General features: G+C 37.5%; 1 protein-coding gene and 1 pseudogene across 6 annotated transcripts; one reads left to right on the top strand and one right to left on the bottom strand.

Moving 5' to 3' along the window:
- Nucleotides 1-30,032: 30,032 nt before the first annotated feature.
- On the bottom strand, nt 30,033-135,048 carry HTR1E (5-hydroxytryptamine receptor 1E). Of its 6 annotated transcripts, XM_007484295.2 has the most exons (6): nt 134,003-135,048; nt 128,790-128,956; nt 114,903-115,035; nt 55,901-55,976; nt 50,757-51,713; nt 30,033-36,937 (listed from the first exon to the last, which is right to left on the bottom strand). In XM_007484295.2, the coding sequence occupies exon 6, from the start codon at nt 36,756-36,758 to the stop codon at nt 35,661-35,663; it is 1,098 nt and encodes a 365-aa protein (XP_007484357.1). In that variant the 5' UTR covers nt 36,759-36,937; nt 50,757-51,713; nt 55,901-55,976; nt 114,903-115,035; nt 128,790-128,956; nt 134,003-135,048; the 3' UTR covers nt 30,033-35,660. The 6 variants fall into 6 exon arrangements, with proteins under 6 accessions (XP_007484357.1, XP_056674547.1, XP_056674546.1 ...); XM_056818569.1 differs by lacking the exon at nt 50,757-51,713; XM_056818568.1 differs by lacking the exon at nt 128,790-128,956.
- Nucleotides 37,584-38,942, top strand: LOC103094247 (adenosine kinase-like; annotated as a pseudogene).
- Nucleotides 135,049-144,179: the final 9,131 nt, after the last annotated feature.

Below are 144,179 nucleotides of genomic sequence, written 5' to 3'. Positions count from 1 at the left end.
GGCAAAATCCTCGATCATAGAAGCTAGAATGATTTGTGAATATTTAGAAAAAATCACTAAGAGCTAGTATCGCTTATTCAAGAAGAAGTAATGCCAGACTAATCTCTTTTCTTTTTGTGACTTTCTTATAGATGTGTGGGTCAGGAGAATGCTTTATATACAGTTTATCTAGATTTAAGCAAGGGATTTGATGAAGACTTTCATGATCCTTTGGAAATATCAAGAGTAGATAATGGGAGATTTAGGTAGATTGTGAACTGGTGGAATGATGAACCTTAACGAACAGTCATTGTTGGATCAATGAGAACTTAGACTTTTTTAAAAATAGATAGCAACAAGTTCATTTAGTGCCCATGGAATATTTGCATTGGTGGAGGGGCAAGGGGGATGTCAGACATCTGGAGATCTCTCACTCTTTGGGTTCTCTCTGTCTCAGGTTCTTTCAGGGTCTGAGGGTCCCCAGCCTCAGTGTGACTCATCTTTATCAGATAAATTATTATTGTGTATGCTTTTGCTCTGCCACCATTTTCTTCATTAGATTCTTCATTCTTCATTTTCATTTTGCCTTGGAATAAATGGTCAGCTGAAGGTGCAAGTATTCTACTTTCACAAAATTCTATTCATCAGACTTTTGACTTAAATGACCATTATTCTGTTGCCTAGTCATTCAGCAGCATGGGTGATTCAGTGTTAGGACTTTCAGCTACTGAGATTTTAGGAGTTTTTAAAGTAGATTTTACTTGGGTGCTTTTGGACATGGAGGCTTCTACCTCAGCCATATGGTAAAAAAAAAGCTTCAGCTCTTCTTGGGGACTCATGTGGTCCTTGGGAACATGGAGGCATGGGGTCACAGTTGCTGTTCATTGTCTAACACATTAAGGGAGCAAGGCATCATGGGAGAGTCATTGTGATTACTTTAATGACTACTTTAGCCATTAGTATATTACTGCTCTGATGGTGTATTTTCATTTCCCATGGGTTTCTCAAATTCATTTTGTAGAACCTAGTCTTGCTCAAATTTTTTTCATTGTTATATTGAAGGTACATCTGGAGGTTCACAGATCCTTCTTCGAACTCCTTCATCTCTTCATCTTTAGTTTCATCTTCTCCATTTCCATAATTCATTAAAGTCCAGGTTTCTGCTTTGGACAAATTGATGAACACAGGGCATCCTTTAATCTCTTCATCTTGCTTCTGATCAAACATCTTGGACATTGTGTTCTTGAACTCCTCCTTCCCACTGAACACCTTGGGTGGTGGTGGCAGTGGCACCTGCTTCACTCTCTCAGTCTTGTCCTTGTGCCCTTTGGCAGAAGACTACTGTGTCACTTCAGCTTTCTCCATTTTCCTTTTGCATCTTTGTTTCACAGAGACACTATTACTGTCTAGGTTCTGTACCAGCTTAAAGAAAGCCAGTTTATGAAACAGAACTTCAGATATGTCCACTAGAAAGTGATGTACCCATTCCTCTGTCCTATCCTATTCCTCTGTCTCTGTTTGCTTCTGTACTCCTTGTCTCCATACTATCTTTGAATTAAAGTATGCTTGCTGCCCCAATTCTCAAAGTCAATCATAATATTTCCAGGTGAATACTCCCCATACTGGGTGTGCAAGCCCCATTTTTGTAATTTCATATGATTTTTCCTATGCTTCTTAATATTTTTAGTCAATGATTTGGATAGACATGGATGGTATAATTATCATATTTTTAAATGACAAAAATAGGAATAACATAATATAATAAAAATAGCTAACTTATAGAAAATAGACTTGGGATTCAAGAAGATATTAAAAGCTAGAGTCATAGTTGCTTGGGTACCCCATGGGGGTTGCTGAGATTGTTTTTGGGATTTCCATGATTTCAAAACTATTTAAATAATAAGATATTTTCATTTCTGATATATTAAACATATGTAGATATAACCCACATAAACAAAAGTTCTTTTGGAGGGGTCTTCAATAATTTTTAAATGTATCCAGATGTCCTGAGGTCAAAAACTCTGAGAAATACTAGGTTGGAACAAAGGGTTTAATAGATGATAAAATTTAACAGGAATGAAAGTGATGTTCTATACTTTATTCATTTATTTTTAAATCCTTGCCTTCTGTTTTAGAGTAGATACTTAGTATACGTTCCAAGGCAGAAGAGCAGTAATGGCTAGGCAATTGGGGTTAAGTGACTTGCCCAGGGTCACACAGCTAGGAAGTATCTGAGGACAGATGTGAAGCCATGGCCACTAGCTTTCAGGCCTGCCTTGCTATCCACTGAGTCACCTAGTTGCCCATTTTTACTTTAATTAAAAATCAACTTTAAAAAGAGGAGGAATGACTAAACCATAATTCATGAGAAAAGATATAGGAGTTTTCATGGTGAAATTATGAAATGGGGTAGGCATGCCCAGTTTGGGGGATAATCTGGAAAAATTATGATCAGCAGTGGGAAATGGGGCAGCAAGCACACTTAATTCATAGAGGGTGTGCTACATATGTGATAAAAGGGGTACCAAACAGACAACAAGGCAGAGGAATGGGATAGTGATGAAGATGAGGATGGGAAGGGAAAAAGCAGAAAGTATCATTAATGTAACCATGGATTAGAATTGGAGGCACTAGGTAACCTGGACCCAATGAAGATTGAAATGCACTCAAGAAGCAGGAGTTTGAGGGCTCATTTTTGTGCTTTTTTTAGGGCAGGAGTGGACAGACTGACTTCTATGTGTATCACTTAGGGGTAAGTTCACTAACATATCCAAACCATCTCAAAATTATCAGTAAATCTTCAGGTACTTCTCAAAGTTGTCTGTGATGTTTTGCTGGAATGGAACTCTCGAGGTCTGGAATTTAGAAACTTTGACAGCAGCAACTAGATGGTTTCCCCTGATTTAGCACATATTACCAAGATGTGACTTTTGGTTAATATATGATAGAGTTTGTAAATTATGTTTCTTAGATCTTTGAGAAAGTTTGTAAATGACTTTCAGGTTCCTCTTTGCAATCTTATTTCTTCCTATTATCCTTTTATTAGGGCTGGTTATACATTTACTATACTGACTTGAAACGGTAGGGGGTGTCATCAGGGGGAATAGAAAAAGATGTAATGTTTTTAATTAAAAGAAAACTTATATTTTATCTTAGAATCAATACTGTGCATTGGTTCCAAAGCAGAAGAAAAGCAAAAATTAGGCAATGGGGATTGTGACTTGCCCAGGGTCATACAGATAGGAAGTGTCTGAGTCCAGATTTGAACCCAGAACATCCCATATCTAGACCTGACTTTTACTCCACTGAGTCATCTAGCTGTCCCCTGTACACTAACATGGAAGATAAGAATTAAAAAAAAGTAGTATACAAAGCCCAGAGGTGTTAACTAGTAACCAGAGGGGACCATGTTGTTTTTTAATTATTTCAGTCATGTCTGAACATGACCCCATTTGGGGTTTTCTTGGCAAAGATACTGGGGTGTTTGTCATTTCCTTCTCCAGCTCATTTAACAGATGAGGAAACCAAGGCAAGCAGGATTAAGTGACTTGCCCGGTCACATGCTAGCATGTGTCTGAGGTTGCATTTTAATTCATGAAAATGAGTCATCCTAAGTTCAAGCCCAGCACTGTATCCATTGTGTCACCTAGGTGGCCAAATCTCTGAGTAATATGGAGGAAGGATATTGGACATGGGAATGAGATGGTCTGAGTTTTGTTATTTCCTAGATGCCTGACTTTGACCTTTATGAGCCTCAGATTCCTCAACTTAAAATGAAAGAAGCAACTACTTCCCAAGGTTTTTGTGAGGATTGGATGAGATAACTTTGTGGCTACAGTTACTACATAAAGTCCAGCAATTACATAAGAAAATACTAGTTTCCCAATACTGTATAGTGATGTATATCAGGGACAATAAAATTTTGATACCTCCCTTTAGTACCTTATTTGTTTGACATTTGAAAACTCTTTGAAGGCCAAGACATATTTCCCTTTGTATCCTAGCACCTAGCTCAATGCCTTGGGCAGAGTAGGTATTTATACATGCTTGCTGATATTTATTGCATTCCAGAATTGCTTTGCCCTTGTGAAAATTTCATTCCACTTTGTCCTCACAGTGGAAATAGTGTCAAAAATGAAAGGGATGCATGGTAGGTCTTAAACCAGTGGGACTTCCTTTCAAAGTTCTCAAGATGAAATCTCAATATTTTATTCCTCTTTCATTCTTTTGTCATGCCACAGTTCTCAAATATACTTTTACGGTGGTGGGTTGGAGTTTCTGACAGAGTAGCACATCTAACATGTTGCATTAAGTCCATACTTGCAAACCAAACTCTCTCTACCTTCTAATATGGTGATAGTACCAATAGCTACATCAGGTCATCATATCTTCAGGGGAGGCAGACACATGCAGACTCATAGATTTGACTTTCTACCGGCCACTTAACAAAATGGTAAAAGGCAAAGACACTAAGCCATGCTGGGGTGATTTCTCTTCAGGAAATTCAAAGCTTTGGGCCTTACTCTCAATTATGCAAAGGATTAAAATCAAGTATAGACATGGTAGTCAAGACTAATTTTTTGTTCACTTGCTTTTCAATCGTGTCAGACTCTTTGTGACTCCATTTGGACCTTTCTCAGAAAAAATACTGGATAGTTTGCCATTCCCTTCTCTAACTTATTTTACAGATGAGTAAATTGAGACATAGTTAAGTGACTTGCAGGTTACACATCTAGTAAGAGTCTGAGGCCATATTTGAACTTAGGAAGATGAGTCTTATTTATTCCAAGCTAAGTGTTCTATCCACTGTGCCACCTCACTATCCCAATCTAGTCTTACCAACCAGTAAGCACCTTTTCCCAAGTAGCCTTCTCATTTTGGAGATGATTTCTTTGTGGCTTCCTCTTTTGATTGATGAGCCTTTGGGTCATGCCACTATTTTATGAGGTGCTTTGGTCAACTAACTTCACTTCTGGCTTTCCTTCTTATTCTCTAGACCTCTTCAATTCTTCCCTAGCCTTGGTTCCCTCTCCACTGTCTAGTTACCTTCTGAGAATTGGGATGGATAGTATTTGTATTAATATTTTTTGCTTGCATATATATTTCTTGAATCTAGCACAGTTCCTGGTACATAGTGAGCACTTAAATAAATGCCCTGTCTGTCTATGTATGTATGTATGTATACATTTATCTATCTGTCTGTCTGTCTGTATCTATCTATCTAATCTATCTAAATGGAAACCACCTTTTTCCATTATTAAATACCTATCTCCACATTCTTCCTCAAAGGTGGTCCATTGTATTTCACCCATGCCAATTTTATTGCTTTTCTTTTGCTGAGTGATGACCAAACTAGCTATATCTCTGGCCACAGTGATGACAGCCTCTCTACTACTACTACTACTACTACTACTACTACTACTACTACTACTACTACTACTACTACTACTACTACTACTACTGACAATTGTTATTATAATAACAATAAATGAAATTTCTATAATATTTTAAAGCTTACAAAACACTTTATATCAATTAATTCATTTGATTCTCCTGGTAGATTGTCCGCACTGTGACCAGAAATATAGCTAGTTTATTATAGCTCTATTCTGCCATATCATTCCTGCCATACCCATCCCAGATAGAATAGAGCTGGAGCTGCTGACAGCAAAGTAGGTTCACTGTAGTCAAAGAAAAGGGGAACAAGACTTGTGCTTCAACAATAATTAGCTGGCACTCTGTTCTATGAGGTCAATTCCAATCTCTTTCTAGTGACCAAAGTCAACACTGAAGCATGTTGTAGTTACTCCAAAGTAGAAAAGGAGTTTAATATGAGATTTTCATACAACTGAAGCATATTTCTTGAGAAGCTTTGTCAAGCAAGTGCTATGCTTAGAAGGATGCTATTTCTGCCTGATGAAGCTGGCAGGTGATGGACCCAAATGAAGGATGTAATTAATATTGTAATTCTTGTTGTTACCTGTCTGGAGATTTCTGCCTGGTTGACTGTGATTGATCCAAAGTTGGCTATTTGTAAAATGTAAAAGATCTTTGTCTCTTCAAAAAAAATAAAAGATTGAATTATAAGGTGAAAATATGTGCTGCTTAATTCATAAATTGTGTTTGTATATGTTCCCTTTGATCTGTGTGGTTCTTATTTTCTAGGAATAATCTTCTTTCCCTCTTCCTTTATCCCTTTTTGTCCTATTCCCTGGCAGAAAGAAAGCATTCATGTATTAGAGAGAACAGTGAAAAAAGATGTGAGATCTGGGTTCTAGTTCTGACCTATTCATTAGCTAGTTGTGAGATCTTGCATGTCACCTAATCTCTCTGGGCTTCATTTATATAAAGTGAGGAAAGAAAAAAATAACAGTTGGCCTAAGTGATCTTTAAGCTTCCTTCTAGTTCAGATGTTTTATTATTCTATGATAATGACTTCTAAGAGGTAATGTGGCTTAATGAAAAAAAATATGGAATTTTGAAATCAAATAATATTAAAGTCAAGCTCTGTTACTTTATATATATATATACATATATATATGTATATATGTATATATATATATATATATATATATATTTTCCATTACCTTCTGTCTTGGAACTGATACCAAGCATCAATTCTAAGGCAGAAGAATGATCAGGTTTAGGCAAAGGAAGTTGAGTGATGCCCACAGTCACGTAGCTAGAAAGTGTCTGAGGCCAGATTTGAACTAACTCTTCCATACTCCAAACCTGGCATTCTATCCACCGTGCTACTAATATAACCCTTGCTCTGTCAGTTTTTACCCATGATTTAAGCCAAATAATTTCACTTCTCAGGATCACCATTTCATCATATTTAAAACAAGAGTCTAGACTAAACATCTTTAAATTTCCTTCTGATTCTAAAATCTTAGCTCCTTGGTTTCTTAAACTACTCAGGTAAAATTCACAAAAGATCACCCTAATGATCTATTGTATCCTCCTTAAGATATTTCATATTCTATACATGGAGAAACTTTTGTTTTCATTAGCTGAAATTTATGACTTCTATTCTATTATTTGTTTGGTTTCTCATTATTTATTTATTTAATTTTATTTATTCTGTTTAGTGTCTCCCTCCCTCCCTCCCTCCCTCCCTCCCTTCTTTCCTTCCTTCCTTCCTTCCTTCCTTCCTTCCTTCCTTCCTTCCTTCCTTCCTTCCTTCCTTCCTTCCTTCCTTCCTTCCTTCCTTCCTTCCTTCCTTCCTTCCTTCCTTCCTTCCTTCCTTCCCTTCTTTCCTTCATTTTAATTAACAATTGGATGAATTTAAGTTTTTAGCCTTTTTTTGTTGAGGTGAGAAATGATCTCTATAGGACATATTTTCCCAACAAGTTGGTTGTATGAATGAATGAATGAATGTATAAAAACAAATTCATTAAGTATAAAAACAAATTCATTTTGTACTTACTTCCTAAGTGCTCTAGTGTATACAAGCATAAAAGTTTAGATAGTTCCCTTGCTCAAGGAGCTTATAGTCTAATGGGGGATACAAAACACATAAAGGAGTAGAAATGTTCACCAGGGAAGGAAGGACCTGTTAGTTTAGTTACTGAAAGTGAAGTCATAGAGGAGGAGAGTAACACATCCTATCCAGTAAAAAAAGACAGAAATGATTTGATCACAGTACATGGTTCAATAAAGGGGGTGGGGGAGGAGAGTTGAGAAAGTGGGGCAAGGAAAAGACAGACAGTAACAAGGCTATTGGCAAGAAAGTTGGGACAGGTGGACAGAGGGGAAGGAGTAAAGTGATATATAGGGGGGTTTTCTTGAAATAATGTTCTTAGAGAACTTTATTGACTATGAAGCCTTGCCAATCCGGAAGTGGGTGATATAACCCAATTCTGAAGCTTTGAGGTATTCTGAATTTGAAGAGTTTAGCTTCCTCCTCCAACTATTTCATTCTAACTTTGAGAGAAGGAAACATTATAGAAATCACTTTGAGAACTATGATAATCAGCCAAGCTGGGGGCTTTGGTCATAAGCAAGCATCCATAGTAATAATAGCACCCTTGCCTGTAATTGCCACCTTAAAACTCCAATTAATAGGCTTCAGATAAAAGGTTTCTCCTCTTGTACTTATTTCCCATATCTGTATCTCTCATAGAGTCCTAGGGGACAGTGATGGAGGATCTCTAAGGTGGTAGCTACCTCATTTCTTCAGTTTCTATGCAACTCTATTTACTTACATTCTTGACAATCAAATGGGAGAAAAAACACACACATAAGGAACAGGGAATATTGACCAGGAAGAGACAAAAGGAGAGACTGGTCAACAGTCATTTTTTTCCTTCAGACTACCTCTTTCATAGACTTCATTATAATGAAAATAGCTAGCATTTAGAAAGCATTTTTAGTATTCCTTCTTTCCTTCCTTCCTTCCTTCCTTCCTTCCTTCCTTCCTTCCTTCCTTCCTTCCTTCCTTCCTTCCTTCCTTCCTCCCTCCCTTCCTTCCTTCCTTCCTTTCTTCCTCCCTTCCTTCCTCCCTCCCTTCCTTCCTTCCTTCCTTCCTTCCTCCCTCCCTCTCTCTCTCTCTCTCTCTCTCTCTTTCTTTCTCTCTTTCTTTCTCTCTCTCTCTTTCTTTCTCTCTCTTTCTTTCTTTCTTTCTTTCTTTCTTTCTTTCTTTCTTTCTTTCTTTCTTTCTTTCTTTCTTTCTTTCTTTCTTTCTTTCTTTCTTTCTTTCTTTCTTTCTTTCTTTCTTTCTTTCTTTCTTTCTTTCTTTCTTTCTTTCTTTCTTTCTTTCTTTCTTTCTTTCTTTCTTTCTTTCTTTCCTTCCTTCCTTCCTTCCTTCTTTCTCCCTTACCTTCAGTCATAGAATCAATACTTGGTATTGGTTCTAAGACAGAAGAGTGGTAAAGTCTAGGCAATGGGGGTTAAGTGACTTGTCCAGGGTCACATAGCTGTGAAGTGTCTGAGGACAGATTTGAATCCAGGACCTCTTGTCTCCAGGCCTGGCTCTCAATCCACTGAGCTACCCAGCCCCCCCCCCCATTTTTAGGTTTTCAAAGTAGATGCTATTATTATCCCCTCTGTACAGATAAGAAACTGAGGCAGGGAGAGGTTAAGTGCCACAGAGCTTGTAAGTGAATGAGGTTTGATTTTAACTCAAGTTTAATAGAATAAATTTAATCTGTCCTCTACATGAGAGCCCTTCAAATTCTCAAATTCATGAGTTATCATATCTCTCTCTTCCCCATTCTTCTCTTTTCTCAGTTAGACACTTCCACTTCCTTCAACCAGTCCTCATATGGCATAGCAATAGAGCCTTCATCATCTTGATTGTCCTCTTTTGGATCTTTTCCAGTTTATCGATAATCATAAAAATTGGAAACAATACTATAGATGAGGTTTGAGATGCAGGCAGGAGGTGTGTAGGATTAGGAGGGCAACAATTGCTTGGCTAAGAAACTAGTCTATTCCATTTGGCTGTGATAGGGAAGTAGAGAGCCAGAGACTTCTGAGTTTTATTTTGGTATTATTAGGTAGGTACAATATAGGTCCAACTATATTGTAGTTGAAGAAATAAGATGCACATTCAAATCTTGACTCTGTCACAATACAGTGTTGGCTTAAGGCCATTTGAAATGGGTGTTGGAAGAGGAAGAGACAATTAAGTCTTCTTCATTGCAAATTAGTGCCAATCTGAGAGTCTAGTGTTTCTGGATAGCTTTCCCTGTGCCAGTTTCCTCCATGTAATGTGTATTCCTGTCAAAGTTTTATGTATGAGAATATGTCTCAAGTTGCCTGCTATCTTCAGCAGAAAAAAATTACAAAAATCCAAGAATCTTGTGACAATAGCTCTATGTCACTAGGGCAGTGATTGTTATATTCTTGATAGTGATTTCTGATGCTTTATTTTCTTAGTGTAATGATTCTTTTATACTAACTGGTCTTGCATAGACTACCAAGATTAGAGGATTTTTGCTCATCTCTTGGGATAATGAAACATCACATGGTTTTGGGACCAGGACAAAAGACTTTAAAGGCTAGAGGAAAAAGGGTAAAGGGACCATTCCCTAGCAAATGGCACCATCACTAGCAGCAGCAGCAAGGGTAGAACATATGAAAACAACTGAGAAAAGTTTTGTAAAAGCAGGTTAGCAGTTTCCCCTCCCCAAGAACAAAGGGTTTATGAGCTAAAGTCAAATCTAAGGAGCAAGTGGCAAAGTATAAAATTGTTTTTTGTGGCCACTAATACTGAGAGTAGAAGTTCTGGTAAAAATAATGGAATATGGAGGAGATGATGGTCTTCATAAAATCAAAAGTATGCTGTTAGTAAATGGGGAGCGAGGTATCACAAAAGAGCACTGGGCCCGGAGTCAGGAAGATCTGAATTCAAATATGGCCTCAGATACTAGCTATATAACTCCGGGAAAATAATTTTATCCTGTTTGCCTCAGTTTCCACATTTGGCAAGTGAGCTAGAGAAAATACTGGCAAATCACTCCAGTATCTAAGCTAAGAATATCTTAATTACAGTCACAAAGTGTTAGACATTACTGAAATGACTGATCAGCAACATGTTTAATGTTTAATTAAATTAATTTAATTTAAGTAGATGTTTAGCAATTCATTCTTCTCCTTACCTCCCTCTTCCCCATCAAAAACTACATATACAAATGACACTCTTTAAAGTTAAATGTGCATTATTAATGTATTGAAGTCTAAGTGTTGTAAGGGCTGTCTCCCAAATATAACAACCTCTCTCCAAGGTAGACTTTCTTTCCTGCCAGGACAGAGAGAAGGAGGATGTAGCTAAAGGCAGTTGCTCTTCTCTCTTCAGAGAGAGGGGGTACTGGGATAGAATTATATATATATATAGTTATATATATATATATATATATATATATATATATATATATATATATATATATATGATTTCTTAAATGTTTGTCTATGGGGTGAGATATTCAGGTTCAATCTAACCTTTGATCAGTTTTATTATTGGAACCCCAAGTTCTATATCCAAGGTTTGACCCCTTTCTCACCAAATACCAGTTCTATAATAAACATAGATAATAATTAGCCAAGAAACCTATTTATTGAAATTAAAGCAAAACAGAAATGAGAGAAGGTATACATAAGAAAATATATACCAAAGTCTACAGAGTGAAGGAACTCTCCCATTGGGAGCAATGGAGAGAAAGTTCTAGATCTCATCCAAGGGGAAGTTCCCAGAAGTCTCTTATATACCAAGCTAGGGACAGGGACATAATGAAGACTATAGCTCCTCTCATGTTGACTTTTTCCCAAAGTATTTTCCTTTAGTAACCTGAAATGGGGTTGCCATCTTCCATCTTCTTTCCAGAATCTGGAAGTTAGAAGTGTCCAAAGCAACTGCAGAGCCCTAAGCAGTTCAAAAAACATGGATTTTCTTTTTTCCTGCTCTTACTAACTTTGCTTAACTTTTCATACAGGCACAGAGCATTGATCTCCATCAGTGAAGAGAGAATACCATACTAATGGGCTTTGGGACTAGGGTTACATCTTAAGTCTAGATCATCAGCAAAACAATAAAGCCTTGATATTTTGGTTTCCAAGGAGTACATTCTCCCACTGAAAATTTAACTCATATGTAAGAGCCTCAAAGAGCTGATACTAGCACCTTCCTATGACCCTATTTTCCCTTTTGCTGGCTGATTTTATCTAGGTATTACTGGGTATCCATTTCTAAAATTTCCCCTCTATTCTGATATAATTGCATCAGACTGACCTAGATTTACTTCTTTTTTGGTAATGACTTTAAGGTAGTCCAATAATTTTTAAGTTGTCTCTCCCAGATCTATTTTCCAGGTCAATTGTTTTTTCAATGATATATTTCATATTTTCTTCTATTTTTTCATTCTTTTGATTTTGTTTTATTGTTTTGTGATATCTCACAAAGTCATTAGCTTGTATTTGCCCAATTCTAATTTTTAAATAATGAATGTCTTCCATGACATTTTGATCTTCCTTTTCCATTTGGTCCATTCTACTTTTTATGGTACTCCTTTCTTCATTGGATTTTTGACCTCTTTTCCCAACTGATCCCTTGGCTTTTCTTATTGTATTACTTTCATTTCCTTTTCCCATTTTTCTTTGACCTGTATTTTTTAATTTTTGAATTCCTTTTTGGGTTCTTACAGTGCTTGAGAATAATTTCTATTTTTCTTTGAAGTTTTGCATGTGGTTGCTTTGATCTCACTGTCCCCTATTGACCCTATGGTTGGCCGCATGTCTCCCTAGAAATTTTCTAGGATTAGGTATTTCTTTTGTTGTTTTCTCATTTTCCCCAGCCTTTTTTAAAGCCTGTTGACTCGGAATTCTGGATTCTGATGATTCTGTCTCCTTTGCTGCCAGCTTGAAGGGCTCAGCACTATGAGCTATTTTGACCTGGGGCTAAGTTTTCACCACAGTGCAGTCTTGAAAGAGCCAAGTGCTATGGATTTTCGGACCTTACTGTGGGCTGGTGCTAGGGCCTGGGACTTCAAGAAATGGGTTTGGGATACTCTCTTGTTGGTGTAGCCTGAGTCCCATGATCTTGAAGGTGGTCTATGTCCAGGCTTGGAACCTGGCACTGTAGGTGGAGGGATCATCACCCAGCACTCCTCTGTGTGCATCCTTGCATCTGGTTCCTCCTTATCCCATGAAAATAGATGCTCTCTACCTGCCTTTCAAATTGTATTCAGCAGAAAAGCCCCCTCACTCCTTCTTGCTGTTGGTTTTTGACTCCTGTCATTTGGAAGCATTTTTTAAAGATTGCTTTGGAAGGATTGTCAGAGTGGTTTCAGCTTTTTATGTTACTAAGCTGCCATTGTTACTCCACCTCTCCCTATATTTACTTCTAATAAATACTTCTGGTCAACCCAGAGGTGCATTTCTTTTTAACTCTTTATTTGTGGTCTGAGTGAATGTCAGGCATAGATCTTGTCAGCCATAAGGAAAGACATTCAGAATGTGAAGCTATTTTTCTTTCTGCCTCTGCACTAGAAACCTTAATCCTTAGACATTGTTGAAGATAACTTTTCTCTAATTAGATGTATGTGTTGTATGTATTTACAAGTCATTTATCCAGGCTTCCTTCCCTCCACCCTCAACCCCAAATAATGAATTTTGATTAAATATATAGAATTAAAAATATAACCCTTACCTTCTAGTTTAGAATTAATTCTAAGACAGAAGAGGAGCAAGGGCTAGGCTAGGGTCATATAGCTAGGAAATATCTGAAGTCAGATTTGAATTTTGGTCCTCCCAATTCCAGGCCTTGATGTTGATCTACTGAGACACGCATATGCCCCAAGAACAGGGATTTATATAGGGAGTTTTCTGAAAAAAAAAAAGCTCCAAATCACTTTTTACTAGAGAAATACAAACTCAAACAACTCTGGGATACCACCTCACAGATATCAGATTGGTTAACATGTCCAAAAAGGAAAATGATAAATGTTGGAAAATATATGGGAAAGTTGGAACACTAATATACTGTTGGTGCAATTGTGAACTGATACAACTATTCTGAAGAGCAATATGGAATTATGTTCAAAAGACCATACAATGATGCATACCCTTTGACCTGGCAAGACCACTACTGGGTCTATATCCCAAAGAGAGCAGACATAAAGGAGAAAGACCTACTTGTACCAAAGTATTTTTAGCAGTCTTTTTATAGGGCAAAGAATTGGAAACCGAGAGATTGCCTATCACTTGGAGAATGGCTGAACAAGTTGTGGTATCTGGTTATAATAAAATACTCTTCCTTCATGAGAAATGATGAGCAGGATGAGTTAAAAAAACCTGGGAAGATTTATATGAACTGATGTATAGTAAAGTGAGTGGAATCAGGGTAACAGAATATAATAATAGAAATATTATATGATGATCAACTGTGAAGGACTGTCAGGTTGGAAAATTTTGTAGTGGTGGTACAAATCTTTGCGGGATAATTGAAAGACCTAGAAGTACTAAATATTGTAGCTCAGAAGGAGTATTTGAGACCCACACATGCCTTTCTTAGATGTGCCTCTTGTGTTGCGTGAGTCTATGAATATGTTGCTAAATATTTTCTGGGTAACAACAGTTAGAAGCACTTGCTTTCCTTCAGGAGCTTTTATTTGGTCTTTAAGTCTCAGTCTCTTACTTTTCCTTCATACTGAGCATAAGCAATATTCATGGTACATATTTAGAGGGGGAATAGATCTTAGAAACCATATGATATAATCCTTTCATTTTTTAAATGAGAAAACAGAACCACAGTGATTATGGGACGTGCCAACAGTCATAGAATCTGAGGCAGGATTTGGACTCAAGTCTTCCTGATTCCAAGACCAATGCTCCATCAATTTCAAACTGGGAGGAACTTCCTTTGATTGGCCAGGAAATCCACTTACTCTAATGATTTAATACCAGATTTCTGGGTTACTTGGCTGCCTAAGATACAACAAAATATAGATTCAGTGCTTCATATAAGTCAGGAAATATTTTTTTTTGAGAAAAGAAGACAGTGTTGTTGGAGATTTTTTAGCACTTCAAAGCTCTAGTGACTTGGGATCTCATCAGCATGAGTGTACACCAATGATGCAGATTGTCAGCCATCTGGGCTTACTTATTCTGCTCAGCACACAGCCATAAGTTTATCCCAGGCAACCCACTTAAAATTTTGGGGGCCTTCTATTGTGTTCTCTTGCCATCATAAGGATACCTACAGAGAACATGAGCTGGGTGGTACAGTGAAACAAAGATTGAACCTGCAGTCACAAAGTCCTAAACTCATATCTGGCCTCAGATGTTGTTTTCTTCAGTTTCCTCATCCAAAAAATGGAGATAATAATAGCACCTGTCTCACAGGGTTGTTGTGAAAATAAATATTTGTAAAGCATTTTGAAAACCTTAAAATACTATACAAATGCTAATCGATTCATTATCTTTCTCTCTGCTATGGGATTAACCCATCTTCTTTTTAAAATAATATATTTCTTGGAGGCAGCTGGGTGGCTCAGTGGATTGAGAGGTAGGAGGTCCTGGGTTCAGATCTGGTCTCAGACACTTCAAAGTTGTGTGACTCTGGGCAAATCACTTAACCCCAATTTCTTAGCTTTTACTGCTCTTCTGCCTTGGAATCAATACATAGTATTGATTCTAAGAGAGAAGTTAAGGATTTAAAAAATCAAGAAATCAATCATGTATTTCCTGAAGTACATCAGCTACACTGCTATTAACTGTTTTCAATGTGTCTTAAATTACTCATACTTACCATATCCTTTTTGTTGAGTGATACTTTTTTTAAAGGGTTAAAAAGGTACTTCAAGACTAATTGACTGGGTAGCCTAATCCTAATAAATGAGCTTATGGAGCTAAATGATCCCTAATAACACTAGAAAAGTGGATGAACTTGGGTTTGAGATGAGTAGAAAGCTCTAATGGACAAAGAAGATTTCACATATAGTCCAGGTAGACTTCTTACTTGGGGATTCCAAAATTCACGTTGATGTTACTCTAAAATCCCAATCTGCCCCTTCAGGCAACTCCGTTTCAGCCATTCCACAGGGAGTTTCACCTCAGACTCTACCTCATTCAATTCAACTTCATTTTGTTCAGTTTTTCTCAGTTGTATCTGACTCTCTATGACCCTATATAGGGTTTTCTTGGCAAAGATACTGGAATGGTTGCCATTTCCTTTTCTAGCTCATTGTTCAAATGAGGAACTAAGACAAATATGGTTAAGTGACTTGCCATAGTCATACACTTTATAAGTGTCTGAGGCCAAATTAGAACTCAAGTGAATGAGTCTTCCTGGCTCCAAACCTTGCATCTACCATTGTGGTACCTAGCTCCACCTGGCAACCTTTATTAAGAACCTGCTCAGTTCAAGCTATCATGCAAGGTGCTGGATGAACCAGGGAAAAACCAAACAATGCTTTCCTTAACATAGCATCCACATAGTTATGTAGTAGGGCAATCTTTTAAAAGAAACTTTATTTTGTCAATTTATTATGCATGGATTTAGCTTTTTCACAAATGCAGTTATCTTTTTAGATCAGAGTAGGAATTCAAAGACCATGCATTGACTTGTTCAGAATACTCTGTTTTTTCAGAATTATTTATAAAAAATTCAAGTTTTTGGAGGAAATTTTTTGTTAATAAAAGAATTTCATCTTTTCTGCCACTAATAAAAACAGAAATTCCTGCTTTTAGCTCAAACACCCTTTCAAGTACTTTGGCACAAGAAAGTCAGCATATTTCATCATAACATAGAAGCACCATGTACTTTGCTCCCACACAATTTTGAAAAGAACCATCCTTTTAATGGCCTGTTTTTAAATTTTTATTATATTTTCAATAATTTGAATATATATATATATAGGTCTTTGCTTATAATTTTTCATATAACTACATTTTTGTGAAGCATTTCCCAAAGGGGAATTTAGGGAGGAAGACATATTTTATGTTTCTTCTTTTGAGGGGGCAAAAACTGTGATTTCAAGTTCACCAGGGTGTTCTTTGCTTAACCTAAAATGTCTTTCCTACTCCTTGGAAGATATCTGGAATCCTACTTTTAGATCTTTATTTCTTTGACTTAATCCTTTTTGAAATGCAAACAACCCAGAAGGGGACAAATACTTACAGCTTGTATTATAGACATCTCAGTGAAATGAATTTTAGATTCTTCCAAAGTAGGTCTTGATGAAGGACGAAGACAGGACAAGGACACCAGATCCCTCAGTGGGGATGAGAGAATTCAGAGTAAAGAGGGAAAGGGTTTTAGTTTGAAGGCAATGGGTACAAACTTCTCTAACTTGATAATTTCCCCTAGGGCCAGCTTAAATGCTGGCCACAGTTCCTTTTTTCTTTTTTAAAAATATATCAGTTTGATAATTTTTGTTTTCAAATGAACTAGATTTCTTCTTTTTCTCTTTTAAAAAATATTTTTTTTTCAGTCAGAAAAGATCTCCTTACCCTATTGCACCAAACCCCATTTCCACTTGAGAAATAAAGAAAAACAAAATTAGTTTCAAACCAATAATAGTCATTCAAAACAAAATTTCTCACTAGGCAAGTCTGAAAAAAAATTGCCTCCTACAAAATCACATACATTCCCCATTGTATATCCCATTCCCTTCTCCCAGAAAGTTTTCCTTCACATCAAAGAATTTAAAAAGAGGAAGAAAAAAATCATCAAGTCAATCACTACATTAAAACAATCTCATATTAATTTCAATATTCTGCTCCTGTGAACCACAAGATCTACAAAGAAAGTATGGAGAAGGGTCATGTCTTCTTATATATTGTCTAAGGGGCAAAATTTGGTCATAATGATTTCACAACATTCAGATTCAGTTGTTCAATTGTTTTTGTTCTATTCACATCTCCTCCTCTTCCTCCTCAGCTTCTTTTCTTTTCTTTACCTAACTTCTGACTCTAGCCCAATCTGAGAAGAACCAGGAAACACTTATCCACTCCTCTATGAATGGAGCCTTGCTCTAATCACCAGTTATGAGCATCACTGAAGCAGCTAGTGATAGACTAGGATTTATGAAATCCTGCATTTGATTACTGTCTTAGAAATTTGCTAGCTACATTAACTGGAGAAAGTCAATTAACGTCTCTCTGTGCCTTAGTTTCTTCATTTGCAAAGTGAGGGGACTGTAAGTTCTAAATCAGTGAGCCCTATTTCTATTATTGACTTTTCCAGTAAAGCAGGTATAGTTAAAGGAGTCAGGTAAAACTCCTCCTCCCCATTTCCCCACTATACACATCTGACTCAGATTCTTATTCCATCATAGTGATGTAGCCTTCCTTTAATCAGCTCTCCACAGACTGGCCCCTGCCCATTTTTTCTAGTCTTCTTATATTTGCCAGGTTCCATTCTGGTCCTCACATACAATGTTGTTATTTGGTCATTTTCAGTCCTGTCCAATTCTTCATGACTCTATTTGGGGTTTTCTTGGTAAGGATACTAGAGTGGTTTGCCATTTCCTTCTCCAGCTCACTTTACAGATGAGGAAATGGTGGCAAACAGAGTTAAGTGACTTGCCTAGGAGTCACATAGCTAGTTAAGTATCTGAAGATAGGTTTGAGTTTAGGAGAATGAATCTTCCTGATTTCAGGTTCAGCCTCTGTTCACCGTGCCACCTAACTGCTCCATCCATGCGATGATTCTGTCTTTTCCCTGATTGTCTTTCATACCTGGGATGTACTCCCCTTCATTCCTGCTGGCTTCCTCCCAGACTTTTCTCCCAGAACCCACTTTCAATGAGAGATCTTTCCTACTCTTAGCTCCTATTTGCACTATAAATATTATGTATATAATAGTCGCCTGAAGCTTGTTTCCCCCAGTAGAATGTGAGCTCCTTGAAGGCAAGGATTGTATATTTAGCTTTCTTTGTATCAGTGCTTGGCACATTTTAAGTGCTTAATAAATGCTTGTTGAAAAAGAGATTTGGATAATGATTATTATTAAGGGGATAGAGGACCATCCTATGGTTGTTATGTCACTAACAGAGCTTACCTAAGATAATGATCTTACTAATTTCAGGAACACATTAATGGGGGGAAATGAAGTATCACTCTTGTAGTTCCATTATAATTTGTTAATATTTGTATTAGGAATTCAATCTTATTCCTACCCAGGTAGATTGGGCTGATTTCCTGAATACCTGTTATCTCCACATACTACATGTTTAAGAGAGATACATAGCTCCTAATTGGCTGAGAAAAATTTGGAGTCCATACTATATGTGTGTGGAGAAGAGGGAAGGAAAAAGAGACAGAGAGAAGAGAGTTCAAAAATGACACAGTAGGGTATGCATTTCAGAATGGGAAATGGCAGCCTTTGGAATTGTGTCTATGTGGGAGAAACCAGTAACCCAATTTGTCCCATGATTCTTAGAGGGTAGAACCCAAGATACTGCTAAGAGTGGATTCTTCCAATGAGATCATTCTCTTCTTTCTCTCCTTATATAGTGGCATAACAGCTTAAAGGTCTCTCAGCCAAACAGGAGTTACATCTTCCACATACAAGTGGCTTACAGTCATAGTGGTGATCTTTCAGGGAATCACACCAGCTGGGATTATAGAAAAACTGATTTGAATACCACTGAACTTTTTATGGGAATGGGGAAAAGAGTCACCGCTCACTTATTGAGTAAAGGTAACTGGTTTGCAGGGGTTGATATATATAAGGTGTCCTCAGGAAAGGACAGTGGAGACTGTCAGGATAAAAAAAATATAGTTTTGAGCAAGGTTGGTGATTTAATTAGGATAATTCAAGTAAACTGGCAGTGCCTATCATCTTTTTTTTTTCTCCTAAAAGAGGAAGTGAAAATTAGGTTCCTTCTGCCATTTAGTTTTAATTATCTCAGATTATCTTAAGCTTCATACTAATTGACAAGAATTTTAAAATGTGGTGACATGTGGGGGAATGATAGGAAAATAACTGGTTTGCTCATGAATTTTCTAAATATTATGGTTTGCATGACAGTTAGCTTAAGAACCTTTAGCACAAATGTAAAATGTGATTTAGCATGTTCTGGCCTGTGTCAATGTCTCTGCACTCTCTCTTCCTCTCTCACTAGATTAAAAAAATATTTTCCAGTTACTTAATATTTCCCCAGGTTTTCCCCAGTTTTTCTAACAAAGCTTTCTATGGCATCTGATTATGCTTTGTATGTGATCGTTTCAACCTTATATACTTCGAGACTGGCTCTTTTTTGTTCAACAAGCAGGGTTCACGACTTCATTTGCTGGGATTCTCTCATTATTTCCCTGATGACATTGTTTCTCTTTGCTTGCTTGCTATTCCTTGCTATTCAGGTCTTGCTTTTTCCTGTTCATGCCTCCTGAAGAAAGCAAGCAGGTCTTTTAGATTACAGATTGTATCACAGGCAATGCACACATATGTGTGCATCCACACAGGATGGGCAGCACCACCATCAATTTATAGCCCTCCACAGTCAAGAATCACAGGTTTCTTTCTAGATAGACTACCCCTCCTTCAGGGGAAAAGGGAAAAGATGGTTGGGAGTTTGATAATAGAATCAGACTGACAGTTGGAAGTTATCTTCTAGGGCATTTACCCTAACTTTCTGATTTTGTAGGGTTCAAGAAAGCCACACTAGCAGAGCTCTGTGTTTAGCTCATATAAAAGTTTCAAGTGAAATTCACTGGCAAACATGCACTGGAGTGGCATCCTTTCAGTCATAACGTGAGGCACAAGTCCTTCCCTTGTGTCTCAGAGCAAGTCTCCTAGCTGGGAAGCTTCCCCATGAGTCTTTCTTTCCCAGGATGGAGTGCCAGTCAGACAGGAAGTGCTAAAACTGAAATTCTAACAATGTAGGCAATCACAAATGATTCTATAAAACAGAAATAAAGGACAAGGCTACTAAAAAATACCCAAAACAGATTTTCAAAGGACATAAAGCATATAAAACCTGTCTAAGGGCAAATCTCAGTTTCACAGAAGATTTGACCTTGAAGGTGCCTTAGATACCATCTGGTACAGCTATCACATTTGGAATGAAGACCAATAAGGCAAAGAAAAATGGACAAAAGGATGTATTTTTGCATATATATATATATATATATATATATATATATATATATATATATATATATTATGTGCATGTGAGAGGCAGTAAGGGTAAGAGAGTCAGCCCAGGAGCTGAGGACAAGTTGAGTTCAAGTGTTTCCTCCGCCATACTGTCAATGGGACTCTGAGAACAATATAAATCTCTCAGTGCCCTAGGCAATGCTTTGTGGCAATTCACAGAGAATATGCTGGTTTGCATTGGGAGAAGAAGTTCATTACCTTTTATTTATATAAATAAAAATATTTATATATATATAATGGATGCATATATGGGTATATTTATATACACACATATTATAGATAAATAACATACTATATATTATATATAATGTTCTTGATTTAGATGTACATATGTATACATATATGTATATATGTCGAGCAGCCAAGTGGTACAGTGGATAGAGTACTGGGTCTGGAATCACAAAGACTCATCTTTCTGAATTCAGTCTCAGAAACTATGAGTGACCTTGGTCAAGTCACTTAACGCTGTTAGCCTTAGTTTGTTCATCTGTAAAATGAAATGGAGAAAGAAATAGCAAACCATTCCAGTGACTTTGCCAAGAAAACCCCAAATAGGGTCATGAAGGGTCAGACATAACTGAAAAATGGCTGAACAACAACATATGTGCACATATTCATATGTATGTACACATATATAATATACTTTAACATAATTATACCCCTGATAGATAATTATGATTTTTAATTCTTAAACCAATGGATTTATGATTAAAGAGAATATGGCATATAATAGTTCATTGGCATAATTACTTTGTAATGAATTTGCATGTTCCTTTCAGTAGTCCCTAGAAAGCATTCTTTTAAAAAGAAACCAAGGATTTTTTTTTCTTGCACTTTAGATCAGTCTAGTCCAACAGAAGAAACATAGAAAAGTTTCTCTCAGGGATGAGAGAACTGCAAACCAAGACAAACAGAGAGATTCTCACAAATATATGTGCTTTTCTAATAAGGAATGTTTCCCTGGGAAGGGCGATGTGTAGAGGGTGTTGTAATGATGAAGGGGAACTACAATTCCACCTAAGACAATGTACACAACTCATGCACACACAGATGAGCAATAGCACCATCAATTTAAAGCATGTCACAATAAAGGCGCCACAGGTTTTCTTTCTAGACAATCCCCCCTTCCCTTAAATGATTGTTTCAGAGGAAAAGAGAAAAGATGGCTGGGAATTTGATATGAGATGGTTCTGGGGAAAGAGTCTGGAATATGTTGATTAAATTATTTCAGTAGTTAGTTTTACTGGGGAACACAAGACATGGAGTCATATCCACCATTAACTTCTAGAATATATATTTAATAAGCATGAGAACATGAACTACTTGAGAAAAGGGACCATAATTTTTTGCCTTTCTTTGTATCCTGAGAGTTTATCTCAGTATATGGCACATAATAAGCAATAAATACTTGTTGACTGACTGATCTTCATTGAATATTTTAGTTTCCTTCCAGAAATCAGCAGGCTATATGGATCTAAATGCAAAGAACAGATTGTTTTTTTTGAAAGGCATTTGAAAGTTGCAACCTGTAGCTCAAAGAGTGGTGAAGAGTGAAGGAAGATTTTCTTTAAGGCATTTCTCTCTCTTTTAAAAAACCTCTTACCTTCTGTCTTGGAATCAACACTGTGTATTGGTTTCAATGGAGAAGAAGAGTAAGGAATTGGCAATGGGGACTAAGTGACTTGCCCAGAATCACACATCTAGGAAGTATCTGAGGTGAAATTTGAAGTCAGGACCTCCCATCCCCAAGCCTGCTCTCTATCTATGGAGTCACCTTGTTGTCCCTCACTAAGGAATTTCTGAGTTTGATCTTGGGGACCATGGGTGTCTTTTTTTTTTAAGGCAATAGGCATCTAACTCTCAAGTCATATAGGGAAAATGAATGAACAGTTTACATAGTTTGCTTAGTTAGGGACCAGGAAGATTTCTTTCATTGGGTAATCGTATATTCCTAAGGTACATTAGCAGGCAACTAATGGGATTAGAAAAGACTCATAACCCTTACCTGTGGACTTTGCTAGTGTGAAAGAGAGAAATATTTAAGGTAATTCAAGGACTGCATAGGCAGTGTTATCTCATGGAAAAAGGAGATGGAATTCTGGCTGACAATGGGAGATGGGAATGGAACCTCCAGTTAAGACAAATAGGAGTTGAGCAGTTGGAGAGCACTTCTTCCCTTTTGAACTGAGAAGAGGAAGGAACAATTTCCACTGAACATATTTAGCTATCAATCCCTCATTTCAACAGAAAAGATTCAACCTAATCATCTGTCTCATAGTGACTGGATAGAGACTCTTTTCCCTTCAGGGAAGGAAATAGCCTATCCTTCAGAAGATTCCTTGAAAACTATATCACTGTGCCAAGAAATAATATCTTGAACCTACAAAGATATTAAGATCATCTGGGACTTAGTCCCTAGACTTGAACCTCAGAACCCTGAAGACTATAAGGGGAAGATAGTTGAGGGACTTCCTGTTTCCTCTTCCCTAATTTATTACACCCAACCCCTTATCTAATAAATAGCTATTTTCAACATACTGAGAACTCAGACATCTTAAATGTACTTAAAGGGGATCATAGATACAATTAACTAAAGAAGAAAGAGATTGAAGGGGATTTTCTCTTACCCTTCAGCTCTAGTCAGATCTGACTCCATTTTCCAGACAGCTCTGCCAGAGGGAGGGAGAATTGGTGTTACTCTTTATCTGTTCTCTCTCTCTCAATTACCTGTCAAAACTTTGGTTCCTGATTCCCTGATAGTACAGTAGCTAATTCTATTTTCAAAGGAAGTGACCAGCTCTTGAATTGAGTGAATAATTGGAATGGATTCCAAGGTTGGGAAGAGGAAAATTTCCTCTGCATGTAGTTAGTTATAAAGGTTGTAATGTAGAGTCCTAAGATTGATCCAGCTAGAAGAATTACATTATTTTGTGAGCTATTATGAGAAAGTCTTTACAGATATTGAATAACTGTGCATAACTTAGTTCTACAAACTTAGAATTAAGACTCTTGATGTGTTAGGAAAATTAAGAATAGCGTTCTTGGTCTCCATTAATTAGCAGATCAGGTTAGAATTCTGGAATGTCTTCTGACAAATCATAATTGAAAACTACAATTTTTTCCTTTGCATTTTGTAGAATTTCTTCACTTTTTTGGCCTCATGACTACTGTAATATGTGAGCTGGAATATAGGTCAGAGTTCTTTGTTTAGCAGGGGAAACTTTTGGTCAGAATCTCTCTTCAAGCAATTGCTTATAAAAAAAATAAAGTGTCTTTGACAGATGTTAGCTAAATGAAGAGTGCAGACTTTTTTTCTACATTAGAATGGCAGAGTTTTGAGCTCTCAGTAACCTCCATGTGGGAAACAGAGTTTCTGGAGAGAAGTTAATGGATCATAGCTCAGATATGAGTGGCAGGTGGTGATATATTTGGGAGGTCCTATAAATGGGTCCCTGTCATCTGGCCTCCAAATATTACTTCACTTGGGCTTCAGTCTACATTGTACCAATCTCTGACAGTTGTCTTTTGTTAGGACCCTGTCTGCTTATGCTTATCCATCCTTGGAAATACCTTAATTATTGATTGAAACCTCATTACCAAATACTTGAAATAGGTAGAGCATAATAACCCTCTTTCCCTCCTTCTGCCCTTCTCTCTGCCTTCCTTCTTCTCTCCCTCCCTGTCTCTCTCTTTATGTCCTTTTCTTCTTCCTTCCTTCCTTCCTTCCTTCCTTCCTTCCTTCCTTCCTTCCTTCCTTCCTTCCTTCCTTCCTTCCTTCCTTCCTTCCTTCCTTCCTTCCTTCCCTCCCTCCCCCTCTCTCTCTTTCTTTCTTTCTCTCTTTCTTTCTTTCTCTCTTTCTTTCTTTCTTTCTCTCTTTCTTTCTTTCTCTCTTTCTTTCTTTCTTTCTTTCTTTCTTTCTTTCTTTCTTTCTTTCTTTCTTTCTTTCTTTCTTTCTTTCTTTCTTTCTTTCTTTCTTTCTTTCTTTCTTTCTTTCTTTCTTTCTTTCTTTCTTTCTTTCTTTCTTTCTTTCTTTCTTTCCCTGTCTCTTTTGTTGTCTCTCAGCTCTAGGCAGAATAATATGTCTTGGGAAAATGGGCAATAGGAATCATATGACTATAGCTAGAAGTCACCTTTCTGTTGTGAATAGGTTTGGAGCTCCTTGATTTAAGCCTCCCTTGTCTCTTGAAAATGGAAACAGGTCTGCTTACTGCCCTCATCTGAAAGATTACTTGGAACAAAGGTGTGATCTTGTATCCAGTCCCCAGGGAGTGCTCAGAGAGAGGCTCTAGTGTGAAGAGAAACAAATACACATGATCTGACTAGATTAGAAGATGTGGGTAGAGTTTTTAAAAGATGCTTGGAGTTTATGCATGTTTTCTCTCTCTTTGCTCTCTTAGGAGAGAGTAGCAGATAGCAGCATGGCTCTTTACCTTGTCTTAAGGATCATCTGGATCGGGGAAGTAGCTGCTGACAGTTGTGCTCAATTGATGTTTCCAAGAAATTCCAAAAAGTAGTTTCCTCCTCCTCCTCCTCCTCCTCCTCCTCCTCCTCCACCTCCTCCTCCTCCTCCTCCTCTTCCACCTCCTCCTCCTCCTCCTCTTCCTCCTCTTCCTCTTCCTCTTCCTCTTCCTCTTCTTCTTCTTCTTCCTCTTCCTCTTCCTCTTCCTCTTCCTCTTCCTCTTCTTCTTCTTCTTCTTCTTCTTCTTCTTCTTCTTCTTCTTCTTCTTCTTCTTCTTCTTCTTCTTCTTCTTCTTCTTCTTCTTCTTCTTCTTCTTCTTCTTCTTCTTCTTCTTCTTCTTCTTCTTCTTCTTCTTCTTCTTTTCTCCCCTCCCCCCCTTCTCCTCCTTCCCTCCTCAGGTCCCACTGTAACTGCTACTGCCTTTTCTCATCCTCAGCTGTCTCAGGTGTTAGTGCTCTCTTTCTAAAATTATACCTTGTTTATATTTTAGGTACATTTTCTATATAATTATTTAAATGGATGCCATTTCCCTCCAAAGGATTTAAGTTCCTTGAGGACAGACACTGTCCTATTTTTGTCTTTGGATCCCCAATGCCTACAAAGTATTGGCACATAGATGCCACTTAAATGATTGATTGATGTTAAGGTAAGACAAAGTGGTCCCAGGAAATATAATCTAATTTTATTCTACATATAGGAATGTTTGTGCATATTGTTCCTTTAGAGTGACAGTTATGTAGGGGTGTACTGGAGCTACCTTATAGGAAAATAATATTGATTCATGAAATAAGTTTCCCTTTAGTTGCAACCCCCCTCCCCTTGCCAAGAACAGTTAAATTCTAGGGTCAGGAAGAAACAGTTCTCCCCTAGACTTTAAAACTGGGTTGAGACCTCTATTGTTTTCTTTAAACTTTAAAAGGATAAAAAGATTAAGGGCAGGGTGAACCCTGATCCACTGGAGAGAATAAAGGAAGTCCACAAGCTCTGCTGCCATGTTGGACTGACCCAGGCACATGACAGGGAGGAAAGGGCAGATTGGCCTCCTTCTTTTATGGACAAAGACCTGCTTTTTCCTTTGATGAATTAATGAAGGAGGAGTTTAAGTCTTTAAATACACCTCCTCAGGGACTATTTACTAATCACAGAAATCTTGGGATGTCCAGGGGAAGGTCTGAGTGATGAGCTAACAAGAGGTATCTAAAGAATTTTATGAAAGGAGGTTGCTCTCTTTTTGCCTCCCATTTGGATTGTGGAGGGAATCAATGGACCAGTTTAGGATATCTTGAGTAGTCAATTAACAAATTATTTTAAAATTAAGAAATATTGCTTCCCAAGAATATCAATTGTTACAGTCTCTAGCTGTTGACTTACAAGATCTTATTTATTAATAGCTTATATTTGTAATTATAAATAATATGCTACAAATAGGGAAGCTAGGTGATATTAGTCAGAAGTCTCCTCTTCTTGCCTTCTCACCTCAGACACTTTACTAGCTGTGTGACCATGGGCAACTCACTTAATCCTTTTTGCCTCAGTTTCCTCATCTGCAAAATGATCTGGAGAAGTAAATGACAAACCACTCCAAGATTTTTGCCAAGAAAACCCCCAAATGGGACCACAGAGTGTCAGATATGACTGAAAGGAGTCAACAATAAAAATACTATAAACAATAATTCATTATTAGTCTCAGATACTTCCTAGCTGTGTGAACCTGGGCAAATCACTTAACCCCAATTACCTAGCCCTTACTAGTCTTCTGTCTTATAACCAATATTCAGTATTGATTCTAAGACAGAAGGTAAAGAAAGGTAAAGATTAATAATAATTTAACAATCCCTATAAGTCTTTGATTTATTGTCTTATTGATTCTCTAGACTTAAGAGAGTATTAATAATGCAGAATTTACTTAAAAATGTGTTTGCATACATCAACCTTCTCTTGCCAACCAGAACACCTCTATTTTCTTCTAGAAACATTTCTTAAGTGCAGCAGGAATACAGTAGAAGGCCCTGGGAATGAAGTCATTACTATACTGAGCACTTGACGACTATATAATAAAATTAATAACTGGTATTAATATGTTCTTTAAGATTTGTAGAGTATTTTACATTCATTATCTCATTTGAGCCCCTCAATACCCCTGCTGTTAAGAATTATGTTTATTTTGAAGGTATAGTTTCATAGGGCCATTGCTTTTAGAGTTCCAAGTGAGCTTGGAGTTCATCCAGCCTAGTCCTCTCAGCTTAGAGATAAAGGCATTAGGGTTCAGAGAAGTTGTCATATGCCAAGGTCAGACAGCTGTAAATGGAAAGATGAGATTTAAAATTTTAATGGATTTCCTTATTAGGTTGAACTAGAACTTTTCCTCTAAAGCCCATGTGCTTCTTCTTCCTCATTAAATACCTCTTTTCCTCTCTTTTAAGTAATTTGGACTCATCAATTTGACAGGGTTCATTAAGCAAAGCAGCTTATTATCCACTCCCTAAAATATTTCAAACATCTGTGTAGAAAGGGTGATGTCTGCTTGTACTCCCAAATCCCTTCCAGGAGAAATGTCTTTTAATAGTTCTCAATGATTCTTTGGTAGTGGGCTCTCTCTCTCTGTTTGTCTATCTGTGTCTTTGTTCTGTCTGTCCCACCCCTCCCCCAACTCTCTCCCCCCCCAAAAAACACCCCTTAAATTATCTCTCTGCCCTCTTGGGTTATGCCTTTTAACACACACCTCTCTCTCTCTCTCTGTCTCTCTCTCTGTCTCTCTCTCTGTCTCTGTCTCTTTCTCTCTCTCTGTCTCTCTCCTCTCTCTCTCTTCCCTTCTCCCTCTCCCTCTCCCTCTCCCTCTAGATGTATCACTTAACATCTCTATAGTTCAGAATCTGGAAAAAGAGGGCCATGGCTTCTAAATACCCTTCTAGCTTAAAATCTGTGACTTGAATTGGCAAAAGAGGAGAGAAGATTCGGTTTTTCTTAAACGTTGTCCTGGTGGGGACAGAGAAGACAACTTTCAAAGGAAGAATCATTTCCATCAAGGGGGGAACAAATGAAGTGTGCAAAAGAGTAGAGAAGGAAGAATTCTTTGTCTGAATTAATTCACCTGGACTTCTAATGTGTAGTGTTGTTGTTCCGTCATGACTGACCTCTTGTGACTCCAGTTGGGGTTTTCTTGGCAGAGATACTGGAGTGGTTTGTCATTTCCTTCTCCAGCTCATTTCACCTATGAGGAAACTGAGGCAAACAAGGTGAAGTGTCTGGGGCTGGTTTTGAGCTCAGGTCTTACTGATTCCATGCCTGGTGCTCTATTCACCTTATCACTTAGCTTCCCTATTTTCTTGTGTGTACAATATAAATGCTTTACTTTAGCATTTAAGGATCTCTATAACGTAACTCCTGCCTACTTTCATTCTATTCCTTTTCATATATATTTTCCATTTTGGCTAAACGGGACTACTAGCTGTAGTGTCATCATATCCTCCCTACTCTTACCTTCATGCATTTTTTTGAAGGCCAACCTCTATGTATGCTAGCTGAAATCCTTCTCTTCTTCCCAGGCCCAGTTCAGCTGCCAGTTTCTAGATGGTGTGATGGATAGAGTTCTAGGCTTGGAGTCATGATAATCTGTGTTTGAATTTTGAACCAGATATTTTCTAGTTGTGTGACCTTGGGCAAGTCAATTATTCTTTCTGAAGCTTAGATTTCTCATATGTAAAATGAAGGAGCTGGACTTGAAGACCTTTAAGATGCCTTCCAACTCTAAATCTATGAAACCTTGACCTTTTCTAAGCCCTCTAAAAGGAAATAATTCATATTCACATTTTTTTCCTTTTTTGTTTCTTGTTTAATTGTTCTAGACAGGTCTGACTTCTTATGTATGAAATCATTTGAACTCAGGAAAATTGAGTCTCCCTGACTCCAGGGCTGGCACTTTATCCACTGTACCATCTAGTGGCCCCCAAATTCATGTTCCTTATAACCCATTTGAACTTTTGCACTTACTATATTCTACTCCATACTAATTAGTGGTCTCTGTCTCTTATCTACACACCTGGTAGCTCTAGAACCTTTGAAGGCAATAATTGTATCTTTTATTTTTCTTTCTCCTTATATGATCTGGATTTAGAGTTAGAAGTGATCTTAGAGATCATTTAGTTCAATCCCTTTACAGATATAGAAATTGGAGTGATTCTTCTTGTTTAGTGCAGAGTTCTACACATAGAATACATCAAAAAAATTGCTGCTTCTGAGCTAAGGAAAGCAATATGGTACAGTGGAAAATTGACTGCCTTTGGAATCAGATGAACTGAGTTTGAATACTTCCTCTGATGTTTACTTCTGCATGATTTTGGCGTGTCATTTTACTTTTTTGGGTTCCAAATTCCTTCTTTTTAAAATGTCTCTGAGTCCCTTTCATATCTAAGATATGATGCAACCCACCAAATCCTCTCACTGAGGGGGCAGCTGGGTAGCTTAGTAGATTAAGAGGCCAGGTCTAGAAGATAGGGGACTTAGGTTCAAATCTGACCTCAGACACTTCCCAACTGTGTGACCTGGGCAAGTCACTTAATCCCCCATTGCTAGCCCTTTCCACTCTTTTGCCTTGGAACCAACACACAGTATTGATTCCAAGATGGAAGGTAATGGTTTAAGAAAAAAAAAAACCTTTCAAAAAGGGTTTAAAAAAATCCTCTCAGCGAAACCAGTTTATCACATTGGTACTAGATTCAACATCCTTATTTGCTGACTGTGACATATTTAGCTTTGCTGGATATAGTTCTGTTTTAGGCAGGAGGACTGAGGAAAAGTCATGATTAGACTCCTTAATAAGGCATAGTACAACAAATTTCTATTCTTTATCTAGGGAAAAGGTCTGGATCCTTTTGATAATGTTTTTATCTATCTCACATTTATCAGATCTTTTTCTTTCTTGAGGCATGACGACCAGGAGGCCATAGAAATAGGTAATTACCATTGGCAATGACAAATCTCCAAAGCAGTAGATGATGCTTATTCCTTTATTTTTTTTAATGGGATAAAAATTCTTGGTAGGGGAAGGATAGATAGTTCAATAGAGCAGCTCTGAGACATGCACAATGTTGATAACGGTTAGCAGCACCATTGGTCTAAATAAACATCAACCTAGCAAGCCCCTTAGTACAGATATGGAAAATATACATTGGTTTCAGTCATTTCCCTAAAATGCTTAATGTCGAGTTGTGATGTAATCCTAGAGTTTCTGTGCCAGCTACAAGCAGGGGCAGGGATATGGACTTACATAAAGGGTCTGGCCCCCAGACTATGAGCCCCTTAAGCTTCCCTTACTCTCCAAATTTTGATAGCATTATGTGCTAGGGCATCAGAATCGAGAGTTGCAGACCACCCCAGGGCTTGAAGTACAAGTGGAACAAACCAGTCTTCACTAGCCTGCTCTTTTTGCCCTGCTACAATCTAGGCATCAGCTCAGGACCACCACAACTCCAGAGTTCTATTCTGGAAATGAATCCCTCGTATCTAGTCATTCTTCCTCACATGTTCACAATAAACAGCATCTTTATAGACAATGATATTAACTAATCACTCAAACTCCACTTAGTTTAATCACAAACTCATTCAGGTTCTTTCTTCACTTATTCGACCACCATCCCATGACCCATCACCCATATATCAGAGGATGAAACTTAAAACCACAACCCCAAACTTCTCTATAGGGAAAGGAGAGGTAATTTGTAGGTGTGGACAGATGCACAAATACGAAATCCTCCATACTGCTGTCTGCTTTGCTCTCTATTTTCATCAGTGGGACCCACTTGTAAATCTTTGATGGATCTCTTTCTGATAAAATGGCAGAGTACCAGCTTCTCTTTTGGGCTCAGAGTCCAGGTCTGCTCTATAATGTAGCTTAAGTTGATTCTCTAATTCCTGGACTTTGAACATCTGCCTTGACATAACTACTTTCTCTTCCATTTTAGCTGAAACCATCTGGACTTGAGCTCTCATCTATTTAGACCAAAGTTTTTTTAACTTCTGATTCAAAGCTCTCTGGATAGATTTCAAGGAGTCCATGAACTTGGATAGAAAAAATAAAGTTTATTTTGACCAGCCTTGAACTCAAATTTGGCTTGTCCTTTAATTATGAAGGCAGGCAACAAATAATATTTTGAGAAGGGGTTCCATAGGTTTCCTTAGTCTGCCAAATGGGTCCATGACATAAAAAATATTTAAGATCCATTGGGTCAGAACATTAGCATTTGCCAGATCTCTCTTGCTTAGCTAACCTCCTGGTCCTGGCTCTGACTTTTCTGTTGCCACCCATGTGAAAACTGCCCTTCATAGAGGAAGATGACCTATGAGAAGATGATCCATGGTGCATTGGGCTTATTCTAAGTTTGTGTTGTTCCTTCTTTGAACAAGTACAAAGATTTGGGAGGAAAAACTTTCCTAATAATTTGAGCAGTGGAAAGAGCACTGGATTCTGAGTCAGAGGACTTGGGTTCAAATCTGAATTCTACTTTTTACTAGCTATTTGATATTGGGAAAATCAAAAAACCCATCTGTGACTTTGTTTCCTCATCTGTAAAATAACAGGGTTGGACTAGGTGGCCTCTAAGATACTTTTCTTCTCTTAAATCCACAATCCTTCATAGGATTTTATACAGATTAATATATGAATAGGAGTATAGTAGGTGGCCATCAGAGAAAAGTGCATTGGTTTATGTGTGGATCAAAGCTCTAACTTTGACCTCATTAATCAGGTAACCTAATAAGCTATTCAGGGGGACAACTAGGTGACTCGGTGGATTGAGAGCCAGGCCTAGGGATGTGAGGTTCTGGGCTTAAATCTGGTCTCAGACACTTCCTAGTGTCTTTGGACAAGTCATTTAACCCCACACAGCCTAGCATTTACCCCTCTTCTGCCTTAGAACTAACACATATTATTGATTCTAATCCAGAAGGTAAAGGCTTAAAAAAAAAGTCACGCCATTCAACATTCAATCAAGGAACAGATTAAAAGGTTCAGTGCCAGTATTCATTTTTTACAACTTGTTGGTATTCTCGTGAGAATGCATTCTTCTAGGTGCTTCAGCTAGTTGGCAGAGAAAAGAGCTGGACCTGGAGTCAGGAAGATCTGAGTTCAAATTCAGCCTAAGACAATGATTAGATGAGTGATCCTGGGTAAATCACTTAAACATTGTTTGCCTCAATTTCTCCATCTGTAAAATGGGGATGATATTAGCATTTACTCCCCAGGGTGGCTGTGAGGATCAAATGACATAAAGCTCTTGGCAGTGTCAGGCACATAGGAAGCACTATATAAATGTTTGCTATTATCAGCTATTCTCTGGGTGTTAATTCAGAGACACAGTATCAGATGCAAACTCAGCTGACAGAGTAAAGTCCCAGGATTCATCATTTGTTATTCCTCTCCATAAACTGGCCAGGAAAGTTCCTTACCTGTTCCTGCAAACACATATGGGCCAATAGATAGTTTGTTGTTTGCTGTTCAGTCATTTTTCAGTTATGTCCAACTCTTCTTGACCCCATTTTGGGGTTTCCTTGGTAGAAATACTGGAATGGTTTGCTATTTTCTTTTCTAGCTCATTTTACAGATGAGGAAACTGAGGTAAACAGGGTTGAGTGACTTTCCCAGGTTCATAAAGCTAGCAAGTGTCTGAGGTCAGATTTGAATTCAGGTCTTCCTGACTCCAAGCCTGGATACCTTATCCACTGGACCACCTAGCTGCCCCAGAGATGGAGTCAGTGTGGTGCAATAGAGAGCTGGGAAGTTGGTGTCACAGGACATCTGTTACTGATACTCCCCATGTGATCTTGTCAAATCATTGAAAATTCTCTGGATTTCAGTTCTCTCATCTGTAAAATGGGTCTTGCACTTGAAGGGTCCACCCACCTCTAGTTCTGTGATCATATGATTTAGAAAAGGGTTTCCACCTTCCTGGGAACATCGAGTGGGAATAATCACCCACAGAGATACTCTTGTCCTAGTCCTTTCTGCCATTGTATTGGAGATTGGCAGGTTTGAGGTCCTTCACAGACACTGCAGAAGTGACTTCAGGGCTTCCATAAGTCTGTTTACAAGGGAATGGGATTCTGTGGCTGTCCTGATACCTCTTCATTCAGAACAACATTATGGTGATAACAATTTTCATAGATTCAGGATATCCCCAAAACTTCTCTGAGACACTCTGTAGAGAGTTATGAGTTTTTGCAAAGTTCTTTACTCAAAACCACTGTGTGGGACAGGCAGTAAAATCATTAATATCCTCATTTTATAAATGAGGAAACCGAGGCTCTGAAAAGTTACATCCTTCACCCATAAGTGTACAAGCTGGATTTCTGAGGTAATCTGTATCTTTAGCAGTCACTCAATTATGCCACAATCTCACTATTAGTGCAAAAAGAATCCCAGAAGACAGCTTTTCCCACCACACTTAATTTTTTATAAATTGCAGAATTCCAGGGTAGGAAAGGATGTTAGGGATCATCTTGTCCAACCAGTTTCTTGATCCATGCACCTAAGTAGGAATTCAGATGTTCCCTTTTTTAATGATTTCTCTCTTCTAAACTGATCCACTAGTAAATTCTACAGAGTGGCATTTTGCAACAGGGTTTTGGATGATAGTTTCCCCCTAGATGTACATGTAACCACCCTGTATATTTCTCTCTGTCTCTCTGTCTCTGTCTCTGTCTCTGTCTCTCTGTCTCTGTCTCTCTCTCTCTGTGTCTCTCTCTGTCTCTGTTTCTGTCTCTCTCTTCTTGCATCCAAGAAGAATCATAAGACATCTTTTAGACCTAGAGACTAAAGAAATTTTTGTGAGCTGGTGTTATATCAGATATCATCTAACAGTGGGGACATCTGATACTGTCTCTCTTAGATTATCCATCACTGCTACAGTCCAAAAAAGGTTTTCGGAACCTAGTGTTTATCCAGGATGTAGCTTCTGCCACAGCTAAACTTCTTTCTCTTCCTTGATGTCTCTTCTTTTCTGCCCTGACTCTTTTGGAAAGTTCATCCCTATATTTTAAACTATGCCTGCACACTTCCCAGCTAGAGATTCATAGCTAATTGGTGCCACTTTGCCTATCTCATCAAAAGTAAAAAAACAAAAACAAAAACAAAAAACCAAAAAAAAAATAGATATCCATGAGTTTCAGGACCTCCCTATAAAACATCTGGCCCTAAATGGCTTCCTGGAGCTACCTTGATACATGTAATGAGGATGGATCCAGGAGTTCCACTCATCAAACAAGGGTGGCTTAAGTAACACTGTGCCAAGTCCTGGAAGAAACTTTTCACAAAAATATTTGAGACTTCCTTTTCTTGCTTTGGCCTGGTGGTCTCACTGACTTGATACATGCCTTGCTCTTCCCTATCCCACTTTATAGTTTTTATATTTCTATATTTTTCATTTTTGTAAGTGACTTAATCTTATAAAACCCAAACCTTATAACATATATCCAAATAAACAAATGAAAAATCATATGCTTTCATCTGCATTCCTACTTTATGGGTTTTAACTACTGTTCTCAGTTTATGAGTGGGTATAGCTTTAGCTTTGGAGATATTGGCTGCTATCCTGATTTGTACTTTTTGGTGTCTCCAGTTAAGCCATTTCTTAAATGTGCCAAATAAATGGATCTATTTCATTCTGTGTTGGCTGGTGTATCTGTTTCTTCTGTGAAACCTCCTAATTATACCAATGGACTCCCAACAGATAAGTGCTGTGATGCTTAGCAAATTATTGAACTTTTCTGAACCTCTGTTTCCTCATTCACAAATTGAGGGGGCTGGACTGGATCTCTAAGATCTTTCTCTCCCAGTTACAAAATGCTAAATCTTTACCTTCCCCCTCTTAAGCCCCAGAAACAGAAACATCCATAGAAGTAAATGTACCAAACAGAAGACATTTTTCTCGTTTCTCACTTATTTATAGGTTATACTCACAATAAGCAACTTACACAAAATTCCCAGAGCATTCTGGGTTCTTTTTGAAACTTGAGCTGGTTTATTGTATTGTGGAGCATGGGAAATAGGGGTTCTTGCTTCTGCAGTTGATAGGCTAGGTAGTTGTGCCATGGTGAATGCTTTCAGCTCAGGATTGCAAGCAGGGGTTAACAGGACAGAGAGTGCTCTCTATTCTTTATGTACAATCATACAGTCACTGCTTGGATCTGTATGCCTATAGACACATAAGGTCAAGTTTTATGCCACTGAAGAGCAAATAGTCAGACATTGGTTTGGCCATATAAAGACAAAAGAATTCACCAGAAGAGTTCCTATAGATAAAAGGGATTTTCTTTTTTTCATTCACTGATAACAGGAGTAATTGGGGCTGTTAAAATAAATAATGCATTATTTTCCTTTTGGTTATGTTGGTGAAGATTTCCATTTTGGTTTCATAAAATTGACTTGATTTTACATACCTTACATAACACCAGAGGTAGAAAACAGCATACTGAATGTCAGAAACCCCCAAAGAAGAGTAACACAAAACACCCTGCTGTACCCCTTTCCTGGCTCCCACAACCTACAAACTGTCTTCAAAAGTTCATTATTTTGATTCCCTTTGTGCATTCACAAGGCAAGCCAAAGACACTTGGTTTTCTACCACTCTAGGAATGTTCCCGGCACCTGACAAGCCTTTTAAAGGCTAGCTTAAAATCCTCATTAAAACTTGTGTAAAGTAGAGGGTTGATGAGAGAGTTCACATAACCAAGCCACGTCAAAAAGTCAGCCACTTCAGATGACACAGTATAAAGACTCAGCCCTACAATTAGCTCCTTGATGAAAAATGGCAGCCAGGACAAAATGAAAGCCCCTAGTATCAGTCCCAGAATTCGAGCAGCCTTTCGTTCCCTGGTGCTGGAGATCTGTTGGCGGTCTCCAGCCTGGTCCAGGTCATTGTCAAAGGGAGGTATCCTGACTGAGGTGTTGATTTTATCAAATTCTGTGGTTGGGTCTGAAGTGGAGAAGTCGGACACACAGAAGGTCTGGGTCAGCTTGCAGCTCGCAAAGGAGTTCTGGCTGTCAGTGCTTCTGTTGCTCAAGTGGCGGCTGGAGCCACGTTTCTGGTAAAGGGTTTTGGCGGCATGGTAGATCCTATAATAGAGAATCAGGATCAAAGTCAAGGGAATGTAAAATGCCCCAAGGGTGGAGTAAATGGTGTAGATTACATGGTCATGCTGGATGGTGCACTGGCTAGGTGGAGGACTGAGAAGACGGTGGCTTCTCCAGAACAGAGGAGGCATGGAAATAAAAATTGAGATGGTCCACACCGTGAGAATCATCAGTCCAGCCCTCTTTGCTGTTCTTTTCCTGGCATATTCAATAGCATTGGTGATAGCCCAGTACCTATCCAAGGCAATCACACAGAGGTGGAGGATTGAACAAGTACAGCAGGTCATGTCTACACTCAGCCAAACCTCACAGACAAAGTAACCCAGGGTCCAGCTGTCCATGACAATGTATGTGATGCTCAAGGGCATGACGAGAACAGCAACCAGGAGGTCCGTCACAGCCAGAGAACAGATTAGGTAGTTGGCGGGCTGGTGGAGCTTCTTGGTGGTACAGATTGCAATAATTACTGCTGAATTCAAGAGTGTAGTCATGGTAGTGATTACCACTAAAGTCATTGAAACAAGCATCTTCTCTGTTACTGATTTGGATTTAATGGCCACACTGGCTTCTGTTGTACAGTTTGTGAAATTCATTTTTTACCCCTTCTCCTAAGATTTGCTATAGAAAAAGTTTTCTCCTCTAGCTGGTCATACAGACTTCAGGACATGTAAGCCATAATGAGTTTCTAGTTATTCTTCACATGTTTTCCTCTATATGCCGTTTTCATCGGTTATGAGAAAGGGACCCAGAGTTTTTCCTGAATGTAGATTTCCTGGGAAAAAGACAAAATATAATTTTTTTGGTTTAATTAATGGATAGTAAACATCATGATGTCATTTGTGAATAAAAACAATTGTTTTATAACATTTTTTCTTTTATTTTCTAGGTAATCACAACCAGCTCTTTTCAACTGTTTTTAGGTAATATTCCCTTTTTTCCTTTCTATAGTTTAGATTCATCTTTATTTTTAACATGCCTCTTTAGTGGAATAAAGGACTAGTTGGTTTTGAAGCCAGCTAGGAAACAATGGATAGAGCACTGGACTTGGACTCATCTTCTTGAGTTCAAATCTGGCTTCAGTCTAGCTGTGTGATTCTGGGAAAGTCACTTAACTCAGTTTCCCTCAGTTTGTTCATATGTACTCAGTTTCCTCATCTGTAAAATGAACTGGAAAAGGAAATGACACATTACTTCAATATCTTTGCCAAGAAAACCTCACCATAGAGTAGGGAGGGGCTCACATTTGAGCTGGGCCATAGAAAGGGTTCCCCAAGCTGGCCTTTGGTGGGGGTAGGGAGAAAAGGAGGAGTAGGAGGAGGAGGAGGAGGAGGAGAAGGGAGGAAAGGGAGCATGGTCTCCTAGGGGGAAGAGGTGCTTCTGAATCAAGGGGCTCAGGGAAAGGGGCAACCTTTTGGTTGATGGCAGCTGCCAACAAGGAGCCACAACCTAAAAAGCCAAAGGTAGAAGTGACATTGCTGCTGTGGGCAGAATACTCTTTTTGGAATGGGAAATTCTCTTCTTGCCATTTCTGCAGTTATGGACAAGAATTTCCTTGATAAATATGATCTGAAACCGAATGATCATATTATGACTGAGGAGAAACACAAAAAACGCTTTGGAGAACTCGTACAAAAGTTCAAAGTAGAATATCATGCTGGTGGTTCAACATAGGATTCTATTAAAGTGGTCCAGTGGATGATTCAAAGGCCATTCAAAACAACATTATTTGGCTGCATTGGCATGGATAAATTTGGTGATATCCTGAAGAAGAAATTTCTAGCTACTCTGAACAGGGCTAGCAGCCTGTAGATCACCAATGACAATAGGTTCTTTGTGGTCAACCTTGCTTGCCACTATTACATAAAAAGGAGAAACATTTTGACTTGGCAAAAAACTGAAGTAGTAGAGAAAGCCAAAGTTTATTATACAGGAGGCTTTTTTCCCCTTACATTTTCACCAGAATCTATATTAAAAATAACTCACCAAGCTTCTGATAGTAATAAGATCTTCACCTTGAATGTTTCTGCACTATTTATTAGCCAGATTTTCAAGAAATCAATGATGAAAGGTATGTTTTACCTTGACATCCTTTTTTTTTTGGAAATGATACTGAAGCTGTCATTTTTGTTAGAGAACAAGGCTTCAAGACTGAAAAAACTAGATACAGCCTGGAAAGCACAAACCCTGACAAAGGTGAACTTGAAAAAGCAGTGAACTGTAGTCTTCATTCAAGGGAAAAATAATACAGTAATGGCGACAGAGAATAAAATCTGTGTTTTCCCTGTTTTGGTTCAAAATCAGAGTGAGATAGTTGACACCAATGGATGCCTTTTTTGGGGGGTTTTCAGTCCCAGCCACTTGCTGACTGATGGAATACATCTGAGCTGGTCACTAAGCTGCCAGTGTCACAATTAAGCCCTCTGGACTTAGTTTCCCAGAGAAGCCAAACTTCCATTGATGAGCAACAGGAAGAGAAGCCCAGGTGGAAAACCAATGCCCAAATTGGTTCCTGCTCACCTCCTATATCATAGCTTTCATACTCAGGTTACTATAGAAGAACCTTTTCCTACTGCAATCATAAAATTTTTCAGTTTAGGGAGTATGACATGAAGTAGAAGCTTTATTCTCTCAACTTGAAAAAGTAGTATTATTTACAGAACTTGGCAGTCTCATTTAAGTGTCAATTACATCTTATTCATTTTCAGTTCCCTTTGTAATTCACGTGTGTCTTGGAAAGTGGCTAAATTTTAAAATTTCTGCTTTGAATAAGGAAAGTTTCATCATTCCATAAATAGAAATTGTATCAATTCTAACATCACATTAAGCTTTTTTAAATGGATATATTTAATTTAGGAGCATATATTTAAAATTAATGTACAGAAATATTTATGCCAAACATCTTATCCAGATATGCCAAATAGTTTCTTCAATGTATACTTCAAATATATAATAAATTGAGTAATTTGCAATCTGCCAAATTCTAGATTATATTAAATATTCAAATCATAACCTGTTACTTCCTGATGATACTATGTAACTAGACATCAATAAATAAACCTTTTCAAATAGGGGGAAAAAAGAAAAAGAAAACCCTATGGTGGGATCACAGAGAGTCAGACACAATTGAAACAATGGAATAACAAATAAGATCTGGTGTATTAGGAGAAATATTCTTGCCATGTAGGGCAGGTTACTGTCCCCCATCCACTCCCCTATTTGGTTACTCCTTCACGAATCCCCTTTGTTGTCTATTTGTTTTGCTTGACTCTCTGGTTTAGTTTTTCTTTTTCTTCTTCAGGCCTGTATATGCCAGGCTGTTTCTAAGATTTGGACTGTCCAGTAATAGACTTAAAGCCATTTAAGAAGGAGAAGATGTAGAAGATCTTGGTATGCAACAGAGTGGTATGATGTGGTCAGAGATATAGGTACCAGTATTCTTTGCCAATTGGGCTGGACTAGTTTCTCTCTTTAAAAATTATTGAAACTCTTTTTAAGACTTGATGTTTTAGGAGACTAACGCTTAGACTGTGGCATGACTTTCTGGTCATATAAGGACCTAAAAAGTCTATCCCTGTGGAATCAGACCCTTCAGAGGTGGTGGATATGCTATCACTTTACAAGTCACCAGGTCTTACTCTGTTAACTTTATATGCATCTGTGTGGATACAAACATCCTTTTGTTACTTTTTAGATAATCTATGAGTACCGTATTTCATTCTAATTCTAAAGCTAAAGCATCAGACTGGCTTGTATCAAGTCTGGCTCCAAATATCTGGTTTAAGTCTCATTTCTGATTCATACTTACAGTGCAACCTTGGGTAACTTTTAAAGTAATCTAGACAACTCTCTATAATAGAAATTACAGAGAAAGTACCTATCAGCATTGGTGGAAGAAACTTTTCTCTTAAACGGATATTTATTCTAATAAATAAATTTTTACATCATTACCAAAAAAGACATTAAGGATTGATGTGTCTATTTTTCTACTTGAATTAATATCATTGTACATTTAATTTGAATATTGGAATAATTTAATTCTGTAAACATTTGCCAAGTTCCTATTATGTTCCAGGAACTGAGGATAAGATGAAAAAATATTAATCCCTGCTCTCAAGGAGGTTATAACCTAACACAGGGGGCATGGTACATACAACTTTAATCCAAATTGCACAAGAGATATGAAAATGGAAGGATCACTTTCAGGTGGAGAGATAAGGGGGTCTTCATAAAAGAGGTTAACACTGGACTAGACTTTTAAGGAAGAGAAAGATTTTTTTTAAACTTATTTTTTCTTTAAAAATGTATTTGTTGGGGGTATCTGGGTGACTCAGTGGATTGAGAGATGGGAGGTCCTAGGTTCAAATCTGACCTCAGACACTTCCCAGCTGTGTGACCCTGGGCAAGTCACTTAACCCTCATTGCCTAGCCCTTTCCACTCTTCTGCCTTGGAACCAACACACAGTATTGATTCCAAGACAGAAGGTAAGATTTTTTTTTTTTAGAAAAAATGTATTTGTTACATTAAAATTCCCAGGAATAAACCCCCTCTCAGCACTAGAGAGATATCACTTGAGAGAAAGGTATATATAAAGATATTTTGGGGAGATTTTTAAAGATATATAAAACTATCTTGCTTACTTCTATTTTTTTCTCTGTAGGTGAACATACACGTTATTCTTCAAAGAATATTTCTATTGATGTATATAATTTCTGCTCATTTCATTCTTTATGTGAAATACTTTCATGTAGGTATTTCCATGTTTTTTAAAAAATGAACATGCTTATCATTTTTATGGTGTGGTAGTATTCCAGCACACTCATATGTCATAACTTATTTAGCCTTTCCTCAACTGATGGGCATCCACTCAATTTCCAGTTATTTGTCACCACAAATAGAGTGGATGTAAATATTTTAGATCATATAAGGTTCTTTCTTTTTCCCCCAATCATTGGAAATAAAATTAATAATATTGGCATTTCTAGGTCGATAGGTATACACAGTTTTATAACTTTTGGAGTATAATTCCAGATTCCTCCCCAAGATGGTTAAATCAGTTCAAAGTTCCACCAGCAGTTTATTAGTGTCCCTTTTTTTTTCACATCTCCTTCAACATTTGTCATTTTGAATTTTTATCATTTTGGCTGTCATAGGTGTGAGATGGTATCTCAGGGTTATTTTGATTTGCATTTCTCTAATCAATAATGATTTAAAGCATTTTTCATGTAGTTATATATATAGCATTGATTTCTTTATCCCAAAACTCTCTGTTCATCTTTTGACCATTTATCAATTGGAGAGTGGCTCATATAATTTGTTAGAGTTCTTTATATATTTTAGATATGAGACTTCTGTCCAAAAAACTGTCTATAAAACTTTCCCTTGATTTACTACTTTCCTTCTAATCTTGGCTATATTACTTCTATTTATATAACCCCTTTTTAATTTAATGTATTCAGATCTCACATGTTTATCTCACAATGTTTAAATTTGTTTTTCAAAAGTTAATGAAAATCCACATTCCTTTCTTATCACTTTTCCATTCCCACTAAAGAGGAAAGGATAACAAAACTTTTAACAAATAGTCAAACAAAACAAATTCTTACATTGGCCAAGTCCAAAAAATATTCATTTCAATCTACATGCTGACTCCCATTACCTCTCTGTCAGGAGGTGAGTAGCATCTTTCATTATGAATTTGCTAGAATCATGACTGTCATTACTTTGATCAGAATTTTAGTTAGTTTTTCAAAGTTGGTTGTCTTTATAATTTGTCATTGCTTGAATTATTCTTCTCCTTGTGTACACTTCACTGTGCATCAGCAGGCAGAAGTTTTCCCAAGTTTCTCTAAAACTGCCCCTTTTATTATTTCTTACAAGATAGTAATATTAAATCACATTCAGATACCAAAATTTGTCCAGCCATTTCCCAAGTAATCATTATCCCCTTAATTTCCAATTCTTTGCCACAACAAAAGGAGCTGTTATAAATATTTACCCACATGTGGGTCTTTTCCTCTTTATTTTTTTTTTATTTCTAGTAGTGGTCAGGGTCAAAGAATATAGTATAGTAATATTTGAAGCATAGTTTCAAATTGTTTCCCAAAATAACTGGATAAGTTTACAGTTCCACTGATAGTGCATTAATGTACCTATTTCCTCTAGTATCTCCATCATTCAGTATTTTCATTTTTTGGTTGATTTTTCCAATATAATGGATATGAAGTGGAACCTCAAAATTTATTTACTTTTCATTTCCCTAATTATTAATAACTTGAAGTATTTTTTTCAAATGGCTAATGATCACTTGGATTTCTTCTTCTGAAGATTGGTTGTTCATACCCTTTGATCATTGGGGAATGAATGGTCAGAGTCTACTTTGGGGAATAACACTTATTGTTTTACATTTGAATTAATTCATTATATATCTTTGGAATGAAGTTTTTATCAGAGAAACCTGCTGAGGGAAAGATTTCAATAAGTAGACATGGAGGGGATTCTATTCCAAACATGGAGAACATCCTATGCAAATATACAATGGTGAGAGAAGACAGGGCAGTTTTAGGGAACACTTCCAGTGCTAGGTCTAGTTTAGTGTGCTTGAATGAGAATAGTATGAAATAAGAATGGAAAGATAGTTTGGGACTAGATTGTTGAGTTTCTCAAATGTCAAGTTAAAGAGTATACATTTTACCTAATTGGCAATAGAAGAAACTGAAGGTTTTTGAGCAAAGGAGCAATTGTTATCACCCTTTGTTCACTGGAAAGATTATTTTGCTAGCTTTATGAGATTTGGATTGGGGAGTGGGAAGATAATTTATGAGATTAATATAATAATCAAAGAGAGAGTTACTGAGGTTTTGAACTAGGATGGAGACAAACTGGAGTAGAAAGGAGAAGGGGATATGAGAGATATTTCCAAGGGAAAATAGAGAGAACTTGGCAACTAAAAACATAGGGGTATAGAGGAGATAGAAGGGACAATAATTCCAAGATTTTAAGTTTAAAAGAGTGTTGGTCTTGAACATATTAAGTTTGGTATTATCTCTGCATAGTGATATCCTATGGATATTGATATTGTAGGACTTGAGATCAAGAGAGACTCACATGGGAACAGAAAGAGATTTGGGGGTTATCTGCATGGATAGATGGTATTCTTGGGGGTAAATGAAATTATCAAGCAGGAAACTGTAGAGAGATGGGGGAAATGGGTTTGAGAACAGAAATCTTTAGACCAAACAGAAAGATAATAGATCCAATAAGGAGATTAAAAAGTAGAGGTGAGTCAAAAGTGAGCTATGTTAGAGAAGCAAAGGGAAGAGAGAATATTAAGAAGGAAGGGATGGTCATTATTTGTCAAATGATTAGAAAGGATCAGGCAAGAAGAGGATTGAAAATAAAGCTCACTGACTAGGGTGGTTAGGAATCCCTAATGACATTAGTAGAGTGTTGGATATGGCAGCCAAGTACTAAAGGGAAGGTCATTTCATCTATGTCTTTTTTACATTTGAAAGCATATTTGTATTACATGATGACTTTGTCTTTTTCATGTGACCATAGACAAGTCATTCCAATCCTCTGACCTTAGTTACTATATCTAGAAAATGAAGAGGATATACCAAATTATCTCTAAGGTCCCTTCTAGCTCCAACATTCATGATTTAAAAAATATGTTGGAAGAACGCTTTGGGGGAAAATACATATAATTTTTAATATGCAGCCTTCAAACCAAATTTAAACCTTCATAGCAAATATTCAATTCCAACAGTACATAAGTGCCACAGGAGAATTATACAATTGAATATAATTATTCTTGACATTTTACATAGCTTATTGTGCCTTTCTTTGGGTGGAGAGAAAAAAGAAAAGTGTATTCCTTACTTTGAGATTTATGGCAAGTTATTCTCAGGCAATTCATTAAATGTGGAAAAAGTAACACTGCTAAATCTAAAAACAGCTTCCGTTTCAAAATACATTTACTGGAAAGCTGATATTTATGTTAACAGCATTTCCATGAGGCAGGGCATAGCTTCATTGATCACCTACATTTATTGAATGCTTCTGTAGAAAGTTACATGAAGTTATCATGGGATATGATCACAAAGAATTCCTCCTTCAGTTTTTGTCCTCAAGGACCTTATAATTAAAGGACAGTGATACTTTACACAAAGTATTATTTATATTTTTATATTTCACTCAGTTAATATTTATTAAATACCAACTTTGTCCTTTTCATGTGACAGACCCCTTTCTCAGAATTTTAAATGCATAATAACATAAAGTACAAAGGATTACAAAGGCAACTAAAGGCTAATGAAAATAAAGATGAAATTTTTTTTCTCATTCAAGTTCACAGACTCTGAAATCTATCCACAGATACTCTTATGAATCCATGAACATTAGGTTAAGAACCTTTGTTCTAAGCCAGGGCACTTTCCACTATCCCATGTGAGTATTCTTTTTTTTTTTTTAATATACTTTGGTACTTTAAAAGAACATAGGATAATAGACTTCTGGGAAGCAGTCAGTCATTAGGGAAGCTTTTTTTCTTCTTCACACAGATATCTCAAAGTTATTGGCATCCCCAAAGTCCTCCTGTGCCTCAGGATCTCTTTCTTGCCCATTTACCTCTCTAAGCCTCAATTTCTTTACCTGTAAAATGGAGATAATAAAAGGACAACTTGTTAAGTTTTTATGAGGATGAAATGAAATAGCATGTACAGTGTTTTGGCAAACTTTAAAATACTATTATGGGGGGGGGGGCTGTTGGGTGGCTCAGTGGATTGAGAGTCAGACCTAGAGATGGGAGGTTCTGGATTCAAATTTGATCTTAGACATTTCCTAGCTTTGTGACCCTGGGCAAGGCTCTTAACTCCCATTGCCTAGCCCTTACCACCTTTCTGCCTTGGAGCCAATACAAAGAATTGATTCTAAGACAGAAGGTAAGAGTTTTCTAAAAATTCAATTATTACAATGTATTATTATTCTCCCTTACTCTCTGTTTCCATATAATTTATTTGCATGCATTTAAATAGTTAAAGATGAAAATACAGAGATAAAATACTGTATTAAAACTGGGAATAGGAGATGTCCTCAGAGCACAGGCAGATGTGGAAGACAATATATAACTTTACTTTTAACACTGCCTGAAATCTGGAAGAATCATGGTGGAATGGTGGAGAAAGCACCAGGCATAATCATTCACAATAGAAATTATTTACATTAGTGAAACCAACTTGGGAAATCAAAATAAGATCAGAAGAATGTTTAGTGTAGATACAGAATAAGCTACAATAACTGATCATCACTACAATGAGCTTTGAGATTAATGTAATCCAAGTCCCAAAGCTCATTGGTAAGAGCCTCTTTGAGGAGGTGTTGGAGATGAACACCCTGAACCTGACAATCAATCAATTAACATTTATGAAATGTATGCTATGTGCCAGGCACTATGCTAAGTGCTAGGCATATAAACAGAGTAAACTTTTTATCACAACAGCCCCATGAAATGAGTGGTAAACAGCAGTGTAGTATGATGGGAAGTGCAATGACTCAGGAATCAGAGCATCTTGGTTCAAATTCTATCTCAGATGTTTATTTTATTAGCTAGGTGGTGTACTGGATAGTGCATTGAACTTGGAACCTAAATGAAAATAACACTGAAATTATTAGAATTTTGATCAATAAAAAAGCATTTTTCTTTGCCAATATCAATGAATGATTCTCTTCAAATTATAAAGATGAGTGCTAACACTCTATTTTTTCATGAAGTTTCTTTTTTTTTTTAATACAGGATGTCCCAAAAGTCAAAGTATAGTTTTATGTTTTAGCACTAGAAGGACTAGGTGGTATGGCCTGATATAGTTTAGAAAAATATTTTACTGTACTTTTTTCTATGCAAATGTACTTAATTTTAAAAATCCTTACCTTCTATCTTAGAATCAGTACTGTATATATTGATTCCAAGGCAGAAGAGTGGTAAAGGCAAGGCAATGGGAATTAAGTGACCTGCCCAGGGTCACAAAGCTAGGAAATGGCTGAGGTCACATTTGAATCTAGAACCTCTTGTCTCTAGGCTTGACCACTAAGGCACCTAGCTGCCCCCTGAAAATGTAATTTAAATAAAAGAATTACAAGCAGATATTATAATTTTACTTTGAAATAAATATTTTTATTCTATGAGCTCTATTTTCTTTGTGTTATGGATAAAATAAAAATTATGCACTGGTATCAGTTGATGCAGCTTGGTTCTTTGAGGTATTCTTAAATTTTTACAATATGAATTCTTATTTCTACATGTGAGTTTTCTCAAATATGCCTTTTTTACACATTTTCAAATAACTACACGCCTCAAATATATTTTTAGAAGCTTGAAATTGCATGGACGTTTGGAACTCTCCATACATGTTTTATTGATGCTTTAAGAAAATATTGCTATCACTTCACAGTGACCTGCATCCTCCAGTATAACTTTGCTTGGCACAAAGAAGCATAGTTTAGCAAAAGAAATGACATGCCTCATTCTACATCTTAGTCTAGCACTGCATCCTAAAAAGATGGGGAATTTCACCATCAGTTCTCTGAAGACAAGATTGTCTATCATGTTGATAACAATTCTGATGCTTTTAGTGTTATTTTCCTTTATATTATCAGTGTCTTGTTTCATGCAAATCTTCCCCAAGTTTCTGAATTCTTCATACTAATAATTTATTATGGCTCAAAAATCGTCCATTACAACCACTCAGGTTCACTCAACTGATTCCCATTTCAACAGTCACCAATTTTGCTAACACAAAAATAAGTACTTTTTTATTAGTGAAGATCTTTGTAGAAGCAAAGTAGATACCCATTAAATGAGGAATGGCTAAACAACTGGGGTACATGAATGCAAGAGTACATTACCAGGATGTAAGAAACAATGAATATGATAAAGAGAAACGTGGAAAAATTTATTGGATATGAACTATATAGAGTGACGTAAGCAGAACCAAGAAAAAATACATAATACCTTCAAAAATGTAAGTGGAAAAAAAAACACATATGTACAAATCAAAAGTGAATGTTGAGGGGGCAGCTGGGTGGCTCAGTGGATTGAGAGTCAGGGCTAGAGATGGGAGGTCCTATGTTCAAATCTGACCTCAGACATTTCCCAGCTGTGTGACCCTGGGAAAGTCACTTATTGCCTAGCCCTTACCACTCTTCTGCCTTGGAACCAATACACAGTATTGATTCTAAGGTGGAAGGTAAGGGTTTAAAAAAAAAGTGAATGTTGAAAAATTACAAAGAACAAGCATGGCCCCAAAGAAGACATATGAGACAATACTCCTACTCCTCTGTATAGGTGGGAGGTCTTTAGATGAGAAGAATTGAGCATATTTTCAAACATTTTTGATTTTAGATCAGTTTGGTGATTTCTCTCTCCTTTTTCAGATATACTGATTATATGGAGTGGCTCTCTGGAGGAGAGCGGGTAAATGATGACAACAAATCAATAAAATATGTTTTCAAAAAGTTTTGCTTTATCTCTATATATTATACTTTTATCTTTGACCTCTTTTGGGGTATATGCCCAGTATGTTTCCCCCCCAACTCTGAAATTTTATTTTATAAGTTAAAAAAAGTTATTTTCTTTTTAAAATTTGAGTTCCAAATTCTCTCCCTCCCTTCTACACTTCCCCCATCTATTAAGAAGGCAAGCAAAATGATATATATTACACACATGAAATCAGGCAAAACACTTCCATATTTGCCATATGGCAAAAAAGGTAACAAAGAAATAAAGCTAGAAAGTTGTTTTTCAATTTGCATTCAGAGTTCATCTCTCTGGAGATGGACAGCATTTTTTTTTTATCATGAGTTTTTGGCATTGTCTTAGATCATTATATTGATCAGAGTAGCCAAGTCTTTCATAGATGATCATTACTACAGCATTGCTGTTACTGTTCACAATAATCTCCCAGTTCTTCTCACTTCACTTTGTATCAATTCATATAAGTATTGCCATGTTTTTCTGAAGCACGTCCCTTTGTCTTTTCTTACAGTAAATTGATACTCCATTGCAATCACATGCTATAACTTGTTTAGTCATTCCCCAATTTTGAGCATCCTTTCAATTTCCAATTCTTTACCACTACAAAAAGAACTGCTATAAATATTTTTGACCATATGAGTCCTTTCCATTTTCATTTCACCTCTTTGGGGTACAGATGTAGTGGCTAAGATTGTTGGGCCAAGGAGGATGCAGTTTTATAGCCCTTTGGGCATAATTCCAGATTGTTCTCCAGAATGTTTAGACCAGTTCATAACTCCTAATCAGTTCATAACAACTAACAGCTTATTTATATACCTATTTTCATTCATCATCTCAAGCATTTATCATTTTTGATAGGATTAAGGTGGTACCCCAAAGCTGTTTTAATTTTCCTTTCTCTACTCAAAGTGATTTAGAACATTTTTCCATATGGCTATAAATAGCTTTGATTTCTTTTTCTAAAAGCTGCCATATCCTTTGACCATTTATCAATTGGGGAATGGCTTATTTTTTTAAAGTAAATTTGACAGTTCTATACTCAGTATGTTTTTTTGAAAAATGAGGGCTTTATCAGAGAAAATTGTCAACGTTTTTTGGTATTTATATCATTGTTTATGGTTACTTTTAACAAGCTGTAGTTTCCCTGTTTATTACTTTTAATTAGGTCTATTTTTGCTTTTGCTTTGTCTGAAATCAAGATTGTTACTCCTGCTTTCAGTTTTTTAAACTTTAGCTAAAGCATAATATATTCTGTCCCAGTCCTTTACTTTAATTCTGTGTATATCTTTCTTTTCAACTATATATCTTGTAAACATATTTTTGGATTCTGGTTTCTTAGCCATTCTTCTACCCGCTATCATTTTATGGGTTATCTCTTCCCATTCAAATTCATTTATGATTATGGGGTATTTCCCTTTACCCCATTTTTCTCTGTTTATATTTTTCTCTCTTTTATACTGCCCCTACTCAAATGTCTATTTTCCTTCTGACAACTGCCTCACTTAATTTGCTCTTCTTTTAATCATCCTCCACTACCACCCAATATCTCTTATTGCCTTCCCCTTTTTATTTCTCTATGGGGTAAGCGAGATTCTATATCAACTGAGTATATAGTCTTCATTTTTTAAACCAATACTTATGAAAGTGAGGTTCAAGTATTTCCTGCCTCCTACCATTTCCCCTTCTTCTATAAAGGCACTTCTTTGCATGTGTCTTTTATGGAAGAAAAATTTCTCCATTCTACTTCTGCCTTTCCCCTTCTCTCAGGGCATCCCTCCTTCTCACTCTTGCATTTTTTTTGGAGATCTCAACATGATCAACTTACATTGATGGCCTCTATTTATGTAGTCTTCTTCAAACTACTCTAATAATGATAATACTTATGAGTTACTTGTATCATCTTTCCATATAAAAATGTAAGCAGTTCAACTCCATAGAATCCCTTATGATTACTCTCATGTTTGTTTTTTATGCTTCTTTCTAGTCTTTTTCTAGAATATCAAATGTTCTATTCAGTGCTGGTCTTTCCATTAGGAATGCTTAAAAATTCTCTATTTCATTAAGTATCTTTTTTTTTTTGCTTGAAGGGTTATACCTAGTTTTTCTTCAGAGATGAATCTAAATTGTAATTCTTGTTTTTTTTTCCTTTGAGAATATCTCATTTTCCTTTAACATAGAAGCTAATGCATCTTTTGTGATCTTGAATGTGGCCCCATAATATCTGAATTATTACTTTTTTGGCTGAATATACTATTTTTCTCTTTTTTACTTGGGAGCTAAGGAGTTTGGCTTTAATATTCCTGGTCGTTTTCATTTGGGGATCTTTTTTTCAGGAGATGATTAGATTCTTTCAATTTCTATTTTACTTTCTGATTCTAAGAAATCAGGGCAATTTTCCTTGATAATTTCTTAAAATATGACGTCTAGAACCCTCCATCCTCTTTTTATTATGGCTTTCAGGTTCTTTAGTATGGCTTAAATTATCTTTCCTTGATCTATTTTCCAGATCAGTAGTTTTTCCAATGTGATCTCTCACATTTTCTTCTATTTTTTCCATTTTTTGGCTTTTTTATTGTCTTGATGTTTCATACAGTCATTAGCTTCCAAATCTCCAATTCTAATTTTTAAGGAATCATTTTCTTAAGTGAGCTTTATAACTTCCTCCATCCCCCATTTGACTAATTTTGCTTTCCAAGAAGTTCTTTTCTTCAGTGAATATTTTTGTCTCTTTTACCATTAGGCCAATTTTGTTTTTTAGAGGTTATTTTCTTTGGCATTTTTTTTGTGCCTGTTATCATATTTTTTATAATTTTCTTTCCCCAATTTTTTTCTCTACCATTCATCTCTCTTTTATGTTTGGAGAAAATCTTGAAGGGCTTGGGTACAATTAACATTTTTTTTGATGTTTTGTTTGTAACTGTTTTCTCATTATCTTCTCCTGAGTTTGTGGTTTGGTCTTACCTACCGCTATAGTAGCTTTTTTTTTATTGTCATGTTCTTTTCTGTTGTTGTTTGCACATTTCCCCAGCCTTGAACTTTATGTTAAAGTTGGACTCTGCTCACCTTGGGGTGAAGAGGCACTGTGCTCAGCTTCATGCTTTTTCATACTCCTGTTTTCAAAGCACTTATTCTGAGAGAAGTTTGGTCACTGCTCTCTTGGTCTGTGCTCTGGTTTTTAGCCAGGAAGGGTTCCTGCTTCCCTGCAGCTACTAGTGCTGGTCTTGGTCGGAGCATTGTAAATAGATCTCTTATTCTTCGGTAACCACAAATGCTAGTGCTCTTCTTTGCCTTTAAATTATAACCAAGGTCCCTCATCCTCTGTGACTGCCTGAAAGCTCTCCTTTCTACCCTGAAATTATGACCCAGAAGGGTTTATGGCTAATAAAATTGCCAATCAGTGCCAGGTCCACATGGTGCCAGCACACGATTACCTATAATCTCTTTCAGATCAGGGGACCCACCCCCTTACCATCTCTGAGCTGAGAGCTCTGAAAGCTTCTGGTGCTGGTGCTGCCTCCAGGACTTGTTAGTGGCTGGTGCTGCCCTGGCCTGCATGCACTCCCAATAGGCCACCTCCCCAGTGTCATAGACTTCTCCTGCTGACTGCCCAAGTTGTTTCAGACTCCACTGCTTCAAAATTTGATTTGAGGCTTTATTTTAATATTTTTTTGAAGAGGAATATGGGGGAAATTCAACTGACTTGCTGCCTGTACTCTACCATCTTGGCTCTGCCCCCTGAAATGTCCTTTTTCTAAAATTAATTCCTTTTCATGACATCTACATCACAAAAGACAGAATGTTAAATGAAAGACTGCTATTCCAGACCTAAGGAAACACATTGCTAAAGTAGAAGTGATGAGAGTCTTAGAGGAATTGACTAGAATAAAGTATTTATTTTTGTATTTAAGATAACTACTTATGTTTAATACTTCAAGGATATGTATTTTTCTGGGTGTGGGAAATCTGCTGGTCCTGACGACAATATTTTCGGACAATCTCCTTACTGACTTTCCCAGAATGCTAAAACAAAGAACACAGAATACAGATAAATGATTAGATTAACTATGACAGTCTTGCCTCTTTCCTAAATTCCTTTGACTGAAGACTGAAGTTAAGAAGGACATTGACAATTAAAGAATCTAAGGTCCACCCCCAATCACCCCAGCCTCTGGCTATTACATCTTTCCCAAGCTTTTGTTAACTCACGAAACCTGGCTGTTACTTTTCCCCTTTCCTAAAATCTATTTAATCACCCCCCCCTTTTCTGTAGTTCAGTGGAAACTCAGTCCTATGACAGTGTGTGACTTTAGATTATAAATTGTCTGCCTTAATTAAGGACCAATTATTATTACTTTGTTAGTTCTGTGTTTTTCAGATTTACAATGCAAACAAAGGACAAAAGAATGAACAAAAGGCTTAGAGGAGATAGAAAGCAGACACAAAGTATTCACAGTAGTTTTACTCTGAAGGAATAGTCAGTCAGTTAGCAAGCATTTATTAAACCCTAGGGGAAACTATGAACAGAAAGACAGTTCCTACACTTAAGGAGCTTATATTCTAATGGGTTGAAGAGGGGGTGGGAAATAACACATGAAAGGAGGAATGAAAGAGGTGGGAGAATTTAACCAACCAGGGTCATGGTAGAGCTGGTTGTTAAACATTTACTAGTACAACATTGCCTATGCTCCACAGATCCATGAATCCAGACACCTACATCCAGAATATAGTCCAGAGAAGAAAGATGTGACTGATCTGAGTACTCTCCTTCATTACAACTTCAGAAAACTCCCAGTGAAGTGGCTACTATTTTCCATTCCTAAAGAAGAGGAAACTGAAGCTCAGAGATATGAAGTCATCTGTGGTCAATGACTATATAGCTAGTAATTGTTGGAATAGGAATTCGAAATCAGATCTTCCTGACTCAGAGTTCTGCACCCTTTCTACCATGCCATGCTTCCTCAAATTTAACACTGAGCTGCCAGGTAGGTGTCAGGCATAGAATCCAGCCAGCAATACATGCAGTATATACCCATAAAGATCTTGTGTTTCAATATTATAAACTGGTCTTTTGAAAATGCCAGTATTATATATTGCCCATGCTCTGGGGGATGCTGGAGCCATTTTGAACTCTTTGAACCAATTGTTAAATTTTCAACATAATTATTAATATCACATAAATCCAAATCAGGGCTTAATTGAATGCTCTGTTAACTGTCCAGAACTTAAGAAAGTGATGGAAAAAATCTTAATAAAGATAAAACATGGATTGCCAGCCCATGCCTTACTCCCTCCCTTCCTTCTCTCTCCTTTCCTTCCTTTTTTATTTTTGCAGAACATTTACAAACACACTGTTGCCCATGCTCCACAGATCCAAAAATCCAGACACCTACAAAAACTCTTTCTTTGCTCCTACTCTCAGGAGGCCAACAATGCTAGGAGAATCAAGGGGCTTTGCCAAATGGCTCTATTGCAAATTCATGCTATCATATTTCATCTGGACCCTCTCTACCACATGACAATCCTTTTATTCATCTCTTGTTGACTAGGTAGCATAATTTCCTAAATAAATTTGTAAAATGGTTTGTAAATAAGCCATTTTAAACTTTCCCCAGTCTCTTGAAGCCTCCAACCTGCCACTGACACTTATTTTTTCCCCCATAAGACCTAAACTTCTACTTTATTAAGGCTCTCTGTCCATCTTGGCACTGAACAATTTTTCTTCAACTTTACCCTTCCTCTTCTGCTCCATCCTCCCATCTCACAACTCCAATCTTAGAGTACGAATTATTTTTTCTCAAGGTTAATGGGTTTCTCCAGGGCCCTGGTCCCTCTACTATTCCTTTACTATCATGCCTTTCCCCCCTCTCCACTTGTTTCTAATATCCAGTATATAATTTCATTATATTACAAACAAAACAAAACAAACCCAAACCTCTTGAATTTTTCTTCTGTATCTTTTACTGGCAAACAGTCTACAATTGATTACTTTCCTTCTTCATTATCTATTCCTTAACCAGACATCCCTATCTTCTTGCCTCTGGATATGTTCTTCTCTGTATATTTACATATCACTATCTCATGGTTATTCTGACTGACTCTATGATAATTTTTTTTTCTTTTTCCTTGCTCCCTTTTTTACTCTTACTCCATATATGTAGGTATTCCTCAAGGCTTTATCCTTGACTTATCCCCTTCTCCCCACTCTTTGTCCCTTAGAGATTTCCTCCATATTTATGATTCTTAGAACTGTAACAAGGGACCCATTAAGCCAACTCCTCCAGGGTATTTACATTAGGGGCATGATTTTTCTCCACAGTGGTACTCTTATAACTTGAATTATATGATATGATTTTCCTGCTCTCTTTCTTGATTCCAGATCTCTATCCCTAAGACCCCATCACTGTGTCTTTCTCTCAGAGCCTCTCTGAAATCCTTGCTATGCCTTGAAAACTAGGGTTCAGAGAACATCATTCATGTAAAAGTGATATTGGAGAGATTATCTGGGAGGAAGAGCCAATCCCTGTCCTGGCTCAAGTGTATCTGGGTTATCTATCTTCATTACTCCTACTGGAATTAAATATGTCCTAGGTCAATGATGACAACGATGATGATGAACCTATGGCATGTCTGCTAAAGATGGCACCAAGGTCTCTGGGGGCAGGGCATGGTTCATGGTCTTTAAAAGGTAACCACCACTGTCCTAGGCACAAGGACTCCTATTTATGACTCTCACGACTCAAATATTATAAATATAGATATTGACTAAATCTTTATCTACATGTATATTTAATCTACATAACTCCAACCTTCAACCCAAAGAGTAGACCTAAATTTTCAATTGTCAAGTGTACATCTCCACCTCAATGCTAATTTAAACATACTTCAAATCTAACTTCTCCTCCTCCTTGGTCCTTCTCTGTCATCATTCCTACAACTCCATATCCAAAAAAATCACCAAATCCTTTCTGTTGATTCTATCTCTGAAATAAATCCTGGATCTTTCATTTTCTTTCTATTCCCCCTGCCATTACTATGCTTCATCTTCTTGTTTAAACCTTTTTGTCTAGACTCTTGCTATAAACAATAAAGTCTTTCTGTTGGTAATCTCTAATAATACCTTCACTGCCCACACATTTCTATCTAATTACTTTTGCTAAAGTATGCTTGGATCTTATTTCTCTCTTCAATGTACTTTAGTGTTTTCCCTTCGGAGCCAATGGATATTTAGTAATGTGAGACTAGAGTTTGAGAGAGAGGTTAAATAGGAGTGACAATCTTCTGCATAAACATAATAATTGAATTTATAGGAGCTGTTCAGATTGCAAATTGATATGATATAGAGGATTAGTAGAGAAGAAGCTAAGAAAGAAAAAGATTGAGAAAAGGAGATTAGATTTGGAAATTATATCATTGGTAACTTTAGAGAAAGCATTTTCAGTTCAGAAGATCAGATGTTGGATTTGCAGAGGATTTAGAATCAAGCGAGGAGGGAGGAAGTAAAGAAAATGATTGTAGATGGCTTTCTCATGAAAATTATCTATGAATAGAATAAGATATACATTATGAGATCTAGAGAATAGTTAACCAAATGAGGGATTTTAAAGAATGGGGGACATAGGCACATTTGTAGGCAACAACGAACAGTGATAGGGAGATATTGAACATTAGTGAGGGTGGGAATGATAAAGGGAACAATTTGTTAGAAGAAATGGGATAGAATGGAAAGAAGGGTGCATGTAAAGGAATTTGGACAGGCAAAATAGGGAGTTGATAGAGTTATTTTTATTATGTACCCAAGGCAACAAGAAGCATCACTTCTTGGGACATTTAGTTATCTTTCATTGAAGGGTTCATAATGATTGCAAACAAAGGGATAACCATGTAGATACTTTCAGTTTATGCCATAACATCTACTGCAGAGAATAAGGAGGTAGAGAAATTCTATGAAGAATTTTGTAAGATTCTTTAAAAATCAATATACTGATTTCAGGGCAAAGATTGATACATGGGAAGACGAGGGAAAATATATTGTAAAATAAAGTTCATGTTTGAAAAACGAAAGAAAACAAATTTTTGTGGACTACACAAAAGTCTCACATGTTTATATCAAGAACACTGTAAGAAGGGAACATTAAGGCATTGGGCAGAGTGAATACCAAATGACATTACAAAAAAAAGAGTAATAATTAAATATAAGATGTAGATACCTTGGCTGAATCACCACTCTGTGCACATTCAAGTACATCAATTTGTTGTAATCCAAAGATTAAAGTCAACATGAAACTAGAAAGGAAAAGAAGTCATGTTACAAAATTTACATGTCTTTATACTGATCTGTGTAAATAAGTCATTAATTTAAAAAATGGGGAATGGATAAAGGAATAGACATTGACATGAATTATGACTATATCCTCTGGAATTTTTCCTGAATAAAGCATTCACGATGATGATGAGACCAAAAGAGACCTCATTCAGGAAAAAAAAAATTAAATACCTCATTCAGGAAATTTTTCATCTTGCCAACTGAAGGGTATGGTAGTTGAGAGAAATACTAGTTTAGAATATAAACTCCTTTGTAAAATCTTTCAGAGTAATAACATGACATAAGAAATAGGTAAGAAAAAAACCAAGTTCATAGAATATTCAGCACGAGACCCAATTAAATTAGATTATCCACAGAGAATTTAGGGATGAGCCTAGAAGTTGGGCAAAAACAAGAGAAAAATGGAAATAATCATGGAATACCTCCAAGATATCAGTCTCCAAGGGATGAATATTATAGGTCACTCAAAGGATAATGGAGAGTTGCACAGTGGACCTAAGTAAACTATAACATATTATCAGTAATGAATTACATGACAAAGCATGAGAAAAGTAAAAAGAGATCACCAAAAGTCTCTATAATTAGGAAAGGTGGTGAGTGTATTAACCTTTTCACCCATTCATCCAGGAAGAATTAGAGATAACAGATGGAAGCACACATGCTACACTAGTACTTACAAAATGTCAAAAAACCTAGATGAAGGTCCAATATGATGTTGGTTGGTCTCCTTTGGAGGATTTCCAATGAGATATAGATAAGAATTACACATATTAGCAAATGGTAGATGCATTTTAGTATGTAGTATTTTAGGGAGTAGCTACACTAATGAGATTATAGATTCATTGATGTGTACTATTCTTTTAATCATTAGCACTCTTTTCGTTTTTACTGTTTTCATTGTTAATCTCTTCCTGACAATGTGATTGTAGGCTGCATTTAGGTTTGCATAAAACATAAAAAATGGATGGTCTATAAGTGGATCAATACAATAGTTAGGGTTATTGCAGGATTTCTAGAAGAGTTTTGTTGGAGAGAAAGAAATTATAAAAATTTCCAGAAGTCTGGAATTTTGGATTTCCTTTGTGTAGATTGCTATATCCAAGAATTAAAGGGGATTAAAATTCAGTGTGATTAGTTCTCACCAGAATTTTTATGAGACTTTGAATTGCTTCTAGGACTTTTCCGATTAAAGACCTTATCTTTCCTAACCACCTTTGTGAAAGGAATGCAATCATCATGTTTGTGTATTCAGAATGTATTTTGCATCTTGGATGTTGTTCCAAATTACTGTCTGTAATGGATGAGCCTTCCTAGTCATTTGGATTCAGGTGATTCCTCCAAGTCAGCCTGAGGTCTTCATTCTGCCCTGGATTGCTCTTTGGCTGATATTGTGAAGCTTTAGCCATGGCTCACTTAGCTGAGTCTTAGATTTTGGAACTCAAGAACTAGAAAGGACTGTTGTTTTCCAACTTTTACAACCAGGCAACCTTGGGTGATCATTTTTGTCTGATTGCTTGCTTCTAAATAAAAATGGCCTGGAGGCACTTCTATGAAGGGCATCCTATTTAGACATCCAGATAATGTTTTATTCAAAAGGGAGCCACTAATAATACCAATAATAATGGGAAAAATACTTTACTATAAAGGAGACCATTAAAAGAGTTACTTTTAAGCTGAGTGACAATAAAAATGGACTTTGTAAAGTATCTTGAAATATAGCAGATGCTTGAGATTTTATTAGCATACTTTAAGAATTGTGAAATGAAATTACTTTCTTTGCTACACTCTGGCACTATTGAAGAACAAATCATTACAGCCAATATCCGTTTTGTTTTGGCTTTTTTTTTTTGGCCTCTAGTATACAGATAAAATTTATTCATTACATTTTTGACTGCTTAAAAATATTAGGCATAATGCATCCTTGAAGCAACAATGTGGTATGACTATGTATTCTGCTTGTGTGGGGTATTATACTATATTGAGTTACTACCTGTCTCAAATGGGATTTTTTGATCTCATTCAATTTGGATTTCCTTTGTCAGACATGTTTTGCATGAGTGAGAATTGCAGTCATTAATTTTTTTAACTCTTACCTTCTGTCTTAGAATCAATTTTATATATTGGTTCTAAGGCAGAAGAATGGTAAGGGCTTGGCAATGGAGGTTAAGTGACTTGCCCAGGGTCACACAACTAGGAAGTGTCTGAGGCCAGATTTGAACCCAGGACCTCCCATCTCTGGGCCTGGCTCTCAACCCACTGAGCCTCCTAGCTGCCCCCTACATATTAATTTCTAATGAAATCTGACTTTATATTCGTTAGCCCCCACATTGGCAAGGCCAACAAAAGACCCATAAAGGAATGATTCCAGATTTACATTTCAAGGGGATCTTGGAAGTGATCCATCTAGTCCCCTCCCCCTTTTTTTTACAGATGAGTAAACAGAGTTAGTAAGGTTAAATGACTTGTCCAAGGTGAAATAGCTAGGTTAGTGGCAGATCCAGGATTTGAACTCAGATCCTCTGACTCTACATGCAGCAAACTTTTTGCTACACTACACTATCTACTGTGTCTCATATTAAAAAAGACACCATTATATCAATAGGAATCACTGCTTTGCCAAAAAGAAAAAGTTTTGTTGTTGATAGTTTTAGTATTATCTGAATGTTCATGACCCCAGTTAGAATTTTTTTTTGGCAAAGATCCTGGAGTGGTTTTCTATTTCCTTCTCCAGCTCAATTTATAGATGAAGAAATGAAGGCAACCAGGATTAAATGACTTGCCCAGGCTCATAGGGCTAATAAGTGTCTGAGGCCAGATTTGAACTCAGGAAGATGAATCTTCCTGATTCCAGGCATGACACCCTATCCACTGTGCCACCTACCTACCCAACAGCTAAACAACCATCCCTCAGAGCTCTAGGCAACTAAGAAATTAAAAGATAATCAGATGGTCAGATCTTTACTTGTAGGGAATCTACATTGGTAGAGGGAATAGTAATGTCAATGATAATAATGGTAATAACCTTTTAAATATGTTGCGCTTTAAGGTCTGCAAAGAACTTTATAAATATTATTTCATTTTATCCATAAAACAATACTGGGAAGTAGGTATTATTTTTATCTCTGTTTTTACAGATGTAGAAACTGAGGAAGACAGAGAAGAGCCTTGCCTAGAGTTACACAGCTAATATCTGAGGTGGAATTTAGATCCAAGTCTTCCTCATTCTAAGTTCAGACCTCTAACTCTTGTACCATCTCACTGACTTTCCACATTAGCTTCTTCTGTGTATGGAGTTCCTTATATCTTTGGAATGCAAGTCTGTGCCCACTCTCCTTCCCTCCCTTAAAAAAAAATGATAGAGAGAGAAGAGACCAAATAATGGGGAAAAATATGGATAACCTTACTATCCTTCCTTTCAAAAGATAATTTACTGACCCCACCTAAAGAAATCAGTCATGCCTTCCTGAAGGGTCTATTTTGACTTCTTTATTAAGTTATTATAAAAAGTAATATGCACAAAGGGCATTTTTAATGAAAATATGAGAAAGGAATGGGCAGGCTTTTGCAAATAGTTTTCTAAAACAAATTGCATCTTTAAAGATACATAATTAATTAAAAGATGCAAAGCACATGAAATTCTGCCAGAAGATACAAAATCCTATTAAATTATTATTTATAGGTTACAAAAACCAAAACCAAAACCAAACAAAATATTTATTTCCCTTAAGTAAACTGAATCTTTCAAGGCTATTTTTCAAAAAGGAGTCTTTCATGCATTTGCCAAGAGTATGCTTCATTCCCCAAAAGAGTAATGGCAAACAATAACCTGTTCAATGATCTGATTATTAAAAGTAATCAAAGTTCAGTACAGATGGTGTGTGCCAAGCAGGGAGAGGAGTACTCACCATAAGCATTTGTTATTGTCATGGAGAAATATTAGCAAGTTTAAATTGAAGATGGATTCCTTAGAAAGGGTGAGGACTTTCAGATACTCCTGTTTGTACATGGCAATGTGATGATTCCATTAATTCCTCAAACATTATAAAGTTTCACCCATAAGAGCCATGGCTATTAAAATGATAGAAGCTTAGCAATCTATACGGTAAAAACAAAGTGGATAAAACTGCCTATTCAACTATGACTTGTAGTTAGATGGTATATCTATTGAGTTCATCAGTACATATGGCTAGATCAGGTCTTGCAGATTATGTGGATATGATTCTCTACTGCTGATTGTTTTCTTAGACTTTGTCTCTAAAAAGTTTTGCTGTATTTTTAAAATGTGAAAAAAAAAGCTCAACCTAGAATTGAATAGAAGGAAGAAAACTGACTATCACAAACTTTGGGAATTATGATGCTCTTTGACACAAAAATTCCATCTTTTAAATGCAAAAGTTCTATTCCTGATGCCTTGGGCTTTCTCTATCAGGCTCTTTGATCCCCAAATGAGAATAGGTAGGCAGAATATTGGGACAGCATCATCTCTGAAGAATCAAAGTTGCAAATTACCCAAAAGCCAATGAGAAGGTGATTGACAAACACAAATACAGTCAGGTAGACAGACTACTAGACCTGGTGACAGGAAGACTTAAAGTAAACTTCCTGCCTCAGATATATTACTACCTATGAGACCATGGGCAAATCATTTAACTTCTGTTTCCCTCAGATTTCCCAACTATAAAATGGAGTCAATAATAACACCTATCTCCCAAGAGCCTTTGTAAAGATTAAATGAAATATTTATGAATATTTTTGCTAACCTATGATTATGATTTACCCTATGATTAACATATTTCTAATAATGATCTCCATGTTAGATTCCTTGGAGGCATATGTTATTTTGCATCTTTCTATTTATAGTAAAAATAACAATGCTGATCATGATAAATAGTATTATATGACATTTTAACATTTGCAAAGCACTTTACAGACACCATCTCTTTGGATACTTATTTGGAAGCTTTTAATGCCTGCTACTTTCCCCTTCAAACCTTTCTCTTTTACTATAATTAATTGTTTCTCAAATTCTAAATTCAGTTGGCACTCTCATCAGTATTTGGCAGCAATTTCTGAAGTTGGCACATGAGCCATCTATCAAAAACTATAAGGGACAGAAGGTGTTCTGTGCTGAAGTTCAAGGTGCTAAATGTAGACTCAATGCCTGGCATGGCCTTTCTAACAGTGGAAGGGAAGGCTTTGAAAACTATTGGTGGGACCTACTTATGGGATGGGGAAAGGGATCTGGTGGCTGTTGGGAGTGTGCGGGGGAAGATTTAAGGCTGGTTATAGTGAAAGTTTTGTCTATGATATAGATATAGATTAGAGGACTTAGGCAAAATATGGCATATGTCAACTTAGACCCTGAAGTCAGTGCCTGGAATTAGAGCCTCAGGGCAGATGTTTGGGTAGGGATATGTGTTTCTGCAACTGAGTGTAAGTCTGTATGTCTGTGTATTTGTCCATCAGGCTCAAGTGACAGTAGCCCTTAGCTATCTTGGATTGACAAGGATAGACATGCTGGTTATTCTGTGATCACAATGATAACAATGACATAAGGATAATAGCTATAATACTTTGCATTTACCATAAACAAACTTACAGCTTTTCAAACAATTTTTCTATCTATTAACTCATTCTAGTTCTAACTCTAATATTTTCCAAACTTATGGGCTCTGCCCTTTTTTTACAGACACACATGAATCTTGACTTTTACATTGAGTTATAGAATTTTTGAGCTGAAAAAAACCTCTCCCTTTTATATAAACTTATTGCTTTCATCATTCCTCCAAATTGTCCTTTTGGAGGGTCTGGTCAAATCCACTAGCACCGGGAGGGTTGCCTTTGCTTTAGATTTTTCCTTGGGGTGGTTAAGACTTAGCATACTCTCTACTAAATAAATATAGTCTGTAGTTCCCTTTCTCACACATGCTATTATTGGAGTTGACTGTTAAGACTAGCCTTACTAGTTGAATGTGTTAATCCCCTAATGATGAAATGGAAATATACATTTTGTCCAAGTAGGGGCTCCAGATTATTTCTGGGGATGATTTAAGACTGCTTAGGAGCATAATCCAGGCCAATGATGGCAAACCTTTTAGAGACTGAGTGCCCAAACTGCAACCTTCATGCTGCATGTGAGCCCCTACCTTATCCCAGACAGGGGAGGGAGGAAGCACTCCCATTGGGCTGCTGGACAGAGGGGTGGGTGATGGGAAAAATGTCTTCAGGCACAGTAGAGAGGGGGAAGGGAGTAGCTTCCCCCTCTGGCACATGTGCCAGAGGTTCACCAACACAGATCTAGGCTTTTGACTCTTCCTATATTCATTTGTGGGTAGCTAGATGGTGCAGTGGATAGAGAAATGGGCTTGGAATCAAGAAGACTCATCCTCTTGAGTTCAAAACTGGCCTCGGATACTTACTAGCTATGTGACCCTAGGCAAGTCACTTAACTTTGTTTGCCTCAGTTTCTTATCTGTAAAAGGAGCTGGAGAAGAAGTGGCAAACTACTAAAAAAATATAATATTTTTGCTTCCCCCAAAATAATTAGTTTATATATTTCTTTCCACCTGGACCTAGTTATACGAGCAGAACCCATGCTAATTCTATTAGGTAGTGCAGCAGATAGAGTATCAGATTTGCGGTCAGCAAGAACTGATTTCAAGTTTGGCTCAGATACTTACTTAATCACTGTATGACCTTGGGCAAGTCACTTAATCTCTGCCTTACTTTCTTTATTTGTAAAATAGGGATTAATAATAACACCTACTTCCCAGGGTAGTTGTGATAATCAAATGAGATAATATTTGCGAAACACTTTATAATCTTTAAAGTATTATATGTTAGCTATGTTAACTCATGGATCTGATTCCTAGACTTCTCTCTTTTTTTTTTTTTTAAACCCTTACCTTTCGTCTTGGAGTCAATACTGTGTATTGGCTCCAAGGCAGAAGAGTGCTAAGGGCTAGGCAATGGGGGTCAAGTGACTTGCCCAGGGTCACACAGCTGGGAAGTGTCTGAGGCCAGATTTGAACCTACCTCCCGTCTCTAGGCCTGGCTCTCGATCCACTGAGCTACCCAGATGCCCCCTTAGACTTATCTTTTGTTTTTGTTTTTTCCTTTTTTAAAATTTAGAATATGTAGACTTTTTTTTTTTAAGATCTCTGAGGAACTGTGGGACATGAGAAAAGTTTCTCAAGACTACATATGGGCAGATGCTGTCCCTAGTTCCAAAATGAGAGGTGGAAGTAGTATATATTTCAAATTACATGTAGGCCAGTAAACTTGATGTAGTTTCTCAGTAAATTTCTAAACTAGATAAGTAAATAGAAAGTTTCTGAGGATTTGTGTAGAGAGGAAATTACTGCAACTAACATAGGTTCGTTAGGAACAAATCATATCAGACAAAACCCATTTCCTTTTGTGACAGAGTAATAGCTAACATGGGGCAGCTAAGTGGAGCAGTAGAAAGAATGCTGGACTTGGAGTCAGGAATATTCAATTTCTTGAGTGTAAGTCTGGTTTCAGATAATTATTAACTGTATGACCCTGGGCAAGTCACTTTCCCCTTTTTACCTCGGTTTCATTACCTGTAAAATGAGCTGGAGAAGGAAATGGAAAACCAATATCTTTGCCAAGAAAACCTCAAATGGGGTCAGGAAATGTTGAACAGGAATGTTGAAAAATGACTGAACAACAACAAAGGGAAAGCTACCTCCATTTCCGAAAGTTATGACAAAGTCTTTATGATATCCTCAGAGAAAAGATAAAGTGTTTTGCCATTTCCTTCTCCAGACCATTTTACAGATGAGGAAACTGAGACAAAAAGGCTTAAGTGACTTCCCGAGGGTCACACAGGTAGTGTGTCTGGGGACAGATTTTAATTTAGGAAGAGGAGTCTTCCTGACTTGAGGCTGGACACTCACTCTATCTACTATGTCACCTAGCTGTCCAGATGATGATGAAAAAAGGTAGCTGTACAAATTCTCATAAATATTATTAGAGTCCATCTGGGTAGAATGGTAAGAATACTGTATTTGAAGCCAGAGGGTCTGGCTTTGAAACCTAGCTCTGCCACTTACTACCTCTGAGACCCTGATCAAATTATTAAATTTCTTGGGGACTCCTTTTCTTTATTCATAAAATATAAAAACAAAATAAATATAATTTATAAATTTAATAATATATAAATAAAATAATTATAAAAATGAACTAATTTATAAATAGAAATCATTATTATTATTTATAATATAAAATATTTTTTAAAAGTATTGTAAGGTTCTTTCCAACTAAAGACTATAACCTTATGATCCTATACTGTGTGATCTTGGACAAGTCTCTTGAGCTCTCTGTACCTCAGTTTTCTCATCTGCAAAATGAGAAATTAGAATAAATGGCCTTCAAGCTTCCTTCCAAATCTAATCTTATGATAACTATAAAAACAAGAGCAGGGAAATCTGAACATGGTATTAGTCATAGGATCTCATCATCTTATGGTTGCTGGAAGGGGCTTAGTGGTCACCTAATCTATTTTTTTTTCCTGTACAAAAAGATCTTTTACAACATATGATCAAAGATGAATCTCTTCTGCAGTATAGCTGACAAGTAGTCATGTATTCCCAACCTGATGTAAATCCTCCAGTGAATTGGAAATTTTTTTTATTTTTCTGACATTTTTATTTAATTAATTAAGAATATTTTTCCATGGTTACAAGATTCATATTCTTTTCCTGCCCTCCCTCAACTCCTCTCCCATGGCTGACATGCAATTCCTCTGGGTTTTACCTGTGTCATTGATCAAGACCTATTTCCATAGTATTGATATTTGCACTAGGGTGATCATTTAGAGTCTACATTCCCGATCATATCCCCATCAACGCTTGTAATCAAGAAGTTGTTTTTCTTCTGTGTTTCTACTCCCACAGTTCTTTCTCTGGATGTGGATAGTGTTCTTTCTCATAGATCCCTCAGAATTGTCCTGGATCATTGCATTGCTGTTGGTAGAGAAGTCTATTACATTTGATTGTGCCACAGTGTATCAGTCTCTGTGTACAATTTTCTCCTGGTTCTTCTCCTTTCACTCTGCATCAATTCCTGGAGGTTGTTCCAGTTCACATGGAATTCCTCCAGTTCATTATTCCTTTTAGCACAATAGTATTCCATCACCAACATATACCACAATTTGTTCAGCCATTCCCCAATTGAAAGGCATGCTCTCATTTTCCTAATTGGAAATTGGACCAGTTCTATTTAAATATAGTTTTCAAAATAAAAAAAAAATAAAGTCCATGGACATCAGGTTAAGAAACCCTATACTAATATAAAAAATCATTGTGACTTTTGCTGTAACTATTGGCTGGGTCACTACAGAAATACTCTGAAATTCTGGAATCTTTCTACTTAAAAAAAAAGCAATTTGCTTATTGAGACAGTGTATGTTTATCCAACTGATGATAAATAGAAGAATTTGATTAGAAATGTCTTAAATGAGTATGGAAAGGCATTTCTTTGGGAATTACTGAGCCTTTCTCAGACAAGATTATAGTTTCAAGGCCTTGCTAATTATCCAAAAGGCACAAATGGCCAAGAGTAGACACAGCTGTGCAAGTACACAAATGCATCCTCAAATAGGAGAGTGAAAGTGTGCTCTGACTCTAGAATAAGAACTAGATTTAGTTTATTCATTTTAAACCCTTACTTTTTGTACTAGAATTGTAGAGGTTTCAAGGCAGAAGAACCATAAGGGCTAGGCAATTGGGATTAAGTGTCTTGCCTGGGGTCCCAGAGCTAAGAAGTGTCTGAAGTCAAATTTGAATTTGGGACCTCCAGGCTCCAGGTCTGGCTCTCTATCCACTGAGTCATCTAGCTGCCCTGCTTCAGTTTATTTCTGAAAAATCCAAACATCTTTTTTTTTTTTAACCCTTACCTTCCGTCTTAGAGTCAATACTGTGTATTGGCTCCAAGGCAGAAGAGTGGTAAGGGCTAGGCAATGGGGGTCAAGTGACTTGCCCAGGGTCACACAGCTAGGAAGTGGCTGAGGCCAGATTTGAACCCAGGACCTCCCGTCTCTAGGCCTGGTTCTCAATCCACTGAGATACCCAGCTGCCCCCCAAACACTTCTTTTAATGAAGCCTATGAGTAAAGAAAAGGCTGGAGGTGATGTTCAAATGATTTTTGCCTAATGGAGAAGGAAAGAGAAAGAACTACTTTTTGTTGCCACAAGAAAGCAATGCCTGTTCAAAACTGAATTTTGGTCCCATTGTTTTACAGTTTGAATTACTCAGCCTTAATGTATTTTTACTTGAAAGGGAAGCAGCACGGGGGTGGGAAAGACAGGGGATATGATGCATCACTGTTATAAACCACAGAAACAGTGATGCCTTTTCAGATGTTGAGGACTGGCAGGTCCTGGTGACCTTCTGAAGGTTTTCCACCCCCTCTGTTGTTCCAATTTGGTGTAAGGATTTACTGAATATTTCACTAGGACTGCAATCAGATACTAGCTTGGTAGTAGGACAGTTCAGTGATAAGGGGCCATATCTGAAGCTGACAGCTAAGTTTTGAATTCCCTGAGAGGAATTCTTAAAAAGAGCTTTAGAAGAAAGCAATTCGTTGGAGCAAATCATCTTTTAAAAACCTATTAAATTAATTAAAGAACTCTCCTGAAAAAAGATAGAATTTTTCCAGGTTGAATATAGACAATGGTTAGTAAATGTTATTAATGAACTAAAATTATTAACTGATAGTAAATTATTCAGGGAGCTATGTGGTGCAATGGATGGAGCACTGGGCTTGGAATCAGGAAGACTCATCTTCATGAGTACAAATCTGGCCTCAGATACTTACTGGCTGTGTGACCCTAGGCAAGTCACTAAACCATATTTGCCTCAGTTTCCTTGTCTGTAAAATGAACTGGAGAAAGAAATGGCAAACCACTCCAGTATCTTGGCCAAGAAAACCCCAAATGGGGTCAGGAAGAGTTGGACATCACAGAAATGACTCAACACTTATAAAAATGACAAGGTATTAATCTCTTCCAACAGGGGCATGAAATTTCTGCTAGGGAGCACTGGGTATTAGAAAGCAAACTGGGGATCTGGGTTTGTATCACTTCTTTGATGGTTAGTAGAATCAAGAACATTAGCAAGTTTCCTTACCTTGGTTTTCTCATCTGTAAAATTGGCACAGTAATACTTGTACCACTTACCTCACAAGGTAGTGAGCATCAAATAAGATCACATACAGTCATCCCTCACTATATTGTAGCTCACTTATCATGGCTTCACTGTATTGCAGGTTTTAAAAAAACCTAATTCTGTATTGCAGAGTTTTCACTATATCACAGGATTTTGTTAAAATTATGTAGGTTTAAGAGTGTAGAAAGTATTTAAGTGCATATGAAGTGTTTATAAGGGTATGGGAAAGGTTAATAAGAGTGTATAAAAGGTTTATAGGAGAGTGAGAAGGGTTTATAAAGCTTTTATATATATACATATATAATAAAATAAATATAATGCTCCTATGTCATGGATTTTCACCTATCATGAGGGTCTCTGGAATGTAACTCCTGTGATAGGTGAGGGGTCACTGTATATATAAAGTGATGTTCAAAATTTAAAGAACTTTTAAAATATTGGTTATTATCATTAATGCTAATTATATTCCAGAATATTGATGCTAACTACATGTCAAAATACATGAAGTGGGCAGAGAGAGTGGAGAATAAACCAATGAAAACAGTGGTGACTGCAATTCTTTCATTGATCCCAGGGTACAAGCTCATCCCATAAGTGCCAGTGTGTGCTCTGTGATGTGATCTAGCCATAGAGTATACAGTAACATGATCTTAGTAGAATCAAAATGACAAAGAGGGAATGTTGGCATAAACTGACTGTAGCTTCTTGCCAATAGCTGGAATGCATAAAGCATAAAAGACTCTTTAAGAGAAGTATGAAAAGAAAATAAAGTCAGTTGGGCACATGAATATGAAGATGAGAAATAAGAGAAAAATAACTTTACTGGTATAATGTTAACCCAAAGGCACTAAAGACAGTAGAGGAAGACCTCTGGAACACTGGGTAGACCTTATGTGGAGGGTTTTGGAGGACATGTTAATTAGGATAATACAGAATTAGAAGAGGTGGAAGGATTAGGAGTTGGGTAAGTAGAGTAGTACTCATGCCCATCAATCATGAAATCTGCCTATCGATATATTTGTTGCCTGAGTATCTCCTAAGATTTCCAAGTTAAAACTGATTGTTGTTGTTCAATCATTTCAGTCATGTCTAGCTCTCCATCACTCTACTGGGGGTTTCTTGGCAGAGATATTAGAGTGATTTGCTATTTCCTTCTTTAGGTCATTTTACAGATGAGGAAATGGAGGCAAACAGGATTAAGTGACTTGTCCAACTATTACATTTCTGTGGCTGGATTTGAACTCAGGTCTTCCTGACTCCAGGCCCTGCACTCTATTACTGCATCATCTAGCTAACCTTAAACTGATTATGCCTTCAAATCCTAATGATCTGAGATAAGGAAGGGCCAATTAACTTTTTATTTTCTTCTAGAAAGGGTATTCTAATCTCTGCCTCAAGTAAGGATCAGGAAGGCAGTTTTAGTACAATTTCTAATGAAGGTGTTTCTAAATAGCTAAGGCTCTATTTCTAAAGTGCACAATTATTTTAAACTATTCCCCTATTAAGAGGCATAGCTTTCATAATCAAGTCTCAGTGGAATTTAGAAGCAAGCCTTTATTTCCAAAACAAATGACTTTGCTGGTCCTTGGGAAAATGAACTCCCAGCTCTTTTGCAGTGAAATTTATACAAGGCACTTATTTGTTGTTCAGAAATGTTTGACTCTTTGTGACCCAATTTAGAGTTTTCTTGGCAGGAATATTGGAGTGGTTTGTCATTTCCTTCTCCTGCTCATTTTACAGATGAGAAAACTGAGGCAACCAGGGTTAACTGATTTAACCAGGGTCACACAGCTAGTAAGTATCTGGGACCAGATTTGAGTTCAGGAAGATGAATCTTCCTGACTGCAGGTTCAGTGCTCTATTTAGCACCATCTAGTTGCCCAAGTCACTTACATATAGAGCTGGAAGGAATCCCAGAGGCCTTTTTAATTTTATAAAACAGGAAACTGAGGTCTAGGGAAATTAATATGTCCTTTAAATACAGAGCTAGTATTCTTTCTACTATACTGTGTTGCCTTCTCATAATAATTTTACTTCACTTCTTTGGACTTCTGTTTCTTTATCTGTGATTTCAAAATTCCCTTCTAGCTTTTACTCTATGATCTTATGATCTTGATATAAAATCATGATAGTAGTCAGAATTTGAACACATTTCCTTAAAACTTTTTTTTAAATTTTATAAACCCCTTACCTTCTGTCTTGGATTGGCTCCAAGGCAGAAGAGTGGTAAGGGCTAGGCACTGGGGGTTAAATGACTTGCTCAGGGTCACACAGCTGTGAAGTGTCTGAGGTTAGATTTGAACCTAGGACTTCCCTTCTCTAGGCCTGGCTCTCAATCCACTGAGCTACCCAGATGCCCCCTCCTTAAAACTTTTCAAAGCCTAAAGAATACTGTATTATTACCTTTCAAAATGAGAAAGTACTCATAATTCTGTCTAGCTAAATTAGAAATCTATGCTTTAAAAATATTATTGAATCATTTATCAAATTCCTACTGTGTATAAGGTACTGTGTTAGGTCTTGGATATATAAAGACAAAACCAAAAAAGTTTCTGGCCTCTAATTCAACATGTCTGAAAGAGAACTCGCTCTTTCTCTTTGTAAACTCTCCACATTTTCCAAGTTCCTCACTGGAGCTGAGGACAGCATCATCCTCTGAGTCACCCAGTGTCATGCCCCATTTCACTCACTCTCACCTTACATCCCCGGAACTTTACCAAGTCTTGACATTTCTACTTTCACATGCTCTCTCCCTGTATGTCCTTCTCTCTCCTCTTGGACTACTGCAACCATCTCATGCTTGGAGTATTGCAGTAACATTCTTGTTGACTCCCTAACTCTCTCCTCCAATTCATCCTCCACTCAACACAGTCTATTCCACTGATCTTCCTTTCTGTCTCTTAGCAAGTACCAAATTGTTTTGATGACTGCTGCTTTGTAATATAGTTTAAGGTCTGGGACTGCAAGGCCCCCATCATACGTGTTTTTTTCATTATTTCCCTGGATATCCTTGATCTTTTGTTATTCCAGATGAATTTTGTTATGGTTTTTTCTAAATCAGTAAAGAAATATTTTGGGAGTTTAGTGTGTATGGCACTAAATAGATGAATAAGTTTGGGTAGGATGGTCATTTTTATTATATTGGATCGTCCTATCCATGAGCAGTTAATGTTTTTCCAATTGCTCAAGTCTAGTTTTAGTTGTGTGGAGAGTGTTTTGTAGTTGTGTTCATATAGTTACTGTGTTTGTCTCGGGAGATAGATTCCTAGGTATTTTATTTTGTCTAAGGTGATTTTGAATGGGATTTCTCTTTCTAGTTCTTGCTGCTGATCTGTGTTGGAGATATATAGAAAAGCTGATGACTTATGTGGGTTTATTTTGTATCCTGCAACTTTGCTAAAGTTGTTGATTATTTCAATTAGCTTTTTGGTTGAATCTCTAGGATTCTTTAAATAGACCATCATGTCATCTGCAAAGAGTGATAACTTGGTCTCCTCCTTGCCTATTTTGATGCCTTCAATTTCTTTTTCTTCTCTAATTGCTACTGCTAGTATTTCTAGTACAATGTCAAATAGTAGAGGTGATAATGGGCATTATTGTTTCATTCCTGATCTTATCGGGAATGCATCTACTTTATCCCCATTGCAGATGATATTAGCTGATGGTTTTAGATATATACTGTTTATTATTTTTAGGAATGGCCCTTCTATTCCTATGCTTTCTAGTGTTTTTAATAGGAATGGGTGTTGTATTTTATCAAAGGATTTTTCTGCGTCTATTGAGATAATCATGTGGTTCTTGTTGGTTTGCTTGTTGATGTGGTCAATTATGTGGATGGTTTTCCTAATATTGAACCAGCCCTGCATCCCTGGTATAAATCCTACTTGATCATGGTGAATGATCCTTCTGATCACTTGCTGGAGTCTTTTTGCTAATATCCTATTTAAGATTTTTGCATCTATATTCATTAGGGAGATTGGTCTATAGTTTTCTTTCTCTGTTTTTGACCTGCCTAGTTTTGGAATCAGTACCATGTTTGTGTCATAAAAGGAGTTTGGTAGAACTCCCTCTTTGCTTATTATGTCAAATAGTTTGTTTAGTATTGGGATTAACTGTTCTCTGAATGTTTGATAGAATTCACTGGTGAATCCATCAGGCCCTGGGGATTTTTTCTTAGGAAGTTCTTTGATGGCTTGTTGGATTTCATTTTCTGATATGGGATTATTTAAGAATTCTATTTCTTCTTCTGTTAGTCTAAGCAGTTTGTATTTTTGTATATATTCATCCATATCACCTAAATTGGTGTATTTATTGCCATATAATTGGGCAAAGTAATTTTTAATGATTGCCTTAATTTCCTCTTCATTGGAGGTGATGTCCCCCTTTTCATCTTTGATGCTATTAATTTGCTTTTCTTCCTTCCTTTTTTTAATTAGATTGACCAGTACTTTGTCTATTTTGTTTGTTTTTTCAAAGTACCAGCTTCTTGTCTTATTTATTAAATCAATAGTTCTATCACTTTCAATTTTATTAATTTCTCCCTTAATTTTTAGGATTTCTAGTTTGGTTTTCTGCTGGGGGGTTTAATTTGATCGCTTTCAAGTTTTTATATTTGCATTTCCAATTGATTGATCTCTGCTCTCCCTAGTTTATTGATATATGCACTCAAAGATATGAATTTACCTCTGATTACCACTTTGGCTGCATCCCAAAAGGTTTGAAAGGATGTCTCTCGCCATTGTCATTTTCCTCGATGAAATTACTGTTTCTATGATTTCTTCTTTAACTAAACAATTTTGGAGTATTATATTGTTTCATTTCCAATTAGTTTTTGATTTGGTTTTCCATGTATCATGACTGAACATTATTTTTATTGCCTTGTGATCTGAAAAGGCTGCATTTATTATTTCTGCTTTTCTGCATTTGTGTGCCATATTTCTGTGACCTGGTGTATGGTCAATCTTTGTGAATGTGCCATGTGGTGCTGAGAAGAAGGTGTATTTCTTTTTATCCCTATTTATTTTTCTCCATATGTCTATTAGTTCTAATTTTTCTAAGATTTCATTCACTTCTTTTACCTCTTTCTTATTTATTTTTTGATTTATCTAAATTTGATAATGGTTGGTTTAAGTCTCCAACTAATATGGTTTTACTGTCTATTTCTTCCTTCATTTCTCCTAGTTTCTCCATTAGAAATTTGGGTGCTATATTATTTGGTGCATACATGTTGATTAGTGATATTTCCTCATTATCTAAAGTCCCTTTTAACAAAATATAATTACCTTCCCTATCCCTTTTGATCAGGTCTATTTTTGCTTTGGCTTTATCAGATATCATGATTACCACTCCTGCCTTCTTTCTGTCAGTTGAGGCCCAGAAGGTCTTACTCCACCCTTTAATTCTGACCTTGTGGGTATCAACACACCTCATGTGTGTTTCTTGAAGACAACATATAGTAGGGTTTTGGATTCTAATCCATTCTGCTATTTGTCTACGTTTTATGGGTGAGTTCATCCCATTCACGTTCAAAGTTATGACTGTCATTTGTGGATTCCCTGGCATTATGATATCCTTCCCTAATTCTAACCTTTTCTTTTTCAGCTCTACCTTTTAGTCCAGTGATTTACTTTAAATCAATCCCCCTTGTCCCCTCACTTGATATGTTTCCTTTATTAGTCTCTCCCTTTTTGTTCCCTCCCCCTCCCCCCTCTCTTTCCCTCCCCTTTTGTTTTCCCTCACTCCCTCCCCCCCTTGGTTTTCCCTTCTCCCTTCCCTTGTTGGGTAAGATAGAATTCAAGATCCCAATGGATCTGGGTGTTTTTCCCTCTCAGAATTGATTTCCCTGAGATTAAGGTTTAAGTAAAAATTCTCTTCCTTTCCTTCTTATAGGAGTTTCCTTCCCCTCCCCTTCCCATGTGGATCTTTGTGTGAGAAAGATTATTCTATTTGGTCTTTCTTATCCCCCTATTTACACATTACATTTTCCCCACATGTTAGTATACATAGATTGATATAAATGTAGTCCTTATAGAAGAGAGTTTGAGTAAAAGAAGAAGATAACATTTTTCTCCTTTTCCCTTTCCTTCATATTTACCTTTTCAGGTATTCCATGCTTTTTGTTTTTTGGTGTAGAACTTTCCACAGAGCTCTGGTCTTTTCTTTGCAAAAACTTGGAAATCTTCTATTTTGTTGAATGCCCATACTTTCCCTTGGAAGTATATAGTCAGTTTTGCTGGATAGCTGATTCTTGGTTGAAGACCCAGCTCTCTTGCCTTTCTGAAGATCATGTTCCATGCCTTACGATCATTCAGAGTAGAAATTGCAAGGTCTTGTGTGACCCTGATTGGCATTCCTTTATATCTAAATTGTCTTTTTCTGGCTTCTTGTAGGATTTTTTCTTTTGTTTGAGAGCTTTGGAATTTGGCAATTATATTCCTGGGAGTTGTCTTTTGGGGGTTTAGTGTAGAGGGTGTTCTGTGAGCTCTGTCAGTGGCTGTATTGCCCCCTTGTTCTAGAATCTCTGGGCGATTTTCTTTATCTCTTGTATTATGATGTCGAGTTTGCTGTTTATTTCTGGCTTTTCTGGAAGTCCAATTATTCTTAAATTATCTCTTCTCCCTCTATTTTCCAAATCTGTCACCTTGTCAGTGAGATAGTTTATGTTCTCTTCTAATTTCTTGGTCTTTTGGCTTTTCTTTATTAGTTCTTGCTTTAAAGCCTGGTTTTCCTTTTCACTTTGGTCAAACTGGTTTTGTAGATGCCTGAATTTCTTTTGCATTATTTCCCACTTTTCCTCCCAGAAGGCTTCCATCTTTTTGATCATTTCTGATTCATATTCTTCATGGGTTTGTGGAGAGTTTCCATTTCCTTTGGAAGGTTTGTGAGCATTTGCTTGTGTTTCCTCTTCTATCTCCTCTGTGTTTTGTATTTTTGCTCCATAAAAATAAAATGTGTCCAAAGTCGCCCCCTTCTTCTAGTTTTTTTTTGGAATTTTGGTTTTTTTTGTGCTTCTGTGGAGTTTGCCATCTCTATCTGAGTGGGGAGGATTAGCTTTTCTTATCTCTGTCTAGTGTTCAGAGGTTTTAGCCCTAGGCAGATTGTCCGTTCTATGACTTGGCCCTTGTTTCTGTGCCTCAGCCAGTACTCTGAGGGGGAAGGGGCCATGGCTTCCCGGAGCTCTCAGGGCTGGTGATAGGATTAACCTCAGACTGAGTATGCCCTCAGGCAGCGACCTTCAGTGAGACCCAGATGGAAGGTTCTGGTCAGGGGACTACAGGCTCCTCCTGTGTCTCTCTGTTTCCCTGCTGTCTGGGTGCCCCCTCGACTGGGTCAGATTGTTTTCAGGATTCGGCCTTCAGCTCTGAGGCCCTTTTGCCAGCCCTGATGGTTACTGTTGTTTCAGAGGACCCTGCACTCTGAGGGGGGAGGTACCGTGGCTTCCTGGATCTCTGAGGGCTGGTGATAAGGATTAACCTCAGACTGAGTATGCCCTCAGGCAGCGACCTTCAGTGAGACCCAGATGGAAGGTTCTGGTCAGGGGGCTACAGGCTCCCCCCATCTCTCTCTGCCTCCCTGCTGTCTGGGTACCCCTGCGACTTGCTCAGGTCATTTTCAGGGGGCGGCCCTCAGAACAGCCTGCTTCCGAGGCCCCCCTGCCTGCCCTGAGGTTCCTGCTGCTGCCTCAGACTCAGCACTCTGGGTTGGGGGGGATGGGTCCTGGTACCTTTCCTTTGCCTTCCCCTTAGATCCGAGTGATCTCGGGCTCCAACTCTTGGGGGGCCATACCTTTTGATCCAGGTCCAGGAGGAGTGTTTCCGGGGTCTATTCTGCTGTTTGTTTTGAATTTTGATGCCCTAGGAGCATTCCATTTGAGATCGGTAAGGAAGGGTTTCTGGAGCACCGAACTTTAGCTTTCTCTAAGCTGCCATCTTCTTGTTGTTGTTTTTAAAGCCATTTTACAATTTCATACTCTATTAACCTTTCCAATTTTTTATACCACAGTTTCTTTTGTATACTGAGTTTTAGCTATGCTGGTTTATTTGCTATTTCTCAAATATCAGACTCTATCTCTGAACTCTAGAGCTTTTCATTCACTGACTATCCCCTATGCTTGAAATGCTCTCCTTCACCTCCATCTTGTCTGCAAAAGATTTCCCTGGTTCCTTCTCCTCAATGCTGTGCCTTCTCTGAGTTTATACCCCAATGACCCCATGTATATATCTTATACATATAAATATATAATTATTTTTATGTGACCTTTCCCATTAGATTTGGAATCTTCTTAAGTTTGGGGAGTGTGCGTTTGCCTTTCATGGTAACCCCAGCTTCAGCACAAGACCTGTCACAGACGGAGCTCTTAACAAATGCTTGTTGACTCCCTAACTGGCAAGATATATGCACATGGCTGATTAAGTATAGTAAAAGGCAGATAGGTGGTGCAGTTGGATGGAATGCCCTATCTAGAGTCAGGAAGCCTTATCTTCTTGGGTTCAAATATGGTCTCAGACACTTAGTGACTGTGCAAACCTGGCAAATCACTTCACCTTGTTTTCCTCAGTTTCCTCCTCTATAAAATGAGCTGGAAAAGGAAATGGCAAAGCACTCTGTGCCTTTGGCAAATAAAAACTAATCAAAACAAAAACAATCCCCAAATGGGGTCACAAAGAGTCAGACACAACTGAAATGACTGGACAACAACAATCATTAAAACAAGTGCTGTTGAGGACTTGAACTTAGGTACATGAGTGGAGAGGAGATGACACATGTTGTAGAAGTTACAATTAATGTTTTAGTAAATGAATAGAGATGGAAGATTAGAGAGATGATCTAATAAAAGATGAACCTAAGCCTGTAAAGTCCACTGACTGAGAGGATTGTGCCATCAGTAGAAACAGGGAAATATGGAGGATACATATGTGGGGGTGTGGGGAGAGAACAAGCTCTATTTTGGGCTTGTTGAGTTTGAGGTGCCCATGGGACATTTAGGTGAAAATGTTAAACAAACAGTTGGCAATGAAGGATTGGAATTCACATGAGATCTTGTGGGACACAGTTTTGCGAGTCATTTGCTTAAAGATGATAATGGAACCACTGGAGCTGATGAGACCAAAAAGGGACAGAGAGTACAGGGAAAAGAGAAATTTGAGGACTGAGTCTTAGAGGATGGCTACACTAAGGCAGTATTATAACCCATTAAAAATAATAGACAGGAGGAGCCCAAGAGAGGCAAAGGCAGTTAGAGACCTAAATTGAGTAAGCTGTTTTGGATTCTGCACAAATCTCTCCCCAAGATAAGGGTGCCTCCATGAATCAGGTGTACTAATCTCTGATGTATCAAATGTATTCATAATGTCACAGTATAATTGGATAGTGGTTTGTAGCATTCAAAGAAGTATTTTGCTTTAAAATCATGATTAACTGATCTTATAAATTATTATATATTATAAAACATCTATAGCTATCTGCCTATCTGTCTACATATCTATCTATCTATCTATCTATCTATCTACTGTGCAGATGGAAAATTTGCAACACCTGAGCTACATTCCCAACATCCTTTTAAGTTATTGCCTCATTTTATGTAAGGATGCTTAGGAGATAAATTTGGCTGAGACCCACACTGCGGGGCTCTTTTTTTTTTTACGAGCTTATGCTTTTAGTAGTGTTACAGGTATGAGTCTCTGTCTCTCTTTGCTCTGCTCACTTGACTGAAAGAATCTTTTTTCTTTTCCTTCTCTTTTGATTTAGTATTAAAATCGTATATATTTTTAAATACTAAGAGTATTTATTCATTTTTACTCCTACACTACCTACCTACCTACTGATCTAATTTAAGAGCTGACTCTACTTAAGAGTTTCTGGCTTTTAGACTCTACTATAACCTTCCCCTCTCTCATGTGCTTGGTCTTTTGCATTTAACTTTAGCTCAAGTTAATTAAAATGCTCCTTTTTAGAAGACCAAAATCTGTGTAATTCATAATGACCAAGTTTGACCTTGAAGAAGAGATTAAAAAATGCATCTTCCTCCTTTGCAGAGATGGGGGAGTTGGGAAGGAAGGGGAAAATGGAAGGAAAGAAGGAAGGAAAGGAAAGGAAGGAAAGAAAAGCAAGGAAAGTAAAGGAAAAGAAAGGAAGAGAGAGATAGGAAGGGAGGGAGGGAGGTAGGAGGTGTAAACCTTGACATTTCTTAGACTTGTGAATGTTGGAAATTTCACCATTGGAAAGTTCCATACTTGGAAAAAATTTCCTACTGATAGTAAGAACTCTATTGGAATGTGAACCCCCTTGGCATGGGAGGATCTTTCTCCTCCCTACTTGGCACTGCTTTAGGACAGAAACCTTTTGCTGAACAATGGAAAGGGCTTTGACCTATGCTTAAGCATAGAACAGGAAGTTCTTTGAGTCATGATTGATTTTAGAATTAATACAATAGAGATACTTGGAATGATAGAACCAGGTCTTGGAAAATACAATCTCCACCCTACTCAGAGTAAAGGATTTAGGAAGGGCTGCAGCAAAGGATCAAGATTTAATTATTTGAGAATATGACCTTCAACAGACATGTGCAAAGTCACAGACCTCTGGGCGGTCCTGGGTTAAGCTAGAGCCACCATTGGCACAGGGAAGACATGGACAGTGATTGGTAGATGTGAGAACTGAGGGGAGGGAACTTAGATGGTTTCCTTAAAGATAGCAGGGTCTGAGGACTGGGAGGATTTCGAGAGGTTTTGCTCTGAGAGGTTGTGCTCTGAGAAGTCTTGCTCTGAAGGAGGCTGGAGGTGGAGGCTCCTGAGACTGTTTCTCCATTTTGGTCATGTGAGTGATAGGGACTGATCTCTTTTCTTTGCCTCAGCTATCTAAGGGCTTGGGCCTTTTGGCCCAGCCTAAACAGAGGGGGTATTTAAGCCCTATTCCCTTCTCTCCCCTTCTCTCTCTCTCTCTCTCTCTCTCTCTCTCTCTCTCTCTCTCTCTCTCTCTCTCATACCTTTCTTCCTCCTGTTTATAATTAAAAACTCCATAAAAGGTTGACTGCTGACTTGAGTTTTCATTTAGGAATTACATAGCTGAATTCCTTGGAGACCTTAAATTAATATATATCAGTCTTTTAAAGTGATTTCCTTGTCACAGAGCGAAGGAGTGAAGGAAGTAAGGAAAGAAAGGGAAGGAAGAAAGAAAGAAGGGAAGAAAGAAAGGATTATTAGGCAAATACAGTGTACCAGGCACTGTGCTAGTCAGTTTACAAATATTATGCCATTTGATCCTTATGATGGGACGTAGGTGCTATTATTATCCTTATTTTTAAGTTCAGGAAATTGTGGTTAAATTTTTGTCCAGAGTTGCACAGTAAGTGTCTGAGGTCAAATTTGAACTCGGGTCTTCCTGACTCTAGTCCTAGCTATATAACTACTATATGACCTAGCAGCACTTAGGGCATAACATTGCATATGCTTTTGTAGTTGGACACAATTGATTCATTGGTTAGTTTTGCATTTGATTGTGAACTCTTTGAGAGTAGGCACTTTTTGCTTCTTCTTGTGTCCTAAGAATTTTAGCACAGTGTTTAATACAGGGTAGGTGCTTAATGTTTATTGGCTGACTGAACTGCTTTTCTTTGTTTTTTTATTTTTATTTTTTTGGTTCTTTGTTACAAAGACTGATATTTCCTAAGGGAGAAGGGAAGGACATATTTGGAAATCAAAGCAATATAATAATAAGGGATATTGATGTAACAAAAAAAGCTACTTTTCAATGACCCCTCCAATAGAAAACATGCTTTCAAAATAGATCATTCACAAAAGCCCAAGACTCGTTAAGGTATATTATTGGGCTTATAGGAAAAAATTCTCAGTCCTGATACATTCCTTCTTATTCTAAAAAAATAAAGTAAAATAAGCTAAAGTGATTAAACGATTAAAAGCATCAAATTCTAGGTAAGCAAGTGCTAAGTACTTTGTTTGCTGTTAGGGCAGAAGTAAAAATTGTTTTCAATATGGTTAAATTTCAGTGTATTTATAAGCAAATCTCTTATTGGAGAGTTTGATAGCTCCCGATAACTTGCAATTACCCTGGTTTCCTCTCATACAGAGCTCAAAGCACATCAAAATTAAAAATAATTCTTTAAAGTTTGACACAGGGGAGAGTCAGCCTCTGCTAGTTTCTAGCAGACTATTTCCTAGATTAACAGTTCTTAAATCAATCACCCAGCAGAAATCAATTATTTTCTTTTGGAAAGGATTTTCTTTTTAACATTCTCTAAATTTGGTATGAAATGAAGAGGTGGAAAATGTAACACTGGACTTTTAAAAAAGAAAAACATCTGTGATATAATGCATAGAAGATTTGAGGAAAAAGAGGATGCATTTAAAGAATGTTTAATTGATTTACTCTCAGAGAGGAAGATGAAATTCTGGCATTACTCTTAGACTTTAAGTTTGCTTTTGACTTGCCTTTGAAATGAATGTCACCATCCTTCACTAAGCCCTGTCTTATCCTTTGCCTCTCATGGTTCTGTTTGCCTTGTCCTCTTAAACTAAATAGGTTCTAAACAGTGTCTGCCTTCTGTGATCAGATAATAAGGACTTTACCCTGTTAGGTCTGGGCTGATGAAATTGTATGGCAAAGTGGAACATGATTCAATTACATGATAAAGAAGATAGGATATTCCCCAAAGATTTGCTTGATTTCCCCCAGTTTTACTCAGTCACATTCCATTACCTCTAGAGCACTCACATATTACATTCTTTCTTCCCAGTAATATCTCTTCTCTTTCAAAGTCTTCCTTCTCTAGAATAATAAGAATTTAGTCCTTTAATCTTAACAGACTGAACTTTAAGCTCCTGAGAGATCTCAGTCTAGAAAGAAAAGAAGTAAACACCCAGAGGGTAGTAGAGATAACCTTGGTGGTCAATCTACAGAGTAGCAGGGTGTTATACAGTAATGGCTCTGTCCATTTTTACTCTTTACTGGTTTGTAGATTTCTGAATTTGTGGTACAGTCTTTTCAGTTGGGTCTGACTCTTCATGGTCCCATTTGTGGTTTTCTAGGCAAAAATACTGAAGTGACTTTCCATTTCCTTTTCCAGCTCATTTTACAGATGAGGAAAACTGAGATAAACAGGTTAAGTGACTTGCCCAGGGTAACACACCCAGTAAATGTCTGATGCTACATTTGAACTCAGGAAGATGAGTTTTCCTGACCAGTCCCAGTGCTCTAGCCATTGTGCCACCTAAATGGGGAAATGGGAAGCCTGTAGGAGAAAAAGTTTTCTTGGGAAAAGGAAGGGATACTAAAATATTGTGGTGGACAATTTGGGGGAGATGGATGCAGATGCCCCTAAAAATATTATGCTTGATTGTAATGGTAGAGAGAGGCAAGCCAGGACAGTTGATAAAAGAATGGGTTTTACCTAGAAGACGTGGTCCCTTGCCTTGCTTCTGACATATCCTGGCTATGTATCTTGGGGCAAGTCACACTCAAGGCTTTAAAAAACTCTATAAGTAATAGATGAGATGCCCTTCTGAATTGGTTGGAATTTCTAAACTAGAGTTTTTCATGTTAATTAAATCACATGGCTAGACCCCTTCATCTCCTAGAAAAAGTAATGTTGATAATAGTTAGCATTACCTAGGGGGCAATTAGGTGGCAGACTAAAAAGAGAGCCAGACCTGGAGTTGGGAGGAACTGGGTTCAAATTTGACCTCTGATGCTTTCCTAGCTATGTGATTCTAGGCATGTTACCTAACTCCATTTGCATAGCCCTTACTCTTCTTAGAGTTGCTACTAAGACAGAAAATAAGGGTAAAAATGAAAACAATATTATATAGAACATCCTATGTGCCAGGCATTGTATGAAATGCTTTACAAATATCACATTTAATCCTCGTGACAACCCTGAGAGGTAAGTGTAGTTATTACCCCAGTTTTCCAGAGGAGGAAATGGAGGCAAACAAAAGTGACATGACTTGTCCAGGATCACACAACCAGGGCATGCTTGAGACAGAATTTAAACTGAGGCCTTTCTGACTCTATCCACTGTGACATCCAGGTGCCTCAGTTGAGAGAAAAGCATGTACAGAATGTGTTCCTAGAATGTTGTTGCTATTATTGTTTAGTCATTTTTCAGTAGCATCTAATTCTTTGTTATCCCATTTGAGGTTTTATTGGCAAAGATACTGGAGTGGTTTGCCATTTCCTTCTCCAGTTCATTTTACTGATGAGGAAACTGAGGCAAACAGGGTTAAGTGACTTGCCCAGGGTCACATAGCTACTAAGTCTCTGAGGTCATATTTGAACTCAGGAAGATGAGGCTTCATGATTCCAGGATCAGTGCTCTACTTACTGTACCACCTATCCACCCATGTCTACTGCTAAAAGGAGAAGTTAAAAGAGCTGAAAGTCAGCTTTGAATGAAACCAGTCCTAAAGTGCTTTCTCATTGAGTAGAGTAGATAAGTGGGGTTAGAATGCCAGGCCTCCACTGAATGCAGAAATCTTGATAATGTACTTTCTATTCTTAAAAATTATTGCTGAATTTTGTTTTTAAATTACAGACATTTACAGACTCCTCTCACTCTGAGAGATTTCTTTTGACAAAGTATAATAATGTAAAATGAATAGCTTTTTATTTTTATACTTTTATTAATATTTTGTTATTATTTATATTTATATTTATTATTTACATTTTATTTATATTTATATGAAGTGACTCCATCTGAACGTGTATATAACATTATTCATCTGGAGAACCTCCATCTTACTATTTAAAAAATATATTTTCTTCCCTTCTTTTCATGCTCATGGAAAGAAGAAAGAAAAAACAACCGATATGAAGACAAGTGAAACAAATTCCCTCAATGACTGCATGCAAAAGTTTATGTGCTTCATTCTGAACCCTAAAGTCATCACTTCTCTATGATGATAGCATGTTTCACTTCTTTGTTACATTTTGGGTTCTCCAGAATTATGAATGGCTACAGTATTGACAATTGTTCTTATAGCATTCTTAGGTCACTGGGTTTTTTTATTGGATACATTACTCTCCTGGTCCTGCTCATTCCTTTCTTCATCAGTTCATGAGTCTTCAAAAACATCCACAACATGTTATGGCACTCACATATCTAATAAAAATAGCTGACTTTTATATAGTACTCTGAGGCTTGCAAAGCATTATGCATATATCAGCTCATTTGGGTCTCGTACAGGCCTGGTGAGGTAGGTACTTAATTTCCCCATTTTATAGAGAAAGAAACTGAGTTTTAGAGAGATGAAGTAACTTGTCCAAATACATACAGCTATTAAGTATCAGAAGTTCAAATCACTCTGGCCCCCTTGGTTTCAGGTTTAAAATGCTTCTCATTCTACCCTGATAACCTCTCTCTATTTTAACACACAAGAAAGGAAGAGCTAGTCTAGGGTAGTTGAGTGAAAAGCCACTGCCAGGTAGCCCGTACTTGATGGGTACTTTTAAGGCTATTAAATAAATGGGTCCCTCCTTAAACCCTGAGCATTAAAGAGACCCTTTAAGTAATGCTTTTCATTGAAAATGATATAAAATATACAGCTCTCCTATTTTGAATTAATTTTCCACTTCATTTCTCTTAGCTTTGTGGAAATATTATTCCCATGCATAAATATTTACCTGTGAAGCAATGAATATGATTTATTTCACTTGGGAAAATATTTTGCTCAGAGTATTAGGAAACTATTGTTCCCAGACAAGCAAAATGTCACTTGAGATTTGTTGTCCTTTAAAGTCAAATGTTAATTTCTGTACCAAGTTCTTCACCTCCTCTTCTCTTCTCAGAGATAGAGGGTAGCTTCAACCTTTCTAACCAATTTTTTCCCCGCTAGAACTGCTTAAAGACATCAGCAGAATTTCCCAGTGTCAACTTTTCCTAATCTAGCTTATTATTAAAAATATGTATGTATATATTATATATATGCATATATATATACATATATATATATATATATATTGCTTTTTTCATCATTCTTCTTCCTACTCTTGGGCCCCCAACTCTAATCCTCCCTTTAACAAATAAATAGTACCCTGCTATAAGTGAAGCTATCAAACCACACAGCAAAGCAGCAGGGGCTAGATTACCACGACTGAAGGCAGGGAGACTTATTTTCATGAGTTCAAACCTGGCCTCAGACATGTACTAGCTATGTGATACCAGGCAAGTCACTTAACCCTGTTTGCCTTAGTTTCCTCATCTGTAAAATGAGCTAGAGAAGGCCATGGTGAACTACTCTAGTATCTTTGCCATGAAAATCCCAAGTGGGGTCACAAAGCATTGGACTAAACAACAATAACAGTAAATGACAATAACAATGAAGCCAGAGCATGTCTAGTTTGACACAGAATTTAATGATCACTTAGTTCAACTCTCCCATTTTACAGTCAAGGAGATTGTGACTCAGGAAAAAGGAATGAATTATCATATGTCACACAGATTGAATTTCTATGGCAAAACTGATACTAGAGCTCTTGAATCTTGACCCTTGGTGTTGAATTTTACTAAAGGTGGGAACAGAAAGGAAGGGCTGCAAACTGCATGATAAAATTTTGAATATAAGGAGTTGGTGATACCATATTTAGTCACCTCTCCAAATAAAATTTTGCTCTATCTGGCTGCTAAATTAAATATGTACTATAGTACAAAAGGGAGCATGAATAAAATATGAATGACTATAGATTATCAGGATGTTATGGAAGTACACATCAAATTTACATAAGCATTTTTCACTTTGTTAGTCATGAAATGATGGGAGATTTTCTATTTCTTTGGAAATAGGAGAAAGCCTTTTTGCCTGTGGGAAAGACAAAGACTAGATTTTCTGTCACAAAGTTGGGAACCTGGATAATTAATGATTATGAAATCAGTATCTGTTTATATTGAAAAAAGTTTTTATCATTGTGAAACGAGATACTTTAAAAATTATAGCAGCAAAATGAATTCAGCTCTAGAATACACATTAAAATATGTGATCATGCTATTTTTAAATTTCAGACATGCTCTATTCTTTATAATGGAGTTCTCCTTCTGCTGTCAGCCCAGTATATATTGATTATTGGTCATGAACCATTTATGATCAGATGAGAATTTCTTGGTCTTTTGGGAGAGTTGGTATTGTAGCCTCATTTGTTTGGTAAGATTTTCTAGCTTTTTTTAGAGCTTCTCCATGGGGCCATAACTAGGGCAAGACAACTAGTACTTTCTGCTAGGGCACTGAAATTTAAAAGACTTTGAAAGCTTATGTAATTTTTTCCACAGTGTAGAAACAACAGAGCTTAGCACTCAATTAGCAATAAGAATGAGATAAAATAGGAAGTTGGCAGATAGTCCACTTTTACAGATAAACTCTTTAGCTGATCCAGATGTGTCTCAGGTTAAAAAGCTGATTGGATGGGTACTTCATCCTATTTACCTGAGGCAGAATTATACATTCTCAGGTATAAATTTTGCTAATTGTTTCCATTCTCCCAACTAGATTATTAAATGACTCCAGGACAGGAGCCAGTTTCTGCCTAGTTCAGATGGATGGATGGATGGATGGATGGATGGATGGATGGATGGATGGATGGATGGAGGCATTCATGGGCTGCTATTCTGGATCATGAATGGAAAGTTGGATGGGGCTTTTTAGGTCAACCAGTTAATGCTCATTTATTTAAAGATGAGGGAACAGAAGAGCAGTGAGGTAAAGTGATTTGGTAGGTAATTAAGTAGGAAAGTCGAAATTTAAAACTAAGTCTTTTGTTTCCAAATTTTTTGTTCTTTCCATTGCATGGCAACAGGTACAAAGCATATACTATGAAAATGTCCCAGTAAAAATGAACTAGTCTTTCTCATTTTCCAAGAAATGATTCATTTAAAGACTAATCTTAATAGTTTGAATCTGATCTTTTAGGAAGAAGTCAAATAGAAAAAAGGGATTGAGGTGGTATCTGACCTGATCCCAAATTTCTGGTTTAAAGGACCCTTAGATTTATCTGGAATTGATTAATCTCCAAAAATGTAAGCAGGTTATGAGGGTTTGAAGGTCTAAATCACAGACTTCTGTAAAGGGGTATTCCAGAACCAGTTCAAACCTACTTGACAGCCAATAGTTAAACTTTTAGCATGAACATTTACACTTCAGAAATAACAAAATGATACAAATCAAGGCTTGATTTATTGTTCTGTTGGTTGTTTAGACTTGAGAAAGTTATTATGAAAATGTTAATTCAGATTAAATTTAGAGGTATGTCATACATATATATAAATGTGTGTATACATACACATATGTGTGTATACATTTCAGAGAGCTTGTTGTTAGACTAAAACATCTCATATTTTAATCAATGAAGGAAGGGGCTTAAGTAGTTTTGTGGTATGTTGGGTGTGATACTGAGGCTCTGGGGATTTGAGTCAGGAAAGAAGCTGTTAAAGGTCTGCTATTCATTGACAACCCAAAGAGAACCAAGTTTATTCACACCCTTTTTCAGGGAGAAGATGGTGATGGTGATGGTCTTAGAGCAACGTTTATGATAACTATGACTTGAATGCACTACTGAATTATTTCCATATATGAAATTAAAAATGAATTGCTTGAATCTCATGGCAAGAAAAGTAGTTACTGAGAATTCTTGATAATCTTTTACCTTAAAAAAGGTATACTCAAGTGTTATTTCTGTTTTATTTATTTAACTTGATCTGAATTGTAGTTTAGGGAAATTGTTTCCAAACCTAAAAAGACAGCATGGTATTGGCAATATTCTTCTTCTATTTTAGTCATTATACTTATATTGATATTAACTAAGTTTCAAAGAACCCTAAATTGGGGAACATATTCATCATCTCCTGACTTTCCAAAGATAAATTAGATCAGAGTGATAGACTGTTAGAGCTGTTTGGGATCTCTGACTATCATCTAGCCCAGTGATAGTGAACCTTTTAGAGATGGAGTACCTGGCCCCACCCCCACCTCATCCCCCTGACCAAGTGCTATGCCGCCCCCCCCCCCCCAGACCATGTGTTGTAACCCCCTCCACAGATTGCTGGGTACTCTCTGCTCCCTTCCTTATCCAACATAGGGGAAGGAGGAAGTACTCCCAACAGGCTGCTGTGGAGAGGGGCAGGGGAAGTGAAGAATGTCCTCAGGCACATAGAGCAGGGGAGGGCAGTGGCCTGAACACTTTGCTCCCTTCCAGCTCTGCTGCCTATGTGCTGCCCTGGGTGCTCCCTTTGGGCTACTGAGCAGAGGGGTGGATGATGCGAAAAAATGTCCTCAGGCTTGGTAGAGAGGGGGAAGGGAGCAGCTCCACCCAAGCCTCTCTGCCTTTCTAATAACAAACTCTGGGGTAAGGTGGGGGGAGAGGGGAAGCCACATGCCCACAGAGAGGGTTCTGGATGCCATCTTTGGCACCTGTACCACAGGATTGACAACACTGATCTAGTTTTGCTAATGAGGGAAAGCAGACCTAGGTCAAATGATCTGCTCATACCTACAACACTTGTGAATAACAGTGGTGGGATTAGAACCCAGAACTTCTGACTTTAGTTCTATGCTCTTTCTATTATACAAAGTCTCCTCTCTTTTGATCCCTCCTTCCAAAATGTCTAAAGGTCTTAGTTCTCTTATTACTAGCTTAACTGTTCTATTTCAGCTCAAACCTCCTTAAAATCTATTTTGTTTTTCCTTTTTTCTTTTCCACTCAATCTTCATCTTTCTTCAGCAATCACATACATCAAAATCTGCTCAAATTCCTTGACCTTTGAGGGACTGCTTCTTGACAGTCTTTCCAGCTTCCATATTTGTAGTACTGACCTAGCTGTTCACCTACTACTTCAATCACATTAACTGCTTCTTCTTTGCTGAATTTTGACCCCACATGGGGATGTTATCAAGGACTTTGCTCAAGGACTGTTATTTTTCTTCTTTTGTTCCTTGGGCAATTCCTTTAATTTTCTTGAACCCAAGGATATGAAATGAAGGTTTTGAACTATTTTACAACTAAGGTACTATTCTATGTGTCTCTTGTTCTATCCAACCGAGAAGCTCATTTGAGAGTTACATGGACTGACCTCCTGTCTATGGCTACGTGACTAGATCACTCTTTTCCAAGTAGGTATTGATTGTCCTTTTAGTTGTCCTCACAAGTTCTTTTACTTGCCAAATGACCTGTTGGCACATAATGCCCCTATGTATACTGTGATGAATTTCTTTCAGGTTTTAAAGTCCTGGATGATGTCTTGACTCTTTAAAAGTGGTAAAAGAAGACCTCATGGCTACACAGAGGAGTAAGCCCCAAATGGAGACCTAAAAGAAATAAACATTTCTTTCAGCAGGAGGTTCTAGTATCTGAGACTCACAGGATAAAGTACGTAGAGTTATAATTTATTCATGGTCTTTCATACCCTTATTATGAGGGCTGCATAAGGTCAGTGGAGGTTAGCCAAACAAGGGAGGCCTTGAAGATGCTGAGTAGGCCATCCCTGAGAAGCCCCGGGGGAATCTTTCCTTTTTCCCCAACACATCTTATTTCTTTCCAACCCAGTGGATATTTGGGGGAAAAGAAAGAATGGAAGAAAGAAGAAGGGAGGAAGTGAGGGGGAGAGGGGAAGGGAGAGAGAGAGACAGATACAGAGAGACACACAGAGAGACAGACACAGAGAAATGGGAGAGAGAGAGAGGAAATGCTTTCTTTTTTTGCAAAAGATCTTGAACATATATAACCATCTCCCTCCCATACTCCCCTTATGTTGTTGCTGGTCCTGTGCATGTTTTCTAATTCATGGGAAAAATCTAAAGCATAGACATTAGGCTTTTTAATGATAAGTCAAAGAGCAGACAGAAGACATAAGAGCCAAGTGCTTGGTGATTTCAAGAGGCCAGGTAAAATGGTTGTATTTAAATCCCATTGAAATAATGGGCTTATTTTTGAGTGGAAAAGTAAGGGCAAGAGTGGAAAGGATAGTACCATTATCTGGAGACTTGGAGTTCCTAAGATGCTAAAGACACTTTAGCCCTAAATAGTCTTGAGAAATTTTGCCTCTTGCTAATTAATTGTGAATTCTAAGTAGGTTCTTAGAGGCAACCTGGGGTTTCTTAATAAAGTTATCAGTGATGAATGCCATCATATCATCCAGTGTAGCTGAAACTGTGATAATGAGGGGAGCAGCTACATGGTGGCTTGATAAAGTCTCACCTTCATGCATGAAAGAAAGGGCTATAAAGCACATATCCTTCAAAGAATAGTCAGGTGCTGTTAGAAGAAAGGGAAGCAGCTTTCCTGGATGGATGGCTCCTCAGCAAATATTTCCCTTCTTTGTGTTACCAAGGTGTCAGTGTAGCCCAGGAACCTATTCCACTTCCCGCTTTCACTTTGGTTATTTGTGAATTGGTTGCTTGTCTCTACTAGAGTACAACAAAATTAGCACTGTGAGAAATTATAGCTCCCTTCAGAGAAATAGTTGCAGGACGATATGATTCAGGGACCTCTGCATCCAAGTTTTGGGAACTCACTGCCTCCTACCTCCTCATATGAATCAGCATAGTTCCTATGGACTGTGATTACTTGCATCTGAATCCAAGTAACAAACTCTTATCTCTGCCTTTTCTGAGACAGGAGGAAATCTAGATTCTGTTGTCTGTTAGGGAAGCCATTGGGAAGCTGGCTTTGGTGGGTTGGAGTAGGGGAAGGTGTTGCACATGAGAACTGGTCCCAGGTAATGCTAGATTGTCTCTTGCCTGAGAGTGCAATTCTGAGGTGTCTCCTTCTCAACTTTATTGTTACAGTATTCAGGGGAAAAGTCATCCCTTATTTTTGTTAGAATGCAAAGGAGATCTAAAATCACCTGCAAATTTATGCTTAGGTTTGTAGGAATTTGGTTTCCCAGTGGGATTATGGGAGCCTCTCTAGGGCTTCGAGTGATAGTGGAAGCCAGGATTCAATACTCCAAAATTCTATTTCCTCCAACCTTCCAGATGATCCCTCTGGCATTTTCTCAGAGTACATGAATATTAATGAGGAACCATCACTAGATATTCTTTGTTCTTCTTGATTTGGCTTCTAATTGAATTGTACCAAGGATTGTGGTGGAGTGGAAAGAGTTTGAATCTAGAATTTGGAGATCTGGGTTCAAATCCTGACTTTTTAATGTAGCAATTTTGTAATGGGGCAAATCACTTAGCTCCCATGTGCCTTAGTTTCCTGGTCTGAAAAAATAAAGGAGTGTTATGTTAGGTGATTCCTAAGATCTGAATCTTATGATCTTTTGATTTTTAAGAAGCAAGATGTCTGAACAGAGGCATAATGAAAATAATAAAACTCTGCTCCTTCCTAGTTTTGAACTAGGTGGTATATTTCCTGAATTAGGAGTCATAAGAACTGGGTTCAAATATCTATTTTATCATTTGGTTCCTTTGTGACCTTGAGCAAGTCATTTAAAATTTCCCAGCTTCTGTTTCCTTGGTTTGCCTCTAAAATTATTTCTGAGTCAATATGCTATAATCTTATGATCCTATTGAACTAAGTTGTGAAACGTTTTGTTCTTTTTTAAAAAGTTATTTTTATTTCCCAATTACATGTATTATTTTTGAACAATCATTTAAAAAACTTTGAGTTCTAAGTTGTTCCTCTCCTTTAGTTCCTACTCCCTCCTTTAGAAGGCAAACAATTTAATATTCATTATACATATGAAGTCATGAAAAACACAGTTTCATATTAGCCATGTTTCAAAACACAGAAAAAAGAAAATGTTAAAAAGTATGCTCCCATCTGCATTCAGAGTTCTTTAGTTCTCTCAATTTAAGTGTACAGCTTTTTCATTTTGAGTCCTTTAGAATTATCTTGGATCATTGTTTTGATCAGATTAAAATTTTTTTTTCAGTTGATTGCCCTTATACTGATGTTAATGTATATGATGTTCATTTTGTTTTGATCTCTTCACTTTGCATGAGTTCATAGAAATTGTCTTAGTTTTTTTTTAAATCATCCTGCTTTCTGGTTTTCCCAGCAATTTTTGTTAAAAAGTGAGTTCTTATCCCCAAAGCTAGGATTTGGGGGTTCATCAAACATTAGATTACTATGATTGCTTACTCTTGTGTATTATGTAACCAATTTAATCCATTGATCCATCACTCTATTTTTTAACCAAATTATTACCACTTTCTAATATAATTTGAAACCTGGAACTGCAAGGCTACACATTTTTTTCACTGATTCTCTTGAAATTCTTGACCTTTTGCTCTTCCACATCAAGTAAATTAACTTAGGAAGAATTGCCTTTTTTAAAATATTGGTTAAGTTCATCCATAAGCAACTAATACTTCTCTGTTTATAGCTGTCTTTATTTGTGTGAAAAACACATTGTAATTGTATTCATATAGTCCCTTGGTTTGTCTTGGCAGATAGACTCTCAACTATTTTATATTGTCTGCAGTTATTATAAATGGAATTTCTCCTGAATGTAAGGCTAGTTCAATTTTAGGAAAAGTATTAGCATGACAAACCACATCAATAAACAGTAACAACAAAAATGATATTATATCAAGAGATTCAGAAAAAGCCTTAGACAAAATGTAACACTAATTCTTATGAAAAACACTAGAAAGCACAGGAATCCACAGTACCTTTTAAAAAATAATAAGCAATATATTTCTAAAACCAAGATCTGTAAAGTGGATAAACTTGATGCCTTCTCATAAAATCGGGGATGAAGCAGGGACCTCCATTATCACCAATATTAGGAAATATTTTACTAGAAATGCTAGCTATAATAATAAGATGAGAAAAATAAATTAAAGGAATAAAAATAAACAATGAGGAAACAAAACCACTTTTCTTTGCAGATGATATGATGGTATACTTAGAGAACCCTAGAGAATCAACTAAAAAACTAGTTGAAACAATTAACAACTTCAGCAAAGTTGCAGGATATAAAATATACCCACATAAATCATCTGCATAAATCCAACCTGGTTATTATAGCATATGACATTTATGATACATTTTGTAATTCCTTACTAGTATTTTATTTAAAGTTTTTGCATCAGAATTCATAAAAAATACTGGTCTGTGTTTGCTCTTCCTGGTTTAGGTATCAAAACCATATTTGTGTCATAAAAATAATTTGTAGGACTTTTAAACTTTTTTCAAATTGTTTTTTATACTATTGGGATTAATGTTAGAATTCATTTTAAAATCCATTTGGTACTGAGGGTTTTCCCCTAGGGAACTCATTTATAGCTTTTTCAGTTTCTTTTCCTAAGACAGATTGATTTAAGTTGTATTTTGTTTTTCTATCAGGCATTTCTGGATATGCTCACCTCACCCATACCTAAGTGAATTTTTCTTTGTGACAGAAATATAAACAATGGATACTGTACCTGTACCAACAGTGTAGGCAACATTCTTTACATAGCCCCTTACTTTTCAAATGAAAAAGAGTTGCATTTATTCAAGGCTCCTCTCAGTTAATACTGGTCATAATTGTTATATCATGTTTAGTTTGTTTTATGGTTCTTTTCTTTCATATAACTATAATTTTTGGGCAGACTGTTCTCTTTGCTCAGTTTGCCTCAATTTGCAACTGTTCATGTCTTTCCCGATTTCAATAAATACTTCATATTTTTTCCTTCTTATAGTACAATAATACTACACAATATATCCATGCCACAAATTGTTTAGCTGTTCTTCAACTGATGGCACCTACTTTGTTACCAAGAACTATTATCATTTCTTTGCTAGTGCGTGCACACACACACAATGCTGCTATGAATATTTTTACATCAATGAGAACTTCCTTTTTGTCTCTGATATTCTTGATGTATACTAGGAATGGGATTACTGGGTCCATTTATATGAACACTTTAGAGATTTAGATATTTAAAATTGTTTTCCAAGATCAACCCATAAACATTTATTGGCATGCTTTTGTTAGATGCTATGTATTTAGTTTGAGGATTTTACATAAAGATAAATCTGTATCATCTAGGTTCATATCCTCCAGAGTATTGGTGAAATGTCACAGAACCACCAAGACTAAATTGAATATAAAGGTATTTTCAACCCTTGCTTTCAACACATTTTAAACATATTTATCTAATTAATGGAATAATGAAAAATCATGGGGAATTTATTCTGCTTGATTCTGGTAGACTACCAACACTGAGTTAGAATCACCATACTGTTGTCCAGTATGTTGTTCAGAAATCTAATATGTAGTTTAATAAAAATTAACTTAAAGACTTCCTCCACACTTTTCCCCAGTGAAGAGAAATCCACATAATGATAGCATTAAGCTGGAAAGTATCCATGAGAATTGTGGAAGGCCTTGAAGAGTAAGGCAATGCAGTGGATAGTGTGCCATGCCTGGAGTTAGAAAGACCTGAATTCCAATCTGCCTCAGAAACTTACTAGATGTGTGATTCTGGGCAAATCATTCACTTATTATCTATTTGTCTCAGCTCCCTCATAGGGTTGTTGTGAGGATAAAATAAGATGATATTTGATAATATTTAATATTTTAATTTCATAAATCTGAAGTGCTTAGCATGATGCTTGGGATATAGTATGTGCCATACAAATACTACCTTGTTGATGATGATGATGCCATAACAAGATTAGCTGAAGGAGCTGGCAATCTTTAGATTTAGCCTGGAGAAGAAAACTAACTATCTTTAAGAATTTCAATGACTTTCATGTCAAAGATGGAAGCAGAGCATCTAAGTGGCTTAGTGGATAGAGGGCCAAGCCTATAGACAGGAAGTCCTGGGTTCAAATCTGACCTCAGATACTTTTTAGCTGTGTGACCCACAGCAAGTCACTTAACCCCAATTGCCTAGCCCTTACTGCTCTTCTTCCTTGGAACTTAATATTGATTCTAAGAGAGAAGGTAAGGCTGCTCTGAATTGCTGTTATTCTGGAAGACTTCGTCAGGAGCTGCTCAAATTCATCTTTTTTGCCTGAAAATCTTAGATTTTCCTTGAGGGGAATGAATGATAGAAATTTAAAGTCTGAAGCTAGGCAATAGATTCACCAAGAATTCTGCCTTGAAAACTGGAGTTGTTGCATTCCTTCTGGTTGCTGATTCTGGCTTTATTTATAACACCACTATACCATTTCATTCAAACTGAAACACTCTTTTCCAATCTACCTCTGTATTTTGCTGGCTGCTAGACTTGGATTTCTCAGAACACTTATAACCTAACTCAATTCTTTGTTCTATACCTAGGACTCCCATCACCTCATGGTTGCCACTGGTAACCCTCAACCCCAGAAGAAACTGATGATCCTTAAACCGAGTACCTCTATGCTTTTATCTCCTAACTTTGTGTCTTTTCTTATTGACTCAGAAGCCTCGTTGTATTCCATCATACCATTAGAGTGCATTTCCCACCCTCTGGAATGACAACCTTATTTCTAGGCCAAATTTAAGATACATTTCAGTTGGGTGGGTTGTCCATGCTCTTCCTAATAAGGTAGTTCACAAAAAATAAGAAGCAAAACACTCCTTCAGATTGTCTCCTTCCTCCACCCCTTCAAATTGCCCCCTCTTTCCACCTCCAAATCCTTTTGCCACTATCGAGTTCAAATAGATTGGAGATTTAACTTGCATAAAGAACATTCTGTTGATTTCACTAACAGAGTTTCAATTGTGTAAACTTACTGAATAGAATGAATAATTACTCAGTCATCATATGTGCTATTTTCAGAAAGTGGTGATTGGGACATGAAACTATAAAAGTGAATTTTAAAGATAATTGAGAATTCAGAGACTAAAAAGGTAGGTTTGCTTTTGAACTTTGGAAATTCTACCAGGGTGGCAAGTTACTTTGACACATCAACTATGATTTCCCTAGCTATATATCCCAAGGACAAAAGTACAGTCAGTGCTCAATTATCTGCATGGATTATGGATTATGTGTGGGTATGGGGCAAAGGAAAGAGCATTGGGCTCCGGTTCAAATATTTAGTACCTCTGCGACCTTGGGTAAGTTTTTTAACCTGTCTTGACTTCAGTTTCCTCATCAATAAAATGATATACTACTTGGCTTCTAAGGTTCTTTCCAGTTGTGAATTTGTAGTAAGCTTTATATCTAAAAGGTCATCTTTTTACTTTCCAAAACATTCTTTATTACTGTATCTGCTATCTATATAGAGGCATTGATTAGTTGGTAAATTTATTAAGTACCTACTATCAACTAGTCATTGTGCTAAACCCTGGGATTATAAAGAAAGGCAAAACAAGCAAACAAGCAAACAAACAAAAAAACCCAGTTCCTTCTCTGAAGGAACTCACAGCCTAATGAAGGAAACAACAGAAAATAACTATGTACAAACAAGCTATATACAGGATAAATTGGGGAGAGTTTCAGAAAGAAGATACTAAGATTAAGGGAATTTAGAAAGGCTTGTAGAAGATGGAACTTAAGCTGAGACTTGAGGGAAGAAAGGGAAGCCAGGAGGTAGAGATGAGGAGGGAGAATATTTCAGACATGGGTGACAGCCAGTAAAAATGCTCAGTCAGAAAGAATGTCTTATTCAAGGAAGAGCAAAGAGGCCAGGGTTTCTGGAGAGTGTGAAAGGGAGAAAGGTATAAGAAGACTGGGAAGGTAAGAAGGCGGCAGATTATTAAGAGCTTGAAAAGCCAACCAGAGAATTTTACATTTGATCCTGGAAGTAATGGGGAGTTACCAAAGTTTTTTGAGCAGGGGATAGGGTGAGACCTGAAAGATCTGAGCTTTAGGAAGATCACTTTGACCACTGAGTGGAAGATGGCCTGGAGGGGGGAAAGCTTGGAGGCATCAAGATCAACAAGCAGGTTATTAGGTGATGCACCAGGGAAAATTGTAATGCTAGAGGAGATAAGGGGGAATATACAAAAGATGTTAGAAAATTAGAAATAAGACTACAAGTGACTGAATATGGGGGAGTATGTTTCATTTCCTCATTTTGAGTGAGGAATTGATGAAACTTTAGATAGTATGCTGAACTTGGAGTCAGAAAATCCCGAGTTCAAATCCTACCTCAGGAATTAGCTGTATCACCCTGGGCAAGTTACTTAATCTCTTTGGACCCAAATTTCCTCATCTGTAAAAAGAGGGTGATCACTAAGGTAGGTCCCATCCAGCTCTACATAATCCTATAACTTGTACTCTAGATTACCCATGAGCATGGTTTGGAGATAAGAGTGTTGAATTTGGAGTCAGAAAATCTTGACTTTATATCTTCCCTTTTGCTTACCACCTGTATGGCTTTGGACAGATGACATCTCTGGGCCTCAGTTTTTTCATCAGTAACATGGGGGAGAGGGCTGTACTAGAGAGCTTCTGAGGTCCATTCCAACTATGAATCTGTAGTAAACTTGATGTTCTATAATTGTTCCTCTACTTCCCAGAATATTCTTTATTTTTGTCTTCATCATCCACTTAGAGGTAGCACAGAAAAATGGGGAGGGTCTTAGGCTTGGAGTCAAAAAGAGCTGGATCCAAAGCCTGTTTCATATATTGACTATGTGTGACACTGAGCATCTACCCATTCTTGCCCTCAAATTTCCTTATCAGTATTACAATGGAGATTAGCAATAATAGCTATTGCACAAGTCTGTGGTAGAGTTCAAATGAGAAAACATGGGTAAAACACTTTAAATACTTAAACAAGGACATATGGATGCCAGCCGTTATTATTTAGACAGTTTCTATTTCGAGATCTCAAACTTATTTGATTTTCAGCTTAAGGAAAATATAATTTAGGATATAAAATTTACTGCTTAAAAAGATACAAAACAGAGACTCCTAAATAAAGATTAATGACTTTTGAGTATCCATAGCAGTGTTCATCCTCAATTATATCACAACTGACTGTTAATCTTTTCTTCCAGAGCTTAAATATCTCCTAAACATTACATAACATATTGTTAGCAGATTAAGCCTTGTGATTTTGAACCCACCATGACAGTTTCCCCTCAAGGGAGGCTGTAGTTTATAGAACCTATGCATGGAAACCATTATTATAAGATTAGGTCTGATGGTTTGAGGCCATCATGACAGTTTCCCTTAGGAAGCTCTATGAGCTTATAGAACATACTCATGGAAAAATACTGAAAATATTTTTTGAAGTTGGTACAGTTGTGTTCTCCAAATAATATTTTGTCCACAACCAGATTGTTTTTCTCTCTGAAATGTGACCTCCACAATAACAATATTTTGTCTTCTGCCAGCTTATTTTTCTCACTAATAAAAGATCGCTGAAAATAATATTTGTTCTTACTTCTGATATGCAATTTAGCCAGCTCCAAAGAGACTATCCAGAACCAAAGTATAAGGACCTCACTCTTGGAAGAGCACATTGGAACATACTCTCCCATCCATCAGGAGTACCTGTCTCCAACTATCTCTTCCTGTCACCTCCAGCAAAAACATACACCTCCCTGATGGAGCACCCCCTTTTTGCTGAATGGATCCATGTCTCAGTACTCCCCATCACTGCCTTTAAATGAGTTATACTCTATGTTAGCATGTATGCCTGAACTTTATGTTGGATCCTCTTTTCTTTCCCCCCCTTCTCCCTCTTCCTTATTTCTTGCAATAAAACTTTGCATTGAACTGACTCCCATTGTTTTTGTTATTCTCAGTACCTGAACTAATTTTTTTTGGGGGGGGGGATTTTATTTAATTAGTTAATTTAGAATATGGTTACATGGTTACAAGATTCATGTGACTTCCCTTCCCTCCCCCCAACTCCCTCTTGTAGCTGATGCACAATTCCACTGGGTTTTACATGTGTCATTGATCAAGACCTATTTCCATAGTATTGATATTTGCACTAGGGTGATCATTTAGAGACTACATCCTCAATCATATCCCCATTGACCCATGTGACCAAGCAGTTGTTTTTCTTCTATGTTTCTACTCCCACAGTTCTTCCTCTGAATGTGGATAGTGTTCTTTCTCATAAGTCCCTCAGAATTGTTCTGGATTATTGCATTGCTGCTAGTAGAGAAATCCATTACATTCGATTGTACCACAGTGTACCTCTGTGTACAATGTTCTCCTGGTTCTGCTCCTCTCACTCTGCATCAGTTCCTGGAGGTCATTTCAGTTCACATGGAGTTCCTCCAGTTCATGATTTCTTTGAGCACAATAGTATTTCATCAACAGCATATACCACAATTTGTTCAGCCATTCCCCAATCAAAGGGCATCCCCTCATTTTCCAATTTTTTGCCACTAGAGAATGGCTATGAATATTCTTGTACAAGTCTTTTTCCTCATTATTTCTTTGGGGTACAAACCCAGCAGTGCTATGGCTGGATTAAAGTGCAGGCAGTCTTTTAGTGCAATTTGGACATAATTCCAAATTGCTTTCCAGAATGGTTGGATCAATTCACAACTCTAGCAGCAGTGGATTAATGTCCCAATTTTGTCAGATCCCCTCCAACATTTACTACTTTCCTTTACTGTCATGTTAGCCAATCCGCTAGGTGTGAGGTGATACCTCAGAGTTGTTTTGATTTTTATTTCTTTAATTATAAGAGATTTAGAATAATTTTTGTGCTTATTAATAGTTTTGATTTCTTTATCTGAAAATTGCCTATCCATGGTCCCTTGATCATTTATCAGTTGGGGAATGGCTTGATTTTTTGTACAATTGATTTAGCTCCTTATAAATTTGAGTAATTAGACCTTTATCAGACATTTTTATTATGAAGATTTTTTCACCAATTTGTTGCTTCCCTTCTAATTTTGGTTGCATTGGTTTTGTTTGTACAGAAACCTTTAAATTTAATGTAATTAAATTATTTATTTTACATTTTGTAATTTTTTCTAACTCTTGCTTGGTTTTAAAATCTTTCCTTTCGGTTTCCGGTCAAGATGGCGGCTTAGAGAAAGTTAAAGTTCAGATCTCCTAAAACCCTTCCTTACTGATCTCAAACCAAATGCTCCTAGGACACCGAAATTCAAAACGATCAACAGCATAGACGCTGGGAACCCTCCTCCTGGACCTGGACCTGGATCAAAAGGTACGGCCCCCCCAAAAGCCAGAACCCGAGACCACTCGGACCTAAGGGGTAGGCAGAAGGAAGGTCCTAGGACCCATCCCCTCCAACCCAGAGCGCTGAGTCCAAGTCCGAGGCAGCAGAGGCAACCTCAGAGCCCCACGGCCTACTATTCTGAAGGCCACTTCCTGAAAACAACCCAACCCAGTGGATGGGGCACCCAGACAGCAGGGAAACAGAGAGATGGGGGAGCTCGTAACCCCCTGGGAGGAGCCCTCGGAGCTCGGGGAAGCCTTGGCCCCTCCCCTTCAGAGAGCAGGGTCTTCTGAAACAGCAACCCTCAGGACTAGCAAAAGGGCCTCAGGAGCTGGCTATTCTGAAGGCCACATCCTGAAAACAACCTGACCCAGTCGAGGGGGCACCCAGACAGCAGGAAAACAGAGAGAGAGGGGGGAGCTTGTAACCCCCTGGCTGGATCCTTCCATCAGAGTCTCAGGAAAAAAGTCCCTGCCTCAAGGCATACTAAATTCAACCCAGGGAAAGCTAATCTCATTAGGAGCCCTCAGAGCTCTGGGAAGCAGCGGCCCTTCCCCCCACAGAGTGTAGGCGCTGGCCCGCTAAGGCACAGGAACAAGGGCCAAGCTAGGCTTAGAGCCTGGAAGTAAGGCAACGGAGAAGCATCAGGAGGGTGCTGAGGAGAGGAGGGCAGTAACAGGGACACACCAGCAACTCTTGGCTTCCCGGGAAGACAGAACAACAACTGCATAGAACGGACAATCTGCCTAGGGCTAAAACCTCTGAACACCAGACAGAGATAAGAAAAGCTAATCCCCTCCCCCCCCCACTGAGATAGAGATAGCAAACTCCACAGAAGCACAAAAGTCCCAAAATTAAAAAAAAAAAAAAAAACAAGAAGAAGGGGTGACTTTGGACACATTTTATGGAGCAAAAATACAAAACACAGAGGAGATAGAAGAGGAAACACAAGCAAATGCTCAGAAACCTTCCAAAGGAAATGGAAACTCTCCACAAACCCATGAAGAATTTGAATCTGAAATGATCAAAAAGATGGAAGCCTTCTGGGAGGAAAAGTGGGAAATAATGCAAAAGAAATTTACGCATCTACAAAACCAGTTTGACCAAAGTGAAAAGGAAAACCAGGCTTTAAAATCTTTCCTTTCCCAAAGATCTGATGACTATACTATTCTGTGCTGACCTAATTTACTTATAGTTTCCATCTTTATATTCAAGTCATTCACCCATTCTGAGTTTATCTTGGTGTAGGGTGTGAGATGTTGATCTAAACCTTCTCTTTCCCATACTGTTTTCCAATTTTCCCAGCAGTTTTTGTCAAATAGTGGATTTCCCCCCCAAATGCTAGGATCTTTGGGTTTATGATAGACTGTCTTGCTGAGGTCACTTACCCCAAGTCTATTCCACTGATCCTCCCTTCTATCTCTTAGCCAGTACCATATTGTTTTGATGACCATTGCTTTATAGTACAGTTTAAGATCTGAGGACCTGAACTCATTAAGGGGTCATCTTTTCTGAAATTTCTGGCTGGCCCACAGGTCTTTCATTAGACATCAGCTGGGTACCCAGACAAGGACTTAACTTAGTGACAGCCATATCTAGACTGGGAGAACATGGTACTGTGAGTCTGGTTGTAGAAAGTAAGGGTCAATAGGAGAACCTGAAGTCTTCCCAGGAGAGACTCTCTTATGCTAGAAGACTATCAAAAGACCTATGATATAGGAGGACTAAGCAGGGAAGAAATAATAGCAAATCAACAATGAGACACCCATTTTTAGGATGTACATGAACTTTCAGGATACTTACCTGTTATTTAAATGGGTACCTTCTCATTGCTCTTTTTGCCTCTCAAATCATTTATTCATTATTTTTCACAATTTCCCCTACAACTTATAAATTATCTTCTATACTCTTTTCTTCTTTAAGGTCAGTATGGTCCAAATACTCCCTTGGTTGGATTACTTTGGTTGAAAAGAAACTACCACTCCATATTCAGTTAAAAAAAAAAGCTATGTCCCTTTTTCAAGGTTCAGATCTTCTAAGAAATAGCTCTTGTATTCCAATAACTAAACAAATGAATGATTGAAAGCATATGAGAGAAAAACCATTTTTTCCCATTCAAAATAGGCCTAGTTCTTCCTGCTTTAGAAGTATACATTGCAGTGTCAGAGTAAGAGACCAATTTCTCTTACATTCAGTACAGTGTCTAAAACTTGTGAAATAATAATAACCATTTATGGATCCTTAACAAAAGTTGGTAATTCTTTCTCTTCCTTGAGTCACATCTTCCAGCCAAGTCATTTTTACAAGTTCATTCCAAGCTAAATTAAGTCACAGCAAGAATTGATATTTATAGTAGGCAGTTAAATGCTTGTTGAATGAATGGCATAAAACCAATTCTTTAAAAAGTAACCTGCTAATTCTTTTGAGATGGAATGTAATGATGTCTTTTGGAAACATATCTCCTTCTCAAGATATATGTCATGAAGGAAATAGTTGGGTTGTGAGGCTTATTCTTATCAACTGTATTTTTCTATTCTATTTGTATTTGAGGATATGTTATTGGGGAATAGGAAGTCGTCAAGAGATATATGCCTAATCTTAATTTTTACTGATTCTTTTTTGCCTGTTTCTAATAATTCTCTGCTTTATAATAATTTTTTATTTATAAAATGAAAGGGGTTGGGGCTCACTATTAATACCCAGGTTCTGCTCAAATATTCTATGGTTCTATGGCAAAATCAAAATTAATATCTTCTTTCTTTTTTTCTATCTATCTTTCTATCTATCTATCTATCTATCTATCTATCTATCTATCTATCTATCTATGTCTAATGTTCTTTAGAGACCTGTGTGACTCAGTAGTTACAACACTGGTCAAGAAGACCTGAGTTTAAATGTAGCCCAAGCCACTTCCTAGCTGTGTGGCTCTGAGTAAATCACTTAACATCTGATTACCAGATGAAACGACCCAATGGAGAAGTAAATGACAAACTCTTCCAGTATCCTTGCCAATAAAACCTCATGGAGAGCTTTGATTCATGGGATCAATGAAAAGTTAGACATGACTGAATGACTGAGCACCAAAAATTTTGCTTGCTGATTTGACTGGAAGAACATGAGTCTAAAAGGCAGATTCACAGTTGGTAGAGCAAATGCTCTCTGCCCTTAAAGTGTTTGACCTCAGTAAAGGGAAATGCTATATATGTATTTCACTGAAAGAACTATTAGTCATATCCTGATCTTTTTACCTACGCCCTCATGCATGAGCAATATTATCTTTAAAAATAAAGGGCAGCTGTATATGTAAGAAGGTGGCTCAATCATTTCTCAACAGACAAATAACTCCCTTTTTGGCTACTGTTTGGAGAGGTCAAGGCAGAAGCAGAGCAGTGTAATGGAAAGAGCCCCGGGTTTGAAGTTAGTAAACTTGGCCACGGAATCTGACTATGCTGCCTACACTTGGCTGGCTTTGCACCAAACTCAACATCTTTGGATATTTAATCTTCTTAAATGATTGGGTAGGATTAGATGACATCTAATTTCTATTTCACCTATAAAATGAACTAATTTGGAAGGATGGATAGATATATAAAATATTTAAGCAATCATTATGTGTTATGCACTATACTAAGATCTAGGAATATTAGTGCAAGCAAAAAAAAAGGCAGTCTCTGTCCTTGATGAGCTTATGTTTTATTGGGAAAAGGCTATGCACAAAGGGAAAATAAAAAGAAAAGGCTAAGAGGTGTGAGGCCAAAGGAGAAGAGACAATGTAGGATGTCATTGGCTGGTCTAGGTTTGAAGAGCACAGGGCTGGCATTGTCTCAAATGAGATTTGAGAAGCAACTCACCAATAGGAGGAAGGGACCACATGAATTGAGACACTGACCATGTGGGAAGAAGGCCACTGGGAATAGAAGTAGAGAGGAAGTCCAGGGAATCGTGGGTTGCTCTAGGTTTGAAGAGGTAATGTGTAAGGGGTGTACATGTATGACCACTCATCTACTAATGGATTCTTGACAGATGGAAAATATAGGAAGGGGGACTTAAAACCCTGGTTCTGTGTCAAAAAAAATCTCTCAGGTTTTTTTATCTGACTCCCTCAGGTATCCTGACCATGCAGCCAGAAAGACTTACTTAAGATGTATCTGATTTGGCCATGCTTAATTAAAGTGATTTCCATGACTTGTACTATGGTGAAAGAAATGTTTGGTCAAGGATGGGATGATATTAATCAAGCCATATTGTAAGTGGTAAGGCTGGCTCATAAGAATGGAATGATTCCAAAATTTTGAACTGAGATAAAACTAGAAGGATTATGGTACCCTTGACAGAAAGCAAATAGTTAGAAAGAAGGACAGACAACCTAGTGGACAGACAGAATGCTAGACTTAGAATTAGGAAGATTTGAGGTCAAGTCTGGTCTCAGAAACCCATTAGCTGTATGACCCAGGGGAAATCACTTTACCTCTCAGTGATTTAGTTTCCTCAGATGTAATATGGATATAATAATCTCTTAAATAATTATATAACAATACATTTATATATTTACAACATTATAATCTATAATAATAATAATAGCTCATAGGATTGTTTTGAGGACCAAATAAAATAACATATATAAAGGGCTTTGTAAACCTTAAAGTACAACACAAATATTAGCTATTATCATAACAAATCCCCTGTTTGACATATAATGAGTTTGAGATTTCTTTGAGATATTTTGTTCAATTACCCATGAAGATGTAAACTTGCACTTGCCTGACTTGGCCTTCTAGAGAGAAAGTAAACAAAGCTTTTGACATGAAAACATACTTTCCTATCTTAGCAGCCATGACTAAGGCAAAAACCTAATTAGCCATGGGGCTAGAAATTAAACAAAAATAAGTGCACAAATTTGTCTGTTGATTTTAGTAGCTTAATTTTTTTTCTTTTAAAATATTTATTTTATGTCTTAGAATCAATACTATGTATTGATTTTAAGGTGGAAGAACAGTAAGGGTAGGCAATGGGGATTAAGTGATCTGCCCAGGGTCACATAGCTAGGAAGTGTCTGAGGCCACATTTGAACCCAGGACTTCCTAGTTCCCTGAAGAAGGTGAACCTAACTTGGTTATAAACATAGAGCATTCCCTTATCTTCCTGTAACATACAGAATATATTTGGAAATAAGGGAAAGCAAATACAATTTTGAGCAAAATAAAAGGAATACATAATGCTCTAAGATACAGCCCTACGTCTCTTCCCTTGTTAATAACATAGCTTTTGTTTGTTGCCCCAGAACCAAAAAGCTTCTTAATGGCCCACAGTGACACCTCTGCTCTAACAAAACCATGGTGACGCACTTGGCAGTGGATAGGGCCTGGAAGCAAATCATTAAGTCCATTGATAAGGAACAGAAAATTAATTAGGCCAACCAGATGCTCAGGAAAGGACTAATAACATTTTTAACCTAAAAATATTAATCCTGGACAAATTAAGACTCTATAATTGATGTGGTCACTGCTTTGGCTTTATACAAAAATGTTTTGAAAGAATGGAATAAAGTAAAAGGCCAGTAAATAGCTAATGGATGAAAGAGAAAAAAATATACAATTGGTTTTCCTTCATTTGTGATCTGACCTAATTAAGATGTTAAAATACTAGGTGCATTACTTCTAATTGTGCAGAAATGAATAGGTTTTAAGACCAAAATAAGCCACAAGTACTATAGCAACAAGAATAATTTTCTGAAACACGTACTGAAACAGTAAGAATTTGAAATAAATTGCCTCTCCCCCCATATTGAAAGTTAGCATGGAACAAAAATATTAGACCATTATAAGAGTACAGTAACCTAGCAAGTGTCTTAGTTCACAGAATTATAATTACCAGTATTACTTCTTATTAGGTAAATGCATAGTTGTTTACATAGGGAATGATTCTGCTCCCTTTATCCCAACAATTCTTTTTTTCATGCATGGTTGGTTAATAAAGTATTTAATACTCAGTGGATGCAGTGCTAGACCTGAATCAGGAAGATCTGTACTCAAATCTCACCTTTGTCATTCACTAGCAGTTTGATCAAAGGTAAATCACTTTATCTCTCTTTCATCTGTAAAATGAGAATCATAATAACTACAATACTTAGCTCACTGAGTTGTTAGGAGGATGAAATTAGATAAAGTACTATAAATGACTGAAAAAATGTTACTGAAAAATTAAATTAAATGTTACATTACTGATAATTTGCTCAGATAACAAAAAACAAAACAAGTGTTTTAAGCTTTAAATATATGTCTAAGGATTGTAGGATACCAAGAAGATTTGAGAGTAGAAGTCACTTAGTCAAGTGGAGAAGGATCTTAAGGATAGATTGGAGCCAAGTTTCTTTTTTTACAGGCTGAAATAAATTACCCAAGATCACCCATCTTACTAGTGACAGAGCAAAGATTTGTTTCCATGTTCCCTGACTTCAGAGTTCTTTCCTAAGGATCACATCATCTGGGAGTGGCTACATCTTTTGCCCCTCCATTTGTTACATTTAAGGGTTGAATAGGAAAATTGAGTTGAACAACCATATGTAAAATGCAATTGATATAGTCGACCTGGATGATTTGAGGTAAAAAAGAAATTAATTTTTTCTTTTCACAGGGGGAAGGACCATTTGACACCCTCCATCCACCACTGCACTCTATTTATTGGGAGGCAGTTAGTTATTTTCAGTCATGTCTTATTCTTCATGATTCCATTTGGGGTTTTCTTGGCAAAAATACTGGAGTGGTTAGCCATTTCCTTCTTTGGCTCATTTCACAGATGAAGAAACTGAGGCAAACAGGGTTTAAGGGACTTACCCAGGGTGACACATCTGGTAAGTGTCTGATGCCAGATTTCAACTCAGGAAGATGAGTCTTCTTGACTTCAGGCTTGGTGCTCTATCCATTGCTCCATCTAGCTGCCCCATTTATTGGGTTAGTTTGTTCCATCCAGCACTTGTTTGTATATATACAGTATTTCACATTTGTGTCCTGTGAAATATGTGGGGTGTGGGACTGCTTCCTTCTTAGCACCTACTAATGTTAAGAAAATTTATGTGCCAAGGATGATCTTACTGCAGCACAGATTGACTGGGGAGTAGGATGTAGGAAGAGCACCCGAGTTGGAAAAATATCTCTAAAGCTTACTCTCTTGGGGATTTTGAAGAGATGGACAAACTGGACCAGAGCTTCCTTCCAGTCTTAACAGCTATGATCATGTTGCTGGCACATGGTTTGGAAGTCAAAGGACCATAGATCTAAAGTTTAGAGAGATCTGTTCTAAAAATGTTCATTTTAAGGTGAAGAAACAAACTCAATGGGTTAATAATGTTAGTGCCTCCTGTGAATATAGCCTTTAAAGGTTTACAAAGTGCTTTAAATATGTCATGATGTTTGATCCTCAAAATAACTGTGAGGTAGGTGCTATTATTATCCCCATTTAGAGATGAGAAAATTGAGGTTGAGAATATAAGAAACTTGCCCAGAGCCACATAGCCAATATGTTTGTGAGGCAGGATTTAAATTCATGCCATTCTGACTCCAGGTCCAGTGCTCTATTCACTGAGTTACCCAGATGATTTGCCCAAGGTCCCACAGGTAGTATCAGAGGTGAGACTTGAAGCTATGTCCTCTGACTCCTGAGCCAGGTGTCCTTTGAAGGTGTCTTGAGCTTATAGGACGGTAACTATTGTGCCAAACTTTTCTCCTCTATAATCTAGAGGATTCTGATCTGGGTCCCGGCGATTGGTAGGTAGTGATGGCAAGGAACAACTCAGAAGATCTCCTGGGGTAGGGAAGATGCTGCTGGACTTTGCTCATCCCACTTTCGTTCTGAGGAGTACAGACTCATAGTTTAGGCTCTCATGTGCCGATATATCCCACATATGCCCATGTTATTCCTTTTGTCATCAACTATTGTTAACTTCATTCCAATTTATGCATATTGAGCTTCAACTTCCCCTCTGGGATCACTGGCTATGAGTTTAATATCTTCTACTTTAAGAGGCATCTGAAATAGTGGTATAAATCACAGTGAATTGCTAATTGGGCCTCGTGCTGACCATTGTCCCTTTGGGACAATCACAGTGGGAGTTATGTTTTAATTCAGGGAGATGATGTCACAAGAAGACTCTATTCTCTAAATGACAAGGGAGAAACCAATTGTTCTTTTTCCTGTGGGTTTTCAACAAATCTACTTCATCTGCTGGGAAAATTACAACAATGGTTTTTATTTTAAGGACCATATGTAGCGTTTTGGGATTCTGACACCTGGGCAAATTCAATTTTTGTTATTGGTGGAAGCCATGGAGAGGAACCTTAGACCTTGCTGTGCAGGCTACCAAGGGAGAGAGCAAGGTGAGACTGGTAAGGGCAAAGCTCGACTATGGCATGTATGTGTCTAAGGATTTCACTTGACCAATATATCCCAATATCAATAATCACAGACTTAGGGTTTGATGAAATATAAGAAGTTAACTACTCTAATCTCTTAATTTGGCAGATAAGGAAAATGAAGTCTGATGAAAATAAGTAATTTATTCAAGTCCACCAACTGTATTGCAATGGGGTCAAATCTTAACCTAGGTCTTCTGTCTCTAAATCCAGCATTTTCCCATGGTATTGCCATTGATTAGCTATAATTTTCTAAAAATAAATTACCACTCCCTAAAGAGCTGTGTCTCCCTCTTCATCTCCCCGTAGAAGACAAGGTAGTAGTGGAGGCAGGAGTCATAGTGGTGAGAGAAAGTAGGACTTAGAAATGGGGTATCATAGCAACATGTCCATGACAGCAGCAGCCCAGAACCAGATGGGGAGTACTGATATCATGCATTATATAGCTGGCTAAAGGCCATGAGGCATAGAAAAGAATAAAGAACTTTGGGAAAGAATAAAACACTCTGAATATTTTTAGTCAGGTAAATCTCTAATTGTGTCACCTAGTTACAGATCTGGCCCAAAGAATCCTAGCTTAAGGAATTGAAAGGCTCTAGAGGTTATTTAGTCCAAACTGTTTATTTTACATATGAGAACTTAGAGGTTTACAGAAGGATCATACAGGAAGTGGTGAAGCTAAAATTCAAACCCAGGCCCTCTGACTCTAAATCTAGAAATCTTCCAACTGAACTCCCATCTTTCCACTGAAAAACAAAGCCCTGATTAAATGCCTCACTGTGATGCAGAGATGAGTTTGAGTTTTTGAAGGCTGTGTCAGCAAATCATAAGGTATTGGCAGATCCTCCCAATGTAGAACTGCTTCCATTATGGGTCAAGTGACAAATTATAGATTTATTGTTGAGAACCAGGCTAGCTAAGTGCAAAGAAGCCCAAGATGAGCTACAATCAAATCAACTCTATCATTGTTCCTAAATGGGATATTCCAACTTACTCCCCCTTTCCTCTACAGCCCCCACTTACTATCCTTTTAACTTTATGAACTCAATGTATCTCCATGGTACTACTTCCCTATGTAGGCTATTTTCTTTATTAGAATGGAAGCTTCTTGAAGCCAGAGCTAATTTCACTTTTGCATCTCTATCTCTAACATTTGAAATACAGTAAGTACTAAATAATTGGTTTCCTACTTATTCTTTCATTCATTCATTCTTGGCACCACAGTGACTTTTGAAAATAGTTTAAAGAACACCTGCACTGAAGAAGAGGAGTATGCAATGAAATTATGGCTCCTTGTGGTATTACAATATATAATGATTTTTCCTATTATCAAACACTATTATCATAATAAAGGTGCTAAAATTGCAGAATTATCTTACAAAGAATGATACCCAGGACTGGTAACAGGGGCTTTTTTCCAGGACAAGAAATGTAAAGCCTGTTATTAGCATTTTTAATCCTTTAAAGAAGAGGGCAAAGGTAGAGTTTGGTGGTAGGATGGGGATGTAGCTATGGTAAGGCTGAACCAATAACATGATGATGAAACAGGCTGTATTTCAACAATGTGGGAGTCAATAAAACTTAGTTTCCTGCTCTGATAGTAAATGAGTCTGTTTCGTCTCCATAAAGTGAACAGGTTAAATGAGGCAGTGGTTCATGACTGCCCTAACTTGGATAGTATAAGGTTTGAGCTCCACCTCAGCTCAGTCTCAAATTCAGGAGTTGCTTGAGTCTTGAACAAGATATTTGCCCTTTCTGATGGTCCAGTTTCTGGACACCTTTTTGTTATTTAATATATAAAATAAAATATATATTATTTTATTTTTCCCAATGATATATAATTATTAATATTAGTTTTCTAAAATGTTGAATTTTAAATTATTTCCCTCCCTCTGTTCCTGGATGGCAAGCACCTTGATCTAAGTTATACATGTGTGATCATGGAAAACAATTGCACACTGTTCATAACTGTTCATACTGTGGAAGAAGACTCATATAAACCAAAAAAAAAACCCATAAAAATAAAGTGATAAATGGTATACTTTGATCTGTATTCAGACTCCATCAATTCTTTCTCTGGAAGTAGATAGCATTTTTTATCACGAATCCTTTGGAATTGTCTTGGATCGTTGCATTGCTGAGAATAGCTAAGCCATTCATACTTGTGCAATATTGCTGTTACTGTGTATCATGTTTTTCTGGGTAGCTTTTGATGTCTCTCTGGGTCTCTAGCATGATACTTTAAGGATATGTAGGAGGAATGTGAGGGCTGGTTATAATAAGAGCTCTTTAAGATCCACTTCCCTGAATCTTATCAGTTCTTTCTTGTTTCTTGTTTACTGATTATCCTTGATATTTAGACTACAGATCTAAAGTTAGAGGGACCTTAGAGGTCATCTAATAAAACTCATTTTAATGTGAGGAAATGGAGGTCATCAAAATCACAATGGTCATGATTCACACTGAAGGTTTTAACCCAGGTCCTATGTCACCTGCTGTTCCCTTACTAAGGCTGGTTTAAATAGGAAGATTCCTAATGGTCTTCCTTCCCTGGTTGGGGGTGAAAGGGGATTGTCTGTGTCTCCAGAAATGATCATATAGTAAACTTAATTCTCTGTCTTGCTTTGCAGTGATGCTCTACTCTTGCCCCAAACCTGAGGTTGCCTTTAGTTCCTAAAATTCAGGTCTGACCATGTTACCTCTGTGTTATGGAAATCACTTTAAAAGACTGATATACATTAATTTAAGGTCACCAAGGAATTCAGCTATGTAATTCCTAAATGAAAACTCAAGTCAGCAGTCAACCTTTTATGGAGTTTTAATTACAAACAGGAGGAAGAGAGGGGAGAGAGAGAGGGGAGAGAGGGGAGAGAGGGAGAGGGAGAGAGGGACAGAGAGAGAGAGAGAGAGAGAGAGAGAGGGAGGAGAATGGAATAGGGTTTAAATACCCCCTCTGCCTTAGATAGCTGAGGCAAAGAAAAGAGATCAGTCCTTATCATTCACCTGACCAAAATGGAGAAACAGTCTCAGGGGCCTCCACCTCCAGCCTCCTTCAGAGCAAGCCCTCCTCTCAGACCTCTCCAAGAGCTCTCCCTCCAGCACCTCTCGCCTCTCAGACTCCTTCAGAGCAAAACCTCTCAGAGCCAAACCTCTTCCTCCTCTCCTCAGACCCTGCGATCTTTAAGGAAACCATCTAAGTCCCCTCCCCTCAGTTCTCACATCTACCAATCACTGTCGATGACTCCCCTGTGCCAATGGTGGCTCTAGCTTAACCCAGGATGGCCCAGAGGTCTGTTTCCTTTGCACATGTCTGTTGAAGGTCATATTCTCAAATAATTAAATCTTGATCTTTGCTGCAGCCCTTCCTAAATCCTGTTACTCTGAGTAGGGTGGAGATTGTAAGTTCCAAGACCTGGTTCTGTCATTCCAAGTATCTCTATTGTATCAATTCTAAAATCAATCATGACTCAAAGAACTTCCTGTTCTATGCTTTAAGCATAGGTCAAAACCCTTTCCATTGTTTAGCAAAAGGTTTCTGTCCTAAAGTAGTCTTAAGTAGGAAGGAGAAGGACCCTCCCATGCCAAGGAGTTTCATATTCCAATAGAGTTCTTACTATCAGTAGGAAATTTTTTCAAGTATGAAATTTCCCAATGGGGAAATTTTCAACATTCATAAGTCTAAGAAATTTTAAGGTTTACACCTCTCTATTCAACATGTAGCATATAAAATATGCTACTTTCTTATCTTACTCTGCTCCATGTACTCTGTGATCCAGTGACACTTCCCTCCTTGCTGTTCCTCTAACATGAAATTACATCTCTGGAATCCATGCCTTGTATCCTCCATATCTAGACTTCATTTCTTTCTTGGCTTCCCTGAATTCCCTCAAGACTCAGTTCAAATTCCATTTTTTTGTAAGATGCCTTTCTCACTTCCCTGATAATGCCTTCCCTCTGAGATTCCCCTCAACTCATCCTGTGTAGATCTTATTCATACATAGTTGTTTGCATGTTGTTTTCCCCATTTGATTATGATCTTTTTGAAAGCAAGGATTTTTTTTTTATATTCTACAGTGTTTAGTCAGGTGCCTAGAACACTGTAGATGCTTAGTATATGTTTAATGACTTGACCTGGGCTGCCTTGCCTTGGGCATGGTTTCTGGTACTTGTCCACCTCCCACCCCCCAAATCCTAGTTACAACTGGGTTCTTACATATAAAAATGTTATAATATTCATATTAAGACATCTGTCACTCAGTGTTTAGAGCACTGGTTCTAGAGTCAGGAAGATCTGAATTCAAATCCAGTCCAAGACATTTCCTAGTTGTGTCACTTTGGGCAAGTCTCTCTATGCCCAAGAGAAGCAGTCAAGTGGCTTAGTGGATACAGTGCTGAGCCTAGTGTCAGGAAGACCTGAGTACAAATATAGCCTCAGGTTCTATCCTGGGTATGATTCTCCAACAAAAGAACCCATTGGAGAAGGAAATGGTATCCTTGCCAAGAAAGCCCCATGGATAGCTATGGTCCATGGGAGTGACCAATAACAAATAATCAGGACATACACTATGATATGGAGGTGTAACGGCAGGTGGGTAGTGGCAGAGGTTCCTTAAACCATAGAGAGGAGTAAGGGGGAGACATTGCAAGGGAAGAACAAGTTCATCAAAACCCTGGGATGTAAATTCTCTGAGGGCTTGGAGAACCCAAAGTTGCCATATTCTGATATTTGCTTGTGTTCATCATGGCAACGAATCAACTACATGAGTGAAAGGCTTTTAATACATGTTATAGAAGTATCTTTTGAAGTATCAACACTTAACCTGAAGAATACTCAGAGACATGGTAGCTGTGTGCAAGTATTAGAAACGCGGTCATGCATTCAATTTGTTCTGTTCGAATTCAGAGGCTTGCTCTTGAATACAATTTCCTAGCCATTGGAGATGCCTAAAATTAGAATGGGTTAGCTCAAGAGATAGTGGGTTCCCCTTACTTGGAGGTCTTCATGTAGGGGCTGGATGGCCCTATGCCACAATATTAATTCCTGCTGTAAATCAGATGGGCTAGGTGACCCTGTGAGGTTCTTTCTAACTCTCATCTTCTCTGTGTCTATGATTTAGTAAATAGAAAAAAGCCCCAGCTTACCCTGGGGAGCCATTAAGAGAGTGTGGGAGAGAATCAGAGAAAATAAAATCTTTTTTTTTTAATAACAAAGTAAACTAAATAAGATCAAAGGAAAAAAATAATCCTCAGGGCAAAAGATGCTCTATTGCCCAAATAATCACATCAGGAGGTAAAATTTAAGTAATCTGGAACTTGCCCTCTTATTCCCAGGGAAAGTCTAATACCTGCCTCTTCTGAGCAGGAATTCTCCCTGAGTAGGTACCTTGAGGTCTTTGAAAATCCCTGACTTTCTGCCTTCTGCCTAAGCTCTATTGAATAGACTTAATTAGGAAGGCTTAGGTCCTTATGGTTTGTTGAATGCTTTTGGTGGGGTTGAGGGATACCACTGTTTCATGTGGTGGCAAATCCTTTGTTGCTTTATATATTGAAAGACAAAGTAGACATAGAATGAATTAAACTTACTTTGGAGTTTAGTTACCAAGGCTTATATTAGATAGCCTATTAACCCTTGAACCTAGAAGGGTCAATCCAATCTAATCCAGGGCAGAAGAGTCTTTTGGGAGCATCATCAGAACAATTTCTAGGCTGGCAACCATGAGCTAATTTCTATTTATGGAGTATCAGGCATAGTAAACATCTAAATATTTACACTCACCTTAAAAATAAGGCTCCTTTTATGCATCAGTTTTGTGGATCTGTGTTCAGGTTTTCCTTTACTACCTATACTTGGCCCAATGACAGGTAGTGTGATGTGGGGTATGCTTGTAGATAGAATATTAAGTAATAGGAATAATAAGAATACTGGGAATAGTCAGTATTACAAAGCACTTTAAGTTTTGCAGAGCCCTTTCCAAATATTTTCTCAAATGAGATAATATTTACAAATATTATTTATAAATTTACAAATAAAATTTACAAATATTTTCTGAAATGAGATAATATTTGTAAATATCTCATTTTTTCAAATGAGATAATATTTGTAAAGTTCTTTGCACAGTGCTTGGCACATAGTAGGCACTTAATAAGTACTCATTCTCTCTTTATCCTCCAGCAACTCTAGGAGTTAGGTGTTCTATTATCCCAATTTTACAGATCAAGAAACTCAAGTAGAAAGAAGTTAAGTGACCTACCCAGGGTCACACAGATAGTGTCTGAGGAGGGATATAAACTCTGCTCTTACTGAATACATCTAGCACTCTTACTGGTATACCACCTAGCTACCTTTAAGGTAGCTGTCAGGATACAGCAGCTCAACAGTGATCTGTTTCTAAGAAACAGATATTAACATGGATGGAGAATGGTTCTTCATGGGTTAATTTTCCAGACACCTCCTGAAATGGTACTCTGGACTATTTCTTGCCAAGGGCAAGTCTTTCCAGAGAACACTTGTGACAGTTAGATAAAGGGGTAAAAAAATCAAATTAAAATAAATCTCTTGCAGGCTCTGGGGACCAAATGACTTTCATTAAATAGCAGCTGGAAACCTACTAAAAGAAGAGCAGTTGCTCAAAGGATGTTTCACATTTGGAAGAGGAAAATCAAATGATGGGTGAATTCTAGAAAAAAAAAGCAGGGCAACTCTGATACCTTCTTGGGGGATAAAGTGCTTACCATCAGTTGAAGAGTTTATTTTCCTGGGGTACAAAGACATTGTGCTTATTTCTTGTTCCCACTGGGTTTGTATGAACCCTCACTGATACACTGTTATTGACAAGCTAACTTGCAATAGCATTAAGAAATGTTTTGACACTATTTAGAAGCTAGTTTTGGTCCCATGCTCTTTCAAGTGGTCCAGTAAGAGGCTCCAAAAGCCCCTGTGCCATTTAAAATGTTGTATTGCTTTTGTATATATTCAAATTATTCAACTTCTTTAATTAAGGCTGATCATTTTCCATTTTCTAATATATATTTAAGTAGACAATCCAATATTTAATGCTTTCCCTCTAGTGTATTTTTATTTGAGCTCTGACTTATACATTTCCCTTCCATGCACAATTTATTTTTTTGCAAGAATATAAATATATGGGGGGGGTGGCTCAGTGGATTGAGAATGTTGGAAGAGAATTTTGTTGCTTTAACATCATCTCTTAGTGACCTGGAGGTCAAAGACCACTGAGTATATTCAGGTATAGATAAGCCCTCATAGAAAGGAAGTTAAAGAACCCAGGAACCAATGAGACAGGAAACTGATTCCACAGGCATTGCCCCTTTGGGCAGTCTAGGCAAATTAAGAAACTATGGTTGGTTCCTGAGATGTGACATGTGAGAGAAAAGAGCTTATAAGTGGTGACCAGGAGGTCTTCTGGCTGGACCATGGAGGCTGGATAAACTCTTGTTGGCAGTGAACTTCAGTCCAACATGGTGGCCAATAGATTAGTAAGTTAAATACCTTTCTACCTCTTTTCTACATCTCCCTCTTTTTACTATTACTACTTTGATTTAATAAAGTTATTAAAGTTACTAGCAGCCTCATAATTTTAATTTTAATCATTATAAGATTCAGGCTTAGAGATGGGAGGCCCTGAATTCAAATTTGACCTCAGACATTTCTTCCTAGCTGTGTGACTCTGGGCAAGTCATTTAACCCCCCAATGCTTTGCCCTCACTCCTCTTCTGCCTTAAAACCAATATACAGTATTGATTCTAAAATGTAAGGTAAGTGTTTAAAAAAAAAGAAGAAAGAATATAAATATATGTAAAAACAAGTGTTTTAAGATGGCTTACATGATTGGTTTAATAGATCACATTGGATTAACTACAAATACCTCAGATTACAGCTTTTTCCTATTCTTATTGGGTCTTTTAAAATCAAACACATGATCACACTTTATAACCTATATTAAATTGCTTAGCCTCAGGGAGGGGGGAGTGGAGGCATGGAGGGAGAGAATCTGGAACCCAACATGTTAGGAAATAAATATTAAAAGTTGTTTTTACTTGCAATTGAGAAAATGTAACATATTATTGAAAATATGTTTTCAAGTAAAAAATATCAGTGACAACAGTGATTCACATACGGAAATGTCATATTAAACAGTAATATCTTACAGTGGCAAACATAACAATTACATAATGGTAGTAATGGTAGGACTTTCTCAGAAGTCTCATTTCAAAGCGAATGCATTTTAAAATAATTTCTTACCTTGATTAGAACCAGTTGAAATTTCAAAAACAAAATGCTTCCTACAAAGAATGTACACACTTGTTCCGAGGCTGTTTTGGGTAGCACAAAGGAAAGTGAAGATTTTGAGATTGTTCCTACAGACAGCCAAGAACTATAAAAGAAAAAAAAATCCATTTATTAGGGAATATTGACAGCATTACATTTCTAATTTTATGCACGAGAAAGTTAATGCTATGCTAAGCAAATTTTTACTTTATTTGTTCTTTAATGTAGATCTGGCAGTGTTGGAACCTCAGAAAGTGTTCCTGAGGTTTTGCAATAATGGCTATCATACAACGATGTGGGAAATAAGGTTTTAGGTCCTTTACACTGGAAGGCTTCTTTCTGAAATTGAGGGGAGTCATTTATAAAAAGACAAATGGATCATTCTGGGTACTCAAAAATAAAAAGGGATGGGTGGGGAATTTTGCCTCAAAGGATATTGACCTATGAAAGTAAAGAACTTGCAACTCTACTTCAGTGTGGGGAAATGGAAACAAAAAAAAAGGAAGTGACATATCCTTTGTTAGCATCACCCCCTCGGGTATGGTCAATGTTAGACCTTGGACATTATCTAGTCCAATCCCACTACTTTATGGCACATCTAAAGTCATATACGTAACCAGTTACTAATATTCCAGTCTACATCAGAACCTAAGTACCCTGGCTCACATTCGAAAGCTTTTTCTACCGTGTTCTGTGCTCTTTTCATAACCTTTCTAAGGAGGAATATTGTGAGGCCATCAAGAGTTCTTTCACACAAAACACACACTTGGGACATTTTTAGTAATATATATTTTAGCTGTCTTAAAACATTATCTAAAAATACAGGTTAAAACAAAGCATGGCTTTTACTTAGTAAGATATTTTTAAAAACCAAGGTTAAGTGGTATCCATTTTCTGCAACAAGATGGTTGGATTTGGCTGCTGTTCAAGGAGAAGACCTGCTAAGTTTCAAGAATGATAATTAGGATATAGTATTTGTAGTTGGGAAATGCTTTATTTCCTGTATTCAGGTATGGAATTCATTCCTGGGTGGAAGGTGGAAGGAAGGAAACCTCACAGAGTATTTGTATGCTCATTTTCTGTATGTTAGGTTCTGGCAAAGCCAAACATGAATTTTGGTTTATATTTAAAAGTGAACAGCTGACTTTCACAACACACACACACACACACACACATATATTCACTGAAAGCTTTAGGTAAAGTGGATTCTGCTAACTGGTAGCTGAATCATTTGAGCCATTCATAATTAGCTGCTGCTTCTATGAAATATATTGTTCATGCTGAAAACCAAAACCACAATGGAGTATAAAAGAATTTCTTTTTCACTCACTTGGAAGGCAGTGATTTGTGGTGATTCAATCAATCAGAAATCAACATGTGTGAAGTGCCCACTATGTTTCACGTAGGGGGTATAAGGAAGGTAAAAGACAGTCCCTGTTCTCACAGACCTTATGGTTTAATGGGGAGGCAAAATACAATCAACTATGTACAAACTATACACAAGATGAATTGATGAGCTAGGGACCATACTAAGTCCAAGGAAACACTAATGAAGTAGAGAACTATGAAACAGATAATTCACACTTGTCTGAAACAATTTTTTTTAGCCAGAATGATACAGGTAATCTTCCTCCAATATACAACTTTCATGAATTTCTACTCTGAGGTTTCATTATGGCATGGAAGTTATTCTGGGTTCTTGAAGGCTGTGCCATTGGGGCACAAGCTCTGGCATGTCCAATCCAGAATATTGACAGAGAGAACAGTCCTGGTTAGACTCCAAGTCTGCTACCTAGCAACAGCATAGCTAAGTAAGGAAAGGCTCATTACCACCAATGTTTTGGCTTAGACAATAAAATAAAGGCAAAGACAAAATGGTGGTCAGTTCCATGTGGTCCAGTGGAAGCTGGAGAGAAAAGGTAGGAAAAGATGCAAAGTAGAACAGAGGAGACAGCATTGGAATGGGTGTCATGAAAACCTGAATTCAAATCCTGTATCAGTTTTTTACTAGCTCTGAGATCTTAGGAAAGTTGCTCTGTTCTCTCTCTCATAGTTTCAGTTTTCTCACCTATAAAATGAAGGGTTGGACTTCTTGACCTCTAAAGTCTTTCCCAGCTCCAAAATTATGATACTATGACACAGATTTTCTTTTAACAACCTAAAAACATTACTTTACTATAAGCACTCTATGTAATCTTTATCCACCAATTAATTGAAAGAATAAGACTATAATATATTGATAAGTTCACAATAAAAACACAAGCTAAAGGACTAAGGTCAAGAATGGCTCATAGGTGCCTCATGGAGAGACACAAAGGAGTTGGCAGAATTGATTTCATTATTTGAATAGAAACAAGAAGAAGCAAACATTATTCATAGAATATTAGGTCATCTTATTATGCAGTGCTCATTTTTAATATAAGAAAAAGTTTCCATGAAGATAACTAGAGTGTAAGAGCTAACTTCTAAAGGAGAAGAGGAAGAGGCAAAGGAATTCTATGATGAACTTTAAAAAGATTCTCTAAATTCAAGCCTGGAAATGAAAAAAAGGGGAACTTTTTAGATCATTTAGGAATCTCACATCTGGATATCACAAACATTTTATTTAAGAAGAGGACAGAAAGGTGCTGTACACAGATAGCCTTGAACAATATCACAGAAGAAAATGAATGACAATTATACTTTGATCAACAGGAAAAAGCTGGTTGCTGATATGAAAGTCATATTCAAATCGACAGAATGTGTACAGTCAGACCATCAACAGGTTAGTGAAAAGTAAAAGTAGTTACCAAATTAGAAGAAAGTCCAAGATCATAAGACAACATGTACAATTCTAATGGCCTCTATTTGATTTGGTCAAATAAGCTATCAGTATCCCAATCTGGGAAGCAGCAGAAGGCAAAGATATAAACCTGAATCACCACCATTTCCTGAGAAAATCTGAACTGAAATAAATTGCTGCAATGAGGATACTAAAAAACCCCCACAGAAACTACTTGGTAGAGTAAATATTTTATCTCTTTGCCAACTAGAGAGAGAAGGTAAGCATGGTTAACACCAGTTTAGAATACAAAGTCATTTGTAAAACATCATGGAGGATAATTTTCTTGAGCATTACTTCTAGATTTTTACCAAGGACTTATTCAAAACACACAGACCTTAATGCTATTTATCTTTATTGTTACTTAATTTCTGAGGGACATGTTATTAACACATATAAAAGAAAGGTAGATAGTGAGGAAAACACAATCAGCTTCTAGAGAATAAAATTGTTAGCACCGATATAGCACTTTTTAAATAGATAATAAAAATTGAGTCAGTTCACTCTGTGTCAAAGGGTTGTTTTGTAGGTTTTTTGCTGAGTAATCATAACAGTAATCATAACAGTGTGATCACAGGACCCCAAACTTAGAGCTGAAAGCAACTTTTGAGGTCACCTAGATGGATCGCATCCATTTACAGATGAGAAAACAGGGCAAGGTAAATTAAGTGGTTTGTTTAAGATCAAGATAGCAATTGAATCAGGATTCAAACTCAGGGCAAATGACTACAAATCTAACATATATACCAGAAGTGTACCTGGCTTCAATGAGGATTTAGAGCTGGAAGCAACCTGACACATGATCTCATAATCTCAACCTTTGTGATAAAGAATGATTCTTCTTTGTATCGCAAAATGATCAAATAATCAAACAAGTTAACATATATAAAGAGCTTTGTTAATCTTATAGTACTATATAAATGTGAGCTCTTATTTTTAAAAATAAATACCTATTTAAATTACAAATGGATTTGATATAAGGTTTCCAGTGTGATGGAGTAGAGAGAGGACTGGATTTGGAGTCAAAACATTTGGATGCAAATCTTCCTTTTGTGATTTTGTGCAAGTCATAGAGCTCTTAGTTTCTTTATCTGTCAAATGAGAATATTGGCCTGGTTGGTTAATCTTTAAGGTTCTTTCCAGCTTTCATCACTTAATATTAAATAGGACCTCCCTATATGCATTTACCAAACAACTTCATTCATGAAAATCCAAAGTATGTACAAATTTTCAGAAGCATGCCTACTGTGTAAAACAAGATAAACCTGAAATGTGTTCTTATTATGTCCCAGTCAGTCATTTCCTAAGTGTGAGGAACTCAATGATGTGGAAACTCCTTTCATTAATAGAGTTATTGTTGATATTTAGTCATTTAAACTGTGCCTGATTCTTCATGACTCTATTTGGGGTTTTCTTGGCAAAGTTATAGGGTGGTTTACAATTCTTCTTCAGCTCATTGTACAGATGAATAAACTGAGGCAAAAAGGGTCAAGTGACTTGCCATGGGGCCATATTTAAACTTAGACCTTCCTTGTTCCAGGATCTATCCACTATGCCACCTAGCTTTCCTCACTAATATGTACTGATAACAATCTTAGAGAGTTGCTTGGGGACATGGAGAAGACTAGCAACTTGATTATGCCCAGACATCTGGCATGCAAGAAAGGCAGAATGTGAATACCAGTCTGACACCAAGGCTGACAACTCTGCCATGGTGTCCATCAACATATTATATGACACATGTAAACATACATACATATATATATATGGAGTCATATCAATAGGTTTAATCATTGTGAATCATACTAATCAGTTTACTTGTCAGGAAAAGGTGAAGTAGGAGGATGGCAAAGTAGAATAATAAATTGCTACCACCACACATAAGGATTCATATTTAAAAATTCATTTTAATTCAAAAAGTATTTATTAAGCATATGCCTCATAGGGGCAACCAGAGGCTCAGTAGATAGAGAGCCAAGCTTGGAGTAGGGAGGTCCTGAGTTCAAACTTCTGTACTGTTTGACCCTGGGCAAGTCACTTGACCCATTTGCCTAGCTCTTGCCCTTCTATCTTAGAATTATTACTAAGATAGAAAGTAGGGGTTAAAAAATGTAGCATATTCTAGGTAGTGTGCTAGGAAGATAAAAATGAAACCTCAAGGAGACTTCTTTAAGTAACCTATCCTATTCCTATTCTATTCCATGGCATTTTCCAATTACTGTTATAGCAACCTGTCCTTACGACAACCCTACATGGTAGGCAGGACCAGTATTTGTCCTCCTGTTTTAAAGATAAGGAAAAAAAGATGACCAAAGAATTTAAGTGACTCTCTTCAAGTTACCCAGGAAATCAGTGGGAAAGCTTGGTTTAAAATCCAGAGCTCCCAATTTTTAATTCAATGCTCATTTATATTTTCTATATTATCGCTGGATAAGCAGCTAATACTAATAAAGGTAATTGAGTCTTATTACTATTTTCAGCTCTAAAGGTCAAATGTATTTTATCAAAGTTGGTTATGTTTAATCCTTCACCGAATGACCACTACATCATGCTCTTTGTTAACTTGTTAAGCCTGTTAATATAAACCAAAAACTGGGTCTTCTGAATGAGAGAAATATACTTTGGGCATTCTCAAGGTAAGTCTAGAGATCACTCAAAACCTAGCTGGACTTGGTGTGTATGTGACATGCATACCATCATTGCTGCTAATTGAAAGGAGATTGCTTTAGTCCAAAGGTATTCATTTGCTACAGAAGAATACTAGACACAAGTGTTACATACTCCAGGACATCAGAAAGCCATGCATAGAATTATTCCCTTTAGTTGTTGAGATGAAAAACTAATTAAATCGACTCGTGAGCTATGAGACTTCTGACTTCTCTGAAGTCATTAGGCCCATTACATTTTTCATTCTTACAATCAGAGAATGGTAGAGCTGAAGGGACCTTAGAGATCATGCACTTCAATTCCCTCAATTCATTTGCATGTGAGAAGTCACACACTGGGTCTAATACATTTTCCCCTAATGCTGCTGGCATCAAGCAAGGTGTCTGGGGGCGTAAGAAACTTGTTTCCTGTGACTCACAGATTATAGGTGGATTAAGTTACCATAATAGTTTGGAATCTGTGAAATTGAACATGTTATCAATGTGACTGTGCTGGCTACTACCCTGAATATAAATTTTAAATTGTTTGCTCTCTCTCTCTCTCCCCATAAAGGTGTTTTAAAATGGGCTCAAAACAAGTAGCAGAGTAGTATAATGGATAGGGTAGTGGATTTGGAATCAGGAAGAACTGGGTTCAAATCCCATCTCAGAAGTTTTACTTCCTATGTGATACTAAGTAAATTGCTCAATATCTTGGTACCTTGGATTCCTCATCTGTAAAATGAAGGGTGCTGCATTGATTCAATGAACTCTAAGGTCTTTTCTAGTTCTGAATCTGTGATAAAAAATTAAATGAATTCTTATTAAAATTTGATGAAAGATATTTATTAAGTTGAGCAAGATCATATTAATAGATTTAAGTTTGATTAAAATTTATTGGAAGTGGGGATGAATATGAGGAGGGAAAAAAGATGGTGTTTACAAATGTTTAAATTTCAAATTTTCATTCCAGTGTATCAAAACTTAATTTAATTCAATCTAAGTTCTATACCGGGGTGTATGGGGTGCTCAGGGAGGGGTAGTATCTCTGGTATGGAGGGCTTGTCATGCCCTCCTAGGGCAGTTCTCCAGCCTCTGACCCCCACCTGACACCCACCTCTCACTTGTGGCTCCCAGTAGCTGCTAGCATGCGGCAGCGGCCACAACCCAGGCAATGGCTTTGACAGGCTGGCTAAACCTTGTGAGGGTAGCCATCGGGTCGTCGACCCCTGGTGAACCAGGGCTTTGCTCACCCAGCATGTGAAGACTGCTTCGGCTAAACAGACGGAAGAAACCAATAAGAAGGTTCAACGGCTGAGAGGGCGACGCAGCAAAGACTGTGGAGTGCTTAGGGCGTGTTGGAGCACAAAAGACAACACAGCCATCCAATGCAGCTGAGGAAGTCTCCAGATGTAATGACTTTTCGTGCCAATGGATCTAGGCTTCCAACGCCGAGAGAGTAGGACTGGCTCTATGCATCGACTTTTCCACTTAAATCTCCTTCACGCACAAGTGTCTTTGTGCACACTCATCTATACACCATAGATGAAAACACACAAAGATAATTGTCATTCTCGGTTACCGAGAGACTACTACTATACTATAAGTTCTATACTTGTATTGCGGAACCTATGGCACACCTACTGAGGTGGGCTGCTCTCCTTCCCCTCTCCACCTCACCTGAGGACATTACTTTACTTTCCCCTCTGCCCATCAGCCCAGTGGGAGTGCTTCCTCCCTTCCCTGTCTGGGGCAAGGGGGCGGCTCACATGTGGGATGAGGGTTCAGTTTGGACACTCAGTCTCTAAAAGTTTTGCCATCACTGTTCTATACCATTTTTCAATAAGCTTATTGCAAGTAGGTCCTCTCCTGCCTCAAATATTCTTAAATCTTAAATCACTTTGTGGTCGCTTTTGTCTCCACCTCATCCTCACTTGTTTTGTACTTATCTATATGTAAAAGTTACTTTTCTAATCCAATGCCCTCAACTTTAGAATATAACCTTCTTGTAGGAAGAAATTATGCCACTAAAAATAACCAGCATAGCCACAGCATTTAGACTTATGTTTTATCATTGTTTTTGAATGAATACATACAATCAAAAGTTGAGATGCTTCTGAATTATGTGACTTTTTATTTCTAAAAAATAAAACTTTTATTTCTAAAAACTAAAATATATTTTTGCTAGATTTATTGTTATTGTTACATTCCACACTGTGGCAATAGGAACACACACACAAATGCTTTAAGTATATCTCTCAGATTTTGAGGGAAACCTTATGTAACTAAATCTTTAAAGATGTTTATAGTATAAGAGAAACATTTTCTTGCATTCTTCCATTATCTACCACAATTATGTAACCAGTGAACTTAGATTTTATTAGTAGCAGTAGTAGTAATAATACCTAACCTTTACATAGTACTTATTATATGCTAGGCACTGTGCTAAACGTTTTACAATTATTATCTCATTTGATCTTGATAACAACCCTGGAAGGTAGGTGCTATTATTATTTCCATTTTGCAGACGAGGAGACTGAGGTAAGTAGAGGGTAAATGGCTTGCCCAGAGTGAGACAATTAGTAAGTGTCTGAAGCCAGATATGAATTCTATTCTTCCTCCAAGTTTGCCATGCTGTCCATGGTGCTACCTGTTAATTTCAACACACACATTCAATTTCTGCTGTAGATTTTGAGTTGCATTTCATTTTGGCATCTCTATTCATTGCTTAGTGTTTGTATCTCCTTCAGATTTTTTTGTTGTTTTGCTTTCCTAATTTCCTACTTTAATCAGGGTCTTTGAAGAATCAATAGGTCAGTTTTAAAAATAAACTATTTCCATCTGTCTTAGAATCAATACTAAGAATAGGTTATAAGACAAAAGGGCACTAAGGGCTAGGCAACTGAGGTTAAGTGACGTGTCTAGAGTCACACAGTGAGGAAGTGTCTGAGATCAGATCATTAATTAAGCCACTTCTTATAGATGACTAAATTCTCATAGCTCATAAATCCCAAAGGAGACATATGAAAGATTAACAGTAATGTAGGTATTACCACTACCGCACATGAATCCTTGGTATTTGTATTTTGAGCTAATATAATTTCATATATGTATTTTGGATAATATATCATCATGCCATACACACTTCACAGTATCAGGTTTTGCCTCTAACTTATTGAATTTAGCACTGGTATGATGGGGTTGGGGAAGTGAGGGATTCAGGAAGGTCCTATTACACCCAAGGTCTTTCTCCCCAGTTCATACTTAAATTCTATCTTGGAGTTTCATTTTTATGCTAAATTTCAAATCTCTTTAGGAAGGGAAACACTTTATATGAAATGTTTAGAACTCTGGACTTCAAATTTATGTTTGATGATATAGTTATAAGTAGATATGTGCATATGTACATATTTATAAATAAATACAAATGATATATGTACATATTAAACCTTTACCTTCTGTCTAAATATACATTCTAAGACAAAAGAGCAACAAGGGCTAGGCAATTGGGGTTAAGTGGCATCTAGGAAGTATATGAGGCCACATTTGAATCCAGGTCCTCCCAATTTTGGGCTTAGCACTCTACCAGTGTCCTACCTAGCTACCCCTTTGATGCTGTATTTTAAAGTTCTCTTTCAGAAAGCTATTTTTGGCAGTTATCAGTTATTTAAACCTTTGCATAACAAGTGTAAGGAGGGGCCTTTGGGATACTCTCCAGGTCAATGTGGGGAAGGTAAAGTGTCATGATGTGGCTAGATCAAAGGGGAAGAGATGTGCAGCCTGTGCTACACTGGTACTCAGAGAGGAAAACAATCTAAAGGAAGGTTCATGGCATAGTAGAGAACTCCTCTGAACGAGAACTTTAATGGTAACAGATAAGAATCACACAGGAGAGAAGCCATGAGTGATTTGTGAGCTGCATTCATAATAATAATGGCTGACCTTAAGTTTTAGTGTTTGTGAAGCACTTAAGTGAGTAAAGAGCCATCTGTGGAGCTAGGAAGAACTAGGTTCAAGTTATGTCATATTAGCTATGTGACTTTGGAAAAGCCACTTAACTGCACAATGCTCTAGGCAGCTCTCCAAGTGGCAGAGAAGATGCCAACCAGCATTAGTAGGAAGGATTATCCTCACTTGGGAATATCTTATACTAAAGAAATCATAGGTCTAGATCCAGTCCCTGCCCCTTACACATATAATCTCATATGATTTTGTTATGGTTAAAATTATCTTGAGAGACTGATTGAGATAATATAAATTTATTGATTATATCAGGTTTATGGGTTAGGCCAGTATGGTAACTGGTAAAGTGACAAAATCTCCATGGCTCTTTGAGGACTGGGGATGACTTGAGCTGGGTCAGGCAGCTTAATGAATTTTTACAGGTACATTATTCAGCCCCAATCTAGAATATCCCAAGACATATTTAATTGGTGATAGCTAATTAAGAGGTTGTCCAGCAACCTATCCACCCAACCCTACCCCCACAGGTGGATATGTCACTTAAGCTGTAAAAATCCTTTTCCCCTGCATTTATTTTTATTTTTTTATTTGGTCAATTTCAGACATTATTCCTTGGTTCCCCTCATTTATTAACCAAATTCTATTGTTGGAAAAACCCTTCCCCCCTTCATTTATTAACCAAATTCTATTGTTGCTCTACTGTGGTTGAAGTTCTAAATTTGTAAATCTATTCAAGGACTTATTGACCCAGTTCAAAAGAGCAAATTCAAGATGAAACAATTATTCAAATTCAAGATGAAACTTTTCTCCTTCATTTATCAACCAAATTCTATTTAAAAAGAAGATATTCTTGGGATTCCAAAGGACAAAGAAAATATAAAAACCAGAAGACTAGATGATATCTCTGACCCAGATCCCAGACACAGGAATACAAAGTAATTCTCTATAATATACATAAATTAGTACAGTGCATGAAAAATAAATTCTTACAATTCTCAAAACTAACACTATTAAGGAAGGCAAATTGTAATATTCATTTTGAAGATCATTATGTTAAGTGCTTCATAAACTTCTCATTCAAGAATGTGGCTTATCTCTCCATCCATGCAAAGGCTCAGAGCAGTCATCTGATTTGTCCAGGCACACACAGCTTAATGAAATGCTTAAGGTAGTATCCAAATTGGTATCTTCCTCTAAGTCCAGTAATCTACCCATATGCTGCTTCCATTCCAGCTCCACAGCCATCATTGAGGAAAGAAAGAATTGTGGAAAGAGAACTCACCTTCTTCATCAGCAGCACAAAATGGCAATTGCCACCAAGTAGACAGACTCAAGATCCCTGGGATTTGCAGAATTCTCTCTCCTCCCTCCACCCCATTACCACTATTTCTGCTTTTAACCTAACCCTTCCAGCTGTCATCTGGGGAAGCAACTCCTACAGTGAAAGAGCCAGTCATCCCTACCAACTGCCAGTGAGTTGCCATATACAAGATGGTAGTAAGCCAACCTAGCTGAAGCAGCAAGGTGCTCAGAGGGACAGGCAGGAGGTAGAATATGCTAGGTTACTCAAACCACCACCATTTTGTATATCATCTCCACTTAGACTCTGATACAGGCAGCCCAGGACCCTCGAAGAGCCTGGGGAATAGTGACATTAAAAAATGACATGAATGAAAAGGCATTGCCATCTGCTTTGTGCTGCACCCTAAGGACCAGGGGACTGACTTGTAGTTGAACTTTCAATATGTGTTGTCTCCTCCATTATCACGGAAACTCTTTGAGAACAGAGATTCTTTTACTTTTCAATTTGTATTTCTAGCACTTAGCATGGTGCTTTGCACTTAGTAAGTGCCTAATAAACGTCTCATTTGGACAGGTCTGGATTCAGGAAAACTCATCTTCATGAGTTCAAATCTGACCTCAGACACTTACTAGCCAAGTGACCCTGAGCAAGTTACTGAACTTTGTGTGCCTCAGTTCCTCCCCCATAAAATGAGCTGGAGAGAAAATGGCAAATCTCTTCAGTATCTTTGCTAAAAAAAATCCCCCAATGGTCACCATGAGTCAGACATGACTTAAAATGACCAAACAACAAGAGCAATAAGTGCTTCATTCATGAGCATTCATTTATCCCAAGCTACCACTAATCCCAAGACACTCTTAAAAATGAGATCATATATTTACTACAATGAAAGATGTGAGGGAAGATTTTCATGGGTCTGAGAAGGTAGAGGAAAGAATGAAGCCCAAGTTTGTGAAAGGAAAGAGCATGAAAAAACAAGAGAAAATGATTTGCTTTACTATTCAATCTGTGGTTGGTCTGAAAAAGGTAAAAATATACAGAAAAGATGAGTTCTTGAAGATGCACTACCGACAATGCCCTATCTTCTGTGCTACCATCGAGGGCTTGACTCTCAAATCTTCAGGACACTGTTCTTTTCCTAGCTAGTATTGTTGTTGTTTAGTTATTTTTCACTCATCTTTTTTTGGGGGTTTCTTGGCAAAGATACTAGGGTGATTTCTTATTTCCTTCTCCAACTCATTTTTACAAATGAGGAGCCGTGGCAAACAGAGTTAAGTGACTTGCCCAGGGTCATATAGCTAGTAAGTGTCTGCAGCTGGATTCCAGGCCTGATATATTTGTCAAGAATATCAGAATTGGGAGAACCCCTAGAGATCATCTAGTCTAAGATTCTATTCATCCAGAGGTCCCTTGTTAGCATTTCTGATTTTTCAGTCCTTTATCAGTCATTTCTGATTCTTTGTGACCTCATTTGTGGTTTTCTTGGCAAAGACACTGAAATAAATTGCCATTTCTTTCTCCAGTTCATTTTACAGATGAGGAACTGAAGCAAAGCAGGTTAAGGTACTTGCCCAGGGTCACACAGGTAGTAAATATCTGAGGCTGGATTTGAATTCAAGAAGATGAGTCTTCCTGATTCCAAGCCTGGCATTATATCTACTGTGCCACCTAGATGCCCATAGTATCCCAGAAAGAAACATCTAATGGGAAGGTATTTACCTCTGCATATATGGAAAAAATATCAACAAAACCAGAATTGCAAGCCAGAGGAAAAAATTAAAAAAAAAAAAACAACAGATGAGCTCTTCTATTAGAGGAAATTGATAGAACAAAGGTCAGAGGATCATTGGTACTTTCTTAGGGTATAATGCTTTCTTTTGCAAAAACTAGAACTACTTCTGAAAGAAATTAGAATGAAAGAAAGGGTCAAGCTAACTTACTAAATGACAGTTCAAGAAAACTGGAAAAAGCATGACACTTAACCCATAACTTTCTGGACTTTGAAAATTCAATGGACTTCTTTATCAATTTTCATTCACCAAATATTTAGCACCTATTGGTCATTGAGCTAAGTAGGCTCTTTAGGGAATATCAATAATAAAATCTATTATTGTCTTTCACTAGTAAGTAAATGAACTGTATTTGTAATTGTCCTCCTGGACAGGAAATACTTTCTACCAGTGTAGATCAGTAGCTTCTTTCCAATTAGTAGCCTTAGAGAGTCACCTAGAGCATTGAATTTAATCTTAGCACATGAAGAAGACAGATGTAAGAAATATTCTGGTGCTAGAAAAGGCAAGAGTTAGATTGGCTCTGAGTCCATATATGTATGAGGGAGAGAGAGAAGTCAAAGGGGACACTATACACATGAGTAAAATGACTAAAGAATAATGGGGCTATTGGCAGGAATAAGAAAATAGGGGAAAAGATGAGGTTTGGGAGGAAAGATGAGTTCAATAGGGCCAGACCTATAATTTTTGAGTTGTTGTTAGTCAGAATTTAAATTCAGGACCTCAAAGGCTGAGCTGGCTTTTTATGTTCCTGTTGTCCCTTAATCCATGAAACTCCTGCACCTCTCATGATGTGACTTCAAGTAAAAATATCCAGAGTCCATTTGCCAATGCTAATCTAAGGCTTAAGAGAGAAATTGGGGCCACACTTACACAAACATACCTGTATGTATTTGAGAATCAGCTGCTCTGCACCGAGATGATAGCTGAAACCATGAAAATTATGGTGATTGTATGTATCAGGTGAATAAAGAGAGAAGAGATCTGACTCAAATGCAAAGTAAAACCAGCATTTAAGGTGGCAGAAATAATGAAAATAGGAAGGGAAAAGACCAAAGAAGGGATGGTCAGAAAGGCTGATCTGAAACAGCAGAACAAGGTGCCTTGGGAGCCAAGAGGGAAAATATAAAGGAGAAGTTAGTACAGTATTTAGTATGTAAGATGCCAGAGATGCTGACTGAGAAATAACCACTGAATTTTGTGATTAGAAGGCCATTGGGGATTATCTAGGATAGTGGTTTCAATATAAAAGTTTTGGAAACCAGATTGTAAAGGATTTAGACATGAACAGGGAGGTAAGGAAGCATAGACTGAATAAATTAAGAAAAAAACTCTTACCTTCCATCTAAGAATCAATACTGCATATTAGTTCCAAGGCAGAAGGTGAGTAAGGACTAGGCAATGGGAGTCAAGTGACTTGTCCAGGGTCACACCACCAGGAAGTGTTTGAGACCAGAAGCCAGGACTTTCCTTCTCCATGGCTGGCTCTCTATCCACTGAGCCACCTAGTTAAATCCAAATAATGAATAATAACATAATATTTATCCAGTGCTTTAATAAAGATTTATAAAGCACTATCCTTACATCAATTATGTGAGGAAGTTAATGTAATTATTCTCATTTTACAGCTGAGGAACCTGAGGCTCAGCCAAGTGATTTGTGGATGGTTACATGGGTTGTAAAGTCAAGGAGTTAAAGTTGCTGTTGGCTTTCTTAGAATGGTGACACCTGAGCATGTTCATAGCCAGAAGGAAAAAGAATCACTAGAGTAGGGGGCAGCTTGGTGGTTCAGTGGATTGAGAGCTAGACCTAGAGAAAGGAGGTCTGGGGTTCAAATATGGCCTTAGACACTCTCTTAGACACCATGTGACTCTAGGTAAGTCACTTATCTCCTCATCCCCCATTGCCTAGCCCTTAGCACTCTTCTGCCTTGGAAACAATACACAGTACTGATGCTATGATGGAAGATAAAGGCTATAAAAAAAGAAGAATCATCAGAATGGAAGAAATTGAGGGTTTAAAGAAAAGCAGGAGTGATTGATAGAGCAAAGTTCTAGAAGCAGGAAGAAATAGACTCAGGGATGCAAAGAGGGGCAAAGTTGGAAATAAGGAAACTTTGGAACCTGAAAGGAAGGAGGAGATAACTGGTGAGGATATGAAGACATTCCGAGGTGTAAGGAAAGTCATTTGAAGAGTTTAAGTCAGGCAATCTCCACCTATACAAAGCAGGCAAAATCTTCTGCAGAAAATAAGTCATTTAGGGATGGAGGATAGGGTTACGAATTGATAGCTGAAAGAATAGACAGACCTCAGAGACCATCTCATACAATCTCTCAATTTTATAGCTGAGAAAGCTTTGCCTAGGGAGGTCCTAGGGAGGGAAAATAACAAGCCCCAGGTCATTCAACTAGTAAGGATCATTAGATTGTAAGATCCTTGAGGGCAGGGACTGTCTTCTTGGTCTTCAGTGTCTGGCACATAGTAGGCACTTAAGAAATATCCTTTGATTTTACTGATTGAAGGATCAGAAGTAGGATTTGAACCCAGGTCCTCCAACTCCACAGCCAGAATTGGGATGAACCTTAGAAAGCATTGCCTCTCTGATTGTCTTTTGTTGCTGTTGTTGAGTTATTTCAGTCCTGTATGACTCTTTGTGACTCCATTTGGGATTTTCTAGCCAAAAATACTCTACTGATTTGCTACTTCCTTCTCTAGCTCATTTTACAGATGAGGAAGTTGAAGCAAACAGGGTAAAATGACTGGAACAGGTTACACAGCTAGGTGTCTAAAGCTAGATTTGAACTCAAGAAGTTGAGTCTCTGTGACTCCAAGCCCAGCACTCTATCCACCACACAACTTAGCTACCTTAGAAAGCACTTAGTCTGATTTCTTCATTTTACAGAGGATGAAAACTTTCCTTGGGTTACTCAGGTAGTAAGTAACAAAGGTAAGGCTTGATATTTTCAATCAAAGCCCAGATTTCTGTGTGGTAAGCTTGTAGAAGGAATGTTTTTTCAAGGATAGGTTTGACTAAATGGTCAGTGAGGTTTCTTTTAACTTTGAAATTTTGTGAGTAACCTACAATGACCAAGAAACACCTTTACAAAGGTTTTGTTGGCATAGAAAGGGGAAAAACAAATATTTATATTCTTGAGCAAAAAGACCCTGGGACAACAGAAATGCGAAAGCATATCCTTATAGTGTAAAAGAAATAGGATAAAACCCAGCTAGAAGAATAAGGCAGAATATGGGAAAGGAAGATAAAATGGTATGAAAAATTGAGGTTATTGTAGTTCTCAGCTATTGCTATGAGATTATTTTTGGAATGCAGGATCGGTTTTTTTGGGAAATAGGAATAGAATTTTAAATAAATATAATAACAAATATTTTGAACAATACTATCACTTGTGGAATCTCTATCTCTGAAAATCTCCAGAAAAAGAATAGGTACTTATAGTTGGTTTAGGTGTGTATACATTGGCCAGCAAAGGATTGGATAAGATATCTTTCACAATATCACAAGATCATCAATTTAGAGGTTTAGGTCACACAGGGAGTAAGGATTGGAAGTAGAATTTGAGCCTAGGTACTCTTACTGTGGAGGTAGTACTTACAGCATCACAGATTTAGAGTTGGAAAAGATCCAACCTCCTCATTTTACAGATGAGGCCCCCAAGGCACAAAGAGTTTAAGTGACTTGTCCAGTGTTACCCAACTACTAAGTAACTGAAGCAGAATTTGAACTCAAATCTCCCTGATTTTCCAAAACTAGCATTTTATTCATTTTACCAAATACATGCTTCGGAGGTAAAAAAATGGTTGACAATGTCATCTAAAAGTTGAATGGGTTGCCTGGAGACTACTGGGATGCTCATCACTAAAGGACTTGAAGATTTTCAGGTTCAATGACCCTGAATCCAAGGCTTTTGGACACAGCAGTCCCTGTTTCCTGCCTGAACCCTGCAGTCATCATTAAAAGAAGCAATCACTGTAGAGAAGGGGCCCACCTTCCTTGGCCAACTGCTGACCATCTGCCACTGACTAGCAGGTAAACTCACCAACTCTGTAGGTAGCAGTAACCCTTGGACCACTGATCCTGCTTCTAGCCTAGACTCTGAAGTTAGTATACAACCCCCATAAAGATGTGGCTCAGTTACTGCTCCTGCAGATGCTATAGCCATAGCAATTGAAGAAGCAAACAAGAAAATTCTTGTCACCAGTGCCTTTGGTACTGTCAAATAGGTGACTATCAGAAACCGATATGATTTTATCAGCAGTAATGACATTAAAGAATAAGTAATACCATCTACTTGCCACTTTATCCTGAGGACGACAAGATCAGTCCATCTGACTTGCAGCTGAAACCTTTAAATGTCTCCCTCTCTGAATGTGAGCTCCTTGAAAGCAGGGATTGTTTTACTTTCCTATTTGCATCCCCAGGACTTGGCACTAGGGATGTTTTGCACACAGCAAGTTTTGCACATAGTAAGTGTTTTTCAAATAGTAAACAATCATGCTCAGATATAAGTTGGAGTAATTTTGAGTTCCCTTCCAATTCTTAGATTTGCTAATTCAATGACTTTCATTGTTATGTTGTCTCCTCTGCATATGAGATTAGAGCTGTGGCACCTCCAGAATGGCTGTGGCCCTATACTCATGTTTTATGTCTGTGCTGATGCATTAAAATTGCAATCATCTCTCCTTAAATCTCTGAAGATGATGCAATACATATAACTTTTGTTTTCATTACATTTGCTCTTCCTCTGTGCTTTTCAATGCTATTTGAAGGTGCAGCTTAATTTGCAAAGTGGCAATATATTTTGCTTTAAATAAAGCAGGAAAAGCAAATTGCCCTTTAATTAACTCATTTTGTATTCTCAGCCCAATGATCCCAGGAATCTGAAAAACAGAGTGTCCTAAAAGTCTTAGTGCAGTTAAACGCTGTTTGGGCTTCAGATATACTATATTTCAGGTAAGAGGAAGAGAAGAGGAGAGACATTTTCCAATATTTGCAAAATGTATTTCAAAATGACTCCTTTCATTTACCAAAAATATTTGCTGCTAGGGCATCTTAGGGTTCATAGAATTCTGGTATGACCCCTTCATTGTATGGTTGAGGGAACATTTATTTCTGCAGGAAAACAATAACTTCGGAAAATATCTCTGCCTGAAATGTTTCATATGTGCCCAGGTAGGGAAGTTGTAGTCAGAGATTCATTCCCACCTCAGGGTTTCTCTTTTTATACACTATTCAAAGAGAGTATATTAGTAATGCCACCATTTCTGGGAAGTCAAATGTAGCCTCTTTATATTTAATATTATGCAAATTATAGCTACCATTAACAGTGACACATTTTTCCATGTAGTTCTTCACATACTTGAAATATTTGAGTATGGGTTGGGAAAATGGGGGAAAAAAACATTTGGGGAAATGCCCCTAAATATTCTGGATATTTCCTCCTGGGCTCTGATGAGAAGAAAATAGCTAACAGGCAGTAAAGAAGTTAAAAGCATCTTGGGATGTAGAAAGTAATGTCTCTTGCAACTAAGGCAATATTGGGTTGTCTTCCAATACCTAAATTCCTGTTAGTCTCCCTTCTTATCATGGTGTGGAAGTGATGCTGAGTTCTTGAAGGCTAGATTACACAGGTAGTCTTATTAACCCAGAAAAGCTTCAGGTCTAAGTGGGTAAAAGAAACCTCATTTCTCAACTGAGGGGAAGCTTACCTACATTAATCTGGCACCATTAAATTGGTCAGCAGGTGGTGCATTCTGGAAGGGGGGGGGCGGTGCATAGATACTAATGAAACCACCTACCTACTGAGGCTTGGAAGGTTAATGCTGACACTGATAAAACCACATTTTTTTAAATGGGTAGCATGGATAGGCACTGAGCCTTCAGTCAAGAAAGACCTCAGGGTGAATCTTGTCTCATTGTGAAACTGGCACGTGGCATGGCACTATGTCTCAGTTTCCTCATCTGTCTAATGTGGGAGTTGGGCTCAAATGGCTGCATAGGTTCCTTTCAGCTCTAAACCTATGATTCTACGATAAGTGCATAAACATACATATAAACATCAAACAACACAAATACATAGAGGTTGTGGATGACCAGTTAGTTACACTTCAATCGAACTTCCTTTCTTCTGCTTGCCACCCTTTTATCTAGTCACTGAAAGTTAGCTCAGCTTTCACATAAGAAACCCAATCTTCTGTAACTAACGAGGAGCTGCCAACAAAGAAGCACATGCCACTCTAGAGTCCAGGCAGTTTTATAGTGCACAGCTGTCTGGGCACACCGACGCATTCCAGACCAGTGCCTTTTCAGCCTCTCGGGTACCCTTCCCCACCATCTCCAGGCTTCCCCCCTCCCTCCCCCTTTGCTCTGGTTGCGCTTTGGAGAACTGGACACTTGCCCCCGCCCTTCGGTAAATATCACCCCCTCGTCTTTACCCCACAGACAATCTCCACTGGAGGGCAAACAGCTTGAGTCCCAGATCTAGGGCCAGGGGAAAGGGCAACTCTGCCCAGGGAAGTGGCTCCCTGCTCACCTGGCTGGCCAGAGGGCTTCGTGTCCCACCGTGTCTTCAGCCAGCTCCGCGCTGCATGGCGAAACCTTTGCGCTTAGCCAGCTGCAGAAGGCTTGCTCCAAGCTGTCCTCTTTCGTCCCCTTTTCTCCTCCCTTAAAAGAGATAGAGTAGAAAAAGCTCGGCTTCTCACAACTCTTGCTTGTCGACTCAGTACGGGGAAAACGTTAAGCCTTCTCTTCTCCCTCCTCCCTCCTGGAACTCAATAATCCCTGGGTTGGAGGATAGGGAGGGACCCGGGCAGAAACAGAGCGACACCCTTCCCAAGTTGTCGCAGCTTAGAACATCCGACATTGAGCGGAGGACGCCCAGCAGCAGGTGCTAGGTTCCTGCAAGTCTCTACTTGGTTCTTAGTGTGGCGAGGATAAGGAGAAGGAAGGGGAGGAGGACGGCGAGGAGGAGCCCTTTAAACCCACCTCTCAGGTAGCAGTAATTCAGAACTCAAACTGATACCAGCCCAGATAACCAAGAAGGGAGAAAGGCGTGGAAGGAAGAAGAGGCTAGAAGAGAGTGGAAGAAGAATGGAGCTAAGCTTCGAGGTTCATCAAGCTCCGCCAGCTTTTAGGCTACAAAAAAACAAAAACAAAAACAAAACACAACAAAAACCCCAAATACCCCACAAAACTCTTGAGTGGTGGGGGCCCTAATGGGCTCCCATGTGCAGACACTAGAGGGCAGCGATTTCCACCGTATAAATCGTGGAGCGGGGAAGGGCGGGCTGGGGCGCAGAGAGAATTGAGAATAAGGATAAAGATGAGGATAGGGTCTGGGAGAGAGATAGGGCTATATGAGTTGGGCTCCTCCTCTCTCCCTCTTCCAGCACTGACACTAGCCTGCGGAACTGCAAGGAAGAGGATTTGCTCAGAAGTGATTGTTATAGGGAGGCTTTTCATTTTTCTTGTTGAAAGGCTGGAGAGGAGGAAAAGCGATAGGGCTGTGGATGGAGAAAGAGAAAAGGGGGAGGGATAGGAGGAGGGAATTGAGGGACAATTTGCAGCTTCTAGAGGCTCCTGGCAAAGTCCCTTGTGTGGGAGGAGGTAAATTGCTCAACTCAAAGCTAAAAGTGGTGATTTCCGTAAATATGGAGGAGGTGAGGGAAAGAAGGCGTGTGTCTGGGTCTCTAAGAGAAGAGACCCAGGAGGTAGAAAAGGTCATTAATGAAGATTGGAAAGGCATGTGAGTTGAGTCTCACGTGGCAGCCTAATTGCCGCAGTCAAAGGACCTAAAATCAAATACTCCACTTCCAACCTCTGTGACCTTGAGCATCCACCACCTCCTTTGGGCTAAATTTCTTCATCTGTCAATTGAGGACCTCAGACTAGGTAGCTTTGCAGGTTCTCTTCCCCTCTAAATCGATGACCTTTTGTCCTATGGCCAAATTAGAAGTGAAATTTACCCAAAAGACCATCAATTCCAACTCTCCAATTCACAGCTACAATCACTTGGTCCCAGAGAAGTTGTGATTTGCCAGAGATCATAGAACTAAAGTTCCCAGAAAAGCAGATTGCCTTTATTTTATTTTTTTAGTTCTTACCTTCTGTCTTAGAATTAATATTTTGTATTCGTTCCAAGTCAGAAGAGTAATAAGGGCTAACCAATTGGAATTAAATGACTTGCCCAAGGTCACAGAGCTATGAAGTGTCTGAGGCCAGATTGGAAACCAATTTCTCCTGTCTCCAGGTCTGGCTTTCTATACACCAAGCCACCTAGCTGCCCCTATATTCCTTTTTATAGTTCATTGGTTCCTAGTTTTCTAACCTGTAAAACAAAGGGATTCCCCAGATACCTTCTGATTCCAATTCTCTGATCCTCTGCCTCCTTGCAATAGCTCATGAAGAAATGAATTAAGGGTTACCACACCAGGCTAGGAAGACACTTGCCTGGAACTCAAATGATCTGACTAAAGGGCTTCTCACAGTTGGCCTTCTGGAGCCTAGAAGTTCTCAAATTGAGAATTCCAGGTGGATTCATATAGACTTCAATTCTGATGCTTACTTAGCAATTGGCATTTATTTGAACCTGGATTTTAAAAATGTTATTCTATTAGGGAGAAGTAGATTTGGAGTGTATAGGGGGGAATAACTGCAGCAGGAGAGAGACAGCAACCACAAACTGAAGCATTTAAGCCCCAAGAGACTTTTGTGAAATAGGGAATATTCACAAGGTGCCAAAAGATTTACCATACTCAAGAACAGCATTATGGTTGTGTTGTAAAGTCTTACAGCTTGTTATTTCCAAGTAGAAATTCATGTTTCTTTAATAACAGCAGCGCAAAAGGGAAAAATAATGACAGTGGATCTAGTTCTCCATCTCTTAGACTTCTTAAGTGCCTCTTGAAATTAGCAGGTGCTCTGTTCATGCAAAAGATCTATGTGAGTGAAAGCACAGTTAAATGAGGCAAAAAGAGCGATTATTCCCAGGTTTTGGAGGCTTGTGTCACTTCTCTTGGTTTCGTTCTAGACTCTAAGGAAACAGGAGAACAGGCTAGTAATATAACCTGAAAAGTTATAGTAGGAAACATGTTTTTGTTGTTTTTGTTTTTGTTGTTTTTTGTTTTTATTTTTTTTATGTATGGAAAGATCTTTCTCTGGCACTGATTCACAGAACCTAGAATTGGAGTGGATAGAAAAAGAATGATGTTCTCATTCATCTTGGAAAGAAGGATGCTATAGTTTAATCAGGGCCAGTATTCAAAAAGAGAAAACAGTTTTTATAGATAGCCTGGGTGTAAGGAAACTGTAACACATTTACCGAGGAGATAGAGGAAATAGGAATTTATAGTACATCATTTCCCCAAGAAATTGGCTTACTTTAATCAATCAACCAGTCAATAAACATTTATTAAGTACCTTTATGTGCCAGACATTGTATGGTTTCTTCAAAGGGAGTTTCCCAGAGAAAGTTGTTGTTTAGTCATTTCAGCTGTATATTCTGACTGTATATGACCTCATTTGACATTTTCTTGGCAAAGATACTGGAGTGGTTGCCATTTCCTTTTTAATCATTTTACAGATGAGGAAACTGAGGCAAACAAGGTTAAGTGACTTGCCCACAATTAGTAAGTATCTGAGGCCAGATTTGGACTCAGGAAGTTGAGTTTTCCTGACTTGAGGCCTATCATACTATCCACTAAACCACCTCACTGGCATGAGAATAAACTTTGTAAAGTAAGGAGTAAGATAAAGATCACTTCAAGGGACTCAGGTTCAGGGAGTTTGCCCATTTCCAAACTATTATCTTCTGGTTTGTATAATATTAATTAAAGTGTGGGCAACTTATTATGTGGAGGTTAATTATTCAATTTGTAGGTTATCATTGCTATTTGAATATGCTATTATAGTCTCTCTTCCTTTCCTTCTACCATGTTTTTGGCTATCTTATTCCAATAATGAGGGAAGGAAGAGGAAAGGATATTGAAGGAATAATTTTGTTACTGGTTTGGCAGATGGCATGGTGACAGAGGAGGTAGAAATTTTGGTTAAAATATGGTTTTTGCTTCTTTCAAAAGCCAGCATCCTTTCTGCTTCCGTAATCTTTGGTCCTCACTTGTTATGATCATCTGAATCTCAGTTACCTGGAAGATGGTTCTCAGCAAAGGGTCTTATGACTCAAACATTACAATTAGAAACTTGGGGCCAGATTTTTGTATTCCCCCTGTTCTATGACTATCAAAAAGCAATTTTCTGCTTCTCCAGTCCCTGAGATTCAGAATCATGGCCTGCCTGCATAAAAATCTCATTCACCTGATTCTTCTCAGACTTTCATCCTAAAACTACCTCAGCCTTATTTCTATGCCTAGCTTTCTTTTGCCTATCTCTTCTACTGTGCCAACTGAAATCCCTAATCTATTGTTAATACTATTTTTCCTTGTATTTGTGAGCTCTTTTTTGTACTACTTCAATAGGATCATAAATTTAGAGCCAGAAGATAGTCTTAGACTATATCTATTCCAAGCCCCGTATTTTATTAAAGAAACTGGTCCACAGATGCTAAGTGACTGACTTAAAGTCAGATAGCATCAGAGGTGGGATTTGACTCCAAGGCATCTGACCAATGTTATTCTCTGTATCCTACTGTATTTCCTAGCACAGAATGAGAGCTGGATTTCCTCTTAAGATAGTCTCACCATTTGCCTCAATTCTCCTTAATGCTGAGCATTTCTTCTTTCATGCTCTTTCAAATTGTTCATAGACTCAGGAAGAGGAATAGGAATACTTTTTGTTACCCACTTTCGAATGTTTTCTCTGTCACCATCACTCAGCAGCCTCTCTTCTCCAAATAAGGAGAGTTCATGCTATCCCATTAAATCATCTTATCTATCACCCTCCAATTCCATCTCCCACCTTGCTTATTCTTTACTCCAACCTTTGACCTCTCTTGGATGATTTTGATTCTCCCATTGATAACTCTTCTAGAGCTCTGGTCTCCAACATCAAGCCTTATGATCTGTATCTGTACTCTACCTCAGGTATCTATAAGGGAAGTCTCACCTTAGACCTCATCATCACTCAAAACTTTTCCACCTTCAAGATTCTGAATCCTAAAGAATTGATCAAAAATTTCCATGAACTCTTATCTATTTTTTCTCTGCTTCTTTCCTCATGAACCTGATCTTTGAGACCTCTGGTTCTTTATCCCCTTTGTTTTTCCATCTGATCTATATTCCAGATTCATTTCTTTTCCTTTTTAGTCTTAAATTTATAGGCAATTGAGGTGTATTGAGAGGTACAGGGAAAGACTAGTACTCTGATGAAGGGTTTGTTGAGTCCTTTCCAGGGCTGCCAAGCCCACCTCTTATCTGTGACTCTAAGAAGCTATAGCATGCCCTGAAGCAACACCCTGGTAAAACTCTCAGAAAATAGGTTGAATGAGGTTGAGGTAATCAACAAGGCTCAGACTCATCAGGGAGTTAAGGGGGATGTCTTCCCTAACCATGTTAAGCCCACTTCCCGTAGACTACACAAATGAGAATAATTTATTCCAGCCATTATGAAGGAGATGGAAGCAGGCACTGTGGAGCCCTTAGAGCTTGCTCAGACATCAAAGATTCCAAGTTCATCCACTGTATCCCAGGACATCACCACTTGTACTGATTTTCGTCTTGCCTTTGGGTTTGGATTATTTTGGAAGAGTAAGGCTGATGACTTTGGGCAATTCTGCCTCATTTAAATCCAGTTCATGCTCATCACTCCATGATGTCATTGGTTCTCTTCAAAAATGAAGGACAAACAACATATAGGTAATTACTTCAAGAAGGCATTATTTTCCACTCTTGATTTTCTTAGCTCCTTGTCTTCCTGCTCTTTCCATACTGTTAATTGCCTGTTCCTACCCCCAAACACCTCTGGAGGAAGTTAGGAAACTTTCTGACTGAGTTCAGTACAAATTCATGCCATTTAACCTTAAACAAATAGTGGGCTTTCCCCACTGTACAGCAACCCATTTGCCTTTTTCTATAGTATCTAGAACAACTGTTGCTCCAAACCTTCTTCTCTTTCCTCAAGCCCCAAACTCTAACCAAAGGCATTTTTTTGCTTAGTAGATGAATTCCTTGACTAACTTTACTAAAAAGACTTGGGTTATCTGTCATGAATTTCCTCAATTCCCACTTTCTGAGCTTAAAACCTTTCTCTGTCCTTATCCATCCTTCTCCATTTTCAGGCTTTCTACCCAAAGCAAACTCTTCCATTGGTACCCTTTAGCAATTTCTTCCTATCTCTTGGAGAGTGCTCCATCAATCATTCTATCATTTTCTTTCTTTCCTTTAATTTTTTTTAAACCATACCTTCTGTCTTAGAACTAGTATTAGTTCTGGCAGAAGAGCTGAAAGGGCTAGGAAATGAAGTTGTGGCATATCTAAGGTCACACCACCAAGAAGTATCTAAGGGCACCTTTGAACCCAGGATCTCTCTTCTCCATGTCTGACTTTCTATCTCCTGAGCCACCTAGCTTCCCTTTCCTTTAATCTCCTTAACTGCTAGGTTTTGCACTTTTTGCTTGCAAATATTATCATATTTATACTAAAAACAACACAAACAAAAAAAACATGCAGCTTTGCATTATTCCTATTATTCCCCTGACACTGTGCCATTTCTTTTCACCTCTTTATTTATAGACTTCACTGTCTCTACTGCTTCACCATCAGCTCATTCCTACCACTCTTCTGAAACTACTCTCTCCAGTTTCTTTTCATTATCAGATCCATTGTTTTTTTTCTTAGTCCTAATACTCCTTGATTTCTCTGCAGCAGCCACTAATATTATTTAATAACTCCTCTCTCTCTCTGGATACTCTCCTTTTCCTTCCGTGTTTATGCTCTCTGTTTACTTTCTTATACCCATTTGACTGTTCTTCCCAATTTCTTTTCCAGTTTTGTTGTCTTTCAACTCCAAATATGTCCCATAATGCTTTGTTTTCTTTTCTATACCACCTCTTCTTTACTTCTTTCCTATTTGAATGTTTTCTTTTCATTACAATGTAAGTTCTTTGAGAGTAGAGAACAAATTTTTGCATTTCTTTGCTTTGGGCATGGTGCCTGGAACATAATATTCTCTCTCTCTCTCTCTCCCTCCCCTCTCTCTCTCCCTCTCCATTCTCCTTTTCCCTCTCCCTCTCTTTCATATATTCTTTTTTGGGGAAATCTTTACCCTTTGTTTTAGTATCAATTCTAAGACTGAAGAGCAACAAGTGTTAGAAAATTGGGAGTAAGTGACTTTCCCAGTGTTACACAGCTAGAATGTGTCTAAGGTCATATTAGAACCCAGGTCCTCCTAACTCCAAGTCTGGTGCTCTATCCACTGTGTTACCCAGCTGACCAATAATACATGCTGTTTAATGTCTGATCTCTCATTCACTTCAATGGCCTCAATGATTACCTCTGTACAGATATATCCTATATACCTTCTGGACTCAATTATTCTCCTGAGCCCCATTTCTTGATTTCCAACTGCCTGTTGGGCATCCCCACCTGCATGTCTCATAAGTAGATCAAATATACAATGTCCTACCGAACTCATTATCTTCCATATATCCTTCCTCTAAATATCCCTCTTTCTATTAAGGATACCACAATCTTCAAAATCACCCAGGTTTAAAATCTCAGTCATCTGTCTTTTTCCCTTTCTCTCTGCTCAATCTACTATCTAGTTAGTTAGTTAGTTAGTTAGTTTGTTTGTTTGTTTTGCCATGTCCTGTCGATTCTGTTTCCATCATATCTCTTGCAATAATTTTCTCTTTGCCATATACATTTCTATACCCTAGATTAGAGCCTCCTTAATTTTTTCATGAAATATTGTAAGAGCTTTGTAAATAGCTTCCCTGCCTCCAGGCTTTTCCCTCTCTAATTTGCCCATTGATATAGCTCCCTAAATAATCTTCCTAAAGCATTATTGGTTAGGTGACATCCTGGATCCCAAATCAGGAAGAAATGAATTCGAAGAAATTTCTTTCTTGAAACTTCCTACATTCCTGCCACTTAATGTGATTTCTTACTTTTCATGTTTCCCAACAACAGTTTGTCAGGCACTCCCTTTCATTCTGTCATATCTGATGATGTATCATGCCCATTTATATGTATTACCTATTCCATTCTTTCCTTTCCTTTCGAAATGAATTCGAATCCTCTCACAAACAGTAGCTAATGAAATTGGCAAAGTAATTTAAACTCTTTCATGATCACTTCCCTCATTTACAAAATGGGGATAAAAAAACAGTGCCTACCTCATAGAGTTTCAGTGATATTCAAATGAGATGATGTATATAAGATGTTGTGAAATTTAAAGCACTGTATAAATTTTAGTTATTATTATCATACCACTCCAGCTAAAAGCTTTAGTTACTTCATATAACTTATAGGGTAAGTAACAAATAAATTCCATAACTTTGTATTTAAGGAACCCTGCAATATAGCTCCAATCTGCATGCCTAGCCTTATTTTTTAAGAGCTAGGGAATTGAGGTTAAGTGACTTGCCCAGGATCACACAGCTAGGACATGTCTGAGATCAAATTTGAACCCAGGACCTCCTAACTTCTAAATTTCTGAAAATCTAGAGGAGTAGCTATTCCCTGATCTCATGTTTTGTTTTCCTACCTCTCTGTAATTTTCTTATCTCCACCTTATTTTTCTTCATGACCCAGTTTAGGTATCATTTCTTTCTTGAAACTTCCTACATTCCTGCCACTTAATATGATTTCTTACTTTTCATGTTTCCCAACAACAGTTTGTCAGGCACTCCCTTTCATTCTGTCATATCTGATGATGTATCATGCCCATTTATATGTATTACCTATTCCATTCTTTCCTTCCTCTGCATTTCAGGTTTTGAAATTAATTTTGAATTGTGTTACTCAGCCCAGTACCTTGTTCTTAATTCATTGATCTGAATCATCCATATCATCATTATTTCCTAGTAAAATTGATCATTGTTTCAAAATAAAAGAATAATAGAATCTCAGAGTAGGAAAAGTCCTCAAAGGCCATCTTATCCAATCCCGCAGAAACAAGAAACCCTTCTACTATATACTCATCCATTGGTCTTCATTGGTGATCCTCAGGGAGGGAGAGTCCATAACCTCCTTTGACAGTTGACTGTACTTTTGGATGACTCTAATTGTTAGGAAGTTTTTCATTACATGAAGCTAAACTATACTGCTTCTGCTCATACTTCCTAGTTCTGCCTTCTTGGTTAAGTTGGACAAACTTACTTTTTCTTCCACATTACAGCCTTTCAAATATTTGAATACAGACATCATGTTTCATCTCTCATCCCATCCCTATAAATTTTATTTTTTTTATAAATATAATTTATTTCCAAGTATCTCAGTCCTTTGCATCATCTGGCAAACAAATATGTATATATGGATTATGTCCTTCATGTGCCCATTTTTCAGTTCATTCTCTGGAAGTGAACATTCACAAGTTATTCATCAAGTACCAAATCCATAGCTATATATAATATTCTCTTAGTTCTACTCATTTCACTGTTCATTATCCCATGAAGTTCTTTCCAATATTTTTGATGATTAGCCCTTTTATCTTTTTCTTATGGGGCAGTAGTATTCTATCACAATCATATACCACAATTTGTTTGGCCATTCCTCAATTGATGGACATTCCCTCTATTTACAGTTCTTTGCCACCACAAAGATTGTTGCTCTACATATTTTGGAACATCTAGATTCTTTTCCTTTTTCCCTGATCTCCTTGGGAAACAGACCTGGGTTGTATTTTTCTCCACAACAAACATCCTCATTCCCCACAAACAATCACCATCACCTTTCTGATCACCCTCCTCTGGACATTCTCTAGCTAGATTATGGTGTCAATCCTGGAATCAAAAAGGCCTGAATTCAAATCCAGCTGTAGACACTTATTAACTCTGTGACTCCTGGACAAATTACTTAGCCTCTGCCACAGTTTCCTCAACTATAAAATAGGAATAATAATAGCACCTACTTAAGAGATTTGTTGTGGGGATCAAATAAGGTAATATTTATTAAAGGCACACATTGTAGGCACTACATAAATGCTTACTTCCAGTCTTCCTTAATCAATGTGTTACTAAATGTGGTGCCCAAAACTGAACAAAAAACTTTAGATGTGTCATATCTAGCATAAAACTAATAGGATTACCACTTCCCTTGTTCTGAACTCTTTTAATGCAGCCAGCATTCAGCATTAGCTTTTTTTTTTTACTGTTATATCAATGTTGAAGCATATTGAGCTTTCCCCCATGATCTAGATTTCATTATAGAAAGACAAAAAGAAAGAGCAAAGGAAAAGAGGAAGGGAGGAGAGAAGGAAGGAAGGGAAAGAAAAAAGAAAGATAATGGACTAAGGTAACTACTGGTGTAAGACACAGAATATGTATGAGTCTGCAATGGAAGTTCAAAGGCAATTGTAATCAATCAACCAACAAATATTTAAGTGCCTATTCTGTGCCAAGTTCTATGCCAGCCTTAGCCTCAAGTATTCATTGTGCCATAAGTGTTCTCTAACACCCAGTGTTGACTACATATTTCATTCTTTCAGGTAACAATTGAAACCTCATTTCCATGTTAGAAAAATGTGTTTGCTGGTAAGGAAGCAAATTAATGCTATAAATATAGGTACATTGAACACAAGGACTCAAAATAGTTATA

The sequence above is a fragment of the Monodelphis domestica genome, chromosome 2 (genome assembly GCF_027887165.1).
Source record: "Monodelphis domestica isolate mMonDom1 chromosome 2, mMonDom1.pri, whole genome shotgun sequence".
NCBI lineage: Eukaryota > Metazoa > Chordata > Mammalia > Didelphimorphia > Didelphidae > Monodelphis > Monodelphis domestica.
The sequence above is the reverse complement of the archived record's forward strand: the minus strand, read 5'-3'. Positions and strand labels throughout refer to the sequence as shown.

Excerpts from the sequence above, each read along its gene's own strand:
- HTR1E (XM_007484295.2), bottom strand. The coding sequence starts at position 36,758 with ATGAATTTCACAAACTGTACAACAGAAGCCAGTGTGGCCATTAAATCC.